Here is a 122,816-nt window from a genome sequence, read left to right on the forward strand (position 1 = left end):
CCTCAGTCATATGTCTTACTTTAATATCAACGAAGTCTAAGAAGTGTGACTTTTTATGGGCACATTACCACCCAATGTAGGGTGTGTGTGTGTGTGTGTGTGTGTGTAGTTAAAAGGTTGTATATTCCTTGATACTCTTCCCATTGAGAGGTGGGGTCTAGGACCTCCTACTCCCCAGATCTGGGCTGGGGCTCATCTGAGTGCTTTGGCCAGTAGAATAGGTGGAAGTGATGCTTTTAAAATGTGATTTAACATCTAGGTCATAAAAGGCCATGTATCTTCTGTTCATTTGGCTTAGGAACCAGGATGGACTTCATGGTGGTATGACCTATTTAGCGGCATAGAGCCCTGTGTTCAGAAGGGCCATTCACTTGTTTTCATGCTCTGCTGCAGTCTTGAAATTCCTAATGAGTATATCTTTGCACTTGTGTTTTGTAAGTGAAGTCTGATGGGACAGTGGAGCGAGTGTCTATGCAAGAGGGTATATGTACGCTAGTTCCCTGCACTCTTTTTGAATATGGGTCTGCAATGCCTGCTATGTGGCTTCCATAACACACTGACCTTGTATGTAGGGTCCCAGGGCTCAGCAGAGCATTAAAACAATTAAAAATTTTTAATTGTTTTAATGCTCTGCTGTCACATCTTAGAATTCTTAATTTTCTTTTTGAGCTCATGTATTGAAAGTGTAGTCCAGTGGGACAATGGATCATGTGTGTGAGCAGAACATGCACTAAGAGTGTCCACTGCTCAGATATAGTGTTCACAATGCCCCATGACCATAGAATTCCAGTAAGCTCACAGCACATGGTCATTTGGTAGTTCTCCAAGTGGGTCAAGGTAAGTGTGTGAAGTCTATGATTGAGTAACTATGGGCACAGCCCGAAGAGGCTGTGCTTTCTATTTCAACCAGAAGTGCCTTTGGCCACAGAAAAAAGGCACTGGCATTCCAGGAAAACACAGACAATCCAGGAACTTGATCGTATCCTTTCTTATCCATGTTACTTCCGTGTATTGGCTGGCCAACCACCTGCACTGAGAATGATGACCCAGAAAGGAAGGGGAGGACAGGTCATCCCGAGTCCCCTGTCCCTTCAGCCTTCCTTACTCATGATAAGCAGGGGGTAGAGAATATTGGTAGAAGGTGTGCATATCAAGAAGTGAAAGAAAAGTGATCCCTCGGTTTGGTGCAGCATTTCCACAGTCCTGGTAAGAATGAAATATACCATACATGCACATGAGCTCTGAAATACCAACATTGTAATTTCTTTTTTTATTTTTTAAGATTTTATTTATTTATTCATGAGAGACACAGGCAGAGACATAGGCAGAGGGAGAAGCAGGGTCCTCGAGGGGAGCCTGATGCAGAACTCGATCCCAGGACTCTGGGATCATGAGCTGAGCCGAAGGCAGACACTCAACCACTGAGCCGCCCAGGCACCCGTCCCCAATGTTGTAATTTCAGTGATTCCACATGTGAGTTAAATGCTCTCACATCTGCATTCAAACTGTCATTTTACAATATAAAGATGAATGGTAAAAATTTATGCAAATAATTTAAATAAAAAACAATCCTTTAGAGCAACACAAAATAGTAAATAAAAACAGCATGACAAGTTGAGAGAGAGACTGTAGAAGAAAAGGAAGAAGTACATTTTCCTAACGTTTGAACCAGGGGCTCCCCATTTTCATTTTGCACTGAGCCCTACAAACCAGATTTCTGGTCCTGTCGGGAATGTTTGCTAATAAAATGCTTCCTCTCAGATCCAGCCATCATGGTATGAGGAAGCCATGGGCAAAAGGGCCCGTGTGGATGCTCCTGTTAACAGTCCTCCCCAAGCTCCACCTGGGAGTCATCCCAGCCCAGGCGATGGGAACAAAGCCTCCAGATGACTCCATTCCCACATCTCCCAGCATTCCCTTAACCTCATCCCACCTCCATCCATCTGGGCCTTCCAGCTGAAGCCCAGCCGTCATGGCATTGAGACACGCCCTCCCTGCAATGCCTTGTCTGAATTCCTAATCTATAGAATTTGTGAGCAAAATAAAGTCCGTGGCTGTTGTTTTTCTGCCACCGAGATGGTATAGTTTGATATGCAGAAATACCTAAACTATGTACCATAGTTTATTCATTTGGGTTGATTCCCATCTTTTGTTAATACAAATGAAGCTGCAATGAATGAATAACTTTGTGCATATATTAGGTATATTTAGGACAGATTCCTAGAAGTGGAGATTACTGTGTCAAAGGGTAAATGCATAAGTAATTTTGTTAGCTATTGCCAAATTCTTCTCTAAACTCTTATTTTCTCCCCAAATAACTTTGTGTTTATACTATACTTGTGCATATATAATCTCCCCTCCTGACCTACCTATGTACATATAGAGAAACATACATAGACAAAAATGCACACATGAAGGTACAGCCTGGTGAATTCTCACAAACTGAACATGTGTGTGTGACCCTCACGTGGGTCAAGAAACAAATAGTCCTCATACCCTAAAAGCTGCCCTAGTGCCTATCCCAGTAAATATTCCCTTCCATGTATGAATTTACCCCTATTTACCCATTTTCCTGTTGTCACTTCCAGTTGGGGGCTAATATGTTCTATACTCCTTGATTTCTGTTATACTCATCAGAGCCTATCACACAGATGTCAGGTTTGTTAGATGCTCCTTTACCCTTCTGTTGGTTTATTGTTCTCAAATTAGGTTCCTGTGTAACCCTGGGGTCCTTTCTCAAATGATAAGAAAGAACAAAGGCATGGCTTGGCTTCTATCAGTTTAAAACCTTCCCCCAAACCTTTGGGGCCAACCCTACTTGTCTGCTAGCAAGCTTCAGGAATGACAAATGTTCAATGAATAATGGGAAAGCCTGTAAATCCCACAGGCTGCACTGCGAATAACAGTGGACATCATTTATAGAGTGGTCTTTTGTGCCGGGACAGGTCTTTCACGTACAGTAGATAGGCTTTCTCTAAACTTCAAATGTCTTGGCAAGATAGGTATCATGATCTCGATTTCACTGGGAGTGAAAACCCAAGTTCTGAGAGGGGAAACAACTTGTTCAAGGCTATGTGCTCACACTGGAGGACAGGGAAGCCTGTAGGCTCTGGGCTTCACTGTGGCGCTGGCTTCCTGCTGTTTAGATCATTACCTTCTGCGTCCTCTTCTCAATCTGGCCCACAAGGGCCTGCCTACTTCAGCCCCTACCAGACCTGTGGCTTCTTCCCCTTCCTGAATGCTCTGAAGCTTTCCCCTGGGCCAGCCCCAGGGCCTTTGGATGTGCTGTCACCTCTTCCTGGAACACTGTTTTTCCTCTTCACCTAATTCATCCTCATCCTATAAGGATGCTGTCCTTGCTCCAATAGCGCCATATATTACCCTCTCATATTCATTGTACTTTAGGTTGCTTGGTTAATTTGTATCGAATTTCTGTCTATTTCTACCCACCCTGGACTATAAGTACCCAAGGGCAAGTGTTGATCTGTCTTGTTCATGGCCATGTCCTTAGTGCCTGGCACAGTTGCTGGCACATAGTAGTTAGTAAATACTTGATGAAGGAAGGGGCCATCTTATTTGAGTCTTATGGCAACCTTGTGAAAGAAGGAGAGCTGGATTGCTCACTCCCTTTTTATGGATGAGGAGAGTGGGGTCCAGAAGGGAAATGATCAGTCCAGTCTTCTGATTTGTGGACACAGCCAGACCTGGGCGGCTGTGGTCCTGATGCCTCTCCCAGACACCCAACAGGCAGGTGAAGGCAGAAGGAAGAGGCCTCCAGCAGCTAGGAGGTTTCATCTCCCCAGATTAAAGTGGCCTGTCCCTGTCCCTCCCCTGCTCAGGCCACAGGAGGAAGGTCAAGGAGGTTGATAAGGAAAAAAGCTAAGTCCTACTCAGAAAAGATTTGGGGGTGATGATCCTGTGGCCAAGTGTTCTGAAGCCAGGGCAGGGAAGTCAGGAAGTTAGAAGCAGGAAGGAAGGTCCTGTCCCTGCCCCAGAGGCATCAAGCAGGGACAGTGGGCTTTTATTTTCCTGTGTGAGTTTCAAGCACTGGCTAGCTTCAGCTTGGCAATTGCTTATGTATTCATTTATTTTCCTTTAAACTTGGTCACAGGGAACATAAGATCGAGGTGAAGGATGCTCTGGAGCAGGTGATTTGGATCCAGAACCCCCTCTGTACATTCTTATGGTGTGACTTTGGCCAAGTGACGTCACTTCTACGGGGGTCAGTTCCCCGTTTGGAAAGGGGAGAGATGATAATAGTACCTATCCCATAAGGTTGTTGTGGGGCTTCCACGGAGATTCTAAGGGAAGTTCTTCACGAGGTGCCTGGTACAGAGAAATAATCGGAGACAATATCAAAGAGAGCTTACTAGGTATAGGCTCTGTCCTAGGTGCCTTATAATTTGCTAAGCCCTCATGGGATTTTGGAGGCTTTTACATTATCCTTGTGAGACGCAGAAGTGGACTTGGGTCCAGCTCTCTGCAGAACCAGAGGGCTGAGCCACTACACTGTGTTACTTCCAGACAGTAGCTACCGCATACTCGGAGTTCCATGCCACAGGGATGTGAAAGTCCAGTGGAAATGGACAGTTCCCCCAGGACAACTGGGGGATGGCCCACTGGGACCCTTTTTGCAGAAGGTTCATCAGGCCCAAAGCCTCTGAACTCCAGTGTAAGAGCAGAGCAGAGGTGGAGCTAGAAAGAGACTTGAGCTGGGTGGTGAGGAGCCCTGATTGCAGGCTGAGCACAGGGTACTGGAGAGCCCCTGGAGGTTTCAGGCAGGGGAAATGACATGACTGCAGGCTAGGAGGGAGCAAATCTGGATAGGGAGCCCTATAGGGAGACTGCTGGGATATTCTGAGCAAAAGGTGAGTTCGGAATAACGAGGGAACCTGCTGGGGAGGAAGCAGTGCTGGATATCCTGTTTCCCTTCCCGCTAGATGGGATATGGCACCTTTGGGTGTAGTGGCCCAGGCTGGAGAGGGAGGCAGTCCACCAGCCATGGACTGCTCAGCTCCAGACCTACGGGCAAGAAACATATTTAACCTACTGGATTTGGGGGTCTTTTTGCTCCAGAAGTGTAGCTTGTACCGTAAGTCACTGTGTGGCAAGGCACTTGACTTCTCTGGGCCTCTGTTTCCACCTCTGTAAAATGGGTAATACTAGAACCCATTAGAATTCAGAGATGGTACATGTAAACTAGCATGGAGGAAGCATATAGTCAGTGTCCGGTGTTCCCACCCTAGTCCCCCTAGTTGACTCTGTGTAGGACACACTTCAAACTTCCCATTTAGCCTGAGGGCAAGACCCTTACTTTCTCTTCCTCCATGTGACTTGCCCACTGGCACCCAGTGTAGGGCAGTGGGCACAATAAGGCCCTTGACTCAGAGTTATCCAGTAACAGGATATGGATGACTCTCGGACAGAGATGATCACTCTCCCAGTATTTTACAGGGAAACTGAGGTCTAGAGAGGGGCAAGAATTTGCCCCAGCTCCACAATGACTCAGGCAAGGTGTGGCTGGATTCGGTCCCTGGCAGGCATTGGGGTGGGGAGTGATCTCTGATGTAGGTGCTGGGTGGGGCACTATCCCAGCACCCTCTCTCTTGCTCACTGTGGCTCTCTAGTCACACTGGCCCCCTTGTAGTTCCTCATGATCACCTCAGGGCTTTTGCACTTGCTGTTCCTCCTAGGGAATCTACTCTTCCTTGGCTGCCTCTTTCTCACTGTACTAGTCCTCAATAGAGGGCTTTCCTTGATCACTTGATGTTGGACCCTCTGTGATCTGTCTCCGCCTCCTGTTTGTTTTCTTTATTTGCAATATATTAATTTGTCAATTTAACTTTATAAATTAAAAAAAATTTTGGTGTGGGCCAGCCTCTCCCTCTAGCCTGTTGAGTTCTGAGAACAGGACTATCTTGTTTGTTCCATCCCAATCACCAAGCTTGGCCTTGACCCAGGCAGATCCTCAACATCTACTTGCTGTGTGAATGAATGCATGTGTGCATTCACATGCATTCTGAATTCTAATGTTCCAGGCTGAATTCTAATGTTCCAGGCCTGGCTGTCCACCATCACATGGAATCCACATGATTTCCCTGTGCACTAGCTCCCAGTGTCCCCAGTGTGCAGACGGGGAGAGTCTGAGAGTCTTCACAGGGTAGGGAAGGAATGTGTTGAGTGCTAAAGGCCATTGGACTTCGGTGACCTCAGGACACAGGAGAACCTCCACTGCGTGACCCTGCATTAATCTAACACAAGAAAGTAACACGTTTATGCTGGACACGGCCTGGACAGACTCCATTCTCTGAAGCGCTGCCCCATCCAAAGATGCTGCTACAACGCTGTTAGCTTTCTGAAGCATCTTTAAATGGGAGAGGTGAAAGCTCTCGCAGACACCAAGGGGGAGGGAAATCTGAAAAATGGGGTCAAATCCCCCCAGCCAGCAAGACAAACCATCCTGATGCCGGCTGTTCCCCTACTCCCTGCAAAGGGCCACCTTTTACCTCGGCTATGGTTTTGGGATAGGCACAGTGAGCTCTTCCCCTAGTGTGGAAACTGCTTTTGCGGAGGACACGCAGAGATCTTAGGAACAATGTGATTAGGTGCCAGCGGTAAAGGCAGACAGGTCTTGGAGAGCTTTCCAGAAATTTCCTTCAATCCTTGAAATAAGTGGAGGGGACCCTACTCCAGTATTTTTGCAGTTGGTGCCAAAGTGCCCCAGAGAGGCCAGGATGAGGGAAGCAGCATGTGTGCTGGAGGTGATGATTAGCTGTGCCACCTTGGATGAAACCCTTTCCCTCTCTGAGCTCTAATTTCTTCATCACTAAAATGGGGAGAAGGCTGGTCTAGTGTAGGGAGAGGTAACAAGGATTCTGCATAGGAACCTGCAGAGTCAGGTATCCCAGAAGATAGTTCCTATGAGTAGTGACCCGGAGAGATCCAGCCAGGGCCAAAGCCACCAGCCGTGCCCCCACAAGGGCCTGTGCCGCCTGGAGTCCTGCTGTTGGTCTTGTTCATAGCTGCTGTGGGTTGGCATCATGGTCAGGGGACTTTTTGAAGCCAGCAGCTGCTCTGTCCTTAGTGCACAGATGGGAAACACAGGCTCAGAGAGAGCTAGGGACTCTGCTCCAGGGACAAAGCCAGGACAGCGAACCAGGGTCTGGCATCCCTGGACAGGCCACAGCTGTATCCTTGATAGTTGGGGGCAACCTGGGGGTGAACTGGAGCCTGGAGCCAGAACTTGGGGGTGGGGATGTGGGAAATAGGAGTCAGAGAGATGGAAGGAAGACAAGTGATCACCAGTCTGGAAATAGTGCCTGGGAACTGCTAGTCCACAGGACTTGGATGGGACTGACTCTACCCCTGTTCAAGGCATGATTGGGTGACCCAGGTCTGGTCATTCAGACTCACAGTAAAAAGGACAGAGATGGGCACAGGAGCACCAGTCTCAGCTGGAGAAATTCATGCCTTTGCTGGAATCACTGGGACAGGGGAACTCTGCTTAGCTGGGGGCACATGAGCCCAAGGCTGCTGGAGTCACCTGTCAGGAGAGAACCCGACTGAGAATAAAGCCGACGTGGATGTAGGGCTGAGAGGTGAAGAGGGACGTCACTTGAGCCCCTGGATCTAACTGTGCCTGAATCCACCCCTAGACTTCTGGGTATGTGAGTCAGTCCATTCCTTAGGGTAGAGTTTCTATCCCTTGTGCTGGAGAGTCCTGACATGGAGAAGGAAGGAAGGTAGGAATGAAGGATGAGTATCTAAGAACAGGCATCCGAGGGTAACCCAGATCAGCTTCTCAGCCTTTTCTAGAAAACAAGTACAGACAGGATTTACGCTTTCATCCCACCCAGAGGAGTCTGTCCCTGGGGCTCACAGCTTCGCCTTCATCTCCTTTCCCCTAGCTGATAAACTCTGCAGTACAAACATAAATGCCATGGATTAAAAAATAAGTGCTCACCTTACCTGGGTCCAAAAGAAATGGGGCACATACTAGGGGTGGATTTCCTCCCTCCATTTCCCTCTTTGGGAACTAACCTTTATTAGGCATCTGTTCATGCCAAGCCCCGTTACAAAGCTGACATACATGGTTTCATCGCCTCCTGCCATGGCACAGCCAGGAGGGAGCGTCATCTCCACTACACAGACAAGGCAACTGAGGTCTTGAGAGGCTGAGCCAGTGGCCTCAAGTCCAGGAGCTGGAGCAGGTCTGCCCAATTCCAGAGCCTGGCTCACGGCACGCCACGGCTGGTTTTTTTTCCAAAGAGCTCAGTCTTAATCCTCGCTGGCTTTGCTCAGGGGCCTGGCTGAGGTGGGACTCAAGGACAGCCACCCACCATCCATCCCAGCCCCATCCAGGAGAAAACCTCCTGAAGACAGAGGCATACCCTTGTGGAAGAGCAGGTTGGTCTCAGCTGGTCTGGGTGTTGGCTGAAGATGGCAGGACTGTGCTGGCCTCATCCAAACTGAGGAGGGTGACTGTGATGTGGTGGGCGGCAGAGTGGCCGTGGCCCCTGTCTGACCCTATCCTCCAAAAGAAGCTCGTGAGGAGCCCCCGGTCTCCCAGGCCCAGGCAAAGGCTGGCTCTGCCCCATGCTCCCACCTCCCTTGAACCCCCAGCTGACTGTTGGATCAGATGGGGAAAGAGGGCTAGGGTCCTGGCTTGGAGGCTGGAAGGATCTAGACTTGAAGATGGGCATCCTGCCCAAGGCAGAGTGGACAGATCCAGCAGTCCTTGAACTTGAGCCGACGTGAGCTAGGGTTACAGGGAGTGCTGAGAAGGTAGCCTCCAGGCAGAGATCTGGCTTTCCAGGGCCAGAAGGAACCTGGCAGGACCCCAGCCCATAGCACAGATCAGAAACTAGATCCTTCTTCAGGGATGGCATGTGTCTTCTTTAACCCAAAGCTTCTTCCAGTTGTTTTTAGAGGCTGTTTGAGACCATCACTGTGCCTCTTGAGTGCAGATGGGGGTGGGGAGATGGGGAGATGGGGCTCCTCCTTATCACACTTGTCAGACATTTTCCAAGGGCATCTGCAGCCCCAAGAGAGGCTCTGGGATAAAGAGGGCCTGTTTTCAAATAAGGACACTTGGAGAAAGCTGCCTACTCTAACCCCTTCACAGGTGGTCAAAAAGCATATCACTATATTAAAGGCTCTGACAAGTCCTGTAGCTAAGAATGCCTGTTTATATGGATTTAACCACGTGTTTCCCTCCCTCACTTTTCAAGGGGAGCCTGAGTTATTCTCTCTGGAATACATTCAAGGACATGCTAGGGGTAAAGAAATCCTTGTTAGATTTTCTGAAGCCCCCAAAGACTTGATCTGAGCTCCAGATGCTGAGGCCTCAGAGGGGTGGGCTGTTAATTCCCTATTTCTTTGAGGACCTAAATTGAGTATGTTCTCAGCTCATTCAGGTTATCGTGACCCTCAAGCTGGCAGGGTAGCCATGCTGGAGACAGAGGGAAGAGGACAGAGGGATACTGTAGAGGCAGGATCCCCCCATAACCCCTGTTTCACTTGAAGGGAACAGGGGGCAGCTGACCTCCTGTCTCCTGGGCAAGGAGTGCTAGCTCAGGGGACCCAGGGTATCCAGGACAACGCCCTGGCACTGTGTCCTGTGTTTGGGTCCGGCTTGCCCAGGGGATACCAAGTCCCACCTCTTCCTATGTCCAGCCTCCAGGCGTAGCCACTTGTCAGATGCTCACGGGACGCACCATCATGCGAGTGGCCCGCAGCGAGTAGCTGGGGCCCTGGAAGTAGTGCCAGCGGATGCCGTTGAGTTTGCGCACGTGGTGGCGAGCTGGGTAGTAGATGCCGTTGAGATTCGAGAGGCCGCAGGCATCAAACCACCATCCTGGTGCGGGGAGAGGAAGATACTTGGGGAGGTGGGGGCCAGCCAGTGGGCTGAGGGCAGCCTGCTACCCTGGGGACAATCAGGGCTGCTGCCTCCTCCGGGAGGCCAGCTCGCAGGAGATGGGACGGAGTGGATGGGCATGGCCCTGGGAGACTCCCAGGGCCTCTGCTCAGCCTGCAGCCTCTGCATCAGCCCCCTGAGGGCCCCCCGAGTCTATGGGTCTATGTCTCTGTGGGGTCTGTCTGGATCTCTCTGAAGTCTGATGTATCTACTTCTGTTTTCTTGCCTTTCCTGGCCTGTCTCTCACATACTGTGTCCGTCTGTCTCTCTGTGGTCTGCATTTACCTCTCCATCTCTCCCTCTGCACTTCTGTCCCTATGGAGTTCTTTGTGTCCACTGTTCTGTGTTCCTCTCATCTGCATCTGTCCCTGTCTCTGTCGCAGGAGGTATCTCCTCCTATCTCTGTCTCCCCTACTCATCCCCATCTCCCTCTGTCCTCCCCCCAAGGAACACTACCTGAGCCCCTAGCCCAGGTGTCCCCATCCTGGTCCCACTTGGCCTGGGGAACGGATTCTCAGGCCTGGGGTTGGGGCCCATCAGGCATTGCATCCCAGCCTCAGAGTTCCCCTAGCCCAGTCTCAGAGGAAGATCGGTGGTGCCTGTGTTAGGATGAGGGGAGATCCAGAGGGAACCTCAAGGACTCAGTGGGGGGAGGGATGGAGGGAGCACAGTCAGGCCAGCATGCAGGTGGTGAGACCCCAACCTGCACCCTCTTCCCAACAGCACCCAGCCATAGGGGACCTGAGTGGGGAGGTAATGGGGGTGTTCAGCCAGGTGCACCTGTGGGCAAGCTTGGTTTCAGACCCCCACACCCACCTCCAGACAGCATCTGGGCACACTTGCAGAGGCAGTTGTCATTGTCTGCATCACGGGTGCTGAAGTTGGTGCCTTGCAGGACCAGGCTGCTCTGGCGCCCTGCTGAACCGCTGTACCCGCTCAGAGAAAGCCTGGAGGCCACCCGGAGGTGGTGATGGGAGTTGGGTCCAGAGTTAGGTTGCGGCTGGTTAAAGAATGCCCCCCCCCCCAAGAGGGACCTAGGCTGGGGCTCTTTTTCAGTTGTTCTGAGAGGGGGTACTCCAGCCTAAGGTGCATGGGGTATCCTGCCCCTGGATTGCCCTCTCTGCCTGCTGCCTCCCAGGGACAGAGCACCCACTGTGTGCCAGGCCTCCCTCATCTCACTGAACCTGAGTCTTGGACAGGAGTGAGAAGGATAAAAATGAGAATACTAATAATGAGGACAATGGCTAACAGTTTTTTGAACACCTACTATGTGCTGGGCATTGTTCCAAGTGCTTTCTGTGGGTTAGCCCCTGCTCCTGGTATCCTCACAACACCTGATTATTTCCATCTTACAGGTGAAGATACAGAGATCCCTAGCGCCCAGGGAGGCTGCCCCAGGCCTCAGAATGAAAGAGTGAGATCCAGATCCCAGCCCAGTGTGGCCTGCCTTGGGAGTTGTGTGCATTTTGCTTCCTAGCTGACTACTCTGCAACCCCAGCCTACCACCTCTAGGAAGCCTTCCCTGACTACACCAACCTACATGGATCTGTGCCCCAGGGCAACCGCAGCCCTGTGACTTGCACATCTGCAGCCAGCTGCGGGGAAGGTTTCTATTTCTCTGCCAGGCTATGAGATCCTGGTGGGCACAGCCAAACCTATATGGTAATTACGACCATGAGCTCTGAGGATAGAAGGCCTGGATTCGAATCCCAGCTCTGCCACTTGCCAGCTGCGTGACCTTGGGCGGATTGCTTCACTTGTCAGTTTCAGTTTCTCCTTTTATTAAAACGGTAATGGTAGTAATGTTAACAGTGATGAATTTGTTGGGTTATCATGTTCCGATGACCTCAGTGTGTGATGAGCCATAGCAGTGCGGGCACATGGTAAATGTTCAGCACATATAATGCTTTTTATCATTCGTCCCTTTGTTCCCACTCTTGACACACAGCTACAGCTGGCACAGGCTTTTGCTCCTGATTGGAGAGGGTGTTGGGTGCTTGTAGCATTGGTAGCTGAGGTGGGGACCGGATTTGGAAAAAAGAAGGTCCTCTGGGTGGGGAAAAATGGACACCAGATGCGGCTGGGGCAGGGCCTGGGAGATGCCCCTGGGGGGCGTCAAGAGGGCATGTGGGGCCTGGGTTGTGGCCTGGCTCAGTCCCTGCACTTCACACCATGGGCTCTGTCTGTCTGTAGTGAGGCAGGGGCATGGCTTCAGGGTCCAGGTGCCCTAACTGTAAAGCCCTAACTGTGCCCTTAAACATGTAATCCAGGGCTCCCTGTAAAAAGGCCCATCTGGCCAGGGGTTCCCAGGGATAGGGACAGGTAGATTGGCCCACTGACTCACATAGTCCTGGCTTCTCTTTGTGGTCATTATAGGCTCCCCTTGAGGTATCAGTGATGGCAGTTCAAGGTCAGGCTTGGGGCTCAGACTGAGGTTCGGGATGACATTTAGGCTGAGGTGTGTGGAATCAGGGCTGGGCGAAGCTGAGCAGTCTCATGAGGTCATTCTAGCAGCACGGGCCTCCCTGCTGTCTTCAAGTCCTCAGCTCAGGCTCTTCCTCTCCCCTGTGGGAGCCACAATGAGGATCTTGTGACCTCTGGGGAATTCTCAAGTCGGAGACCAGGAAGCCCAATGTGGCCCATTGTTCAGATGCACTCTGTACATGTTCATGGCTCAAGCCTGGGGACCTCAGACACACAGTCTCTGGGTGTTCCTAAGTTAGAGACACAAGGAGTAGCTTTCATGTGTCTGTGGATCGGTGGCTGGGGTCTGTGTGTCTATAATTGTGAGCATTTGGAAACAGTTCTTCATGCCTGTGTGTGTGTGCATGTTTGTTTTGAGTTTGTGCAGCAATGTCTATGGAGGCTCCGAGTGTGTGCTCTGCAATCTGAGTTTGGGTCTGGAATTACGTATATTGGTACCTGTGAAGCACCTCTACATGTATGTCTGGGCATGTGCCTGTGCTGGTTTGTGCAGCTATGTACTTGTGTGAGTCTATGCACTCTGTAGGCCCAAGCGTGCACCCCAGAGGTGTGGTGAGCTCCTCCGCATGTGCACATACCTCTGTGTAAATCTTGCACTTGTAACCAGATCTGGGTGTGTGGCCACCTCTGGGGGGTGTGCGCCTGGTGGCTGCGTGCCTGTGCCAGTTTCTTCCTGTGGACCACTTCCTCTTGCAGGCTAATGTGTGTGCCTCGGCCAGGCTCTAGAAGACCCCATTATTGGGTCTGACACATAAGGGTGCCCCTCATGCCCATGGCACCCAGGCCCCAGTGCTGACTGGGCTTCCCTGTGCGCATCCTCCCCATCTCACCGGCCAGCTGACTATGGGGTGGGGGTGCGCACAGGGGTCAGCATCTGTTCTGTCACTCTCTCTTTGGCTCTTCTCTGGCAGTTTCCAGGCCTGTGTTTTCCAAGATCTTCACTCCCAGGCTCCCGAGCTTTTACGGAATGAGGGGGGAGTTCTTCCTTATGATCTTGAAAGAGACTTGCTCAGGTTTGTGGTATCTGTGGCCTGCTGGATGAAACTCTCTGTCTGCCTTTTTCCAAAACATCCCCTCTGCTTGGGATGCCCTTCTCAAGGCATTCTCTCTTTGTCTGGAGGATGCCCACCCTTTATAGGCCTTACCTCCTCTAGGGAGTCCTCCCTGTTTGCACAAGCATTTCTATGCCCCTGCGCTTTCCCCATAGGCAGCTGCTGTCTTCCCAGGAGTGTGGGATTGCCTGTGGACATGCTCACCCCAGACACAGAGGACACACTGGAGTGTGAACCAGGGACTGGAGAGAAGAATGGCCATGAACTCACACAGAGCAGGCCAGCCAGGTGTGTGAAGGGCTGCCCTGGGACAGCAAAGGTAATATTATTTGCTGAGCATTTACTAAGTGCCATGCGCTGTGTTAATGCTCTACATGCAGTATCTCATTTGAGCTTTATAACATGTTGAATAAGGTAGGTACATCTGGCGCACCCATTTTAGATGAGAAAGTGGAGGCACTTCTTCAGAGTCACTCAGGGAGATAGGGATGGAGTCAGGACTTAAGCCTTGGCTTTGGTAGCTTAAATAGGAGTCAGCAGGGTGTTATGGTTACTCACTGGTCAGCTTGAGTAGTGGGGGCATCCAGCTTAGCCCCACCTAGCCCAGACCCAGGGTATGGTCATTCAGCTCTGAACCCTGCAGTCTAAGGACTATTATCAGATTGAGATGGGTTCCCCTAAGGAGGATGCCAGGACAACTTAGCTGGAGGATCCTGGGGGCATTTAATAAGAAGAAAGAAGGGTGGGACACATCATTGAAAAGCTCTCCAAGATGGAATTATACATAAAGTGTAGGAGGACAGAGAGCCACCAGAGATTCCTTTGGAGGAAGTGACCTCTCTCAGTGGAGGCATTCCAGCCTGGCTGGATGATGACTATGGCTGTGGAGGAGATTCCAACATCATAGTAAGATCCAGATGACACATGAGGTCCTTTTCAGACCTGTGAGTATGAATCTCTGACTCCAATTCTGTTCTGTTCAAAGACAGGACTCAGTCTTATCTCCAAGAACCTTGAGTTTCTCAGAGGCAACATCATGTAGTGGAAACACCCTGAGTTTTGGTAGCACAGAGATCTGAATTCAAATCCAAACTCTACTTGTAACTTTGGGTAGGAGACTTAAGCTCTGTGCCTATTTCCACCTCACTAAAGCAGGTACAGCAATGCTTACTTCAGAGTGTTGTAGGAGGACTAAATGGAGTAATATGCCTGGAACATAGTAGGTCAATAAATGCTCTTTCCTTTTCCTAAACAGAGCTAAGAATCAAGCCGAGGGAGGTGTGGGAGACCTTTATGTTATACTCATATGTAAGCCCATCCTGCAGTTAAGAAGCAGAGGTACAGAAAACCAGAACCTTGACTTGCTCAAGTTTACAAAGCAAGCTTGAGCAGAGTCAGAATGAGCAGGTCCTCTGTTTCCCAGCCCGGGGAACTTTCCATATCACTCCACAGCGTGGGACAGGCTGGACTCCTCGCTCTGAGCCTCAGTAATATGGTTGATTCTGGGTGACTGACCTTAGAAGGCCCTTTCCTGCTCCTGGGATGGCAGCATCAGTGACAGGCTCTCCACCCCGCCCAGTGGCTAGGACGTGCTGAGTGTTAACCAGCCGCCTCCAGATCCCGTGACGTGTGCCCAAATGGGGGACAGATGGTAGGAACTGGAGACGCCCAGGAACTGACCCTTGGTGCAGACTCTACAGCCACTGGCCCGGGACCCTAGCCCGCCCACCAGCCTGGGCCCCGAGCCTACCTGTACAGCTGCCCCTCACTGCCCAGCTGGAAATGTTCATACTGGGCATAGGCCTCGTTGCCCTCCCAGTCTTGCAGCTCCACACGCAGAGAGTAGGCTGCCTTGCTGGTGAGCTGATGCACCACCTCATTGCCCAGCCAGTGCTCCCCCGCCAGGTCGCCAAAGCCCTGCAGAGAGTGAAGGGTGGTGGTGGTGGGGTTGTTCATGCTGCAATAGGAGGCTGCACCCCTGGCTGAGGAGCTGGGGTGGGCCAGGTTCCAGGGCCACTTAATCCAAAACCACTTTGCCTAATGGCCAAGTCCACAAAGTACAGTGTGGGTAGGCCTAGGGAGGGGAGTTCCCCACTCCATGGAGCAAAAAGACTAAGGTTTTTGTAAATGTAAAACTCTGTTAACAATAATTGAAATCACATTTCTGTGGAATTTAAGAACAAGCAAAATGAATTTGCGGTGATAGAAGTCAGAATAGCAACTACCTTTGGGAGAGTATTGACTAGGACACGCGGAGGCACAAGGGGGCACAAGGGGGACTTCTGTGCGGGCTCACAGCACTGTATATCTAGCTTTGAATGATGGTCACATGGGTAAATACATATGTAAAAATCCACTGAGTATCTTACGCATAAGATTTGTGCACTTAGCTGCATGTAGGTCGAACCTCAATAAAAAAAACTAAAGATTTTAATCAGCTGGATAAATTGCAGAGCAAATTTTGTTCAGTGACATGGCAGCTGCTGCAAGATTTCAGCAACACAGAAATGCAAGGCTAAGCACGTTAGGTGTCACCAGTGTCCCAGAGAGACGAGAAACCAATGCCCAGAGCAATGATTCAGCACCAAGGACAGGGGCACACCTAAGCCCCACTCCCCATTTTAGTCCCGCGGTGCTGCTGATTGGCCTAATGATTAATCTTCAGTGCTCTTTGTATACTTCTGAGTATCCTATTTCTTCTTGCTGTTCTTAATAATTATTTAAAACCTAACTGTCTCAAGAACACTCATATCTTAATTTGGTATTTATTTTTAAGTATTTATCAAATGAACAGTAAGCAGAAACAACTAATGAAACAACTAATCGTGCATTTCCACGATTCCTTTTCTATTTCTCTTGCTTGTAGAAACGTTAAGAGCTTTTAAGTCAGCTTGCCAAAAACCCTTTACTCAAAATTTAATTAAAAAATTGGAAGACAATCGGGCACTCTTCCTCATCTTGTAAAATGCATGGGGTCTTTGAGCCAACAATTCCACGTTAAAGAATCTCTCCTGCAGATGTGATGATATTAATGTGTGCAAAGATAAGGGCATCATTTATGCAATGCTCAGGGGTGGGCATGGGAGATTATTTTCTTCTGTTTCATTTTTGTATTTCTAAAAGAAATTCTTACGCAATATGTATATATAATATTTCCACAAATAAAAAAATAAAGTTAAATTTTTATTCTTAGGATATATGTCAGAACTTGCAAAAAGAAGGTTCAACTTCAGGTGATGGAATCCTTGACAGTGAATGTGTACTGGGAAAACCTGTTTGAAGCTAGTTGGTTTTAGATGGGTTGATTTTTTTTCTGGGAAAGGTTGAGGGCAAATTAGTGCCCTGCCTACAACCCACCTGCCCCAGGTTTCAGGGCTTAAAAGCCCCTTCCCAAGGGAGCAGTGTTACCTGTTTGTAATCTCTCCAGTTCCGCTGGAAATTCACGCTGCCATTCTCACGGCGCTGGATGAGAGTCCACCCACCTCCATTGGCCTCCATGTCACAGAATACCTGAAAGGAATTGCGTTGTGGTGGTGGAGGGGAGGGAGTTGGAAGACCCTGGAAAGGCCAGAAGTAGGTCTGGGCCAGCCCAATTTTGATTTGGCTGACAATCTCACAGAGCAACAAGTGAGCCTGGTGGTTGAGGGCCTAAGAAATATCCAGGTTCAAATTTCCCAGTTCTGTCATCAGTTTTCTAAAGTGTGAGCAAGTGATACCCGCACAGAGCCTTCCTTTCCTCATTTGTAAAATGCAAGTGTTAAAACCTTACCCCTTTGTGCCTCAGTTTCTCCTCTGCAAATTGGCTTGATGTGAGACCTATGTAAAATGAGTCATCTAAAGAACAGAGCCTGGGCATACTGAGAATTAAGTAAATGGAGGCTTTTTCTCTCACTATTATTTTGAGGTTGTGGTAAGGATTAAATGCCAAGAGGCAGGACACACTTGACACACAGTGTAGACTCAGGACATGTTATTACATTCAGTGGACAAGTGTTTTCTGAGCACCTGCTATCTACCAAGGCATGGGGGATGCTGCTACGGATAAGACAGAAAGAGTCTTTCTCTCAAAAAGCTCACCATCCATCATAATCTCTTCTTTCAGCCTAATCTTTGTCACATATTATTTTTCCAGCCAGTTCAGTACATGTTCCATGTTCAGTGAGGACACACTTGGTCCCTGGTCCCATACTAGATGACAGAGACAAATCAAAGATAAATCAACCCTCAGGGCTGGCTTGGTCTGGAGGAGGCTATGATAGGGCAAACAGACTATTGATTATGAACATTTGGGCAGCTACACGGAGAGCCCCAGAGAAGGAGTCACTGGGCAACCCTAGAGGGTTTCTCAGAGGAGGCAACATTAGGACCAGGGCCTTGGATGATGATGTGCCTGACAGGCAGACAAGTGGAATGGCACCTCCAGTGGAGGGTGTAGCTCTGACAAGGCAAAGGCCTACTCAGGGAGAGAAGAGGGTGGCATCTGTTGTGGAAGTAGCAGAGGGTGTGGGAAGGGAAACTGAGGTCTAGCGAGGAGAAGGAACTTGCTCAAGGCAAGTGAGACAAAGTAAAGCTGAGGTGTGAGCCCAGATCTTTGGCCTCCCAGAATTCCACCGTAGCTGAATTTACTAAATTTCATGTAGAATATTTACTTAAAAAGTCGTGTCCTTTTTAAAAAAAGAGAACTTAAATACTTAGACTAAATGTATTTTAAAAGGAAATCTTACCAGTACCATAAATTGAAAACTGGTAACACTTGCTTTTATGCAGATAATTATAAAAATAAATATAAGAAAAACGTGAAACTCTAGCTAGAAATCAAGGGCCTGATCTCTGTGTCAAAAGATGTGTTGACCAGCTGTGCATGAAGCGTTAAGGAGAGTCTGCAAACTGTGTATTCAACTGAGATTCAACTGAGATTCAACAACTGAGATGTGTATTCATAGGAATTCAAAGGAAATCGAACAGGGAATTAGGAAGTGTGAAGACTGACTGGTTGTTCCCCATATTCTTTCACTTCTGGGCCTGGCCCCCAAACCTTCCCTTCTAATAGAATGCTTTCCACTGACCCCTCATCCGTCCAATAACTGGACCTCAAAGCTGAGAGCAACCTAGGAAACACTCACTGGAGATGGTAGGGTCTATATCAGCCCTGGTCCCTAATTTCCCACATGGAGCAGAGCCCCCACACCTGCCTTCAACCAGACTATATGTAAAGTAGAAATACATTTCTTTGTGTTTAAGCCCCTGGATTCTCAGGGTTAATTTGCTGTATCAACTAGCATTACCTTAAGCAACACGTAACTATTTTCTGCTCGTCCAACTGCAAGCATCTCTGGAGAAGGTGCTGAAGAAGGATGCGCTTGCACCTCTGGGAACTTCTGCTTTACCCCCATATCTGACCTCTGACTGATGGGGGCTCTGGAAGGTAGGGTCATCCCACCTTCTCTGGTATCTCAGATGCTGAACAAGGCCAAAAGCCGATGCGGGGGCGGGGGGGGTGGTGGCCTGCCAGGGACACCCTTGGCTCAGCACCCTCTGATAGCCTCAGCCCCCAGGGAGTCCCCTAACCTTCCTGGGCTCCGTCATATTGGCCACATGGATGGTGTAGATGCCACTGGCATTGGCCCCAAAGCGTTGGATCTCTGCACAATCCTGGAATAGCTGCTCAGCTGCCCTCACAGAGGCTGCAAAGGGACAAAGCAAAAGCAATCAGAGGTAAGCTAAGGAGGGAAGGCGCCAGGTGGGCACTACTTCCTGCCAGGTTCCTGGATGGGAGGTGTTGGAGACAGGGAGAGGTATCAAACCTGGGAAAGTTACCTGGAAGAGGTGACCGTGAGCTGGGATCTGGATAAGGAGCAGGAGTCACCTAAGACAGGGGGAAAATGTTCCAAGCAGAGGGAATAGCATGTGCAAGGGCCGCAAGGTGGGGAACAGTCTTGGTGTTTACAGGGGACGGTGCAGTGAAGGGAAGTGGTGGAAGCCAGGGAGGAGAAACTATCCTCTACCCATGAGAACAGAGCTGAGGCTGGCCCATAAACTTGACATGAGTAGGGCAAGGATGGGACAGGCAGGGTCATGAAGGAGGAAGAGATGAGGCCGTTTGAAGAAGAGCCAGATCAGCCTTGAATGCCAGGATGAGGAGCCTGGACTGTGCGGAAGAAGAGCACTCTGGCCAGGGTGTGGAACAGGGACTGAAGGGGATGAGACTCAAAGCAGAGAGGCCACGGACAAGGCTGCTAGAATCTTCCAGGCGAGGTCATTAAGGTCTGAACCCCAAAGAAGTACTTCCCCCTTTCATAGACCAAGAAACCAAAGTCCAAGAGTAAGGTAACTGGCTCAGGGCACACAGCTGGGGGCATGGGCAGAGCCTTCCCTCACTCTAGGTCTTATGAAGGAGTCCTTGGATAGGAGGCACAACTTCAAATGCCTTGGTGACAGTGGGGCAGGGTAACAGGGTGTTTGGGCAAAGGGTCCCTGAGGCGAGGTGCCTAATTCAACCTCCTACCCAGACTGGTGAGCAGACACTGGGTCACAGCTGGAGACTGGGTTAGCAGGGAGTGTGTGGGGAGAGGCCTTGGGCCTGGGCCTGCATCTGGGGCTGAGCTACAGTACACCCACACATGGGACTAATTTTGGCAGTTTCACTGCCAAGGCCATGCACAAGCCAGTGATGGATTCGGGTCACTTCATATCTCATGGTTTGGAAGGTATCCACTTCTCCTGCCTGTAGCTTCCTTGGGGCCTCAAATACCTTAACCCAGCAGGGCTTGCCTGACTTAGACAGAGCCCTGGTGCCATCCACTGGCCCCAAATCACTGCCAGCCGTAGTGCCTGGAACCCATCACTGTTGCTTGACTTCATGTTACCTAAAGCCTTCCCAGCCTCCTGCTGTGGTTGATCCAGGAGTAGAAGCCCCTTCCTCACCCAGCTATTCTCCACTGCCTGGTTCCAACTGAGCTTCCTAAAACATAGTCCCACTAGGTGCAAAACCCTCCTGTGGCTCCTGACTATCCTCCAGTTAATGTTCTCTCTCCTCAGCACAGCCTTTTAGGCCTTCTGTGGCCTGGAAATTTCAAGAACCCTGCAAGCATGTAGTGGTATCGAGTAGGCACTCAAAAACATACATTTCCTCCTTCTTCCCTTAGAGATCCAGTGATGGGCAGGTGGGCATTTTTGCAAGACTATGCTGTTCACCGCTGTATCTCCAGTACCTGGCACTGGACCTGGCACACAGTGGGTTTTGCTGACCGAGTGACTGAAGCTGAAATCAGCCATGCCTTGGCCATCCCAAGTGGGCCCCATCAGAAGGAGTCAGTGAACGCTGGGGGGCAGACCCAGGAATTTTTCTGCCTTCTCAGAACCTAGAGCCAGAGATGCCTCCTAACTTCTGTTTGGCCCTCCTGGGCTTAGGGACAAGGGCGACAGGATGAGAGAAGTCCTTGGGGAGCAGCAAGTTCAACCTCTATATTCTAAAGATAGGGAAACTGAGGCCAAGAGAGGGACGGGGACATGCTCAAGGTCACTCATGGAGTCTTGGGGTAGAGTCTGGATTGGCTTGGCTTCTCTTGGGACTCTCGTCCTCACCATATTTGTTTCACAGGTAAGGTACTGGGAGAGGGGCCCGGCCTTTCCCGAGTGGTTTCTGGGTCAAGCGAGCCAGGAGGGTAAACAGGGTCTTCCTCCACTCCCCTCCCGTCCCCTCCCGTCCCCTCCCGTCCCGTCCCCTCCCCTCCTCCCGCACCGCTCTGGGCGTCCGGCTCGCTCACCCGGGCCCTGTGCCACGACGCGCACCAGGCGCTGCACGGACTCCAGCAGCTGGCGCTGCTGGCGCTGCAGGAGGCTGGAGTTGCTGCTGGCGGCGCGCAGGCTGCGCTCGAGGCCGGCGAGGGCGCCGCTCTGGCGGCCCAGCAGACGCCGCAGCCGCTCCTTCTCGCCGCGGAGAGAAGCCAGCTCCGCCTGCTGCTGCGTCTCCAGGGCCTGCACCCGCGTCTCCAGCGCGCTGCGGGACGGGGGCGCACGAGCGTCAGCCTGCTGTCCCCACCGCGCTGCCACACTCGCGCGCTTGCCCTGGGGCCCCGGGGAGGCGCTCTGCAGGACAGATCCGCACCGAGGCCCAGGGAGGTAGAGCGTCCTGTCCCGGTTACACAGTCGGGGGTGGGGGATCCGGGGTGGGGCGTGCCCACTGATGGCCGAGAGTGAGGAGGGGAGAAAAGAGAGATCCGGCCCGGGGAAGAAGATGGACCGCAGCCCATAGAAGAAAGAGATGCGCGTGGGAGGATATGCCAGCAAGCAGGACCTTGTTACCAAATCCCCACTATGCCTGCCCTCTGACCTAGCAGTCGGTTCTCAGGAGATAACCCCCAGGGAGCAGGGGCGAGAGTGCCCGGGATTGGTTATAATAGAGAAAAACGAACCAGCCCGAATGCCAAACAGTCAGAGCTGGCGGAGTCTGTTCTCTTTCCGTGTCCCTGGAAATGTTCTGGAGCTGCGAAGAGGAGGGAGGCCTAGCGCATCCGCACGGAATTGGAAAGACGCCCAGGACGTGGGGTGAACTGTGCTGGCACATCGGTGCCTCTAGGCCAGTCCCACATGTGGGAAGAGAGAGAGAGAGAGAAAGAGAGAGAGAGAGTGAGAGAGAGAAAGGGCATTAATGTAAATGGAGAGGGAAACCAGTGAACTGATACAAAGAGGCATGGAAAGACGTGTGGAAGGACACAGTGATGGCTGCGCTTGTAGAGAAAGTGAAAGGCAGTTCGCTGAGTGCTGTTCTCCTGGCGGAGTGGTCCGGGGGAGGGAGGAGGAATATGGGGAGGGAGGAAGATGCAGGTGGCTGGTCGGAACCCACTTTCCCCTTCGTTTTATACAGGTCTCTGTTGTCTGGTGATATAATAAACATGGAGCATATTTGTCATGAGTTTTAAAAATAGAGTTTTAGAAAAAAAAATCTTTTGACTTAACTCTTCCACTTTTGACATTTCATCCTGCAGATTTGCCCCATGTGTGTGCAACGAGATACAGAGCCACTATTAGGGGTTTCGACTGAACAGGAGTAAAAGACAGGAAACAATCTTAATAACCATCAATTGGGGACTGAGGATGTAAGTGTGGGCACAGCCATTGGGTGGAACATGATGCAGTTAGAGTGTGTCCTGTAATTATAGAACAGTTTCCAGGATATTTGGAAAAAAAGAGGTGCAGGAGCATGGTATACTCCATTTGGGTTCAAGAAGGGGGAAAAAAAAGGACCATATATACATACTTGTTTAGATATTCAGCAGAAACCCTCAAATGCCAGCTAATAGAATGTCTGCTATGGGATAGGAATTTTTTCTGCTTCTGTAACCCCCGTGTTTAGAACAGTGTCTGACATGTGGTTAGAGCTCAAAAACGATTGTTGGTTGAATGAATGGAAGAGCATAAGAAACTTGGAAAAGCAGTAGGTGGCTGACAGGATAGGAGGGAGACATTCTCCCATCTATGAGGTTATGCCAAACCATTCTCTAGGCTGGAACAACAAGTCTAGCCAGGTCAGAAGGAATTTCCCCTGAACCCCAAATTACACTGTAAGAAGAAAAAAATTGGGACACACTCAGATTCTAGAATTTTAGCTATCTCCATGGGCCAAGAGCTTATTGATGACATCCTTCGTCTTCACTGACTTCTAGGCACCCAGTGCCACTTCAGACCTCAGTCCTTGCCCTCCTCCACTTTGGGGTGAGGGCATAAGAATAAGAAGATGGACAAACTATCATTAGCTGCACGCAGATGAGAGGGAGCTGGGTGGGCCTGGAGGCCTTATCTTGACCCAGCACGTGAGGAACAATAACATCTCCCTTTGTACACAGGCCCGTGGCTGCTGCAGTGTGTGGGTTTGGCCTCCTCCAACACCCTGACCTCGACAGTTTTTCTCCACTCAGCTCGAAACCAAGATGAAATCAGCCTCAGATGGCCATTTCTCTGCCTTATCTGGACCCCATGACTCTTTTATTCTTTGTAATTTGAAGGGTGTTCCCCTCAAGTGTATTTGTTTATAAATGCCGAGACTCTGCCAGTACAGACGAGGAGCTGGCAGTGTGGTTGCTTCTGGGAAAGGGAATCAGTGGATAAGATTGGATTTACTTATTGGCAAATAAGTAAATCAAATAAAAATTTACAGGGTGAATTGAACAGTATGTAAACTGTAGCTCAATAAAGCTGTTAAAAATTTATAAAATGAAGAAAGAAAAGAAGGAAGAAGGAAAGAGGGAAATAGAAAGAGAGAACAGAGAAAGAATCAGTGTGTCCTGAGCCCCAGGAAAATGTCCATCTCCCATCATCGCCCAGGGGTGCCTGCCTGGCCCCCAGCTCACCCCAGCCCTGGCTCTCGTGCCCACTCTGGGTCCTGCCCCACTTGGGTCCCAGGCTGGCCCTCACCCCCAGTCCCGGCCGGGTGCCGGGGTCCTGGTGCCCACCTGTTGCGGCCCTGCAGCCTGTGGAGCTCATGGCCCTGCAGTAGTAGCTGTTTCTCTAGCTTGTTGGTGGACAGTGAGGTCTCCAGCAGCTGGATCTCCATTCGGGATGTCTGGTTCAGGACCTGTTCCCGCAAACAGGGAGAGGTAGGGGCCTACGCAGGCCATACAGGAGCCCCACTCGGCAGCCGCCCACCTGCCCAGGGGCTCTGGCATTCCAGCAGCGTGCTGACCTATTGCCATCCTCCCAGCAGTTAGTCCCTATAGTCGTTCATTCATTTACTCGTTCCTTTATTCACTCATTCACTCACAGGCCTGAACTGAGTTTATTATCTTCCTCTTGAATTTGCTCTTCCCCATCACTGCACACGACAGTGCAGTCCATTTTTCCTGCTACTCACATCCCAGGAGGAGTCCCCCTAACCACCCATGTCCCACCCCAATCCAATCTACCAGCAAGTCCTGTCAGATCCAGCCTCCAAATGGACACCTGACCACTCTCCCTCCCTCCAGGGCCCCCTTTCTGGTCATGGCCTCTGTCATCTCTTGCCCTGTGTCCTGTGCCACCCTCCTTACAGGGCGCTCTCTCTCCACCCTGATCCCCTACAGTCCTTCCTCTGCTGAGCAGCCCAAGGCAGCCTTCTAAAATGTGGTGCATCTGCTCAGAATCTTCTTGTGGCTCCAACTGCATGCAGTGGAAAGGTCCCAGTCCTCACCATGGCCTGCAGCACCCTGTGATGTCACCTGCCCTCACTGCCTCTGTGAACCCTTGCCCACCCCTCTTCCCTGGTCGCTCCAGCTACATTGACCTCCTGGGTGTTCCTGGTGCTTGATGCCACAGTCCTGCTGCTGGGCCTTTGCACATGCTGCTCTCCCTGTCCAGAAGGCCATCCTGGTGAGCCTGGCTCCAATTCTACCTTCCCCGCAGCGCCTTCCTGGTCTCCCTGTCTAAACTTGCAAGCCACCCCTTCTCCGCTCCTAGCACACATTCCCTCCCTCCGGCCCCTGAGACTCCCACCCTCTCACCGATGCAGGTTATTTATCCTATTCAGTCTCCTGGTGGTCATCAGAAAGGAAGATGCTCAAGGGTGGGCAGGCCTGTTTCATTTACTGCTCTGAACTAGAACCGGGCACCTCCCACAGTGCCTGGCACCTAGTAGGGCTCCAAGAGACACGTGCCTATTTGTCATTCAATCTTTTCGTCTGTTCATTTACTCACCCTGCTGCTTATACGTTTGTTTCCTCCCTCCCCTTCTGTGCTCCCAAGGCTCCCTGTCTCCGAGCTGCAGGCCCCCTGAGGCTGATTGACTTCTTCATTACCCATCTTTCCTCGGAGCACTGGATCTGTGCTCCTATCCCCCCTCTAATCCCAGTGCCCAGCACAGATCTGTAGTCCCTGGAGTCACAGATGTAGAAGAACCAAACCCAGTGTGCACCACTCAGGGCTCATAGCATGGAGTCATCAGGGAGGGGCCCCAGGGTGCTACAGTCCCAGATGTAGCCCAGACTTTACCCAGGGACAGAGGTTAAGGCAAGATGATCTGGGCTGCAAGCCAGCCGGCCGGCCACAAGTCCCCCCATCCCCCTGCCCCTGTGCCACCTGCCCGCTCTCCGTACCTGAGCCTCCACGTCAGTCAGCTTGCGGGTCTGGGCGGTGGTCTGGTTCAAGAGGCTCGTGCCTAGCTCCAACATGGTGGCCGTCTGGTTCTGGACCATGTGCTGTTGGACCTGTGCCAGCTCTGACCTCAAGTTCATCTGGATGTACCTTTCTAGCTGTGGGGAGACCATGGGCTGGGGTCATGGGTAGAGCCTGGAGGAAGACTTCCTCCATGACCTGGCCTTCTGCTCCCACTCCAATTTCTTCTCTCAGTCCTCTCCTGCACTCTGCTTCAGATGCATTGGCCTCCGTGACATCCTTCCAACATGGCAAGCATACAGCTACCTCAGGGCCTCTGCACATGCTATTCCCTCTGCCTGGAAACCCCCGCCATCCCTCCCTCATGTCATTTCAGGTCTCTTTCTACCACTTATCACTCTCTAACTTTGTATTACATATTTATTGTCTATTGTCCATTTTACCATTGGAATGTCCATTTTGTGAAGCCAGAGACTAGGTCTTACCTCTGTGTCTAGCGCAATGCCTAGTGCCCAGTGGGTACTCAGTAAATATGTGTTCAATGAATTGATGGAAAAGGGGGAACTGCAAGGGTCAGAGAATAGCCCCCAATGTCATGCCCGTTACAAAAGTTTGCGGGTCTATCCAGCAAGCTGGACTTTCTATTTTCTGGCCTCTTCCATCTGCCAAACGGGCTGAACCGGACAGTCTCCAAGGGTTCTCTCAGTTCAGATATCCTGGGATCCCACGAGCTAACATTCATGTCTTTGACAGGGCTGCTCTCTTTCCCAAGAGCAGTAGAAGCTGGTCTGGCATGAGACCAGGATCAAGTTGTAAAGGTGAACAGTGTGTTCTCAGAGCTCAGGGCCCGCAGGCAGAGAGCTGGTGTCCCCCCTCCACTCCCTCTCCATTCTGCACACATGCTGGCCTCTGGCCATCCCCCTCTGCACCCGCCCCCGCCCTGGCTCCTTTCCTTGCCCTCTTGCTCAGACTTCCAGGAGGTCTGACAGACAGGGTAGCTCCCAGGGTTCCTGGGAAGACGGGCACTCCCCAGGGAGAGGTGGTGAACTTGGCTGGGGGGCCAGGCTCTGGCTGTTTCCTCCTTGGGCTCTTCTTCCCTCTGCCATCTTTTCTTTCTTTTCTTTTTTTTTTTTTAAGTTTGATTTATTTATTTTAGAGAGAGAGAGAGAGAGAGCACAAGCGGGAGGGGCAGAGACAGAGGGAGAGAGAATCTCAAGTGGACTCCGTACTAAGTGCCGAGCCTGGCCCAGGGCTCATTTCAGGACCCTGAGATCCCAACCTGAGCCAAAACCAGGAGTCAGAGGCTTAACCGACTGCGCCACCCAGGTACCCTTCTCCTCTTCTTTCTTAACACTCTGCTCCCATGCCTTCCTCCCACCAGTGCTTTGGAAGGAACAATTGCAACACCAGATCCTGGAGGGGGCACATGTGGGGGTGCTGGTATTGACTACAGCAGCTGTGCTCAAAGTGTGGCCCTTGCAGCAGCATCCCTGGGGAGCTTGCTAAAAATACAAATGTCTAGGTCCTACCCCAGAGCTACTAACTCAGAAATTCTGGGGTGGCACCTAGCCATTCAAGTGAGTCCTGATGCTCCCTCAAGTGTGAGAACCCTCAGGTGGCAGTCACAGAATTGACTGAGGACCAGGGAGACAGGCCTATGGGAGCTTCTCAGGCGTTTGTCACATTGGCCCCTTCCTCCCTCCTCTGCACCATCAGCCCCCTGCACCGCCGTCCCCTGTAACACACAAACATCCTCCGACCACTCCCATCTAAAAACAAATTTTTGACCCCACAGTCCTTCCAGCTGCGTCTCCAATTTCCCTGGTCCCCTCAACAGCAAAACTTCAAGTTGCCTCCAGTTTCTTGCCTCCAGCCCCACCCTTGCCTCTAAAAACATTAACAATATGATTATGGTGTACTGTATGCATAGAAAAAAGCACAAGGAATAATATAATGAAGTCTGTGTATTTACCACACTCAAGAAAAAAATACAACCCATACTGGGGCGCCCAGGTGGCTCAGTCGGTTAAGTGTCTGCCTTTGGCTCAGGTTATGATCCCAGGAGCCCTGCGTTGGGCTCTGAGCTCAGACCGGGGGTCTGCTTCTCCCTCTCCCTTTCCCTCTGCCCTTCCTTCTGCTCAGTCTCTCAAATAGATAAATCTTTAAGCAGTATATATATATATATATAACCCAAACTGTTGAATCCTGCACTCCCCGGCCTGCCTCCCCAGCCCTGGGGAGCCCCTTCTCTCAACTGGCCTGGTCATCGGCTCCTGGACAAGAGAGGCCCATTGTCCTCTCACTCTCTCCCCTCTCAGTAGCATTTAGTCAGATGGTCACTCCTGAGTTCTGGAAGCACTTCCCAGATGCTCCTTCTCCTAGTTGTCCTCCTACCCACGATCACCTCCTCTCTGCCTCCTCCTTTACCAGCATCCTACATGTCGGGGGCTCTGAGCCCAGTTCCGGCCTCTCATCTTTATGTATGTTCTATCCCTAGGTCAGGGGTTCTTAGTGGGGACCATAGGGCCTGCAAAGATAATTCAGAGGGTCCACGAACTTGGGTGAGAAAAAACTCTTGCTTGCTAACCTGTAAGCAAAGTTTGTCATTTCCTTCGGTTATGAGTGTAGGCCACAAACGATAGCACTTTCAGCTGATCCTGCAACTTCATTACCAATAGAAATCACCAATATTTCCATACCATAGTGCAAGTGTTACAGCATCTTTTTTTTTTCTTAAGATCTTATTTATTCATTTGAGAGAGAGCATGAGTAGGAGTGGGGCAGTGGGGTGGGGAGAGAGGAGAGAGGGAGAGGGAGAAGCAGACTCCTGGCTAAGGAGGGCGCCTGACATGGGACTCCATCCCAGGACCCCGGGATCATGACCTGAGCAGAAGTCAGCTGCTTTACTGACTGAGCCATCCAGGTGCTCCTGTTACAGCATCTTAAATACCTATTTTACTCATCATGGCCTCAGAATGATGGACGTTCTCAAACCCACCACTAGGTAATGCTACAACCATAGCACTGATTTGATATCTAATATTTTGATTACAATGGCAACATCACTGGATGTTCTTATACTTTCATTTTATACATTTAAAAGCATTGCTCTGAAAAGGGATTTATTGGCTTCACCGAGGACCAGATACCAAAGTGCACAAGGCCCCGTTGCAGGTGCTCCTGTAGGTCCTGGGCTGCCATGTGCCGACAGCACTGGCTCTGTCTCCCACCCAGACTACTCTCCTCAATGTGCCACCAACTCCCCATCCCCACGTGGACTTCCAGCAAGCACCTCAGGCAAAAATATCCAACATGGACCCCTTCGTTCCTCAGGTCCCACTGCCCTGTCTCTGCAAACCCACCCCACTCCCCCTCACTGCCCCCGTCTTTCCCATCTTGGCAAATGGCCCCAAACCCAGATGTCATCATTGATGCTTCTCTTTTTCTCACCTGCTGCACTCAATCCTCTAGTGAGTTCTGGCCACTATGATCCCAATGCAAATTTTGAATCTGCCCACTTCCCTGCACCCTGGGTGAGGCTACTGTCATCCCCATGGGTCCCTTCAGGTGTGCTCCCACCACACCTCTGTGGCCTCCCTGGGGTTGCTAATGTGTGGCTGCCGGGGCACCTCATGGGGAATAGGGGAGGCAGAACTATACTGAGGCTGATCTTGCCCTCTCTCACCAGTCACAGACCTCCTGGAACCTGGTGTAAAATGCAGACTCCCAGGCCCCGAGCTTCAACTCTAGGCAGACAAATAGCAAGTTTAGTCCCAAGACGAGACTTTCTCAGGCATCCTCCCTAAGCCTCTCATTTGTAGGTGGACAAACTGAGGCCTAGAAGACTTGCCCAAGGTCACCATCACCTGGTGGGCTAGGTTCCACAACTCCCTCCCCAGGTCAGGTGCTCCTTCAGATCTGCAGAGCTGGGCTGGGGACACAGGGTAACTTGGGGGTCATCTCAAGTGACAGGAGTTCACGAGTACCTGTATTGGTCCCTTGGTTGTCCTGTGGCTGAGTGGCTGGGTGGGGCCCAGGCCACCCACAGCTGGGGCCCATCACCTAATTTGCCACACCCGCCCACCAGCATGGGTCCTAGGATGGGAAATTGGGGCCAGATGGTCCCATTTTGGCCATGCTGGGCTCTGGTGAGTAATGTTGGCCTGTGTAGTGGGGATTGGGTCTGGCCTAGGGTTCAGGCTCAGGCTGGAAGGATGGGGGGGAGGGTCCCAATGAAGGAGCCAGCCCAGAATGACATCTTCCATAGCCCCTGCCTCCTTCCCCCACAATAGGATTGGACCTGCACCTTCCCTGTCACCCTCATGCTTGCAGATTTTCAGGGTTGAGATGGGGGTTGGGATGAGGGCCTGAACTGCCATCACCTCTACAGCCTGCAAAGAGGCTTACCTTTGGCCTTTGGGCTGTCAACCCTCTCCCCTTGGCCCAAGGTTTGAGTTTTGGCTCTATGGCACTCCAACTGTGAACTTCTAGCAGTTAAGAGCTGCATTTCTCTGAGCCTCACTTTATTGATCTGTGACATGGGGACAGGGAATCTTGCTCCTCTTTGGGGAGAGGGCAGCTGTAAAGGGCCTGGAAGGAAAAGAAAGGAGTTTAGACACGCAGGGGCTGGGCGATGAAGGTAGAGCACAGGTGAGCACAGACCACAGGTGAGCATTGCATGGATGAGCAGTCTCCGTGGCCAAGGAGATCCCCTCAACTCTGCTTTTTCCCCTCATTATTTATATTTTAAAAAGTCTACAACTAGAGAATGGATGAGCAACTGTGGTCCATCCATCCAGCAGACTCTACTCAGCCATGAAAAGGAAGGAGATAGTGATGCACCCAACAACATGGACGAAGTAAGCCAGACTCAAGAGGCCACATGCTGTAGGATTCCACTGATGTAACTTCTAGGAAAGTCAGAGTCCATGCTGTTGCCAGGAACTGGCATCTAGGGTTGGGAATTGACTGCAAAGGGTCATAGGAGAACTTTCTGGGGGTGTTGGCAATGTTCTATATCATGATTTTGGTAGTGGTTGCGTAACCATACACATTTGTCACTACCCCCCCAGAGCCATATATTAGAAAGGTGTATCTCACCATGTGGACTGTACCTCAGTAAAAAACAAACCCCACCAAAAAAAAGATTCTAAAAAATGTCCCATATAAAATTATGTATTATAATGATAAATACAGTTTCTCAAACCCCTCACCCTCTGAGTGTCAAATATGTATCGACTCAGGAATTTCTTGAGCACCTACTATGTGCTAGGCCTTGTACTAGAGACTAGGAAATCAGGAATGAACAAAAATGGCAAGTTTTCTGATTCCAGGTACTTCCACTAAATTCCAATAGTGATGAATGCTCTTAAGGAGGTGAGACAGGATAGTGGATGGGGTCAGCAGGGAGTTCAGCCAGAGTACAAGGGAACCCCTCACTGGAGGGACCTCCTGAGCTGAGAGGCTTGCCAGCTGAGGCAAAGTCAGGAGGAAGGGAATTCTAGACAAACAGAAAAGCACATGCACAAACCCTGAGATGTGAGTGTGTCTGGCATATTTGAGAATCAGAAAGTAACAGTGATCTGCCCTGCCTGTCTCTTCCTTGGAAAATGGTGCATGTGGTTCATATTTGGGAAAAATGGTTTGTCAACAACAGATAAAAGCCAATGTGGAAAGAGTCGTCAGTGCTTTGTATCTGATAAGCCTGGGTTCGAATCAAAGCTCTCAACTTAGCGGCTGTGTGACTTAGGGCAGGTACCTCTCTCTACCTGTTTGGGCCTTTTCTCTAGAATGGGGGTAATCATAGCTCCTATCTCTGGGATAGGGAGGAGGAGGAGGATTCCTGACATGACCTACGTAAAGGGCCGGAGCATGGTTACATAATCAACACATGACAAATTCCAGTATGTCTGTGTCATGGATTACTAGGTGGCTGTTAAAAAGGAGGTTGACCTTCATTGGCGGCTGATCTAAAAAGATGCCCCAGTTGTACTCTTGAGTGAGACAAGAAAGATACAGAACATTCCCTACAGTGGGTCTGCTAATCTCTAACAGAACCGAGCTCTTCCCACGGCGAGGACTATGGGCCACAGACTGCTACCGTGGTGGTGCCCATGCCCATGACTTTGTCACCAGTAGACATCACAGACATTCTTGTGTCTCACCACAGTGATTGTGAACATCCATGATATATTGTTTACACTTATCATGATCTCAAAATGATGGAAGGCACTAGATCATTAGATTTTGTTATTTAATGTATTAACACGAGAGCAAATAGGTAACTATATCACAGATCTGTTTTAAAAATATTTTGAGGGCAGCCCCAGTGGCCCAGCAGTTTAGCACTGCCTTCAGCCTAGGGCCTGGCCCTGGAGACCCAGGATGGAGTCCCACGTCGGGCTCCCTGCATGGAGCCTGCTTCTCCCTCTGCCTGTGTCTGCCTCTCTTTCTCTCTCTCTCTCTCTGTCATGAATAAATAAATAAAATCTTTAAAAAATATATTTTGATATCTGTATCTTAAGGCAATTTGTTTCCTTTAATTTTATGCATTTAATTTTATGTTTGAAAAAAATTCTTCCAAGAGAGGGTCCAGAGCTTTGCCAGATGCCAAAGAGGCCCAGAGCACAGAGAAGGTTAGGACCTCTGAAGATCCCCCTCACAATTCCCCCTCGGTGGAGCATCCACTCCAAGAGTATGAGGGTTGGTCTGCTTTTTCTTCTGGAGCCTCGAAGGATATCTGGAAATTCTTAGGTGGATCAAGGATGTTCGTTTGGTTGAATGAATGAATGAACGAATGAATGAATGAATGGCTTGGACACCTATTCTACTGGAAGAATTAGCTTTGAAATAAGTAACAGCATATGGCTCTGTGTTGTAGCCACTGGGAAACAGAAAAAAAGGTAAGGAGAGAAATGCACTTACAAAAAGCTAAATCTCAAAAAAAAAAAAAAAAAAAAAAAGCTAAATCTCTACCCCACAGCTTGTCACTTCCAGCCATTGTGCCTCCATTTCCCCATTTATAGGTGAGGGTGAGAACAGTACCACTCCATGGGGTATGCACATGGAGCTCATAGAAAAGGGCCCTGTTGGTAGACGTGCTTGGAGCTTCTCTGGTCAAGGATCCTGGGGGACGCAGGGAAACCAGGAGGGTAGAGCCCACTGTCATGACCCTGGCTGGCCAGAGCTGCACTGGAGTGGGTGGCTAGGGTCCTCCACAACATTTGTGGGGCCCTTTGGGAGTCAAGGGCATCTCTACACAATGTCTAGCTCTGAGTCACTGTGGGTGGGAACTCACCAAGGTGTGGGACTGGCCCCCCTAGGTGAGAAGAACACTGGAGGAGAATGAGGCCCAGTGGCAACCCCTCCAGAGGCTGGCAAGGCTTCTAGCATTAGAACTCTAGGCACTGGGTATAAATCCTGACTTCTCCATTCACTGGCCATAGGACCCAGGCTGAGTGTCTTCGCTCTGAGTCTTGATGCTCTTATCTGTCAGATGGGGAACCAGGAAACCCCCTTTGGGGATTAGTGTGAAGGAAAAATGAGACTCCTGAAGAAAGAACCAGAGGGTGTTTGGCACATAGCAGGTGCTCCCTGCATCACTCCTTAAGAGGCTCTGGAAACTTCATCTTGCCTTAATGGTACTTATTTCCTGGAGACCCAGAGATGGCTTCTGTTTATATCTATCTTTGAGGACTCCTGGCTGTGTGGTCTCTCAGAATTTCAGTTTCCCCAGCTGTAAAATGGGCACAGTAGTGGGGCCTGCCACATGAGGTTGTTGTGGGCCTAAATGAGCCTGGGGTGGGGGATGGTTCAGTGAGACCATGCCTGGTGTGTGCCAGGCACACAGTGACTTTAGCCATTGCTCTTACTGTCATCGTGGGGGCTGCTGCACACTTCCTGCAGCACAGGCTGGGGGTTGGCACACCTGGAATGCTGGAAGCTCTGTCCCAGCCTCTGGTCCTTCTGTCCTTTGCTGCTGGGACTTTGCCAGGAGTGAGAGTGGGGGCAAAAGTTGGAGGCCCTTGGGGGGTGGCAATTGTCCCAGGAACTCGTTCTGGCACCCCATGATTGCCAGTTGTGTTTGGGTGCCTTAGACATAGCTTCTCGTCCCCTGCCTGGAGGCTCTGCTACTGATCCCATTTTATGGATGAGCAAATGAAGGCTCAGACACAGAGTCACTTCCCCGAGGTTACTGGTCAAACTGGCAGACCCTCAAGTCATACACAGGTCTGCTGATCTGGAGGCCAGAAGGTCCAGTGGGCAGAGCATGGTCAGGACAGGAGCTAAGCAGGTGGAGGCTGTGTCCCCCTCACCCAGTGCAGGACAGGGTGTAGCCCGCCAGCCAGGGAGCACAAAGGCCAGGGTGCCAGGCAAGCTCTGATGTTGGCTTCTGCCAGTTGCCTGAGTTTCTGGGTCCCCTTCTCAGGCTTGTGCCTGAATCAGACCAAAAGAGAACCAGGGGTTCCCACGAGCTGGGGTGTGTGTTAAGGTACAGAAAGGCCAGGGATTCTCCCCGCTAAAATCTCCATGAAACTGCAGGGAGGCAGCAGGGAGCATGGTTTCTGGTCTCAGCTCTCCAGCTCCGAGCTACGTGACTTTGGTCAGAGGATTTCGTCTCTGAGCAAATGCCACCCTTCCAATGGCTCAGGCCCAACCCCTTTGGGCCCTCTTCACTTCCCCTCCCCCAAACCCACACCCAATCTGTGATCTCTACACTCTGCGATCATGCGCAGAACCTGACCACCTCCACCCGTGCCCAGCCTCCGTCATCTCTTGTGCGGCTTCCTAGCCTTGCCACCCCCTCCTGCTGTGCCCTCAGCCTCTGTTCATGCTCCCCCAGCCCCCAGAGAGAGCCCAGTACACCTAAGCCAGGTCACAGCCCCTTCTGCTCAAAACCCTGCTGTGGCTCCCACGGTATAGAGAAAACCAGGCTTCTTTGTAAATTCCTTTCTAGGAGAAAAAAAAAAAAAAAATCTGTGCTTTGGAAACAGGCAAAACTATCCCGAAGAATAGGGTTTAAACTGGGCTGCATTGGGGGTGGGAGTGGAGGGAACTAGGGCCAAGTCAGCCGGGCTGAACCCAGGCCCCAGGGTGCAGGCTGGGGGAGATTAGAGCCTGGCCTGATGATGGAGAGGAAAGCAGGGTCCCCCCACAAGGGACCCAAGCCCAGGCAGGAGGGATATGGGAGCTCTGAAGACCTGCAGAGATCACACAGCCAGCTCTATTTCCCACAGGGGGAAACTGAGGCCCCAGTCAGGAAAGCCATTTGTAGGAGGCTGCACGCAGGAGCTAGTGGCCCAGTGTAGCCAGACCTATAAAAATCTGGAAGAACAGAAGAACTTTGATAGCTTTGTGTGTGTGTTTCAACTTAAATGGGTATTTTTGTAATTTGAGTGTTTTTTGGAATCGGTGATATGAGCACATTGTTCAAAAGTCCAAGGACTTGGGTAGCTCAGCGGTTTAGCGCCGCCTTCAGCCCAGGGCCTGATCCTGGAATCCCGGGATCGAGTCCCACGTCGGGCTCCCTGCATGGACCCTGCTTCTCCCTCTGCCTGTGTCTCTGCCTCTCTCCCTCTCTCTCTCTCTGTGTGTGTCTCATGAATAAATAAATAAAATCTTTAAAAAATTTTTTAAAAAAATCAAAAGTCCAAGGACTCAAAGGATGTGGAGTGCTAACGAGTCTCCTAGCCCTGCCCCACAGGCCACTGAAGGACATGCGGGGTTCACTTCCAGGGGAACTCCATGCATGTGCCAGCAGTGCATATCCTCACATCCCTGCCCCCACTTTGGGCTAATGAAACGTCAGCTCACCGTTCTGCACCTTGCTTCTCTCAGAGTATGAAATTTGGATATTGCTCCACATTCATCCAGACAGACCTGCCTCACTGCTTTAACAGCTGCATGGTAGTCCATCTGTGGCCACCACTGTTTGCTCATCGAGTCCCCGGTAGCGACGTCATTTCCAGGCTTTTGCCATCATGCCAGTGCTGTTGGGAATATCCTTGCCCACAGGTCATTTAACTCTCCTGCAAGGGTGCGTCAGGGATAAGTCCCTTGACGTGGAACTGCCAAGTTCAAGGGAGTGTACACTTGTGATGTGAACAAATGGCCCCTGGCAGAGGTCATGTCTGCGGTTTCCACTCTGGTTTCAGAGGAGGGGCCCTAGGAGCTGCGGCAGTGGCCACAGGAGCCAGAGGGTTGCCTACCGGAATCCTCCCAACACACATCCACACCCTTGATCTCAGGAGCATCCCACTAACCTCTTTCTGACTTTCAGATCTCCCTGCAAACATGACCTTCCCTAAGACGTGTCCCCTGGCCACCCCATCAAAGATAAACACCGAGGCCCCTGCCCTCCTCTTCCCGCTGCAGCTGCCTGGTTTCTTCACAGCACTGGGCGCATCTGAAATCACTGCAGTGATTTCCTATCTATTTTCTCCCCAGGAATATCAGCCCCAGGAGTGCAGTGCTGCCATGGTCACGGCCACATCCTCCATGCCTCAACTAGTCCCAAGCACATAAGAGGCACTTAGGAAATATTTGTTGAAAGAATGAATAAATCGTTTTACGTAAAGGAGTGCTGGATTTCCACTGAATAATTGGCTGCTGGAAATAAGTTTGGACCTCCCCACAGAGCCCCAGCTACAGCTGGAGGCCTGAGTGAGGCAAGGAGAGGCCAGAGAGACCAGAAGGCCGGAAAGCGGAGAGACAATTGTACAAGGACAGATGGACAGGGGCAGAAACGCCAGCGTGGCCACTGGAGGGCTGTGTGCGGCGCTTACAGCAGGAGCTCAGAGAGGCCCGGCGCAAGGCAGGGAGCCAGCCTGGGCTGTCTTCAGGAGAAATGCTCTAGAAATGACCATGACACTCATTCATCTGTTCAACATTCATCTGTTCAGATGTGTAGGACCTGTGCCAGGAGATGGGGAGTGAGCATTGACCAGAGTAGACCTCACTTCTGCTTGAGGGGGGCCAAGCTCTGCCCAGCTGCTGAGGCCTCCGAAGGCAGGTCTCTGAAGCACTAGGTGTGTGGACACAGCCTCGAGGTCCCAACAAATATAGCCCCTTTAGCCCATAACTCTCTCGTCATCCCCATTTTACAGACGAGGAAAAGAAGCATAGAGAAGACCAGCCCATCGCCCGTGTTGCACAGTTTCTGAGCAGCAGAGGCTGGCTCGTATGCAGGCCTTGAGCTCCAAAGAGCACACCCTCCGCCACTCAGTGGGTGCCTTGAGGCAGCCAGACTCCGAGACTCCAGACTCCAGGCCCTACATCCTGATGTGCATCACCATGTGTCATCTGTCCCTCACTGGGCAGGAACCGGCCACTGTGCCTGTGGCATGCTGTAGAAATGTCGGAGTGTGACTTTCACAGCTACGTCATTACATTTTGGCTTTTGGTTTGCCCTCGCTTAGCTCTCTGGCTGGCGGGGAGCTGGCCACCATGTCCTGAGGACCCTCGAGCAGCCCTGCAGAGGAATGGAGGCCCCCTCCTTCACTTCTCGCCAGCACCCACCTACCAGCCATGGGAGTGGGCCTCTGGGAGCCTGGTCCTCCCACCCCAGGGGAGCCGTTAGATGATCACAGCCCCGGCTGGTTCGCAAGTACAACCACAGGAAGAAAACCTGCCTTAGAGCTCTCTTGTTAAGCTGCTCCTGAATTCTGGACTCTCAGATATGGAAAGATAATCGTTTATGGTTATTTTAAGCTGTTACACGTTTGGGAGTAATGTGCTGTCCCACAATAGATAAGGAATGCACTGCTTTTGTGGTGGTCACAGAGGTCAGACCCTCTTGCCTGCTCAGGGGTGCTGCCCCCCTTGCTGGGTGCTTGGCACCCCTGCCCCACCATCCACATGACTCAGTTTCCCCAATTTTGCAATGGGTCTCACTTTGTGGTTCTGAGCCCAAGGGCCAAGGGCCAGCCCTTCCTCTTCTGCCTTGCTCCAGCTCTCTCCCATCTCCTCTGGGCCCACACAGGCCCTGACCTTGGGGTTCCGAGCAGCCAGACCCAGCCCTCCTGGCTCTTTCTCCTCTGTTGCTCTTCTTCTGGGTCAGGGCTCAGGGAGAGCAGAGCGGGCAGGCAGGAGGCCAGGGGTGGAGCGTGTCAGGGCCCAGCGGGCTGTTGTGGAGGGAGGTGCCGTTCAGCTCTCGCCTCGGCCCACAATTCCCGGCACAGGCTGGGCTTCTCCAGACTTCCCATTGCAGGCCAGAGTCTAGTGGGGGCTGGGACGCTGAGTCAGGCACTGGTTCAATCACAGCTTTGCCATTTCCTTTCGGTGCCAGGGATGGAGCTTCTCGGGCCTCAGTGGCGTCACAGAGAATGGGGCTCCTTGTTTCCTCTTGGCAGAGGGGCCAGGGAAATAAAGGAAACCAGTGCTGGAAGCTGTGCTTCCCGGAGGCTGGGTCTCTCCCATCTTGTTCACTGGTGCAGCCCTGGGGCCTAGTGCGTGGTAGGTGCTCACCAATATTTGTTGAATGTTTGTGGCTGTTCTGCTCACTGAGCCTCACCTCGTATGAGGTGTGTGTGTGTGTGTGTGTGTGTGTGTGTGTGTCTGAGCAGCCCAGTGTCTGCCTAAGTCCAAGAAGCCACAGGGAGAAGATGAGGGGAAGATGGGGGAATGGGGAGGGAGGTGCAGGGGGAAAGGGATCTAGGCCTACATTTGCTGTGTGAGCTTGGGGTGCTTCTTAGAAGATGTGAACAGGGTGCTATGGCGTTTGGCCTCCTAAGGCTCCACTATCCTTTTGTCCTTGTCTGTGTCTCAACCTGGATCTTGGAATGTTTGTCTAGAAAGGGCTCCAACAGATGAGTCCACCTTGTTCCCCCTTTGTAGAGACTGAGAATTTAATTGAGAGAAAGTGAAGAAGCACATTTCTCATAATTGCTCACCTCCCTGCCACCCGTGTGCCAGCCCTTACATGGAATGGGGAAGTGTGTCCATTTTGCTTGGTAAATGTGTATTCAGCACATATTACGGGCCAGGCACTGTTCGAACCACTATGCTTAATTAAATCTTTGTCACTACTCCCTCTGGTAGGAGTTATTATTGGCCCATTTTATAGACCAGGCATAGTGTGGTTAAGCAACTTATCCAAGGTCAGGCAGCTTGTCATAAGCAAACCCGGGCTGTCTGGGAGCAGATCGACCAGGCCACACGTCTGCAGAGTCTCCTTGACTGAAGTGATCATTTGGCAGCACTCCTACCTGCCTCCTAACCCAGCTGTACCTTGGGTAGAGAGCCAAGCATGTTCTAGACAGAGGGAGGCCTTGCTGGGGTACCTCACCATGTGGTACCAGGCTTTCCCGCCAGCACAACTCTGGCGTATAACTGTCCTTATCTGATTCCCAGAAGCCTGGAGGAAATGTGTGATTGTTCCCCAGTCCACAAAGGAATAAACTAAGGATTTGAATTCAATGGCTGAGCTCTTGCCCATCTTGTATCTTTGGTGTCTGAGGCTGACCCTGAAATAGGGTGACAGAGATGGAATCAAGGTCAGGGAAGAATGGGAGGAGTAGGCCCAGATGTCCATAGCCACTGCCTATTGCAGACCAATTCTCATTGGGCACAGAGTAGAAAAGTGGTTCCATCAGTCTTCAGCACCCAAGATTCCTGAGAGCAGGGTCAGGCGCAGGGAGGTCTGGTCTGACCCCTGATGAGCATTCTAATCTCAGCTTGCCTACACTTTTCCTGGCTCTTTACACTTCAGCCACAAGAAATGCTCTTTATTTCCTCCAAATCACGTTGTTCAATCTACCCCAGGGCCTTTGCACTTGCTGTTCCCTGTGCCTGGAATGTTTTTCCTTTCCGTTCCTTGCCTGAGAACACCCAATTGACCTTTTTGAGCTCAGCTCTGTCCTTCCTCCTATTGCGCTTCCTCCATCAAGGTCAGGTCCCCCCATTATCTACCCTTAGAACAGGTGAGGCCTTCCTCACAGTGTGTATCATGGTTGACCATTACGCATGAGAAATTATCAGGTTGGTATCAGGTTGGTGTCTATCCCATTGCTCCTGGAGGGGAGGGATTGAGTCTCCCTTGCTTACTGCGGAATCCTCGTCCCTGACACAGTGCCTAGCACTGCAAGCTCTCAATAAACATCAGTGGAAGGGGCAATTGAGTGAATGGAGAAAGAATGTTCTCACCTGTATGCGTGTGTGCACGTGTGCCTGCATGCAACCCCAGAACTTAATAGCTGTAAGGCCGCATTCATTTTTCATGAGGTTCATGACATGCAGTGTGTCGTGTTGCTACAGCGGAGGAGGCACAAAATGCTCTCAGCTGGGTGTCAGGAGCCCTGAGTTCTGATCCAATCCCCATGACTGACCTCAGGGGGAATGCAGGTGAGTCATCACTCCTGCCCAGGGTCAGTATTGTCATCTGGCGGGTGGGCATAGAGAGGCAGTCCATGTGGTGCTTCAGTGTGAGGTCTGGACCCAGCCCCTGCCTGGGTTCACATCCCCCTCTCTCACTTCCTAGCCATATGAACTCTCTGGGCCTCAGTTTCCCCTTAATAAAAGGGGACTGTAACAGTCCTCACCTTTTAGGACGTTGCGAGGTTTAATGAATCTATGGTTGTGTAACATGTATAGTAAGCAGTGCCTGGCACAGAGGAAGTCTGTGTGTGTCTACCACAGCAGCACAGCCACCCCCACCCCCAGAAGAGAGGAGGAACTTCTCCACGAGCTGAAGCAGCACCAGGTGTGTGCCCAGACCTTGGCATGCACTGGTCATCTGGGCCTCGCCACAAACCCAGGCATGAGCTTACACTGTCCCCGGTTTACAGAGGCAAAAGCTTCAGCTCAGGCCTTTCCCACATTTGCAGAGCCACACACTTCACAGCTATGAGGTTGAGCGGACGAAAGCAAGTTGCAGAAAGATAGAGATAGTACGACACTGTTTACATAGGAAACAAATACTATACAAGGGTCAGGAGGGCGAGACATGGGGAAGGAGGCTAACAATACCCGATTCCCAGTGGCTCTCTGGGAAGGAAGCAGGTGAGGCGCGAGAGCGGAGCAGGAGCTGAGCGGCATCTGTGAGCTTTTGTCTCTTAAACTGGGTTATGGGAACAGGGAGTTTCATTTAATTTTTCTATCTTGGGATACCTGGGTGGCTCAACTGCTGAGCCCCTAAATAAAATCTTTTAAAAAAATAATTTTTCAATCTTTTTGTACTTCTCTTTTTTTTTTTTCTTTTTGTACTTCTCAAACATTTCCGTAGACACTTAAAATGCAGAGAAGAAACTGCAAGGAAATTAACTGGAGATGACCAGGGAGTTGGAATAACAGGTGATATTTTTTCCCCACTGTGTCCAGGACTGGAACCTGGGTCTACTGGGCTCTGGAGGAGGGCTCCCCGCTGCCCCATCTGCAGCCCCTCTCCTGCTCATCTCTGCTAGCAATGGGCCCATTTGCAGCCTACAGAGGTCCCCCTCAGCTGCTTGGAGATCATCCTCCTTCCTTCGGCCCCACGGTGGTTGCATTGTAGCCCCCAGAGTCAGGAGTGAAGGGCCACAGGGCTCTGCTGGTCTCAGCCTCTGAGGTTCTGTTTCTCTGTCCAAGGGGAGGTAGTTTTGCTTTCAGCTTCAGGGTCCACAGACATCCCCCATTCACCCATGAACCCCACCACATCTCTGCGTGCTTTGCCTTATTCTGTCCTCACCTGAGATACTTGTGTTCATGATACCTACTTTGAAGATGAGGAAACTGAGGCCCACGGAGGCGAAAGGAGGATTTTTCTAAGCTCACACTAAGCAAGATGTGAAGAAGCTCCAGTTGAATTCCTGTGTTCACTCCATAGTGGATTCCCTGACTGTGCCATGTGTTCCAAGCATGTCATCTGCTGCGGACACTGCCCTGTCTCTTCCTCTTGCCAGGCACCGTACTCAGTCCTGTGTGTGTGTTAACTCACTTAATCACAATAACCTGCCAAGTAGCTTCCAGCAGTTTCCCTATTTCACAGATAAGGAAACTGAGGCACAGAGTGGCAAAGTGATTGAGAACACACAGCCAACAAGCAGTGGAGCAGCCGGGATTCAAATTGAATTGGGGCGGGGTGGGGGTGGTATTCCAAGGTCCACACTGCCTCTGTGGATTTACTCTGGGCTCTGGCCAAGGATGGGGGATATAATGGCGAGGATGCCCAAGTGGAGGTCCTGAGCCCCTCAGCTTTCAAGAGCTGCCGATGCTGGCTGAGGCGTCCTTTCTCTTCTGTCCCAGCTGGGCCTCCAGGGATCAAGCCACCACGGACATGTCTTGTTTATTAGCAAGGAAACCGGCCTAAGTGCTGAGAGTGTGGGTTCTGGCAGCAGACAGCCTGAGGGTAAGCGTGGCCTCACCCTTTCTGGCCATGTGACCATGGGCAAGTCACCTAACCTCTTGGTGACTCAGTTTCCTCATCTGTTAAGGGGCAAACAATCTTGTTTCAGAGGCTCTCTATGAGAATCAAATGCAGTAATTCTCACAAGGCATGTAGGACAGCATCTGGCACACAGTCAGTGCTTAGTAAACACTGGCCTTCAATCCTGTTATCTTTCTTTTGTCCTACGCTCTCCCTAGGAGGCAGTGAGTGTTTGGAGTTCCAACAGAGGAACTAATTGATGCAGGTGGCTTCCCCAGGGTCCCAACAGCTGGTCAGTGGCCCCACTGGGACATGCCCCACTGATTCTTGGTCCATTCCAGACATTTTAGAGCTGACTCTGAGGTTAAGCAAATGCTCCGAGGCCAGAGGTGCAGACTTAGGGGGCAGACCTGGGGCCTGTTTTCTCACATTTCCTGCCCTAGAAGACAAGGGGGAGAGGGTCTGTGTGCATCCCAGCCCAGATGAGCTGTGGGGCCTAGGGGGAGAGAGCCAGAAATGCATGGCCCTGACCCCCTGGGATGGCCTGGCCAAGGAGCTTGAACAAATAAACCTGGCTCTCTGCGGGAAGCTGCTTGAGGGGCTGCTGCCCCCATGGCTCCCTAGTCATCCCTAAACCCAGGGCATCTGGGCCAGCCATGTCTAGGCTCCCTTCTTGGAAAAATAACCCCATTTCTCCAAGAAGCAGATGCTATTCTTTCCCCACTCCACCCCCCAACCCCAAACTGCTTAGAAAGCAGCCAGCGGTGAGGTTAGGAAACCAAACCCCAAGACATTCTGTTCGGCAACTGAGATTCATTTTTTGTTTGGATAACCGAAGGCCGAAAATGCCAAGAATTTACGGGCAGCCTGGGGAGGCTGGGGCAGCTGGGAGTCCGGGGCCAGTTTGGGAGGGTCTTGGGCTGGGCCAGAAACCCACGCTGCACTCCGCTGGATGCGCTTTTGACCCACATCCAGCCAGGCAGGGCCTTGAAACCGCTGGGCTGAGGTCTTGAGTTATTCTGAGGTTTGGCGTCAGGGACCAGGAGTGAGCAGCAGAGGCTGGGGGCAGTGCCAGGTTGGGAGGCTTCTGTCCAGCCCCTCACCCCTCCCCAGTTGGTTTTTGGGGTGCAGAGGGGGAAGAGAAAGAGGCCCCAGCTGAGCACCCTGGCTGAGGGGGGAACTCTGGTCATCTGGCTTGTGTGTCCCGGGTCCTCCAGGGTGGACAGAGCATATGGACATCCAGGGAGGTAGAGACAAGAGGGCCAATGGGTTCAGGGGGGAATGAAAGGAGGATCTGAGAAAGAGACAGGGAGAGACCTCAGGGAGATGCCACCAGACAGGAGAGGGAGTCACAGAGTGGCAGAGACATCCACAGAGTTATAGAGCAGTGTCAGGGCCACCGTGAAGGCCCCGGGAGAGAGACCCACAAGAGACAAAGCAACCCAGAGACAAAGAGAAAGAGGCAGAGACACATGGGGAGATGGGGAGAGAGGGCCAACTGTCACTGGTATAGGAGAAAGGGCAGGAAGACCCATGGTTTGAAGGTTTGATGTCTGCCCTGCCCCTGGGACTCCAGCAGCTCAGAGGAAGTGGGGCTGCCCTCGGGGGCTTGGGCTGGGCCGAAGAGCTTCCATGCCTCTGTCTGGCTCTGGTTTTCCACTATCCTCATCTGCAGAATGGGTCTTGCACAGGGGAAAGCAGAACCGGGCACTTTCTGGCAGAGACTGGGGTCAACTCGGGGGATGATAGTACCAAGAGTGACCCCTTCATGAGCACCTGCTGCAGGCAGATCCTTTCCTGGTTCTGCTTCTCTTAAGCCCACATCAAACCCTCTCCCCACACAGATGAGGCACCGAGCGCAGGGCCAGCGCTAGGTCACACAGACAGGGGACCCAGGAGGCCCCGTGACCTGCCACTGTGCTGCACAGCCTGCTCGGGAAGCCTGCCCCCCCACCCCCGCTGGCTCTGTCCACCCACCCCCTCAACATTCCTGGCTGCAGCTTTCCTCCCAGATGAGAGGAGGAGCAGGGCCAGGAGATGATGTGCAGCCCACCGATAGCAACTCCAGACGTGAGTCATTAGGGCAGAGGCTTTCCAGGGGGATGGAGGAGGAGGAGAGAGAGAGAGGTGGAAGAAGGGGAGAAGAGTAGAAGGAAGAAGTGGGGTGGGGTACAGGGGGAGGGGAGTGAGGGGGGGAGAGGGAGCAGCCCCACCCCACTGCTGTGCACTCTGAGCATAGGCAGGAAGACACTGGCCAGTTGGTCATCTCCATGGGGGGAGAAGAGAGTGGGTTTCTGGGATTCGGGAATTCTCAGGCACTAAGGAACACCCCGTCTCTCAGATCTTGCCTCCCCCACCTCCCTGGCACCCCCAGAGTCAGGAGAAAGGACCTGGAGTTTGGAGTGAGAGTCCAGGCTGGCTGTCACTGCTGGGTGACTCTGGCAAGTCCCTCCCCCTCCCTGGCCTGTGTCCTCACCTGTGTACTGGGGATATAGAGGGACAGGGACTTGAGACAGGGGCATGGGCTGAGCAGATGCTGGCCACCGGCGGCTTGTGGCAGGGAGAGTCTCCCCTGCACCCATCCTGATGATTGGAATCTTGCCAAGACTCGATCTGGGGAGGCCAGTCCTCTCCACTCTTCCCCAGTAATCCCTAACGGCAGTGGTAGTGATGACGACGCTTCTAAATCAGAATAATTTGAAACTAATTTTTTTTTTCTCCTCTGGGATGTTACCGCAGAAGCCAAGAAGAGGCCTCCGAGTTTCAAAGACTCTGAGTTATGCCCAACCCAAGCAGCCTAAAGGGGTCGTTCAACCCAAGGGGCCCTTACCCAGGAGATGTCACAGCAAATACCTGCCCCTGGCAGAGACCAGGCAGGACGGGGGACCCCTGAAGAACACCACCACAGACAAGTGACTTCCCCAGCGCTGAGGATACTGGACTGGGGCTATTGGGCTGACTCGTCTGAGATAGAGGTGCCCTCCCCCAGCAGTGCAGAGCTCAAATTAGACATGCGGCTGAATGAAGTCAAAGCCCATCAATCTACTGCATCTGGCATGGTTTTTATAGAGCACACGCTCTGCCTGGGCAGCAGGCTGAGAGTGGCATGGGAGCGGTCTCAGTGGTCCTCCCAGCCATTCCCTGGCATGTTGCTATTTTCTCCATTTTGCAGAAGGGGAAACTGAAACTTGCTCATCCACAGCCATGTGGCAAGTGCCAGGTGGGGCTGTGAACTCAGGTCAGCCTGACTCCCACACCAGTCCTCTCTGCCCCAGGTGCCCCATGGACATCTGGAGAGGACACTGCCCTGTGGGCCAAAAAGGTGGCCCGGGGCACCTAACCCGAAAGCCACTGACTTAAATTCATCCTTTGGCTCAGTCAAATTTGCCTGAACACCAGGCACCCAGGAGAGTCAAAGATGGATGAGCGGGTAAGGCTCAGGATAGAGAAGCCAGTGGGGGAGGTGACAAGTCCTGAGCAGAGTCCCAGCTGGGGAGACAGGACAATGCACTGCAAGGAGAGAAGCCAAGGCCATAAGAAGGGCGGGACCTGCTGCCTTGGGGATAGATGGACATGAAGGACACCCTAGGGCCCCAGAAAGTCTTAAACAGAGACAGGGAGGGAGGGAAGAGCTGAGTGTCCAGCAGCTTTGGGGTTGAGGCACAATGGCCTCTGAGAGGAGAGACACCTGCAGGGTCAGGGTCATGGATTGGGGGCTCAGGAGACTACCAGATACTGATTTGGCACCACCATGGGGCAGGTGGGAGACAGTGCTGCAGGAGTGGTGGGGGCAGCCCCGGGGGTGGGGGAGGTGGGGCCTGTGCCATGAAGGGTGAGAGGAAAGGAAGAGCAGGGACAGAGCCCTGGGAAACACTGGCATTCCAGGGTGTGGGAGGACTGGAGTGACGGGAGGGACTCAGGGACCTTCGTGCATTCATTAGTTCATTCACTCCACAGACGTGTATGGAGGACCTGCCCTGTGCCAGGCACTGTTCTAGGCTCTGGGAACTCAGTAGTGAACAAAGCACTTGCTTTGTCCCTGCTTTCTCGGAGTGCACAGGCTAATAGAAGTGCTTTAAGAATGGGTAGTGATACATGCTAAGAGAGAAAACCAAAGCCAGGTTGAGGGGATACAGAGGGACAGAGGGAGAGTGGTTGTTTTAAATGGAATGGACAGGGGGAGCCTCTCTAAGGAGGGGACATTTAAGCAGAGACCCGAGGGGGGTTGGGTGAACCCTGTGGGCACCTGGGAGAGCGGGTGTTCTAGGGACTAAGGATTTTTGCTTTTATTCTAAAGAGATGGGAGCCCCAGGAGGGTTTTAAGCAGAGGAGGGACAGGATCTAACTTAGGATCCCTCTGTCTGCTGAAGTAATGGACGAGGTAGGGGGTGGGGTGGGCAGGGTGGAAACAGGGAGTCCAGGGCAGCAGCCATAATGACTGTCCAGATGGGAGAAGAGGTGCTGGTGCGCGTGGGGCTGTGGAGGTAGGGAAAGCAGTAGGGACGCAGGGCAGAGTGGGCATGTTTTGTGGATGAGGACTTGCGGATGGAGACAGTTTTTGGAAGGATGGTACTGGTCAGCAACATGAAATTTGTCAGGAGATCAAGTTGATGAAGACTGAGCCATGGCCATTGGATGTGGGAGGTGGGATGTGAGAGGTGACTTTTGGAGGAAGGGGTAAATGGGATGTGAGGAAGCAGAGGCAGAGAAGGGTGTGGCTTGGAGAAGAGGCTTGTTTCCTCTGCTCCTCCTTCCTCTTCCTTTTTATTCCCCCATGGGATATGCTTAGATGGGATTAAACACTGAGGGAAGAAATCAGCAGAGTGGGAGCACAGGAGGGGACAGTTGGCTTGGGGAGGTGAAGGGGCTGCAGGGGGATGGGATCTACATCCTAGGAAGGAAGAGTAGCCTTGGGCCATGGAGGAACCCCTTCTTTCTGAATGAGAGAAAAGTCTTGGGGACTGGTAGATGCACGGGTGAAATTGCAGGCGTGGGACAGGTGGATGAAGAGTAGCTCTCCCTTTGCCCTCATTTGTCATTGAAGCAGGAGGTCATTGGTCTGGTGAGAGGATGGAGAACAGTAAAGATGGAGGCTTGGGGAGGTGAGGTTTGGGATGACCCTCATGGAACTGGAAACACACAGACTTCAGGGCAGCACGGAGCCCCCATTGGGCTGGCTCCAGTGTGTGAGGCCATGGCCTTCCTGGAGGGGGACTCCAGGATGATGTTAGGTTGGCAGCATTGCAGGGCGAGTGGCGGGGAGGACAGGTGGGAAAGGGACTATGAGAGATGGTGAGTGGGGGCTGAGGTCAGGGCAGGAATAAGACCGGAGGTTAAGTGTACATGCGCAAGAGTGTATATACAAGTGTGCAAAGCAGGTTGGTTAGTTATGCATAGGGCAGTTTCTCCACCTTGGGGACAGATAAACCCAGGGTGTGCTCAAGGTAATCCTTTGGACAACAGAGGAAACTGTCAAAACTTCAATTTACATGATTTCATATGTCATCTTTTTGAAAATGGAAGGTTCCATTTCATTTTGTTTTATTCCCTGTACTTATATTGATGTGGGGACATGTGCACATATATTAAATAAATATGCATGTATCAGGGACGTAGACATTGTTTGCTGATTGGGCACATGATCTGAACAGTTTGGAAACCAAGGAGTAAGAAGGCAGTGCTCCTTGGAGAGACACCTTGTCCATTGCTGTGCGCCGATTAATACATCTGAGGGCCCTAGGAATCAGGCGCTTCCCTCCACGCCATGCCGCTCACTGCTCAGACTGTCTTTTGCACCAGGGGCCTGGGTCTCATTCTCTTCCTTGGTTGCTCCTACTTAGGGGCTCCTGCCAATCCCATCTTGGAACACACAGGACACCTTTCCTGCCCCCATGCCTGTGCCAGGCCACGCCAGCTTCATTCATCTCTGTACCCAGTGCCTTGTCAAGGGCCCTGCACACTGTGTACTCAGAGCGTTTGCCAAAAGGATGAAGACAGAAGACCCTAGAGTGGGCCTGGCCTTGGTCCAGAACAGGGTGGAGTGTCCTCAACTCCTCACTCTCTGCCACCCTGTACCCAATTCATCAGCAGGGTCAATTAGCCCCCTCTCAGAATAAAGCAGAATCTCCCTGAGCCCAGTCCTGCTCCAAGCCTCCATCACCTCTTGCCTGGCAGCTGAGCAGCCTCTTCCTGGGGCTCCCAGCATGCACCCTGCCCCCTACAGTGTATCCTGTTCAGACCAAGTCAGCTGTGTCTCCTCCGCTCCAAGAGCTGCACTGGCTCCTGTGATGCTCAGAGCAAGAGCCAGAGTTCTTCCTCCCAGCGGTCCCCAAGGCCTGACACGACCTGCCTCCCCTCCCCTCCCCTGCTCATGCACCCCTCTCCCCTCTTTCTCTGCTCCAGCAGCGCTGGTCCTCGAGGTTCCCCTGGCACCCTGACTGCCTTCCCACCTCACGGCCTTTGTACTTGCTGGGCCCTTTGTAGTGAATGCCCAGCCCTCAGGTACCAGCATGGGCTGCTCCATTATCTTACTTGTTCTCTGGGTTCAGACATCATCTCCTCCAAGAAGTCCTCTGGAATTATCTGACCTCAAGGAGCCACCCTGTCATCGTTTGCCCTCTTCCCTCCTTCATTTTACGTCACCTTCTGACGTAGCAGGTATTTATCACTCATCTCTTCATGGCCTCTTTCCCCTACCAGTCCAGTATTGTTTGTTCTGTTTACTGTTACATCCCTGGCCCCTAGGATGGGTCAGGCCTGTGCTCAGAGCTCACCGATTTGGATTTCGCTCAGATGAGTGAATGAATGGCTGTGAGGGAGCCAGGTTTCCAGCTCTGAGCCTGCCCAGTTTTGCTGTGCGGCGTCAGGGCCATCTCTGTCCTTCTCTGTTTCTCATTACCCCAATCTGTACAATTCGGAGACATGGCTTTGATTAGCCTGGCCTTTGTGCCCTGGGCAGGCCTCTGGGGAGGACGCCCCACCTCTCCATGGAGACAGCTGGAGACCAGCCCCCATGCCTCCCGCCACCACCTCCCTGCAGGCCCAGCCCTTACCTTCTGCAGCCACTGTGTGTTGTTCTCCAGCACCTTCTCCAGCTGCTGCACTCGCTGGGTGGGCCAGTCCCCCAGGTTCAGCGGGGCTGCGGGCGAGTCCCTCTGGAGGCTGTTGGAGCCACCGAAGGCCTCGGGCTCCGGTGGGCAGGGCTCGGGCTCGGGCAGCACGAAGGTGTAGCTGCACTGGCCGTGCTGGACGCGGTGTGCCCGGCGGCGCCCGCCCGCCTCCTGCCCCCTGCGCTGGGCCACGGTCAGGGCGGCCGCCGTCAGAAGGAGGCTACCCAGCAGCATGGCCGGCCAGGACAGCATCCGGAGATGCGGCGACAGCGACCGTGAGGGCCGTGGGCCCCGAGCCCCCGGGCACCCCGCCTGCCTGCCCACCGCCCGGCTCCGCGCCCGGGCCGCGCCCCCGAGGCCAGCCGCACAGGCCTGCCTGCCAGCCGCAGCCCGAACCCCGCTTGGCCGGGCTCTGTCCAGGCAGCTATTTATATTCGCTCCAAATACCACAGCTGCTCGGCTTCCTCCCACCGCCTCGCTCCCGCCTGCAGACACCCCCTCACCTCGAACCTTCCCCCTCTCCCTTCCTTCCTCCTTACTCCTGCCCACAGCTGCCCTGTCCCCACACTGGCCCTGCTCGCCCAGCTTGGCCTTGCCTCTGAGTTCTTTTATTATCCAGTGGAGGCCTGGCTTCCCCCTGAGAAAGAAAACAACACACACACACACACACACACACACACACACACACATGCACACACGCACACGCCAAACCCCCAAAGCTGCCTGCTTCAGAAAACCAAAGGCAACTGAACCCTCTCTTCCTGTCTCTGTCTCTCTCTGGCTCTCTCCAGCCTTCCCCCACCAAAGGCTGGGATCTCAAGTTTCAGCTCCCCTTCCCCTTCCCTCTCCCCCCTACCTTCCCCCTCTGATTCCATGTTAGTGCTTGGAACACAAGCGAAGTGACCCCCAGAGAGAGCAAAGGGGGGGCAGAGGGGTGAGGCTGGAGGGGAGGCAGCGAGTCCAATCTTTTGAGAATGTCCTTTTGAGGCCAGTGAAGTGGGCGCTCTAGCCGGGAGCTGGCTCCCAGCCTCCCTTCTCCCTTGGGACCGGGGGATGTTATGCCCTGGGGTGGCCCTGGCTCAGTTGTTGTGACAGTAATGAGAGGCTGTCCTGTCCTGGGGCAGATTGTTCTAGGACTGCCTTTGGCCCCGAGAAGGGAAGCAGATTGCAAAGAGCATAGCTTGGGGTAAAGAAGTGCCTCTGCCAGCCCTGGAGCCGGAGGTGGCTGCCTCTAAATCCTGCTCCCCAGCTGCTGACCCTTGGGTGGGCAGCTGAATTTCTCTGTCTCCATACCCTGACCGGTAAGCTGGGTAAACCCCATCTCTTACACGGTGAGTGTAATGTGGGTCCTCAGCCTGGAGACCGACGAATTTTTTATTTACTTTACCTGTTAACTGGTTTAAATCCTGGCTATCCCAGCTGTGTGACTTTAGGCAAATCACTTAACTTCTCTGTGCCACTGTTTCCTTTCAGTGAACTGAAGAAAATAATACCACCCACTTCAAAGACTGTGAAAATTAGGGGCAACTGGGTGACTCAGTGGTTGAACGACTGCTTTTGGTCCAGGTCATGATCTCGGGGTCCTGGAATCAAGTGCTGATCAGGCTCCTCACGGGGAGCCTGCTTCTCCCTCTGCCTATGTCTCTGCTTCTCTGTGTCTCTCATGAATAAATAAATAAAATCTTAAAAAAGTGTGAAAATTAAGTGAGTTAGAACAGGGACGGCAGGGGGTGAGCACCAAGTAAATACTTCTATTGCTGTGATCAGCGTTATAGTTACTACGTATGCTCCCCTCCCCACACCCACTGGAATATGAACCCTATGAGGGCAGGACATGTTTTGGGGGGACGTGGCCGCTGGGCAGGAGGTGCCCAGGAGTGGTGGCACCTCTTCTGGGTGTGCTGCCTTCTGCCTTCTTCTGAGGCTTTTCCCAGAATGAGGGCCCGACCAGCTGTTTGCCATTGTCTCTCTCTCTTTGTTCTCCCAAATCCTATGGAGTTGTGAATGGGCAGCCTGCTTGGGGGCAGCAGGAACCAGCAGCTCATCCGGACATCTGAGAACTTTAAACCAGGTGTGTGGGGCTTTGGCAGGAAAAGGAAAGGCAGCTGGTTATCAGCCACCAGCATTCACAGAATTTCCTGTGTGCTCAGGACCCTGCTTGCTCACCTGTGCCTCGATTGTCTCAACTGTAAATGGGATCACACCACTCCTGGCCTTGTGAGGAAGAAGCGTGCTAATGCAGGTCAGGAGCTGATCCTGGTGCCTGGCATGAGTGAGCTCAGAGTAAGGGGCAGTATATGAGGATTGTATTGGTTGAGCTATATGAGCCCGATCAGGCCAGTGTCACTATTGTCCCCATTTTACAAAGGAGAAACCTAAACCCAAAGCAAGAGAGTGATTTGCCCAAAGTCACACAGCCTGGAGATGCTTGACCTGGAACTGGGGCAGAAAGGCAGGCTGTGCTGCCAGGTGGGTTTGAAGCTCATCTCACTTCCTCCCGCTTACCCCTCTGGCACCGAAGGAGTCAGCCTCCACCCCACTCCTCCCTACCACCCCCCACCCCCAGCCTCCAGCCTCAGTCGCCTCCTTGATGCACTGCTGCAGGGAGCATCTACACTACCTGCTGGAGCAGTGGAGCTCCCCCGCTCCCCACCACACACACAATCAGGCTATGCATTAAATCTTACTGACTGAAAGAATAAATGTCATTTTCTTCCCAAGGTCCCATGATTACACAGATGGCTCTCTGTAAAGAAGAGGAAACAGGATTACCTGCTCACTGGAGAAATGTGGGTAGGATCAAGAGAAGAGTTCTGGAAAGCTTGGGAGATGACCCTGGCAGCCTCTGCATCTTCGTTTCAGCACCTATTTCTCACCTCGGGGCCTTTGCACATGCTGCTTGCTCTGTCCAGAGCTCTGCTGTCTATCTATCCCCACCCCCAGCTTTCAGCAGTGTTCTGGTTACCGTGGCTGTCAACCAGTTACCCCAATACAGTGGCTTAAAACAAAAATAACCATTTATTATCTCTCAGGGTTTCTGTGGGTCAGAAATTCAGGAGCAGCTCAGCCAGGCATTATGAGGTTGCAGTTGGATGGTGGCTGAGTTAGGGTCATCCTCAAGGTTCCTTCCATCACTGTCAGCACATCAGCCTTCCACCCTCGACCTCAGTTAGCTCCCTTGTGGTCTCTTCAGGTGGTGTCTGCAGCATGATGGCTTCAGGCAGCCAAGCTTTTACATGGCCACTCAGGGCTACAAAGGCACTTGTCCCCAGAGAGCCAGGTGGAAGTTACACTGCACTTCATGGCTTAGGCTTGGAAACTTCTGCCACCTTCTATTGGTCAGGTCTGCCCCATTCAAGGCAGGGAACATAGACTCTGCCTTTGATGCAGGTCATTGTTCCAAGAAGAGCACACAGGACAGGAGTTGCATTGATGTAGCTATCTCTGGGAAATGCTCCAGGCTGGAGAACATGCTCCCCTTGCCCTCTGAACCTTGTTCGTGTCATAAATCAGAACCCCCTCTTATAGTACCACCCTTTATCTTAGCCCTTCTCAGGGTGCATTATTCATCCTTCTGTTTGGCCCTGGCCAGATATGTAGTATGTGGCACATTCTCAGTAAATATCTGCTGCATGAATGAATGAATGAGTGAGTGAATGAATGACTGAATACAATGCCAGTTTCTCCCTGTGGGGCAGATGTGGAGCAGGAGATGGGGTCACTGTGGAACCTTCATGGGGCTACTCCAACGGAGCAAGCCCAGCTGACACAGACTTGATAGGTGGCTTCGGGCATGGCTGACTTTAGCTTTGGGCTGCAGAGTTCTCCTCCTCAATCAGAGAGTGTAAAGTAGACTCTACCCACGTAGAGATCTCTTGGGAAGGTGAGCTCTAGGGAAAGTTTACAAACTGTCAGGCTGCTGAGGATCTTTTTTTGTTTGTTTTAAAGATTTATTTATTCATGAGAGACACAGAGACATAGGCAGAGGGAGAAGCCGGATCCCTGATGCGGGACTTGATCCCAGGGCCCTGAGACCACAACCTGAGCCAAAGGCAGATGCTTAACCACTGAGCCACACAGGCATCCCTGCTGAGGATCTTTAAACACAGGTTCTCAAGGCTAGTGTCCAAGTTAGTTTGGGCAAAAATCTAGCCTGGAGGCAGAGGGTTTACAAAGTACCCTCCCAGCCCTCGGGGAAATGGGAACCAGCCACATTCCTAAGAGAAGCAGCGTGAGCTAAGCTGGCGGCAGTAGGTAGGAGGAGTGGGCACCAAGACGCAGAGAAGGAACATGAAAGACATCATCTGGGGTCAGGTGGCAAGCTCAAGGAACACATGTGCTGGTGTGGAAGGCAACACTGAACCTTGTACCTGGTGCTCTGTGCATGGACTTGTGGTTCTGACCTCACTTCTGAGCACCAGACCCAGAGCCATCCTCCTTCTGGACATGACCTATTGCTGTGATCAGCGTTATAGTTACTACGTATCCTCCCCTCCCCACACCAACTGGAATATGAACCCTCAAGGTCTCAAACAGAACTCCCCATTTTTTATTCTCCCACTCTGCCTTAAGCAAACTTCTAGATTCTTCCGTCACTGGTAACTGCCCAACCTTCACCAGGTACCTGGGACAGAAACCCGGGAGCAGTGCTGGCTTTCTGGGTGTGCGACCTCTGCATTCACACAGGGCCCATGCTTAGAAGGGCAGTACACATGTAACGCTCTGCTGTCTCTAGCTCAAGATTCTTAGTAAATTCTGAACGAAAGGTCCAGCACTTTGAGTCTGCACTGGGCCCCTCAAATTACATAGCTGCTCCTGCCAGGGAGTCAGGAGGCTCCTCTACTCCAGCGGCGTCCTGCTCCTCACAATCAGGCCTGTTCTTCCAGTGTGATCCTGAGACTCTTTCTCCCCCTGCCCCCTCTTCGCTATTCTGGACATACTAGAGCCAGCCTGTCTGGGTTGAAATTCTGGCTTTCTCACTTTCAAACGTATGCTTCATCTGCCTGGAGCTCTGTTTCCACTTCTGTCGAATAGTGTCGATGCTAGTGATGATCTGATAGGGTTGTTCAAAGGATGAAAAAGCTGATTGCTGTAAAAGGCTTAACACACAGCCTGGCACATACTAAGCACTCAATAAATGACGGCCCAATAATGTCATCATTTCCCCCCACCCAGACCCCTGCTGTCACTTTCCTAGGCCAGGCTGATTCATCTCTTGCAGAGAGGAGAAAAGGAGCCTCGGAACTGAACTCTTGTTAATTCATCTTTGCTGCTGCAGCCAGAGTGATTTTTCCAAGATGCAAATCCAGCCCCTGACCCCTTGGCTTAAACCCTTCTGTTTTAAACGCCAAACTTTTTAGTGGTTTACAGATCCCTGCAGGATCTGGCCTCCAGCCTTGTCGCTCTTTCCCTAGGACTTGGCACCTGGTGATGAGGCATTGGTTTTCCTTTCCAGCACCTCTCTGCTCTCTCCAGCCTCTGGGCCTTTGCTCTTGCAGTTACCTCTGCTTGGACAAATCCTTTCCATCTGTATTCTCTGGCTTCCTTCTACCTGTCTTTTGGGTCTTACCTCAGGTATCGCCTCCTCTGGGAAGCCTTCCTTCATTGCTTTCCTACTTTAGAAGGAATAAGCCCTCTACCTCTTGGATCCCAGTGTTCCTTATCTGTGTGTCTCCCATCAAAGCATCAACCCGCATTATACAGGCTTATTTGCAGATCTTTGTTCCCTCCTCTAATCTGAAGACCCTTCCAGGGCATTGACCACCTTTCCATTTCTGTGTCTATTGCTGGTCCTAGGGTCAGGCTCATAAGTAGGTTCTCACGAGTGTTTGTTGAATGAATAGTCACCCCTATAGGGTGGGGGCTGGAGCTGCAGTCCCCAAGCAGAGGCTAAGGAAGTCACCCTTTCTAGGGCTGGGGCAGCAGCAAGTTTCTGTCTAGGGTATTTCTATTTGGGTCTTGCCTCCAAATATGTAAAACAACATATTTTCCCTCCACTAGTCTGTTGTTGCCATGGTGCCAGAACATGGAGAAAATACTTCTCTCCACCTGGAGAATTTGGCTTTTGCTCAAATGGCTTAAGCAAAAAGAGAACTCATTGGCCAATGTAACTGAAAAGTGTAGGGGTTTCTAGCTTCAGGCATATCTGCATCCAGATCCTTAAATGATAGCAGGAATCTTCTTTTTCCTCAGCTCTGGGCCCCTGTTTCTCGTTGGTTTAAATCTCTGATAGTTCCCACCACCATTACCCCCATCATTGGTGGCAACAGTTCCAATCTATCAACTTAGCAACCTCTCCCGACACAGAGTGCCCCTTTCCTTATGGTTCTTGGGAAGGTTCTGGCATGGGTCACAAGGACATTCCTAAGCCAAATACTGTAGCCAGAGGGATGGGGTACTCTGGTCCATCAGGCTGGGCCATGTGCCCAGGCCTGGAGCCCTGGAGTAGGGTTAACCTCATGGGACCGAGAAGGATTGAGGGAAGTGTAGAGTGGTTTTCAAGGAAACCTGGAGTAGAGTGACCAGAAGGAGACGGGTGTTGAGGGTGCAAAGAACCTGCCCACTTGCCTCTTGATCCTGGCAACTCACCAAATGAACTGGTTCCCTCTACTGCCACTGTCACCCCAGAGCCAGTGGAGCCTCAGCTTCACCAGGGATGCCATGGGAACGTAGCTCCCATTTAGCTTGTGAGAGAACATACCTAGAGGGGGAGGAAACTTGCCCAAGGTCACACGCTGGAATCTATTTTCCTGGAAGCACTGATCTTCCTGCTCCTGGGAACTGAGGCATTCCTGGAGAATCACGTGCCCACTTGGGGTTTCTTGAGTATTTGGATCCAGAGGAGATGAAGCCACAAGCCTGAGTCTCTCACTCTGGGCCTTATCTCCAAAACCCAGCACTTCTCCCAGCCCCCTTCCTTTTTGGCTCCCTGCATTTGAACACCCAGGGTGATAACTGAGGGTGGCCAGTAGGGCCGCATGGAGGGCCCCAAAGCTGTGCAGTGCACAGCCCTGAGGACATCACCTGGGCATCTCCTGAGGCCACTCTGGTGGCGTGGCGAGTCCTGGCATGAAGCTCGGTGCTGCTGACCACCTTCGGGATGGCATGTTCGTGTCTTTAGGAGGTCGAGGGCCAGATCTCACGGAGCAAGACTCGCGGTAGCTCTGTGAGACTTTCCACTCGAGACAACGGTCTGTTTGTCAACTGCTTCCTTCTTCCACCCCAAACCCTGAACCACAACACAGTTCATGAGTCAGAGGGGATCCAAGGTTGGGGAGGGGCATTGAGGGGGTATCCACCCGGTACCAGTGTTGTGTAACAAAGCACTCTAACACTTTGTGATTTTCAACAATGGTAATGTGATTTCCCTCATATATGTACAGTTCTGGCCAGGTTCAGTGGGGATGGCATGACTCGACTCCATCGACAGCAGCTGGAGCAGCTTGGAAGCCTGGAGTCATCTGAAAGCCAGTCCAGTCCCATATCTGAAACTCAGTTGGGCCTGTCATCGAGAATAGCAACACGAGGCCTCTTCTGTGAGGCAGGGTCTTCCTCACAGCCTGGGTGCTGGGTTCCCAGGGCTGGCATCTCTGGGAACCAGGCAGAAGGCATTTGACCTTTGATGGCCTAGCCCCACAAATCACTCAGGTCAGTCTTCTACATGCCCTTCGTAGAGACTGTTACAAAGCCCCTCCCAAGTTCAAGGGGAGCCAGAAGAAACTGCCTCTAGGTGGGGAGTGGCAAGGTTCCAGAAGAGCACGTAGGGTGGGAGAGATTGCTGTGGCCATCGTTTGAAAACACAGTTGGCCACAAGCCGGTAGGATGAGACAATGCCATTTAAGAATTTAGCACCTAAGTGCTCCAGAGCCGGTAGTGTTATTATCCTTGCTATTATTGGAAAGATCCAGGATCTCTTGGCATGAAAATGTCCTTTAGACCCTCTGATAGTGAAAGGTGCAGTAGGAAGTGGATTATTTCCATCAGGGCTGCCAGAGAAATTCACCAGAAGTGCTTCGGGATTTGTCCAAAGTCACCCAGCTTATCCATACCTAGGGCGGTCCTAGACAGATGGGCTCCCATTTAGCTGCCTCTGTTGTAAGCAACCACCTTGGCTTCAGTTTCCCCTCTGAACAAGGGGAGTGTCCTGGCTCTGCCACCCCAGAGCTGAAGGGTCCAGTGTGGAGGATGTGCACCCTCTCGGCTATGCTGCTCAGCCTGGGCCACCAGTCTACCCATCTTTTCTCAGGCCTGGGGAGCTCAGCTGCCTCTGAACCCATGTCTGGCACTCACTCTGGGATGTGAAGAATGAGCCTGCCAGGTCGGAGGGCAGATCTATTTTTGAACCTATGGTCCAGAAGAGCCTGTGACCCAGAGAACCAACATGCTCCTATATATTTTGTTTATTTTTATTAGACAAGCACAGCATGTCCTTCGTAGAAAAGTCAGAAAATTCATGTTAGCATGAGGAAAAAATAAATGGAGTTTGTATTGTCACCAGCTGGAGGCAAAGACCATAGCTCACATTCTGGAGTGTTCCCCCCCTAATCATTTCCCTCTACATATAGATGCATGTGTTTGGGGGTGGGTTTTCTAGCACACACATACATACACACACACACACAGACACACACACACTGGAATATTCTCTACATTGTTTATTATATTTTACTTATTTTTTGGATTTACCTTTTGAAAAAAGAAATCAGAAATGTGCACAAGATCATATGATACAACCCTATGTACCCATCACTCTGAATGGGCATATGCCAGCATTTTGCATATTTGTTCCAGAGTTCTGTTTTGTTTTAAAAGATGTATTAGTTTGAGAGAGAGAAGCAGCAAGAGGAGAGAGTAAGAGAGAGTATGAGCTCGGGGAGAGGCAGAGGGAGAAAGAGAGGCAGACTCCCCGCTGAGCAGGGAGCCTGATGTGGTGCTTGATCCCAGCACCCCGGGATCATGACCTGAGCCAAAGACAGACTCTTAACTGATTGAGACACCCAGGAGCCCATGTTCCAGAGTTTGTAAAGAAACAAAGTAGTATTACACGTTAAGGTAGCATCTCTCCCATCCTGCTTCCTGGTCTCATTTTTTTCTCCCTTCCCACCCATAGGTCCGTATATATGTATCCATAAATAATGTATATTGTTTTCGTGCTTTCAAAATTCAAGTATATGCTACTAAAACATAAACAATGTTGTGCGCACACGCTATGTTTTCCAGCTCTACCCAAATGACACATATAGATCTCATGTCTAGGTCACTTTCTTTTCACTGCAGTGTAGCATGACAGCATATAATTATATGACTCTTTATTTATCCAGCCCCTGGCAGATGGACATTTGGATGGATTCAGTTCTTCTCTCACTCCTATCAAGGCTTCTGTGACTATCTTATCCACGAGCCCTTGTGCCCACGAATACATTGCCAAACTGTGCTTCCAAGAGGCTGCTGCACTGGGTTATTTCCCCCCCGTGAGGCATGAGGGTTTCTTTGCTCCCCATTCTTGCTATCCCTTGGTGTCACAGGCTTTACTCTGTGGAATCCAATGGCTTTGAAGTGGTACACGTATGTTATAGCCTGCTATAGGCTACTTAACAATATATTCCTATTTAACAATATTATGAACTACTTCCCTCAGCAGATATCTCTTCTATAAGCACATGTTTAATAGTGGCAAAAGCCTCTGCTGGGGCCCTGCCAGGATTTTCCAAACTGATTCCCTGTTGTTGGACACTGGGCTTTGTTTTCACCATAGATTGCAAAATTGACCACAGATTCCTCCCATCTCTGTGAGCACGCTGCTTTGCAATGTGACTTTCCAGCTCCTCCCACCAAGAGGTGGAGTCTATTTCTGCATCCCATGAAGCTGGGTTGCCCCTCTGACTTGCTTTGGCCAATGCAACAGTTTGAAATGTGAGGCTCCTGAAGCTTGAAAGGAGCTGTGCCTTGGGACTTGCTCTCTTGCTCACCGGGGACATGGGGACCAGGGTGGGAATAAGCCTTGCTAGCCTGCTGGATGATGAAACACATGTGGTCGTGTCATCCTGTCACCCTAGCTGACGTTGAACCAACCCCAGATCAGCAGTGAGGCCATCCTAGACCACCCGACCCAGATGAGAAGAATTTTCTGTAGGTCCAATTGACCCACAGAAACATGGGGAATAATACCTGTTTGTTGTTCGAAGCCATTAAAGTTTGAGAATGGTTTGTTAGACAGGAAAAAGTGATATAGCTCTGCTAGCAATTTCCTTTGCTCAGCTAATTACTGTGAACATTGGGCTATCATCCCTCAAAGTCATCATGAGGATGGAATGAGATGGCATTTGTCAATCATGGGGCAGGACTCAATATCCAGGAGGTCCTCTTTCACATCCTGGTGGTCTTAGATATGACTTGTGACCCATCTTATTTCCCCTTGATTCTCCTTCCTGCTCTGCCTTATCTCAATGGGCTCATTCTTCCAGATTTTCTGGATGGTACCAATATTTAAATGTAAATGTAATCATGTGAATTTAGATATTTAATGGCAGTGTTAGGAAAATCCCTAGTGCTGGATTTCCAGGTGTCCTGTCCTTCCAGACAGTCTCTCTCTTGAAGTCAGGCATGGTCACATGACTTTAAAAAAAAGATTTTATTTATTGATTCATGAAAGATATAGAGAAAGAGGCAGAGACACAGGCAGAGAGAGAAGCAGGCCCTCCTAAGGAAGCCCGATGCAGGACTCCATCTCTGCTGCAGGGATCATGCCCTGAGCAGAAGGCAGATGCTCAACTGCTGAGCCACCCAGGTACCCCCACATGACTTGTTTTGACCACCAAAAAGTGAATAACTTTTAAGAACCATTGTGTGATGCTCTATGCTTCCTTCCCCTACTGCATATAACCGGGAGCCTCATATTAAGATAGCAGCAGCTGCAGCAAATGGTCTAAATTCTTGGCTCCTCTGAGGTTTTGATGAGCCTACCTGATGATCTCCATTAGACTAGAGCATGAGAAAGAAAAACATTCTTTCTTGTGTTGTGCTGTTTGTCATGGCAGCATAGCCTAACTATTTTGGGCTGAACTCTGTTCCCCCAAATATATGTTGAAATCCTAACCCCCAGAATGTGGCCTTATTTGGGAAAAAGGATAATTAGTTAAGATGAGATCATGCTGGAGTAGGTTTGCCCTTAATCCAACAGGCCTGGAGTCTGTGTAAGAAGATGGCATGCAGAAGACACAAAGGCAGGATGCCATGTGAGGACAGAGGCAGAAATTGGAGCAATGCAGCCAGAAGCCAAAGAATTGCCCAGATGTCTTAGAGAGGACACAAAAACAGAAATCATAAGAGAAAAGACTGGTAAATTGAACTTCATCGAAATGCATGGCTTTTATTCTCCCAAAGGCTTGATTAAGATAACAAGAAGGCAAGTCACAGACTAGGAGAAAATGTCTGCAAAATACATATCTAGGGGCACCTGGCTGGCTCAGTCAGTGGACTGTAAAGCTCTTGATCTCAGGGTTGTAAGCTTGAGCCCCATCTTGGGTGTAGAGGTTACTTAAAAATAATAAAAATATATCTAATAAAGGACTTTTATCCAGGATATATAAGAAGCCTCAAAATTCAATAACAAGAAAACAACTCAATAAAAACATGGGCAAAAATTTTGAATAAATTCTCACCGAAAGAACAGAAATGGCACATAAGCACATGAAAAGGTATTCAGGATCACCAGTCATTAGGGAAATGCAAAAGCCACAGAGAGACACCAATAAACATTCACCAAAATGACTATAATCAAAAAGATTGCTGATGAGTCCTGGTGAGGATTCGAAGCAACTAGAACTCTCCTTCATTGCGAGTGGGAATGCAGCATGCTACAGCCATTTTGGAAAACAGTTTGGCTGTTTCTTCTAAGATTAAACATATATTTTTCACAATTCATTAATTCTCTTCCCAGGTGTTTATCCAAAAGAAATGAAAATGTAGGGATCCCTGGGTGGCGCAGCGGTTTGGCGCCTGCCTTTGGCCCAGGGCGCGATCCTGGAGACCCGGGATCGAATCCCACGTCAGGCTCCTGGTGCATGGAGCCTGTTTCTCCCTCTGCCTGTGTCTCTGCCTCTCTCTCTCTCTGTATGACTATCATAAATAAATATAAAAAAAAAAGAAATGAAAATGTAGGTCCATCGGTATATATACAAATGTTCTTATGAACAATATTATTCATAATTGCCCCAAACAGTAAACAACCCAATTATCCATTAGCAGGAGAATGGATAAACAAATCATGGTATTTCCACACAATAGAATTCTACTCACCAAAGAAAAGGAATGAACTATAATACAAAGAACAACATAGATGGATCTCAAAAGCCTTGTATTAAGTAAAGGAAGCAAAACTATAAAAGGTTCCTACTGAGTGATTTCATTCATATGGAACTCTAGAAAAGGCAAATCTATAGTGACAGAGGGCAGATCAGTGGTTACCTAGGCCAGGGGGACTGAAGGGAAGAGATTGACTGAGAAGAGACAAAGGAAGGTTTTGGGGTAATGAAGTGTTCTCTACTGGATCAAAGTGGTAGCTACACAGGTGTATGTATAAATTTGTTAAAATGCAAAAAACCATAAATATAAAATGGGTGAATTTTACTGTATGCAAATTATACCTTAACAAAGCTGGTTAACACCATAATAGGTCTTAGGGAAATGGTCAAACCTTGGTCATCACTAAAGTGTTTGACCGCTGCCCCTCTGTAAGACTAGGTCCAAGTCACTGTGCCTCATCAGCAAATGAGAATCACCATCCACCTCATTGTGCAATCCTTGTGAGCATTAAAAAGGATTCAGGGAAAGACCCCAGAAGACCATAGCACCTGATGGCTAATGATTGTTACCTTTAATAATCATAAGGAGGGATAAGGTTCTTTAAAGGCTCTTAGCATCCTCTCTCTCCATTTACTGAGAATTCAACCATGCATCCATCCCCACACCCATCCACGTATCCACACATGCACCCATCCATGCACCCACACATCCATCTGTGTACCCATCCATGCATCCAGCACCTGTTTATCAAGCACTTGCTATGTAATCAGCACTGTGCTCCACTCTATGGATTCAGTAACAACATTAAGAAGAAATGCTGTCCTGTCGGTTTGTATTTTAAGGCAAGAAAATGATACCAACCAGGGGTGCCTGGGTGGCTCAGTCAGTTAAGCATCTGACTCTTGACTTTGGCTCAAGTCATGATCTCAGGGTCATGGGGCTCCTCTGTGCTCAGTGGGGGGTCTGCTGGAGATTCTCTCTCCCTTTCCCTCCCTCTCTGCCGTCCTCGCATGCACACACTCTGTCTCTCAAAATAAATAAAATCTTTTTAAAAGAGATTCATGAGAGACACACAGAGAGAGGCAGAGAACACAGGCAGAGGGAGAAATAGGCTTGATGCAGGGAGCCCATTGTGGGACTTGACCCCGGGACTCCAAGATCACGCCTGCACTGAAGGCAGATGCTCAACCACTGAGCCACCCAGGTGTCCCCAAATAAATAAAATCTTAAAAAAAAGAAAAAAAAGGAAAAGAAAACAATATCAAGCAAAGAGGCAGAAGATGAATGCCAATGTGAGAAATGTTGGGAAGGAGGCTCCAGGGACCCCTGAGCCAGTGTAATGGGGTCTTACTCTAGTCAAAGTCAGAAGACCCTTCTTTGATAACGTTTGAGATGGACCTCAGGGGAGGTTAGAGTTACTCAGGCAAAGAGTCAGAGGACACTTTCCAGCAAAGGGCACAGCACAGGCCTGGGTAAGGGAGGAGCTGTGAAGGAGCACTTCGTCTGCTGGTTGCTGGTTCCTTCGCTGACAGGTCTGTCCACCTTACAGGAATGAATTTCCCATTCCTCCGTGGCCCTAGCCCTGGAAGTGGGGATGAGTGCAGGAGTCCAGCCTGGACTGGAAGCTCCAGGTGTTTGGTCATCTTGGCCATAGGGGACCCCTTCCCTACTTATGTGTCCTAGACCCTGGCCTCTCCCATTGTAATCTAACACTTTCCTCTGCCCTCCCCCAAGAAACCTGCCCAGGCCTGGAAACAGCCCTATTTGAATCCCTTTTGTTTGGGGCCCTTCTCAAGCCAAGGGGATGTTCTACTTCCTGACACAGAGCTTCCTGCCTCCAGCTCAGGTGAACTTGGCAGCTGTCCTTGGCTGGAAACCTGCTCATTGTCTCTGTGATGCTGCTGGTCCTGTGATGAGGCCTGGTGGCAGCAGTGTGGAGGGGCCGAGGGACCAGGGCCCACAGCTGACCAGGAGGTGTGTGAGCAGGGGGTTTCCCATTCTTTCAGTCCCCATCCTCCAAGAGGCCATTCCTGATGCCCTCTCTGTTCTACAGCACCCCCTTCTCTTCCTCATCTGGCATCAGACACACCAATAATCGCTGAGGGTACTGATGTTGCTGCTGACAAGTAGAAGTAATATCAGCATTGACAAGAATAACAGCATTGGCAGGGAAACAGAGAGGCTAAGAAAACAGACTCTGGAGTTGGATCTGACCACTCTGAGTCTCAGTGTCCTCACCTGGAAAATGGGTTTAACATGGTATCTACTTACTTCATGTAGGTGCTGGAGATGGCACCAGATGAACATACATCATCCCTAGCATCAAAGCAAGGGCTTAATCTGGGATGTGAATTGCTGCTGTTCCTTTTATCTATCTATCTATCTATCTATCTATCTATCTATCTATCTATCTATGAAAGAGGTGAATGAGGGGGTGGGGAGAAAGAAAGAGAAAGCATGATCAAGAAGAGGAGCAGAGGGAGAGAGAGAAGCAGACTCCCCGCTGAGTAGGGAGCCCGATGCAGGGCTCGATCCCAGGACTCCAGGATCATGACCTGAGTGGAGGCAGATGCCCAACTGGCTGAGTCACCCAAATACCCTGAATTGCTGCTGTTCTTACTGTCATTGCTACAAAGACTGTTCCACCAAGGACTTCCACAGACTAGGACCTAACCACTGCCTCCAATATCACAAGAGCAACAGGGTGTTGTGGCACCACATTAGGACAACGGAGTTCCATCAAAAGTAAGGCATGGGTTCAAGGTACCGCAGTTAGAGGCAGACAAAGCCAGCAGTACATTGAAGATGTGGGTGACTCCAAGGTCTGGGCCCTCACCCAGCAGACTCTGAACCCCCCAGGGTGTACCGCTGTGCACACTGGCCGCTGTAGGGTGCCAGGCTCACTGGGATCTGTCCTCAGACACCCTAGGCTCATTCCGCCTTCGCCTTGAGTGATCCTGGGCCAGCTACTTCACCTTCTTGAGATCAGCATGTGCCTTTGGAAGATGAGATCACTGCCCTACTCCACAGGGGCTATGGGGGGATTAATGAGTAAGTGGATGGGAAGCCAGAGCCCAAGGCCTGGCACACAGTAGGGCTGATGGGGCAGGTAGAAGCAAAGAAGGCCAGGGCTGGAAATTCTGGAGGGCAGGCACATTACCGCCCTTGCAGATATCATCTCCTTGGCAGAGACTGTTCTCAGAGGGTTGGCAACAAAAGGAAGTTCTATGGGTGACAGAAAATCTCAAACTGGCCTATTTTCCTAAGTGGGGTATTTTTTTCATTTCACATTGGTGTGAGAGGAATGTTCTTGGCCTAGGAGTTGCTGTATTAGGTTCATTCATTTATTTAGGCACTTCTCATGCAAAGGTCATGTAAGGCCAACCTGGGGTCTTTGTAGTTTCTGTTCCCTCCATCTGGATCACAGTTCCCCCAGTGGACATCTTAGCATTCTAGCTAGGCTCGAATATCTGCCCTCAGAGAGGTCTTCCCTGGGCACCATGTAAAACAAGCTCTATCCCTTCCCCACTATGCTTTCTTCAGGGCACTTTTACTATCTGAAGTTGTGTTTTAAATTTATTTGTCAGGGGGTGCCTGGGTGGCTCAGTTGGTTGGGTGTCGTGATCTCAGGTCGTGATCTCAGGGTCCTGGGATTGAACCTCATGTCGGGCTCCCTCCCCCTGCTCATGCTTTCTCTCTCTCTGAAAATAAGTAAATAAATAAAAATGTATTTGTCTCTCTCACAAGATTGTGAGCCTCTGAAGAGCACAGATCATCCCTAAGCCATTCAATTCTGTATCTCCATTGCCTACAACATACCTGGCATACAGGAGGTACTCAATAAACACTTGTTAAGTGGATGAAAGAAACACTATATGCTCTAACTCGAACATTTCCCGGGCACCTATCATCAACAGGCTGTGGATATGGAAATAAATCAGACATAGTCCTCGGCCCCAGAGAGTGCTCGGTCTAAAGGAAAGCAGAATTTTGACAAACACCATAGCAAAACATAGCTGGGAAATCCATCTCCAGGTCTTGCAAACTCCATGTAAGTGAGTGGAAGGAAGGAGCTAGGTAGTTACTGTGAGCTGGGAGCCTATGCTGTGACAGGACCTTTCACGTGTGACATCCGGCTCAGTCTTCACAACAGCCCATTTTACAGATTAATCATAGGGTGAAATGACTTGGCCAAAGATCAAATTCATGGCAGTGCCAGGATTGGAGCCTATGGGTGGGCCGCTACTAAACTCTGAGTTTTTGTTCCTTTACCAGCAAGACCCCTCTTGCTCAAGAAAAAGAAGTTAAATCCATCCTAAGGGGGCTCAAATGAAAAATTATATCTATAGTTTTATATATAAAATATATATATACATTAAAAATTATATATATATAGTTTTATATATAAAATGTATAAAACATCTTATAAATGTCTACTTCATAAAGTATTTTATAAAATATATATTTACATTTAACATTTTATGTTTATATAAAAATTTAAAATACAAATGTAATAATTTATTATTATTATTATTATTTATTCATGTAATAGCTATGTCCAAGAATATCAGCCTTCAGGCATGGCTGGATCTAGTATGGCAAACATCATCACTAGAATTGGCTGCATTGCCAGATGACCTCACAAGTCACGGTGGCAAGATGTCTGCCTTGAATGCCTGCCCTCCCATCCCCTCTCTGTAGCCCCAAAGAACAAAATCTTGAGGGAAAAAGAATGTCTCCCTGCAGGCCTTGGGGTTGGCTAATCCAGGGCCATTTCGCATCAGCCTCCTCCCACAATGAAGGCTGTATAGCCAAATACTAACCTTTCTGGCCCCTTCTATAGCTGGGGGCAGGGGGCACAAGACACAGTGCCAGCTAATGAGACAAAATAGAGTCAGCTGGCAGGAGGAGGGTTTTCACTGCTCCCATAACAGGGGTAGCTCCAGCCACAGCTGTCTTGAAAACAAGCATGGTGATGGAGCATCCTGCAACCATGAGGAGGAGGGGGTTAGAAATCACATGACCCCTGACATCGCTAAGCTGCTGAACTTCCACCTTCGGATTTCTTCCTAAGAGAGAAAAATAAACCTCTATTGTTTAGGCCAAGGCATTAAATCCCCTGTCACTTGTAGCTAAAAGCATTCCCGATGCTACACATCTCTGTCAAGTCCCCATAAAATTCCTAGGGAGGTACTGCATTGGCTTCAATGGGGTCCTGTTCCCACTGCTAAGCCAGTTATGGTGGCCAGTGGGGAGGGGGTATACCAACCACCACGTAGGCTGGGTGTGGGCAGGGATGGTTCCCCAGTGAAAAGGGGGGTCTGTCAGCAGAGGAGGAAATTATGGCTACACTCCCTCCAGTCCAGGATCCGTGGAGAAAACAGACACCTCGCTCTTGGCCTAAGGTTCCTTCTATCATTTCCTGCAACACAGGGCTTGTTCATCTTCCAGGCTTTTCTCTGGGGAGGTGGAAGGGAGGATAGTGGGACTGTCCAGCTAGAGGACCTTCCGGGAGATAAAAGACAAGCCACAAAGACTTCATTAAATGCAATACCAGAGTGCCCTTTCCATATCCCAGGACCAGGCCATCCAAGCACACCTCAATCCTTGTTACTCTGAAGGAAGAGGGGGTTAAACCTCTCCCTTCTCAGTCTCTCCCGTCCTGTAAGACTTTGGCTCCAGACAGGTTCGAGTTCAAACCCATCTCCATCATGTTCACAGGTGGGCAGCTTCAGACTATTATCTTATTTCTCACCACCTGGATCTCTAAAACTAGGTGGGGGTGGTGGGCAGAAGGACACTCCATGGGGGAGGGCAGCATGAAAAAGAGTGGACCAGGTGTCTGGCCCACAGTGGCCCTGTGGCCACCAGCAATAAAAGGACATTTTCTCTGCAAATCCTTCCCTGACGATCCCAGGATTTCAGGGAGAAAACCTGCTCCCATCTGAAGCACCAAGCACCCAGTGGTGACCAAACCCAGGCGCATGGCTAGGCCATAGTCCTCAGCCTCCCTTGCATGCAGGAGTGGTCACATGACTGAGTTCCATTCCACTCCACACCTTCCCCTTCCTTGGGCTTGATGCACACAGGCCTGGAGAACTCAGAGCCACAGTGCAAGATGGCGGGGCTGTGGGAAGGAGTTTGGATCTTGGGATCATTGCTAGGGAGAGCTGCTCGCTCAGTGGGCACCCCCTTATAAGACTTTCAGTGAGTGAGAAATAAACCTCTATGGTGTTTGGTGCATTCACCTTTTGGGCTTACTGACGTTGCCCTAACTTACCTGCTGCACAAGGGTGGCTTATAAAGGCTCACAGGATGGGTGATGGATGGCCAGTCAGGAAGGGCACTCTGTGTGGGGGGTGGGGTGTGTGTGTGTGTGGGTGTGAGGAGGCTCTCCTTGAACCCTCCTTGCTGGCCGGCCAGATAGCAGCCATGACATCAAGTCTAGAGTCAGGGTAAGAGACAAATAACAACAATAATAATAATGGGAGTTGTTGCCAATTTTCAAGAGCACTTAACACTTGCCAGGCACGGGGCTGATTGCTGCAGAGCCTCATCTCTCTCACTGAATCCTCATGATGTTCCATCAAGGAAGGCACTGCTGGCGTCAGCCCCATTTTACAGAAAAGCCCCAAGAGGGGTCTGAGGATGCTTTCCAAGAGGTGGGATCTTTGTAGGAACAACATTTCCCTGACATAAGCCTCCTCCACCTTTTCTTGGGCTGTGCCTTCATCCCACTATGTGCCGGGCATTATTCGTGGGGCTGAGGACACAGCAGCAAACAAAATAGATGGAAATCCCCAGCCTCATGATGCTGAAAATCTAGTGGGGAAAACAGGCAATAAACACATAAGCAAATAAACACATTGCACCATGAAGATGGCCCAATCCCCAGGGTTACAGTGAGGAGTAGGTAGGTGTACAGTGGCTGGTGCTCATAACTGTTGGAATTCCTATTATTACTATTATTTTACCATTTTGTTGCTTTTGTTATCGTTGCTATTAGCATTCACGCAAATCTGTTCTGAGGCCCCTTCTAGCTCTCAGCCTGGCCTGGTTGTTGCCTAAACCTCTCCCCCTGGGCCAGCGTGGGGGACAGTGTTCACCGGCCTCCCCGATGCTCTGCCTGGAGCAGGGGTGGGGAAGGGGCTTGATGTCCCCTCCTGTGGATGGACCCAACCCCTCTCTTGCCTGTAGCTGTCCTGGCCTGGCCCCCTTCAGCAGGGACCCAAGCCTTACTCCCTTGAAAAGGATGCTTTCCCACAGAAGGAGAAGTCAAGACCAGAATCATCCCTGAGGCCTGAATGACTACTCAGGAAGAATTGTTTGAGAGCCTAGAGAGAGCAGGGAGGGGACAGGATGGAGCTAGGGAGGACAAGAGATGAGCCCCAAAGCCAGCTGTCATCCCTGGTCTTCATCAGGGTCCAAGGAACCAGCCTCCCTCACATTCTTCCTGCTTCCCTGCTGCACTCTGGCTCCTGTCCCATCCTCCGGCCGCCTCCCTCGCCCTCCGAGAGGATGCTCCCTCCCTCCCTCTTGCCCCGGCCACTGGCAGCAGCAACCTGCTCTCTTCATGCCCCACTGGATTAAAATGCAGAAGGCGCCTTTATCCAAAAAAATGTGGCTAGGCCCTAATCGCTCCCATCCTTCTTGGCTGCATAGCCACTGGCTGCTGGCTGCCCTCCTCCAAGACTGAACAGGACTTGCAGACAAGGGAGCAGAGGCCAGAGTGGATGACAAGTTGAGCTTCAGGCTCCTGGTCCAGTGCTCAGGCCTGGTGGGAAGGGGTGTGAGAGGAGGTGGGGTGGATAGCCCATTGATCCCCGACTTGGGCTTCCATTCTTTCATCTGCAAAATGGGCATGATAATGGAGATCTCGTGCTTAGAACAGTGCCTGGGCCACTGGAAGCACTTGAGAAATCCCCAGTAAGACTTTGGCATTCAGAATCCCACTATCTGCTCACATGCCCCGCCCCCCTCCACTGTCCTGCCATGTCCTTAGAAGCCACTGTCAATCAGGCACTTGAGGCCACAGCCCAAGGGAGGAACCCCAGTGGTCCTCTTCCCAGCTCCACCCCAGCCCTCAGATGACCCAGGGCTCAAACTGCCTTTGTCAACATTGGCTGAGCCCCTTTCCGTGCTGGGCACCGAGATGCATGCTGTTCTTTGTTTGTTGTTGTTGTTGTTATTGTTATTCCAATAAAGCAATTATTGATTAAGTGAAAGAGGTTTTAAAAGGATGTAAAGCAAAGAGTTAAAATTATATCCAGCCAGTGGCTCGTGGGCCCTTCCCACTCCTCCGTGACTGTGACTGTGCACAGAGAGTCTGGGCCCTGGGTGCGCTGTGCACATGCTGCCCTCCAATGCCCTTTGTCCGCTGCACAATGGGATCCCTGCAGAGCCTGGGGATCAGGCTTTTTCATCACTGCATAGTTGGCCACGGTGCAGCTGCACCACCGGCAGTGGGGCCAGTGCTCCTGATGGACTTCTGGGCTGTGGCCTGGGTCCTTCTGTTTCTAACAGGGCTGCGGGGAAAGCCCTAGTTCATGCCTCTTTGTCCACAAGGGCACTGTTTCTCTATGACAGACACTAGGACATGAGCTGATAGATAGCACATGCTCTTTATGCTGGGGGTGCCATCAAATCCCACGCCCTGGGGGCTGTTCTAGGCCTGTGCATTTGCTGTCCCCACTCCCCAGTCCTGGCCGTCTCCAGCCTGCTTGCCCCCTTCATTTTCTTGTTCCATTCCTGGCCGTACTGTTGCTGCTCCAGTCTTGGTCAGCCGATACTGGTTGAGATCAGCTTTCATCTCTCCCTGAGGGGACAGTGTCACAGGCACCCACAGGAATCAGGGAACTTTGAGGAAGAGGTTTGGGTCCACAGAGGAAATAGAGGAAGAGCTTTGGTGTGGGGGTTCTGGAAACAGATAGCCCGGGTTCGAATCCTGGTATGCCCCTTGCTGGCTGTGTGACTCTGGGCAAGTCATTCAACATCTCTGAGCCTCAGCTCTGTTATCAGAAAAGCCAAACCAATAGGAACATCTAGCTCAGATGGTCGTTGTGAAGTCTGGATAAGTTAGGAAATACTTGGTGCTTCGAGCAGCGCTGGGCACATTAGCTATTGATACTGTTTGGGCCCTTACAGTATTGTAATGAAACCCGGAGGGGCATGAGAAGATAATCACGATGATTGTTTATGGAGCATGGACTGTGCCAAGCGATTTGCGTGAACTGGCTTATTTAATCCTTCCAACTGGGAAACCTGAAGGTTAGAGGGGTAAAGGCATATGACAGCCTGAAACTGGAAACCCACCGCCTGCTGTTCTTGGGACCCTGTTCAGGTCCCAGTGGGGAGGGTGGCTGGTGTGAGGGTGGCCCGGCCCTGCTGGGAAATGGGATTTCCAGGGCTGGAGCCGCGTCTATAGCACCAGTCTTGATGAGGAACAGATGCACACAGAGTCAGGGGCCCCGCCCACCCCTCCTCTGCAGCCCAGGATGAGGGGTGGCGATCGCTTCCAGATGGGCCTGGCTCCGAGCAGCACCTTGGGTGATCCCATCTAGCTCTCTGCGGGGACAGCACTGTGAGTCTCCTCCATGGCCCTCTGCCCCTCTGGTCCTGGCAGATACCTGACAAGGTACCTTGGTTGGGGCCAGTTGACCTGGGGAACATCTGCCTTGCTCAGTTTCCCCATCTGGGAAACCAGCATTCTCATCAAGCTGGTCCAGCAGAGCAGTTGCATGCTCGGAAAGCTGCAGAGGAGCAGGAGACGATTTCCCAAACTGTGCAGGCTGTGCCATGGGACAGAATTTCCCAGACTAGGCGCCCCTGGAAAAGCGGGGCTTCCTAAGTCGGTTTTACTCTTCCATTTGGATTTATTTTCAGACTCTTTAATGCATAACCATAGTGCAAAATCTCAGAGGTGCAAAAGGAGACATATGAAAAGTGAGTCTCTCTCTCTCACTCCTGTCCTCCAGACTCTCAGAGCCCCCTTCCCTGAGGCAACTCTTGTCACTAATTCCTTGTGAATCTGTCCAGAGATATTTTATGTGCATGCTGGAAATACACATAAGGTTTTTTTAACTCAGTGATGGCAAATGTCACACACTATTCTGTTCTCTTTTTGTTATTTAATAATACACTTTAGAGATCTTTCTACTTCACTTCAGGAAGAGCACCTCATACTTTCTGATGCCCAACCCAGATGAGAGCCAAACATCAGACAACTACTCAGCATGGACACTGACCAATCAGAATGGATCCCAGCAGCAGTATAGGGCGGGCAGTGGGCTGGTGCTGGTGACTGGTGGCAGCTCTGTGTCTGCACAGTTTTTGCGTGACATGGGTGTGCCAGCATGTATTTAACCAGTCTTCAAGTGATGGCATGTGGGCTGTTTCCAATGTTTTACTTTTTCACTCAGGGTTGCGAGGAATACCCATTTTGCACATATGTAGGAGGATAGAAGTAAGATGATTTTCTAGAAGTGAAATGGCATTCTGCATCCATATGTTACAAAAATTATTTTAACTCCTCTCTCACACCATACGTAAGAATGAACTCAAAATGGACCATAGAGCTAAATGTCAAACCGGAAATCATAAAACATCCAGGCAAAAACCTTAGATCAGGCAAAGATATTTTTGACAAGACACAAAAAAACCTGAACCATGAAAGACACAAAAAGTCTGAGTGATGAAAGAAAAAAAAATGATCAATTTGACTTAATCAAAATGTAAACCTTCTCTTGTCATAGCACTATTAAGAAAATGGAAAGGCAAGCCACAAATCAGGAGAAATATTTGCAAAAGTCATATCTGATAAAAAATTTTGTCCAGAATATATATAAAAAGCTTTCACAACTCAATAGGAAGACAAATAATCCAATAAAAAGTGAGTGAAAGATTTAAGGAGACACTTCACCAAAAAATACATAGTGACGGTTAATGAGCACAGGAAAATATATCTAACAGTATCAGATACGCAAATGAAAGCCAGAGCGAGGCACCGTGGCACATCTCTGAGAATGGCTAAGATGGAAAAACAGCTGATAATACTAAGCAGCAGTCAGGGTACACAGCCACTGAAACTTGGGAAATAATTTGGCGATGTTGTAGAAAGTTAAACATATACTTACCACATGACCCAGCAATCCCACACCGATGCATTTACCCAGTAGAAACAAAAACTGTGTCCACACAAAAAAATTGTATGCAGATGTTTAGGGTGGCTTTTTGCATAATCACCAAAAACTGTAAATAATTGTCCAACAGGTGAATGGATAAATGATGGAGTACTAACTGGACAATAGAAAGGGATGAAGTATTGATACACACATGTGGGATGAAAAAAGCCAGATTCAAAAGGCTACATACTGGATGATTTCACTTATAGGACTTTCTGGAAAAGACAAAACCACATGGAGAGAGAGAAAACCGATTAATGTTCGTCAGGGGCATGTGGGGGTATAGGGGAGACCAAGCACAAAGGAGTACGGTGTAGTTTTTTGGGTGATGGGATTGCTCTAGAGCATGATTGTGGGGTGAGTACACAACTGTATGGGGTGAGTACACGACTCTATGATTGGCCCTTGGACAAAACAGGCTCAAACTGCATGGGACCGCTTATATATGTGGGGTTTAGGTGTAAATACAGTATAATATTTTAAATGTATTTTTTCTCCTTTATGATTTTGTTAGTAACATTTTATTTTCTCTAGCTTACTTTATTGTAAGAATAGAGTGTATTACATCTACTGTACACAATATACGAAGTAGGTGTTAATCAACTGTTTATGTTATGGGTAAGGCTGGTCAATTGTAGGCTATTAGTAATGAAGGAGATTTTCTACCAACTGGCGTCAGTGCCTCTAAACCCCAGTTTGTTCAAGGATCAACTGTAGACGTTCGTCAAAACACAATGAGCTTTACATCTCAAAGGGATGGGTTTTATTTACTGTAGTGAACTATATTTCAATAACCCTTATACTTAAGAAAACCATATGTATGTCTGTAAATGTGATAACTATTTCTAAATGGCCCACAGAGGGAGAGGCTGTACAGGTTCATTTGTCCTCCCTCACTATGAGAGTGAGGGCCAGACTCTGAAGGATCAATAGGGAGTGGGGGAATGGGGATCGGTGACAAGACGGAGACTGGAGGCTGTCTGCTGGGGCCTTGGGCCAGTGGCTGCTGCTTGCCGGGTAACACCAGATTTCACTCCTGCCCAGTGCCACCTTGGGGTCATTCATTCATCTCTTCAATAGTGGCTAGGTCCTACCCTTGTGCCAGACTCTGACTGGGCACGGGGATCCAGAGAAGAGTCAGACCCAGGCCTTAACCTCATAGTGCCCCGATTTGGGGAAGACACACACACACACACACACACACACACACACACGGAGTCAAGGACAACACAGTCATGTCAGCGCAGAGCTAATGGAAGAGGCACCAGGCCAGCCTGGGAGGCTGTCAAGGAGGGCTTCCAGGAGGAGGTGGAGTCAGAACTGAAACCTTGAAGATGGTTGGGTTCACCAGATGAGGAAAAGAAGAAGGGGGCTCCAGGTGGGGAGCACAGCTGTGTGAAGGAGGTGAGGGGTATAGTCAGGGTGGGGGAGTTACTCGGCATGGTTTACACACTCTGTATCCATGGGCCTCCCGCAGCCACAGCCATAACCACAATCTCCCAAAGTGGTTGAGATGATTCAAGATAATGGGTATCAAGTGGTCAATGCACCATTGTGTCTGCAACAATGATGGGAGAAGGGGAGGGGCCCAAATATTTGGGGGCCTAGAGGAGGGGCAATCAGGAAAGTCTGGTGGCAGCCCCTTTGAAACAGGGTCAAATCCAAAAAGGAGGTCCTCATGCTCTGAGCTTCAGGGATGTTTCCTCCAAGGAAACAGAGGTTTACTATCAGTCCTTTACTTATTCCTTAGAGTGAATTTTCACACCCCTCACCCTGCCCCTATTTCTTCTGAGATCTGCATTTTTTAAAGTAGGCTCCACATCCAGTGTAGAGCCCAATGCAGAGCCTGAACTCCTGACCCTGAGATCAAGAGTCAGACACTTAACTGCTTGAGCCACCCAGGCACCCCTGGGATCTGCAGTTTAAGCTGGGTTTCTGACCAGGGGATAAAGTGTCCCTTGAGATCAGCCCAACTCTCATTCCCATGTGCTACCTCCCAACTGGAGTGGTAATTAGTTCTCTATGATGAAATGCAAGCAGAAGTCTGCTAGGTGGGTAGGGTGGGGCTGGGGGGTGAGAGAGAGCCTGGAGGGAACTGGAGGTTTCCTGGGAGAGCTTTCTTGGCACAGATATAGCCTCTTTCTCTTGTTGCCTCTTTCTTTCTGCCTTGAATGTGTGTGTAGAGGTAGCCATCTTGCAACCATGAGGGGAAGTTCAAGAGAATCACATTCCTGACATAACTGGATCACTGAACCAATGCCAGCTGCCACCTACCTCCAGACTTTATGTGTGAAAAACAAACCATTATTTGCAGGGGGTGATTCGAAAACATTGAACAACTGGCATGACCATAGACCTGTGTGCTTCCTCCCGCTTATTTGCTGACACTTCTATGAGTTTGCGGTTTTCAGTGTTTATAGTCAAATCAGTCTTAAAAGCCCACTTAACAGAGTCTTAAACAATTAGGGGCTTATTTTCTCCATGTAGTGGAGGTTTGGAGGTCAGTGGCAACTGGTAAAGTTTCAGTGGTTCAACAAAGTCAGGGATGGCTCAAACCTGTCACCTCATGGACACAAGATGGCTGCTGCAGCTCCAGATATTACATCTACATTTAAGGCAGGAGTAATAAGAGGTTTGAAAGAGTAGTTCCATCTACTTCCTTTTAAGCAGACCTCTACTAAGGCCTCATTGGCCAGAATGGTATCAGATAATCACCTCTGGCTTCCTAGAGGCTAGGAAAGTGAGTATCTGGGAAAGCCAAGAAGAAAAATTGTGTTCAGTTAGGAAGGCAGAAGTGGGGGATGGTATTTGGGAAGCTGTGCCCACTATATGCCACTCTAGTGTCAGGAGCAGGTGGAGAGAGACTGTAGAAGGGATCCTAGACTAGGGACGCCTGGGTGGCTCAGTGGTTAAGCTCTGCCTTCAGCTCAGGGTGTGATCCTGTGGTCCTGGGATCGAGTCCCACATCGGGTTCCCTGAGGGGAGCCTGCTTCTCCCTCTGCCTATGTCTCTGCCTCTCTCTCTCTCTGTGTGTCTCTCATGAATAAATAAATAAAATATTTTTTCAAAAAAAGGTATCCTAGAATTCAATAATTTTTTAACAGAAGTATAATTTACATATAGTAAAATACAAGGAATTTAAGTGTACAGTTGGATGAGTCTAGACAAATGCATCCTCCAATGGCACCACCAACTGAAAAAAGTCACAGGACATTTTCACCATTCCTCCTAAATTTCCTTGTGTCCTTTGAGAAGGAGAGATGGGAAGGTATTCAAGATAAAGAGCCTTTGCAAGTGACCACAGGACTCATGATGAGGTGGTTTTTCTGTTTGAAGAAAGGAAACCCTTGTCATCCATGAGGTGACAGATGTTGTAGCCAGATGGCCCTTATATCCAGACAAGGTCATTTAAAATCACAATAAGGGCTATGAAGAAACATTTAAACAGGTACTAAGCAGAGAATGCCTTGGGGTAGGTACTGGCTATTAGGTAAACTTGTCAGGGAAGGCCTCTGTGAAAAGGGGACATTTGAACAAAGACTTAGAGGAAGAGAAAGAGGCAGGCCACATGGAGATCTAAATCTAGAGGGAGTGCACTCTGGGTAGAGGGATAGCAGGTGCAAAGGCCCTGAGGCCAGAATGAGATTGGTGAATTTTGGGAACAGATGAGGCTACTGTGGCTGGAGGGGCAAGGGAGACAGGAAGAAGATAAGATCAGAGAAGGAGTAGTGGCTGATTTAGTAGGACCTTGTGGCCATGAGGAGTATGGATTTTATTCTAGGAGTGAAGAAGCTTTTAGCCTGCACCAGTCCTGACACAGTGCAAGGTGCCCTCCAGATCCTTGCTCCTGGTGTCTTTGGGCCTCCTGCTTCCTCCTCTATGTTCATCAATGTCACTGGGCAGGTTGGCCATCCTGATTTCTTCCGATGCCCCTCTACCTGTCCTGGCTCATCTAGCAATGATGCTTACCCTTCCCAAACCCCCTTTACACAGGCTTCCAGGTCCTCACACTGCTCCTCTTGCATTTCATTGGGTCAGCAAAGCCAATGACCTAGACCACAGCCTCCTGAGATCTTGAAGGAACCAGAAAAGTCATTAACTGAGTGAAAAATGAGTGCATTATCATTGATGTGAGAAGGGTAGGCCAAGGTGAGAGGGCTCCCCCTTCCACCACCTGGGCCTGAACTTTGGTGGTAGCACACAGTTAAATGGGGGAGAACGTGGCAAACAAAAGTGTGAATCGATGCTCCTACATCCTCAGTGGTCATCAGAGAGATGGGAGTTAAGAGTGAAGAGGCACACCTCCTTTCTCTGCACCACTGGGCTGGCAAAAATGAGAAAGCCAGGAGCTTCCCGGTGTTAGCAAGGTGTGGGAGATGGGAATTCTGTGTTCTGCTGGGTGTTCAGACTGATGCAAGACCCAGGGATGGTAAGCAGAGATATACCAATGGCCCTGCCACACTTTACCTGCGTGTGTAGCCCAGAGAAATTCTCCCCCAGGAGGGGCTCTAAGGGGTATTAGACATGCCAGGTAAGTGAGCCAGGGCGGATGCAGGAATAATACCACGAGATCTAAGAAACACCAGGTGGGTGAAAGGGGGAAGAAGACAGGAGGAAATCTGTAGTGCAAAACCATTTCTGTAAATAAAAACACGCAAACCCAAGGATTCACGCACATTAAACAACACTGAACGAACTTGTGAGAGCGGATACCTGGGTGGGAGGGGAAGTGGGGCAGAGCAGGGGGTGTCAAGAGGGAAATTAAATAAAGCAAGAGAGGGGTTTGCCTGAGTTGAGAATGATGAACTCAATTCTCTAGACAGTGAGCTGGAGGAAGCAGAGTGCCCAGGGTGGTATCTGGCACACAGTAGGGCTTCCTACGTATGCGCCACCTGGTGTTGCCTTGTCCAGCCTGGCTCCTCTGGCTTCCTGGGCAGCGCTGCCCTCTCCTGACCAAGAGAGTTACAGCACCCGGGCCACTCCCCAGGGCGTCAAAGAGTGTGCAAGGAGGGTGGAGAACTGAGTCACACAAGGAAGAGAGAGTGGATCAGGTAAAGCTTCCTGGAGGAGGAGCATCTATGCTGCAGGACAGATATGATTTGGAGTCAAGGAGACTGATGAACAAATGAAGGGATGAGTGGAATTACAGTATCACAAGCTACCATAGTAGTGCTAAGCCCTACTATGTGCCAGGACTTTACATACCCCCTACCATTTCATCTTCTACCCCTTGCCCCGGGAAAGGGTGCTCTTGCCTTTGGCAGCATTTACAGTTGCAGAAAGGAGACTTGGGGTGGGAGTTGAGGGGGGTAAAGTGACATGCCCACCAGTGTATTCTATCATCCCCTATTTTCTTGCAAACGAAGGAACCCTGTGAGCTCAGGCAGGATTTACACGTGTCTTGGTGTCTGGGCAATGTCTCAGCGGAGCTTCATGCTAGGTTTGCATAGGGAGTGAGCTTTCTGCTGCTCCTGTGTGAATAGGAGAAAGTTCCCTGTGGGACCTTGCACAGGGGCTCATGTTGGAAGCTGGACCCCTGCTCTCTGGCAGGCAGCTAGGACACCCAACTTGGGGATTAAAAGTGGGCCTCCCTCCTTGAGCTCAGGGCCATTATTTTTTGGAGTTGGTAGCATATTCTTACGTCTTAATAGTTAAAAGGAGCAAAAGAGAAAAGTGGTCTCCTTCCACCTGCTGCAGTCCTAGCCCCCTCGCAGACGACACACAGTTCTGCAACTTGCTTTTCTCAGTTGATAACGTGTCTTGGCGATTGCTCTGTGTCTGTGCATTGAACACTTCCTCGTGATTCCTTCTCAGCGGCATGGCATTTTATTGAGTGCTATGCGATTATATCTTTAACAGGTCTCCTACAGAGGCTTAGGATGTTTCTAGTCTTTTGTGATCACACACAGGCTGCAGGGAAGAGCTCTGTGTCATGCACACTTGTTCTGCACTTAGGTGAGGCTAATCAGAGCATAAGTCCCTGGAAGTGGCTGGCTGAGCCAGAGGAGGAGTACATTGTCATTTTGATAGATGTTGTCAACTCATCCTCTATAGAGGTTGGGCCAGGTCCTTCCCCCTAGGAAGGCAGGAGAGAGCACGGGCTCACCTGCAGCCCTGGCCAAAGCTCTGTGGTTTCAAAATCTGACTCTTTTCCACTCAGGTCAAAAAGGTAGCTCTGTGTGATTTTATTGTCATTTAATTTGAGTGAGGTCGACTCTTTTCTGTTGTGTGTGTCCTTTGGAGTCCTTTTCCAGATGAAGCTTTTTTGCTGTACAGGAGCGACCCTAAGTGGAGGACAGCAGCGGAGCTCCAGTAAGGATGCGCATCTCCCGGGGTGGAGTGGGATGTGCCCCACGGGGGCCACACAGGAAGCAGCCACCTGGTGGAGGGTGAGATTTTAAGTTCCCACTCCACTGCTTCCTTTCTGAGCCTAGGATTCCTAGGCTATAAAAAGAAGGAAAAATAAAGTAGGAAAAATAACAAAACCTACTTCTGAGGGCAGGATGGAGGATGAATTTAAGTTTTTAACGTGAAAGGCCTGATACAGTTCTAGGCTCAGACTTAGTGCTTAAGAAATGGTTGTTGAATGAATAAATGAAATAGATCTTAAGATAAAACCCTTTGTTGAGTGCCCTTACTATGTATATAAACTCTCGCGTGTTATTAAAACTTAATTAAACCTCTAGGAGACACCATGAGGGGTGCTCTTATCCCCTTTTACAGATGAGGAAGCTGTGGCACACAGAGATGTACAGGATGGTGCCTAAGAGCTCAGAGCTGGTCAGTGGTGGGATGACACATGTGACCTTGCTGTGTGACTCTCCCCTGTCCCTCCCTGCCCACCACCCCAGGAGAGCGGTGCCACTATTAACTCCCATTCCAGTCGTCTATCCCTGCGAAACTAACTTCCCTGACCTTAGGGACATAAAACAACAATCATTTTATTGGGTGTGTGGGCCTGAGGGCCAGGAGTACAAGACAGGGCAGAGCAGGGCCCACTTCTCTGGGCTGGGGCCTTAGCGAGGAAGACTTCCCAGTTGGCGTCTCCAGCCCCAGGCCTGGCTGGCTGATCTAGTCCACCTTGTGGGTGGTGGGTGGCTGCTTGAATGGAAGACTGTGGGTGAGGCTGGCAGGGCTGTAGCTGTCCTCAGGGAAGTGAAGGGAACGTGGGGATGAGGCTGAGCCTTGGAAGGGTGGTAGCAGCATCAAGAGATTGAGCCAGATAGAGGGAAGACTAAGGGCAGGTACTTTCTTGGAGTCGGGGAATGCTACTTCATCACCTGGAGCCTCTCTTCCAGCCTGTGGATACCCCATTCCCCAGGCCACCCTGATGAGGAGACTCCCCAAGCTGGGGGAGCAGCAGACCCCAGGGCTGAGTCCTCTGGTCCCACAGGTGGGCTGCCTAGGAGGCTTGCAAATTCTGGGGTTGGCACCCGATGAGCACTTTCTGCTCCAGGCATTTGTGCATCCCGTTTCCTGTAGCTGGGATCCCTCCTGGCCCATGTCAGTCTTCAGTTCCCAGCCTGCCTACCTGGTCCTGGAGGAGGTGCTCCCTGAGGCTCCCCTCCCCAACATGGGCTGTACATGGATCTCCTGTCCCTCCTCCCTGATCCCCTCCTCTGGGGATCTGGAATCACAGTAATTGACTTAAGTACAGATCTTGTCCAGGGACAAGGCCTGGGGCTTTATCACTAGCACCCAATCTCAGGCACACAGCAGCCCCAGTGTGCAAATTTACCGAATGGATGACAAGATGAGACTGGTGAATTTTGAATGGCTTTAACTCGAGCCTCATTTTCCTTTTCTGTAAGTGAGCTTGCAGGGCTGTCATGAAGCTGCAGGAGATGAAGGATGGGGAAAAGCTCGCACACAGGAGGAAGTCGGAAAGATGATCTGTATGGAAGGGAGGAAAGCAAAGGAAATGAGCTACTGCCCCTGAAGTGCCCAGCCAGCTCAGTACATTTAAGACATTCTTATTATTAATCATCATGATCATTACTGTTGTTCTGTTATTACAAGAATGCACATTTCCTGAGTCTGATGGACCACACAGGATGGTTTGAAATCTTCCTAGAAGTGCAGATGGGAGAAATATAACTTGGCGAGTCACCCGTGCCGGGGGCCAGGATGTCTTGGCAGGAGGTCAGGAACTGCTGCAGTCATGCTTACGGGCTCCGAGATGTTGGGCTCGGGTCCTCCTCTGAATCTGAGTCCCCTCTGTGCCCGGGAGGAAGGCCTGAGTGCTATGAAAGCCACTCTGCGGAAGCCACCATCGCAATGCTTGTCGTTCAGCCTGAGGCAGGAGGCAGCTTCCCCTTGTCATCCACGCCCACCAGCCCCGCTGGGAGAGAAAAGCCACACGGCCTGACCCCTATTTCTGAAAAGTGCCCAGTTACTAGCCAGGATGCTGCACTATTCCTGGTTGGGTGGCACCCTCTAGGGACAGGATGTGGGAAGGATATGCGGGAATGGGGACCGATGAGCTCTGGGGTGGGGTGTCTGCCTGCGAAGGGGGCCTTGGAGTGGCCCCTGGAGCCGGGGTGGGAGTAAGGGGGAGGCCAAGCCATGTTTTCTCCCTCTGGAGTAGCATCTGGCCAGCAACGAACCTCCCTCTGGGCTGTGTCCCTCTTTGGCTGGATGACACTAGCCAATTTTCGGAGCTTCTCTCTGAGCTTCACCTGTAAGAGGCAGTTCAATGGGAGGGTCTCCTTCCCAGTAAAGCAGCCTAATCCTCTGGAGAATGTGGGAGAGGCCGGGATGAGAATGGATTAGGAGCAGGGGGGGCAGGGAACATCTGAGATCCAAAGGTTATAGGAGGGGCTTAGGTCCTCAAGAAACTTTATCTCCTAATTTAAAAACATTAAAAAAAAAAAAAAAAAAAAAGACAGCCTTGTCCACAGCCTTCAATTGCAGACAGAGGACCAGGCCCCTGCAGGAAAGAACAATACAGCCAGGGGATTGTAGGATGGGAAGCTTCCACTCCCATCTCAATTTCTTAGAATGGTGGACTTTAGAACCTCCAGCATCCTAGAATTCAAATCTCATCAGAAAACAGAATGGAGAAGACACATATACATGAAACTCTATAGAATCATATCGCAGAGGCTTGCAGTCAGAATCAGGTTGGCAGCCGCTTCAAGCTTAGGCCCCTGCACCGTGCAGCTGCAAGTCACCAGAGAGCCACCGTCTCCACTGAGCTTGTTCTGGAATGAGTAGCTAGCTCTCACTGTCTGTCCCCAAATTTGTTCACAATTAGCAGGCCTGGGGTAGGGCCCTGAAATCTGAATTTTTAAAAAGCATCCCAGAGGATGCTCTTGGGCCACCCAGATTTGGGCAAAGAGTATAATCTAGTTGTGCCTCCTCTTCATTCATCAAATTGGGGGAGGGGAGAATTGAGGCCCAGAAAGAAAAACTGACTTGGCCTGGAGCCCACAGACAGCTGGTGCCAGACTGGGACTCGAACCTGGGCCCCCAACACTGAGGCCACTGTCACCTGCAGCCCAGGGTATTCAGATAGCTCCTTGGGATGGTCACATCTCCTGGGGTGTCCCTGGCCCCTCAGACATGTCCTCTAGAGCACAGATGGGTTCCTGCGACCACTTCTGTGATTCATGGGACTGAGAGGTGCTGGGGGTGGGGAGCACAGTGTCACTGTTTCTGCCCCATGGTTAAACCCCCTTCTAGAGAGGACTGGGTATGGGGGCTGAGGGACCCTTCTCTTCTTTCAGCTACCCCTTTGTCCCCAACACACCCTAGTCTTTTCAGCCCTGAACATTCCAGGGAAAACCGCCCCACATGGTTTAGATTCAGTTATTCCAAACTCATCAGCATCATGGTTTTGTAACACCCGCCTGATGCCCAAGAAGCACTTGCAAATTTCTTGTTTCTTTTTTCTCTTTATTAAAAAAAAAAGTTGGGGTCTTGAAACAACAATAGAGCATTTCAGAGGCACAAACTTTTGCAGAAGAGAAGCTGGTGGTCTGGCCAGGCGAGGAAGGGCTGTAGCTGTCCTCAGGGAAGTGAAGGGAACGTGGGGATGAGGCTGAGCCTTGGAAGGGTGGTAGCAGCATCAAGAGATTGAGCCAGATAGAGGGAAGCCTAAGGGCAGGTACTTTCTTGGAGTCGGGGAATGCTACTTCATCACCTGGAGCCTCTCTTCCAGCCTGTGAATACCCCATTCCCCAGGCCACCCTGGGCCCCTTGGACCTCAGACTCTCAGTGCTCCTAGCTCCTGGACCTTGAGTTCAGGCCAGCCAGTAATGCCAAGGAAAATTGGAAACTCCCCTTCCTGGGGACTCAGGGAGGCTGATGAGGAGGTACATCATGATGTACCATGATGGTGAAATGACAGGCAATGAGGACAAACCTGCTACTGAGCTAAGTCTAACCTGAGACTCCCCAATGTTCTGGCGTGTGGGGGTGTCAGAGTGAAATGCAAGTGCTCAGGGTTCAGTGGTGGTGTGGGGGAGTGGGGGGACCTTCCCTTGCTCCTTCCTTCATCACCTCCCCAAAGGCAGTGACAGAGCAGTGACAGGACTTGACAGGCAGCGTCCAGGAGTGCAGACTCTGCGGCCAAAGGAAGGCACAGGGCTGGCTGTCCAGCCAGAGGTCCCATCGTGCTCCTGCACAGCCAGCTGGGGAAAAGTGTCAAGACAGGGTATCGGGAGCCCCCAGAGCCTCTTGATGGGGGGTGTTCCTACGTGATCCGGTGACCGAGAGCTGTGGAGGTGGCCTCCAGGGATTGGCCTGCCCACGGGGCACTCGCAGACCCGGGTTCTGGGGTCTCCTCTGGAGCAGAAGCAGGGCTGGCAGGACTCACAGAGCCTGCTTGAACCCGGGGTCTGGGCCCGCTTTTGGAAACGCCTTCCCTTCTCTGCCAACAGGGCGGGGTGGGGGAAGGTGGGTCAAGACAGTGTGAGGAAAAGGCCTAGAGAAAGATGTTTGCTTTCTTTAAGAAGTAGAGAGAGCAGCCGGGTCGCCAGGCACAGAAGGGTCATCTCTCAAAGTGTGCATGTGTGTGCATGCGTGTGTGTGTGCGTGTGTGTGTGTGACAGAGAGAGAGCAGGACACAGGGAAGAACAGGAAGGAAAGCACGAGGAAAGGAAAAGAAAAGCAGGTGAAAGGGAAAAGTGAGAGAAGGGAAAGGACGGGAGGGAAGGGGGGAGGAGAGACAGAAGCAAGAGCAGGAATAAGGGAGAGAGCAGGAAAGGCAGAGGGCACGGGGAGGCCGGGAAGGGTGGGGAGAGAGGGTACAGGCCCAGGGACCGGGTGGGAGAGGGCGGGGCGGGGGCGTGTCTGCGGGGGTGGGGGGTGGCTACTGGCAGCGGGGCGGGGGTGCAGGTGCTCCTCAGGCCGCAGGCGGGCGGGGCCTCACGTCCAGCGTGCGGTCCAGCTTCCTGTCCTTGCGCGGGCGCCGGTCCCTCCGGCCCTTCTTCTGACTGGGGTTCTTCTCTGCACCTAGAGCACAGGGCGTTGTTTCTGAGGCCAGGTGGGCCCTGGAGAGGCCCCTCCATCCTGAGAGATGAGGGGGTGTCCCCCACACCCCCTCAGGGGGCTCACAACAGCATTTGGGGGCTGACCTTACAGTCACTCCTTTTTGGAGTTTGGACTGCAGGGTAACTTACCCCAAATGGAACATCGCCCCCAGTTCCTTAGCAGTTGAGGAGGAGCGCTGACTGGCTGAGACCCACACCCCCCCCCATGCTGGGCATCTGGCATGGCCAGGCCTGGAGGTTCACACCACCCACGGGGTTGGGGGGAGTAGTCAGGACTTAGGGTGGCCTCCATGGGGGTGCCCGAGACCCTCCCACTGGCACTTACTTCCTAGTCTACAAGGCTCTACACTGGAGACTCAACACCTTTTCCCCGGGTCCCTGCACAAACGTCCCTGATCAGCTTCTGGCCCCAGCTCTGGCCCTCAGACAAGGACAGTAGCATTTTGCTGGTGCTCCTGCATGCCAGGTGCATCCCAAGGGCTCTATGGATGTTAACCCCAGGACCGCTGTGGGGGCAGGCACAGCCCCACTGCCCCCATATGACAGTTCTTATGTGGGGTTGGTGTGCAAACCCCAGACTTAACTGAAAACCGTGACCCCTTGACCTTGTGCCTCCACCCCAACTCCACCCTTGGGCCTGGGATGAGTTTCTAACACAAACATCTGATTTGTCCCATTTCTCAGATAAAGTGACTAAGGCCCAGCAGGGCCTTGACTTATCTGGTGGCAGAGTCTGGGCTGGGTTTCTTGATGTCACTTTCGAGTGGCTCCTGGCTCACATGGAGGAAAAGACCAGGCCTTCTCCCTGGCCTTCCCCCCTCCTCTTACCCCTCAGGGGGGGATTCTGAGTCATCCCCTTAGACCCAGTTCTGCCCAGTTTTGGGCCTCACTTCTGGGCCTCCCTTCACCCACTCCTGAACTCAGGGGTTGATTAGGCCAGGTTCCCACTCTAAACTGCAGGGGAGCTGTGTCATCTGAGGAGACATGAGCATCTGGGTGATGAAGTGTGGGTGCCCCCATCCCTTCCTTATGCCTGCTGATATTGGCCCACCTCCCCTCCCATCTACCCACCAATCCACTCCTCAACAATGTGAACTGAGCACCTACTGTGTGCCAGGCTCTTTTCTAGGCCCTGGAGAAACAGGCAAAGAGTTGGTCCTCACTGGAGGAAGACAGACACCAAACAAGCTAACACAAGAATGTGCGCCATCATTTTGGGAAGATGTAAGTGCTATGACACCAGATGTTGGAAAGTGACTCTTGGTAGGGGCCGTCGTGGAAGGCCTCTCCGAGAACTTTGAGCTGAGACCTGGAGGATGCAAATAGCTCTCAGTAGGCTTGTCTGGAGATCAAAAGGGATCATATTTACAGAGCACTGACCACAGGGCCCAGCACACAGTAGGTGCTGTATATGAATGTTTGCTGCTGCTGCTGTTGTATATTATTATTATTATTATCTGTGGGAAGGGCTTTCCTCTCTCCAGGCCTCCACTGCCAATCACCACCAGCTCTCAGGTGCCATGAGAGGTGTGGCCAAAGTGACAAGTGTTATAGAGAACTTCCTATGTCTGTGTGTGTGGGTGCTTCCCTGGGTCTGGGGTCCTGTCTCAACCTCACCCTCTGTCCTCAGCTGCCCAGCATGACTCCTAGAAGACTCATCTCTGCTTTGCACTCATACCCCAGACACTGCACGTGCTTCTGAAACCAGGCATGGGTTCAAGTCCTGGTTCCACCACATCCCAGCTGTGTGGCCCAGGTTACCTGGCTCCAGGCACCTTACACTTAAGCATGACTTTCGTTCCCTCTTTGCGTTTCAATTCCAGGTCCGGGCTTTCCTAGCTGCGTGAGCCTGGGGCAAGTGACTCAACCTGTGGCCTCTACCTACTCATCTGTAAAATGGGAATGGTAACAATACCACAGTATTGTGCCATTGTGCAGATTAAGTGACTTGAATGTGGAGGATGAGCTCCGTGCCCAGCACATAGTAGATACATAGTTAATGATGGCTAATTCCACATGATTGCTACTTACCATTCACGTTTTACCTACCACACTCTGCAGCCTCTCTCGATTTTAAGTCAATGGCTTTTTAACAGGCCTCATGGGTATTTTGTAACTCTGTCTGCTGATCTGGGTTGTTACAAGGAAGGGGGTCCCAGCAGTGCTCAGTGGACAGGGTCCAGGGACAGCCCATGGGTCAGTCCTCCACAAAGAACTCTGGTTCCACTCAGTTCTTGCACCTCTGCCCCCTGCCGCCCCAGGCACACAACTGAAGACTGCACCCTCAGAGCCAAGCTCCATCTCGCCTGTGAAGGTTATGTGTGCTTTTGAACACTCACCTTAGTCCCTGAACGTCCCCAGGCTGCCGGCGTGGTGCCAGTCAAGAGATCTGGCAGCTTGCTTGGGCTTTACTACGAGTGGGTCCCCTCTTGGGAGGTCGCGTCTCTGCAGCCCTGACCATAGCTCTCACTTTTGCCCTGACTCCGCTAAGTGCTCACCGAGGGTGTGGAGCCCAAGTGCTGCCATGTGGGGCAATTTCTCTTCTTTCTCTTTTATGTGACAGGGCACTCTACTGATTTTTTTTAATGACCTGTGCAAGGGGATCACATTATCCATGAACTTTGGATCTGTAATAAGGGCGCTCCAAAATCCTTTTATTAAAAGGGAGGCAGTCAGTCTGAAAGGGCAGAGAAGTCCTGATGAATGTAGGCACACATCCCTCAAGTAGGTGGGACTGACCTGGGCAAGGAAGACTGCTTTTGAAGGACACCAGGGAGGGCGGTACTTTACCCACGGGAAGGCATGGCTGATCTTGGGCTTGCAGGCGGCCTTATGGGTGCTATATGGGCAGGCGGTGTCCCCAACCACTCCACGTCCCCCATGGGCCCTGCCTGCCCCAGCCTCAAATGCCCGGCCCAGTGCTCACCTGCTGGGCATGGCCTCTGGATGGGACACTTCCTCGACTCGGACAGCACCTGGCAGGTTGGTGCCTCCTCCCGCCCAGCCCTGCCGGCCTCCCGCACTCTGGTCTCCAGGCCCCAGGCCGAACCACAGGTCTTTCCATTATGCATGCAGGGGCTCCAGCTGCCCCAGGGGCCCAGCTCACATTCTTCTGTTGGGTGGAGAGAGACAGACAGATCAAGTCAGCAGGCAGGGAGTGTCCTTCAGGTCCAAGGGCAGGGTCTGAGGGGTCCTGGTCCTTGAAGACACCATCTCTGCACGCAGGGCGGGTGTGTGTGTGTGTGTGTGTGTGTGTGTGTGTGTGTACGGGTTTGTAAGCTCTCACAAGGAGCAGAGAGAGAGGAGACACTTAAATATCTATTTATGAGGACCTGGGATGGGTGCCATACTAAAGCATGCCTGGGTCAGAAGCAGGAGTGACCGTTGGCTTTAGAGGGGGAGGCTTCCCTGAGGAGGTGTCAGAGGAGCTAAAAGGAGAGGAGGTGAAGGAAGCACATTGCAGGCAGTGGTGCACCAGCAGCCCCAAGGATCTGCAAACCCTGTCTGAGGAAGGACAGCTAGAGTGGGGGGCTGGGGAAGGCTGGGAGGAGGGGCAGGCCTAGAGGCCAGAAGGTCTGAGGGGAGGCCCTCAGGGCCATGACATCACTTTGACCTTGATCATGGGCCTCTGATGCTCTGTGCAAGGCAGAAGCTATACAGTGCTATTGTGAGGAACAATGAGGTCACAGGATAAGAAAGTTCTCAGTAGGAAACAACTTTAAAATACAGATCAATATATATGTTCCTTCACATTGGATTATTTTAAGAGTCCCTGAGAGGTAGGCAAAGAACAGGGCAGCTATTAATACCCCATTTTGCAGACTAGGCCACTGAGGCCTAGAGCAGGCAAGGGGCCTGCTAAGGGAACAGAAAAAGGGCTCACCATCAGAGCACTGCAAGTGTTTAAGGCCAACTGGATCCAGAAACCGGGTCTCCAGACCTGAGAACAATGGTCCTTCTGCTAGATGTGTTCATTTGACAAGCAGGGACTGAGGACCTACTGCGCGCCTCGTGCTGTGCTGGGTGCTGAGTGGCAATGGGGACAAGACAGACCTGGCTTTGACTCCCAGAGTTTGCCCATAGAAACGTCAGGACAGAGGGGCAAGGTACTTGTGCAGTAATGGGGGAAGCACAGGCATCGGCCGGAGCCTACAAGAGGCATGGGTCCCAGGGTCCTGAGGAACCTGGAAGGCTTCCTGACCTGAAGCTTGAAGTAGGGGTGGGGAGATTAGCCAAGCTCAGGGAGGGGCAAAAAGGAGGCATGAAGAGGATTTGAACCCAGGTCTGTCTTACTCCAAAATCAGTGCGCTTCTTGTGGACTCTGCTGTCTCCTTTGCTAATAACAATGAAGCTGACGTTGGTAGTGATAGTGATCATAATAACGGTGCTTATGATGGCTCTAGGGAATTGAAGGATCCCTGTGTATACCTGATGTCACCGGTTGGGCCTCCCAGCACCACATGACACTCTCCTGTGGTTCTTCTGGGTCTCCTGACACTCCCTCTCCAGCCCCTGAAGGGAAGGAGGCAGGTGAGAAAGCCCCCACTCACCCTGGCACTCCCGTGTGCTGGGCTGGGCCGCAGTGCCCAGCGGGCAGGTGGGCAGACACTTCCCCTTGTACAGGTAAAACCGCCTCTTGCACTGGATGCAGAAGTCCTGGCTGAAGCAGCTCTCACACGTGGCCCCACATTCTGCAATAGAGCCAGGGCCACCCCTGGTGAGGGCAGCTGCCCAGAAGGGGGCCCTCTGGGCCTGCCTGAGGTGAGAGGGCCTTTGAGCAGCCCAGGGTCTGAAAGCTGGGGTCAGGATTGAGTCTCCTCTGAAGCCCAAACTCCTGTAGGAACTGCATTCAAGAACTCCCTTCCTCATCTGAACGGAGGCTCACTGGGGGCAGGTAACATGTCCAAGGTAATGTGGTTATTTGGATTTAAAGTCCAAGACTCTTTCTCATTTGAGCCAAGGCTCAGAGAGGGCAAGTGACTTGTCTAAAGTCAAATAGCAAATCTGTGCTGTGAGTGAGGACTTTCTGCTGCATTTCCATAAAAGCTCAAAGATGGTCATGCTTTGTCCCAGGTCACAATGAAAATTAGAGTTAGGAGTTGGGACTCCTATTCCCATGTGAGCTAGGCCCAGAGAGGGTGAGTAACATGCCCAAGGCCACACAGCAAACTAGGGTAGAGAGACGTGAAGGTTTCCTGCCCTATTAGTGCTGAGACCAGACAGGGCACTGATTGGCTTAGGACTTCTGAGCCAGCCTAAAAGCAAGCAAGGATCTGAGTCGGGGCTCAGGTACACAGCACTTCCCCTGTGGCCGTGTTGGGGTGAGAGGTGGGATATGGGCCAGAGGTCTCAGGAGCCTGGCACAAGCACAGGACAAGGGAGGAGCCACGTACTTTTGCACCTGTTGACCTCCTGGCCGCGGACGCCGAAGTAGCCAGGGGGACAGTCATGCACACACTTGCCGTACTGGCGGATACCTTCCCGGCGGATGAATAGGAAGAGCCTCTGCTGGCAGGTGGAACAGCCATTTTCTTCTGAGCAGATGACACAGCCTGTGCAGTTGCCACCCAGACCAGTGCCCACTGCCAGCCAGACCAGGGCGGAAGGTGGGGGGGATAGGGGAGAGAGAGAGAGAGCCAAACCATATATGTGAGCGGCTTAGACTGTCTCCTGTGGCACATTAACTGAACATATGGCCACCCAGACAAACGACTACATTTCCCATACAACTAGATACGGTCGTGTGACCCCAACTTGGCCAAAGGGGTGTAAGCTAGAGCAATGTGTGTGACTTCCAAAAAGCTGCCTTAAAGGCCAGGGGCATGCCCTTTGTCATCCCCTCATCCTTCCTGTTGTGTGGAATGTGAACACGATGGCTGGAACACAAGCAGCTACTTTGGATCCTGAAGTGGGAAGTATGTGTTGAGGATGGTAGAGAAATAAGAAAAAAGCCCGGGTCCCCAAGGAAGGGAAAACCTGCTATTCCAGCCCTGGGCTGTCTATGTAAACTTACAGGACAGAGAAGTCACTGTCTGTTTTGTTTAAACCGTTATTTGGAGTTCTCTATAACTTACAAACTTAACTTTCAGTGGAAATAGTGTGTATTTTTCATTGTGGGGGGTGCACATGCACGTGGGGTGGGGGAGGCCCTTGTCCTCCTGCTGTGTTTCTGAACAAGACTCCTCCGTTCCTTCCTGTCACTGTCATCAAGTGCTCCCAGTATCAAGTATAGTGAGTTGAGAGAAGGAAATTTTATTGCCCCAGAGTCAGCATCTGGGACCCAAAGCTTGGAAGAGGGAGGCAGAGAATACTCTAGAAAGAGAGCCTCTCCAAGGCTCATAGAGGGTCACTGCTCTCTTGACCATTACCTGATTAAGCTGACCACCCAGAGAGAGGGGCTCATGGGTGTTCAGAGTTGTCAGCCTGGGGAGGGGGTGGGTGGCTGTGGCTTTCCCTCTGATCCCAACCCCCAAAACCAAGTAAAAAGAGAGGCAGGGATGCCCCACATAGAGACAAGGTACCTGCTAAAGGAGGTGACCAGCGTCTCATGTCCCAGTTGGACAGATATTCACTTGTGTTCGGCACTGCCGACCTGCCTCTCTGAGCAGAGACAAGAGGCCAGGAGAGAGAAGGGCAGAGTTGAGAGGAGAGGCAGCCATGGGCTGCTCGGTGTCGAGGGCCCCTCCGGAAGCAGCCAGGCTTCAGTGCTAACGCTGCTGCCTCCCCCAAGCGGGCTGCTTGTTGGCAAGGGTCCCAGCAAGAGGCAGCGGGGGAAACCATGACAGGTAGGAGCTGGGGAGAGTCAGAAAGTGACTGGGTGTCATGAAGGACCAAGCAGTGTCTTAGAGGCAACTAGAGGACACGTTAAACCATTCCACGTTTACACTCCAGAAAGATCAGACTGTTTAATAAACACAGTTGCACACCCTGGCTCTCCTGAGCCCATGGCCACCCAGCATAGGACATTCTTGACTCTCCAGATCTGTGCCACCACCACCCCTTCTGTTGGTGCCTCATCTGTCTTTTATTTATTTATTTTTTAAAGATTTTATTTATTCATTCATGAATAATGAGAGAGAGAGAGAGAGAGAGAGAGAGAGAGAGAGAGAGGCAGAGACACAGAGGGAGAAGCAGACTCCATACAGGGAGCCAGATGTGGGACTTGATCCTGGGTCTCCAGGGTCACGTCCTGGGCCGAAGGTGGCGCTAAACCACTGAGCCACCGGGCTTCCCCTCATCTGCCTCTTAAAGGAAATTCCCTGTTGTGTGAGGACCTGGGAAGGGCAAATCCTGGTACACCCCCCACACACCCAGAGCAGAAACCAAGGAGGTCCAGCCCTTCTGCAAGCTGGTGATGACTGGGCATTGACCAACCCAGATACTCATTCCTGAGTCCTAGGAGTTAGAAAAAAAAGCAAGGGGCTATGTGAGGATGAGGGTCACTGTGAGGTCTTTCCAGACCAGCCTGGAGCCTTTTCTCCCTCCTCTCCCTCCTGCTCTGGGATGGGTACCACCCTGTCTCCAAGCTTAATCTCCAGCTTCCTGGATCCTGTGAGGCCCCCCACATCCTGCTGATAACTCCCACTGCTGTTGCTTACAACTGAGAACCCTGACTGATCCAGCGGGCTTACTAATTGCCCCTGCGAAGAGGAACAGCCACCGAAGAGCAGAGTAAAGGTTTGTGTGTTTCCAAAGCTGTAGCCCCGCAGGGATCTGAGAGCAGAGAGAAAGTATGATGTCACAAGAGGGATCCCCAGAGCCAGAGAGAGAAGATTGCTGAGAAGCAAACAGAGCCCAGACCTCCCACCCAATGGGAAACAGATTGAATTGTGATAGCACAGAGGGCTGGCAAGGATGAGAGGAAATTATTCCTTCTGATAGGAGTGTAAATAATCCCTGGAGAAAAATCCAGCAGCTTCTAGTAAGTCTGAGGATGTGCCTTTTCTGAATACAGCAATTTGGCTTGTGGTCTAAACCCTAGAGCAGTGCTTCTCAAACTCTTGCATCAGCCTCTTCCACAGGTCTTGTTACAACACACAACACTGGGTTCCACCCTGAGTGCCTGCATGTCTCACTAAGTAGATCTGAGGCTGAGCCTGAGAATTTGCATTTCCAACAGGTTCCATGAAGCTGATGCTGCTGACCCACAACCAGGCTCTCAGAACCGCCAGTGCAGAGAAACTCTTGTGTCTGTGCCCAAAGATGTTCACTGCAGCATCATTTGCTAGCAAACAAGTGCAAAAACCTGTCCTTGAAAAGAAGAGATAAGCACACTGAGTGTAGCCCCATACCTCGGCCATATACCACATATGTGACCCATGATATGTGACTGATGTGGAGTTGGGGCTGTCACCATGGACACATCTCAAACACAACACTGAAAGTGAGAAAGCAAATTGCACAATGAATCATAGAGGAAGAAGCCATTTATAAAGTTCAAAACCCTGCAAAACTATACTTTGGGACATGCATGATACTTGTTTGTGTTAAGAGTAAAAGACGTAAGGGACTGATAAACACTGAATTCAGGATGTGGCTCCTCCAGGGCAAGAAGTACAAAAAGGGATTCAGGAAGAAGGTTGGAAGGCTCCTCTTGAATCTGTAATAGGGCATTTCTTAAAATCTGAAGCAAGTATTAAAATGGCAAGATTTGCTACAAGCGGTTGGCAAGTATGCAGATGTTCATTGTATTTTTTATTCTTGACTATAGGCTTGAAATACTTTACAATAAAAATATATTTTAAAAAATGTTTAGCCTCAATTGTGTGTGTGGGTTGGGGGAGGCAGAGGGAAGAGGGAGGCAACTATCTTCTACTCCTACCCCTCCCAGCTTCCTTCCCCAGGTCCTGACCCATCCTCAAGCTGAGGGCTTGCGCAGGAGAAGGTGACAGAAGTTCTGAGCGCCGTGGAGACCGACAGCCATGAGCCATGAGTATCCCCCCAGGTCCATTCTCTTCTCAGTAATGGAACCTCTATGTGTAGCCCAAGGCTTGCCTCCCAAGAATAAAGACTACATTTCCCAGCCTCCTTTGCCTAAGTTTTGACCAGTAGGCTTCAAGTGGGAGTGTCCTGTGCCACACTCAGGGAATGATCTTTGTGGAAGGGCAGCTCTATTCTCCTCCCCTTCCTCCTCTGCCTGCAGGATTGTGGACTTGGAGGCCCAAACCTGGGAGGATGCAGGGGGCAGAGGGACCTGGCAGTGAGGCTGTGGCTTGGCCATGCTAACCCAGAGCTGTCTACTGCAGACTCCTGTATAGGCGAGGGAAGAGTAATAATGATAATAATAACAATGACTGATACTGTGGGGTCTTCAGCTCGCAGGTAGGCACCGAGTGACATCAGTAGAGGAGACCAGGGTACCTCTTCTCAGTGCCTTGGTCCTATGTAATCCTGCTGCACGTGAGATGCTGCCCCACAACAGAGGGCAAAGGGACCCTCAGCTGGCTTGAGGTGATCTCGGCCCCCTGGAGGAATAGGAGGTCAAAGTAGAAATTATGTTCAGTTACAGAAAAACAAAATAGTATTTCCTGCAAACTGAGTGTGTGGACAGAGAGACTCACACCCGATATGGGTGTCCTTGCCCACTTTGCAGCCGAGGAGACAGGCTCAAGGAGGTGAGATGCACTCCCAGGGTCCATCAGCCAACCCCCACAGCCCTTGTGGAGCATTTGTTCAGGGCTCCTCCGTGTCAGGCAGAGCCTGGGGCTGAGGGGGGATGCGCCACACATGGCCCCTGCCATCATGGGACCTCACAGCTGGTGGGAGGGCTGAAGCCCACAGGAGTGGCTCTCTGCCATGCAGACGGGACAAAGCAAACTCCTCTTTCTAATGGGTCTCTGGGAAGAGCTTAGGAATCATCCAGCCTGACCCCTGCCGTTGCACTGGGGGTCCTGGGGCCAGAAGGGGTGGAGCCTTCCCCAAGGTGAGTCTGTCAAACAGCAATTAGAGCTACAGCACTATTTGTAGAGTGATATTCCAACATGCTGAAGACAGAAGATCCTGATAAGGACCCTCCCCTGACCTTGGATGGTGTCAGTGTGTGTGTGTGTGTGTGTGTGTGTGTGTGTATACACATGGGTGTGCATGCAGGGATAGATCTCAACTGGCTTCTTTCAAACCCAGGTCTTTGCCAAGGTAGCTTTGCCTCCTGCTGCGTTCTTGGTCCTGGTGGCGGGCTAGGGTGCCCTCTAGTGCCACTATGTTGTAATGGCACTTCTGGCTTTTAATTCTGATGGCCTCCGGCTTTTCATCACATCGCTGTAACTTGTTGGAAAGAGCTATGCTATTTCTCTCCTCCTCAAGGTCACGGGTGCAGAGACTTGAATGATAATTTTGTGAATAATAAGTGATGACAACTAGAGTTTGTACAATGCTGCTTTAGAAAGATCCAAACATGATAGTTCCTAAACTTGACTGTGTGTTAAGATTCCCCAGAGAGGCTTGTAAAGTATCTGATTCAGGCCCAGGAATGTGCATTATAATAAGTCCAAAATAAATGTAATGTGTTTTGGATGTATCTTCCCTGCTCACAATATCTCCTTTCCTTGAGAACCAGACCTGGCAACCGTGCTTGAATTGCACGACCCTGTCCCTTGGCCAATAGTGGACAGATTGAACGAGAATACTGATGGCCCTTCCTGGCTGGGCCAATTAGACCATCTCTCTTGAGAATTTTTTAAAAGATTTTATTTATTTATTCATGAGAGACATAGAGAGAGAGAGAGAGAGAGAGGCAGAGACATAGGCAGAGGGAGAGAGGCAGGCTATCTGCAGGGAGCCTGATGTGGGACTCAATCCCAGGACCCCGGGATCATGACCTGAGCTGAAGGCAGATGCTCAACCACTGAGCCACCAGGTGCCCTTCTCTTGAGAATTTTGACTTTGGGGCAACAGACAACGGTCTGGGTTGGCCTCTTGATCTAAGGACATTTGCAGGAGGGCAGGGTAGTGCCCATGTATGAGCAACTTTGGTAGGCACTAGCATCTGTGTCCCCTCTCTTTGCTAAAGAGCCACTTACACTGAGACTGTCCCCCTGGAAAGGGAGGAACAGTCCCACCAGGGAGCGCAAGGGCAGAGGGTGGAGTCTCTCCACCCAGATGCACTTAACCTGGGCTCGGGCAATCACCACACCAGGTCCTCTTGACTATAGCGGCTGTTCAGACATAGGCACATGTCTCAACAAGAGCCAGTCTTAAGATTTTAAGTGAGGGGTGGGAGTGGTTAATGTGTGTGCACATGCATGCATTTTCTTTTCCATTCTATTTGGATTTGGGAAGACATAGACCAGAGCTGGTGGATACCACATGACAGGAGGGTGTTCCTGAGAATGGAGGCCACAAAGTAGCAGCAGGGCTAAGAGATTGTCCATGCACCTGGATTCAACCCTGGGAGGGTCCATAAATTCTCTTCTTTTTTCAAGCCACTTTGAGTTAGTGACCACTTTGGTCACTTGCAACCAAAGCCTCCTGACTAATACAGGAGAGAGAAAAGGAGAGAGGGAGAGAGGGAGGGATAAACATATGCAGAGAGAGTAAAGCAACCAGAAACCTCATGGGCCCCCAAAGATAGAGTTGCTGACCATCATCTAAGCCTGGGTTCCCTCAAGGCTAGACCCTGTAGCTCTGAAGAAAGTCACTTTTTCACTTGAGCCAGCTCTCCTCCTATCAACTTATAATCAAAACGATGTACCTCACCAGATATGTGGAGCTCACCAGACCATGGTGGAGCTACTCTGCCTCAACAAGGCCAAGGGGCCTGGAGCACCAGCCACCCAGCTTGACTACCATGGCTCCCCAATGGGCTCTGGGCTTTAGGGAGAACACTGTGAAAGCCCCTGGATCCTTTTACACCTCAACTGGATCCTGGCCTTCATCACTGGCCTCTTCCCGCTCAGATGCACATTTCTAAATGAAAGCATTTGAATTCTACTTGCAACACTTTGGGTTTTTCGGGGGCATCAGAGAGAATGGCTCCCCATGTGATTTCCTTTATCAATTATCTCCTGTGATCACAATCATCCTCCCCCACTCTAAATACCAGGCCCCAAATGCACGGTCCTGATTTACTCCAGCAGTTGGGTGGGTTTGGAATGACATCTGAGTCACTTCGTCTTTCCCCAAGAAAATGACAGTGGAATAGGTCACATCGGGTTTGGCAGTTTCCAAAGGGATACAGGCTTATAACAATTCTGAATATGTCCCCTAGCCTGGGATTGAATGATCCATTCATTCATCCATCCATGCATCCAACCAATATTACTCTGTGTCAGGTTCAGTGTGAGGGCCTCTAAGGTTATGAGCTTTGGGGATCAGCTGTGTGATCACGGACAAAGTGCTTTAGCTCTCTGTGCTCAGTTATTCTGGTGTAAAAGGGGGTGATAAGGCTTATCTTGTTGTAATTAAAGGAGACATTTCCTGAAAATCTTCTGGCTTTGAGCCCAGCACAAGCAGGCCGTTGGTAAACTGTGGCTACTGTCATCATATATAAGCAATGACTTGTTCTGTGCTCTCAAAAATCTAAGGATGTGTGTTATGGTGCAGGTGTTCCATCACTCATGGAGTGACCTTGGATAAGTACCCTCATCTTTGTGGGTCTCAGTTTCCGCATCTGAAAATCTGTGGTAGCAATTCCTACCCTCATGAGGCCTTGATATGATGGGAGCAAACAAACCAGCAAGTGCCCAGCACATAGTAGGTGCTTCTTTATAAATGCAAGTTCAGATTCCCTTCCTGTTCCCACTGTCATGGCCCACAGTGAGATGTAAGTCCACACTTGGACCTCCTCCCTTTCATAGGTGAGCAGAGACCAGAGATGTTGGTGGACAGCAGGGTCCAGGGAGATGGTCTTCAGGGCAGACATGAGGAGGCAGCTTTGATCTTGGATGAAGGGCAGGTTTATCCTTTCTGTTGGGATCAGGGGATGACCTGTGTCTTTCAACAAGGGTTCCCAGCCTCAGGGTGACCCACATCCCAAAGCCAACCACAGGCACCTCATTGCAGTAGGAGTCAATGGCTCAATGTTTGCAAGTGATCTCCATATTTTTTCCATTTGGGAATTTCGAGTGGGTTCAGGATCATCTCTGCAATGTCATGCCTCCCCCCACTCTTTCAGCCTGCAGAACTTTCCTGGAGGGGGTCAAAAGGCACAGGGTGACATCTAAGATCCTGCACATGACATGTTCTCCCAGATAAGCTCATGTCCTCAGCAGCCCACAGCGAGTCAGTCACTGAAAAATCCTCAATACTCAAGAACTCCAGCCCCATACTTAAACAGACAAACAAAAAAACAACCCAAAACCAAACAAAAGACCTTAATTTGGATAGATTGTTAACATTTTAAAAATCAGATTTCACATAAAAAGCTGGAATTTGGACAGCTCTGGAAAAAAATCAGAATATCTATCAACACGGGGCCTGCATTCCCATAAAGCAATCATTGACTGAGGTTACATAGATGGGGCACAGGCTCACCAGTCTGCCCCACCACTCCTTTGAATTATCCCTGACACTGAGGGCAAAGGTCAGCTGCCCTGCATTATCATCCTTGAGCCTCTGTGTATCTTGCACCCACTTCACTCACTGGTGTTAGAAGGCAATGCAGAGCACGGGTTCTCAAATGCGGGCATGCATCAGATTCACCTTGGATTTGTTAAAACACAGATGGTTGGGTACCCCCTTGCCCCCCCGAACTGCTGATTTGGTGGGTCTGGGCAGGGCTTGAGAATGTGCACTGCTAACAGGTTCCCAGGTGCTGCTGGTCCAGTTCTTGGTCCTGGGACCACACTTGAAGACTCGGGTAGGATTAAGAGCCAGACAGTATGGGTTCAAATCCCAGTTCTACCCCTTATCCTTGCTCATGTGACCTTAACCTCTCTGTGTTTCAGTTTTCCCACTGGTAAAACAAGTGTCATACTGGCTGAGCTTCCAGTGGATGTCGTGAGGACTGGGCAGGCCTGATCCCATGAGGGGCTTGGGATCCTTACCATCGCCACCTGCCATGCATCTTGGGTGTCTGTGATTCAGAACTTGCTTGGGCAATCAGTGCAGAATTTTAATTTCGAAGTCAACATGCTGGGGGTGGAGTTTCTTCCTAATTGGGGTGTGCCCAGGGAAGTGTGTCTTGCATGAGAACATGGTGTGTCATGGTCGACTGAGGATTTAACACAGCTGTCCCGAAGGACCCCCTGGGGGTGAGAAGGATGGGGATGGAGAGAGACTGCTGCCCCTTGTCCTGAGTCCTGCCTGCTCTGTCCCTGGGAAGTTTCCAGAACCACTGTTGTGGGGCAGGGGTGGGGCATGCAGAGAGTGCTGGGCAATGCATCCACTGATCCTGGTCTGGCAGTGGAGACACATGTCACCGATGACCAAAGGAAATAACAACATCTGGCCACTCAGGCCACCACATATGGGAGGCAGTCGCTGCCCTAAAAGCTGGCTCAGAGGAGCCCCAAGGGACATTGCTGCCTGGGGGGCAGATTGCACCATCCCCAGCTAGGGATGGGCCCTGGAGATGACTCCCAGCTTGTAGTGTCCCATGGGGTGTGGGGCTAAAGGTCTCCAGGCCTGCCTCCCTGGCCTCTTCTCAGCACCCAGGGGGGAACCTAGAGAGCCTCACATTCAGCAAAATGTTGAGGTGGTCTTTCTTTTGGAGCCTGACAAACCACCATTTCCTGGCTGGGTGATCTTAGGCAAGCGGCCTCATTACTCGGAACCTCAGTCTCCTCTTCTGCAAAGTGGGAACAATAGTAGCAACCAGCTCCCTCCCAGGCACGTGTCTGAATGACATGAGCTCATCCATGCAAAGTGCTTAGCACCCCTCATGATGATCAATGGGCACTATTTCATTACTTGGTTTCTGTGAGATGCATGGGAGGCGCCCTGAGGTGTTCCCTGGAGGGCCAGGGCCCAGTTTGGAGTGTTTTCCTTCAAGTTTCGATAGCTTTGCATCTTGTTTTCAGAGAGCTGCAGCTGTGGTGGAAGGGCCAGGCTCTCAGATTGCAAAGGAAGTTGATGATGTCCCGCTTCTGCCACTGAAGGATGAACCCCAGGAGGGCAGGGAAAAACCACAGCGCCCCACGGAGATGAGTCTGCACTTTGCTTGTCCTCATCCAAATTATCCTGGCAAATGTTACACCTCACTGCCTCATTCTTTTCCAGAGCTGCTCACCATCCCACATGGGGATGCTGCAAAATTTATTTAATTACTATTGTCATACCCACTTCAGAGACAAGGAAACGGGTTCAGGGCAGTGCGGCTGCTTGCTCAAGGGCATGTAGTAGGAGGTGTAGTGGACCGTCAGACCTGGGCAGGGTAACTGCAGGACCTGAAAACTTCATCTCCAGGCCACAGCACCTCCAGGGTGCCAGTGTACCTCATGCCTCCTTCAGTCCTCCACACTGAGTAAAATGTCCCCCACTAGGGCTTGCTAAGTTCCCAGTGTCCTGCAAAGGCCACTGCCTCCTTCCATGTCCGTTTGACCTTGACTGAGACAGGAAGTTGGTCCGGCTGCCCAGTTCAGGCCATCCCAGGGCCGAACCCGCCTCTTCTGCACGGCTCATTCATTCTCCCCTGGGCCGTACTCAGCCCCGGGGGCGTGGAGCAGGTTAGCACATGTGCCTTCAATCAGGGCAGCAAACACCTGTTCCTGTGGTTCTTCCTTCAGGTCCCTTCCAAACTCTCTTTAAGGGATTCTCTTGTTGCCCTCACCAGGGCTTGGAGAGGGAGGCAGAGAAGTGCCCTGCCCCACCTCCAGCCACTGCTTGGAATCCAGAAGGAATCCTTTACAGACACCAGCTTACATCCTCAGGGGGAGGCAGGGCCCGCTGGAAGATGGTGGGGAGCCAGGGTTCACACCCACATCGGTTCTTTCCCAGCCCTCGATGATCCTCAGATTTCACTCCACGTAGAATCACCCAGGGCTGCTTATTAAAAGCAGAGGTGCCACCACCTTTCGATATATGGGGTGGGTTTAAAGTATATGGTGCTGTGCCCAGTATTGTATATGTATGAACTCAGGCAATCCTCAAAAACCACTCTGTGGAGGTCAGCCAGGGCTTCCCAAACAGTAATGCTGCACAGAGTGCCCAGGGATCTTGGGTTCAAATGTAGATTTTGATGCTAAAGGTCTGAGGTGGGGTCTGAGAGTCTGCTTTTCTACAAAGCTCCCCAGGAGTGCTGATGATGCTGGTCCCTGACCTCGTTTTAAGAAGCAAGGCAGTTGGTGTTGTTATTACTGCTCGTTATAAAGGTGAGCATATTGGGGTGCAAAGCCCAACCACTGGAAGTCGGGGAGCTGAACAGAGTCCCCAGGCAGTACCTTGCCCTGTGATGGATGAGAGGCTGCATAATATCTAGAAGGGGCAACCCAACTCCTCTTATCACTCATCAGAGGGCTTTCCCAAGTGGCCCAAGTTGGGGACAGTCCCAAGTTCAGCAAGTCAGGAAGGGGAAGGGCTGGGTTTGTATGCGTCTGAGCATGAGCATACTGCTGGGTCACTGGTGGGTGTGTGCTGGCAGGTGAAACCCACATCAAAAGGAGTCTAGTGCTCAGGGTTGAAGCGTGAAGTCCTTGCCCTTTGTTGTCCCTGCCTAGCCCTCCTGCTAGATAGGGAGCTGGACACAGTTCAGAGCAGGCTGCTTGTGCCTGGCACCACCACCCTCTCTCCGCCCCCACCAAAACAAATCTTTGCTTCCCTAACCCTTAAGGACCCACCCTGGCCCCAGCATGCATTCTGCTTTCCATTAACCACCCATCAAGGGCATTCACACTTGTGTCCCTGGGGGGAGCCCACGGGTGCTGAGCACCCAGAATCCACAGTACTGACACTCAGAAAATCATCATTTTCTGTTAAAAAAAAAAAAAAAGATTGTTATTGGATCTCTCATTATTCAGCAAGTTACCCTGGGGGTAGGAGTAGCCAGTGGAGACTGGGAGCAGGGGGAGGGAGTCCAGGTGGCTTCTCTGGGACCCATTTCCCCAGAGCTCAGCTGCCTGTTTTCCATGAACACAGAATCATCATGAAGCTGTCCTGAGAGTCAAATTGTCAGAAAATCAAGCTGCCCAGGTAGCACTGTGACAATGCTGTCTTGTGTGTGGAAGTGTCACAATGTTGTCAAGTATGTGAAATCGTGTAAGAAATTGTCTCCCAATTGTCCTACATGTAAAACGGTCACAAAATTGTCAAGTAGATGCAGTGGCCACTCTTGAAAAAATATTGAGAAAAGAGTTCCCCCACCCCCACCCCGATTACAGGCACAGTTTTGCTATGTGAGCGGCTCCTGAACAAGTTGCGGAAGTCACTGTGCCTCAGTTTCTTCTGTATTTACCTCATCAGGATGTTTTGAGGATCAAATACATTCTGCTTAAAACAGTGCAGAGGAGGTGCTCAAGAAATCTTACTACCCCGCCCATGAATGGCATCTCCCTGCATCAGGTATGTTTCTGGCTTGCTTGTGGCTGTAACCCTAATACCTGGCAGAGTAGGTACCTGGTACACAGTCGGTGCTCAGTGAGGACTTGTTCGCTCAGTGGACCCAGACAGGTTCTGGCTCCTTCCAGTTCTGGCTCTCTGTGGTTTGCTGTGTGACCCTGGGCAGGCCTTTTTCTTCTCTGATCCTCTCTACACCTATTTGGCTGCTGTAAGGTACCCTGAGACCTGTGTATGAAGTACATGGCACTAATTCTAGCTGCTAATCCCCCTTCCCTCCCCTGAGGAGCTTGTGCTACTCCGTTTGCTCTTTATTTGTGGAGGCCTCTCATGGCTCTGTGGGAGGCTAGAAAACTTCAGCTCTGGCTGAGAAGGAGGATGTTCGCAGCAGTTAGGACCCTGGTGAGACATGTCCAGCCAAACTGGAGACCCCCTGCCACATGCCACAGTGGAGGGGGACGGCGATGGCCCACTGCCTAAGCCAGGAGACTCCCACAAGCCCTGGGGAGGATGTGAGTGCCAGGATTCCAGGGAAGGGAGGAGAGACTTTCTAAGAGGAATGGGAAAGTGTGGATTCTGAACGTTAATCTGAGAAAGGTACTGGGTTTGACAGCTCTACAAGCAACCTCCTCTACTTTGTCCTTTGAAGTCCTGTGATTGATGGGTGCAGGGCTATGAATCAGGACAGGGGTACCTGTCGCAGCTTGGACTCAGACTCCTTGTATGATCTTCGCAGAGTTCTTCATCGCCTCGTGCCTCAGTTTCCCCAGCAGAAAAACAAATGATTGGTCTTGATAAAGGGCTTTCAAAATATTTGCAGCCAAGGAAGCTTTCTGTTTCCCATAATGAGACGGAATGTGGGCACTGAGGTAATAAGGCAGGTAAGGAAGGAGCTGCTTTGGTTGAAGCCTGGATGGGTGTGAGGGTGAGGATCTTGAGCCCAATCCTTCTGGTTCCCTTCGCTCAGTTCTGGAGGCAGCCCCTGAGGGCTGGAATCATCACTAAGGACCCTTCAAGCCCTGATGTCTCACAGTGCCAATGGCAGTAGGAGGGGTGGAAGAGCAGTTAGCAGCCCTGGCTGGAGATGGACAGCCTGGGTTCAAACCTCAACCTAACCTCTCTGAGCCTCAGTATCCCCATCTGTAAAATGGGGATACCAACTGTCTCCTATGTTGTTGTGAAGGCTCAGAGAGTTGGCATGGGACACGCTCAGAACAGGGTCTGGCAGATGGTAGGTCCATGGCAGCAGGATATCTGTGAGTAGCATGGAGCTTCTTCTACAAGGCCAGACTCTGTTGCAACAATCCTATGGAGTGTTATTATCTCCTCTCGCAGACATAGAAGTTAAGGCATGGAGAAGGTAAGTAAGTTGCCCAGGATCACACAACTGAGAAGTGGCAAGCTGAAATTTAAAGCCAGGTCGTCCTAATAAGCAGTGGTTTTTATTAAGTATTAGGGAGAAGCTAGCCCTCAGAACTGGCTCAATATAGACACTCTCCTCAGCTTATAAGATGAAGCCCAAGGAAGCTCTGGGTATATGATCAGCAGTCAGCACAGAGACATCCCGGGGCCCCACTGCCAATAAGCACCAGGGAAGGGAACCAGGTCTAAAAGTCGGGGCTGGTCCTCATGCCAGACCCTGTTCTGTTCATTCATTCATTCATCATATGTCTCTGTTCCAGAGACAGCCCCAGACCTCTCAGCCAGCACCCTGGGGACCAGGAGGTTTTGAGGGGTAGCAGAGTCGAGAATCTGGTTGGGCCTACAGGCATGAGAGGAGAAGCATCTCCATGAGCCTGATTCTGGGTTTGGCCTCTTCTCATAGGCTCCTTTCTCCTCTCAAATCCTGGCAGAATGGAGAGAGCTGCAGATGTGGACTCTTGTCCCAGACCTTCGGGCCCTAGGGCAAGATCCTCCCTGTCTCTGAGCCTTAGAATCTCCATCTGTCAAAACCCATTGTGCATAAGGAAGGGTCCAATATTCACCTATCCACCCATTCACTGGGCAAATATTTCTTGAATACCTGCAATGTACCAGGCCCTATTCTAGACTCCGGGAACAAAAGGGTGAACACAAGAAACAAAACACCCCCTCTCATTTGCTTTTATTTATTAGGCAAAGTTAGAAGACAAATCACAGACCTGTTGAAACATTTTAGAAGATGTACAATATTATTCTAGATTGGAAGGTAAATTTCCCAGGTTCTCTGTCTTTTACATCCCTCCTCCCAGTGCCATGCACAGTGCTGGGGATGCTGGGTGCTCTGTAAATGCTGAATGAATGAATGAACAGGACTTAGCTTGCTGCTCCCAAACTGGTAGAAGCAGTCTCTGAGTCCTCTCCTCCCCTGCCACAATGTTCTTAAGAGAGATGCCTCATGAGTATGAAATTGGGGCCTGACACAGGCTCCAGGGCTTAGTGAGAGGGGGGCCAACTATCTTTGCACCCCCCTATCACCTCCCCTTCCATCACCTCCCCATCCTGGGTAAATGCATTTCTGAAGTGCATCCAAAAAAATTGTCCCACAGGGGCTGGGGCCAGGGCTGAGCACTCCCCATCTCCCTAAACCCCTCTGGGGTGGCAAGAGAATCACTCATTGTTTAGAGGGGACCTGACGACCGTGGAAATGGCATTTCACCTACTGCTGGATACACATTCACTGACTCTCCCCATGCATATTGGGGAGGAGGGGAGAATGAGTGAGAGATGCAGAATGGGCCTGCGCAGACCTGGGGAAAGCCTGCACTGCCACCATTTCAGCCAATTCTCTGCCAAAGGTACTGAAGAAGGCAGTTGATCTTGATCCAAGCTGCAGATTCCCCAACCAAAGAGGCAAGAAGCTGTAGGGACACCAAGGGGTGGTGGCGATAGTAGGAAGATAGGAAGAAGTAGAGTCCACGCTCCTCCCCTGATAAGTCACAGCCCTGCCACAGTTATGACACCTGCGGGGTCCAGGAGCACGAAGGGAGGCATAGGCAAGTTTAGACCTGACACCCTGCCCTGCTGCTCACTGGGGTTGGGACCCCGAGTTTATTCAGTGCTGTGAGGCCACAACAGCACCAGAGAAGTAAGAGACCACTGTACCTGTCCCCATCCCCTTTTCTGCTCCCCAACACACAGGGAAGGGAAGGAGGGAGAGAGCATGACACATCTCTCCACAGGGCAGATAATGGAGTCAGGAGACAAGTCTGTAATGTGGAAGAAGAGACCCTGGAATTAGACCTATGTTTTTAAAATTTACCACTGGCGGCTAAGCTTTTTAATACCAAAAAGCTTTGAGATCGTCCAAATATTTGAGGACTGAGTTTTAGAGATATAAGAGAATAAAAGAGGGATCCCTGGGTGGCTCAGCGGTTAAGAGTCTCCCTTTGGCTCAGGACGTGATCCTGGAGTCCCGGAATTGAGTCCCACATCGGGCTCCTTACATGGAGCCTGCTTCTCTCTCTGCCTATGTCTCTGCCTCCCTCCCTCTCTCTCTCTCTCTCTCTCTCTCTCTGTGTGTGTCTCTCATGAATAAATAAAATCTTTTTAAAAAGAGAGAGAGAGAGAATAAAAGAGAGGGAGGAAAAAAAGCACATGTCATGTTTGCAACCCTCTGTTACAAGTTCAGTCTGATCATTAGGCCACTTACACACAAAGTAGGCTGCAGATTGTCATTCTTAATATACAAAGAGCTCTTGGAAATCAATAAGAAAAACAGGAACAACCCAAGGGGGGGTGGAAATGGGCAAAGATATCACAAGTCATTCAAAGAAGACAAACAAATGGGCCGGAAACCACACGAAGAGCTGTCTGGCCTCACTAAGAATTTTCAAAATGAAGATTAAAACAAGAAAGAAATACTACTTGCGACCTACGGGATATGGAAACTGTGTAAGACTGAAGTCATCCAGACCTCCCTTTTGAGAAGAGAATTTGGGGAGTGTCTATTGAAGTTTAACATCTGTAGTGTGAGGATAGTAATGTCCTTTTAGAGATGGTGCCCTGATGCCCAGAGAGAGGCAAGCACCTGTTTGGAGGCACCCTGGTTACTGGAGAGGTGCCCTTGCCCCTCTATCTCTAGCCAGCTGGTCCTCCTCTGGCCTCATGTACAGTCTGGCCCCTGGCACCTGACTTGGGAGGGTAGGCAGACTCTACCTGCTGCTGCCCTGGGGCTGAGGACGGCTGGTGGCTGGCTCTTGCAGGTGACACCCTTTGCCCACTGTATATGAGGCTCCCTATCAGTCCTGCTCCTAGTGAGGTGCACGGGGTGGAGGTGGGAAGCCAAGGTTTGGGAACAGACAAACCTGCTCTCAAATTCCAGCTCCACCCTTACTCCCCGGGACAATTATTTAACCTGTTTGCTCATTTGTGAAATGGAGATGATCACCAACTCACTGGAAAGCTAGTTCCTCCCTATAGAGGGCCTCTCTGTGCCAGGCACTGTCCTAGACACTGAGGACACATCAGCGAACAAGAGGGTCCTTCTGCTCATAAGATCTGCATCCTGAAGAGAGAGTATTTGAGGTAGTGACAGGGAGTGAGCGGAAGTTAAGAGAGCGATGGGGAGGAGGATCCGGGCCAAGGATGGCCTCACTAAGACATACAAGGGAAGCATTCTTTTTTTTTTTTTTTTTTAATGATAGTCACAGAGAGAGAGAGAGGCAGAGACATAGGCAGAGGGAGAAGCAGGCTCCATGTACCGGGAGCCCGACGTGGGATTCGATCCCGGGTCTCCAGGATCGCGCCCTGGGCCAAAGGCAGGCGTCAAACCGCTGCGCCACCCAGGGATCCCAAGGGAAGCATTCTTGCCACAGGGAAAGGTGAGTACGGAGGTCCAGAGGCTGGAAAGAGCCTGTTACGGAAGGGGGGCGGTGGTGGGGGGAGAGTGGTGGCAGGTGGGGTGGAAGGGTGAGCAGGCCAGCCCGGGGTGTGTGGGCTCGGAAGCAGCTGGCACGGTGCCGATCTCCCTAGAAGCAGGTGAGTGTTTGCCTCAGCTCCAGCTGGTGCTGAGGGGCATGAGGCGGGGGCGCGGGAGGGGGGGGGGCAGGAGCGGGAGCTGGCCCACGGACTGGGTGGAGGTCATTAGGTGGTCATTAGGTCATTTGGGTGGTCTGGATGAAGCTGGCAGCTGTGGAAGGAGGCGGGGAGGATAGGCGAGCTCTGCCTGGGGGGCTGCTAGGAGAATCACAAGGGAGGTGGCCCAGTCCTGGTGTGGTTGGTGTTTACAGATCCGTTACCCCACTCAGATCTAAGGAGACCTAATCTGAGAACCCCACAACCATGTTTACCCCACAGCCTCCTCCATAAATGCCCAAACCACTTCTGCTTCTCCTTGCCATCACTTCTGGTGGTGCTCACTGCCCTGCTGTCGCTCTTTACTTCCACAGGCCACCAGGACCAGGTACCTGTCCTGGGTTCCGTCAGCTTGTGAAGCAGCCTCGCTGTTCAGTCACACCCCCTGCATCTGCTGCACACCCGCTACTCTCAAGATGGGGTGAACCCCGAGGCCCTGACAGTGTGGCTTCTCTTTAAGTCTGAGTTGAGAATAGGTGGTGAGTCACAGTGACATATGCCTAGGCCAGTCCCCCAGACCAACTGCCCAACAGTGGGAAATGGGGAGGAGGAGGCAGCACCGGGCAGGTGGGACCCCCAGTCACACATCTGGAGTTTGGATCCCAGCTTTGCCACCTTGCCCTGGGAAGGCCCTTGGACCCCCTCTGAGCCTCAGTGTCTCATCTGCAAAATCAAATGATGCTATCCAAGGGTTGCCTGGAGGATAATGGGAGGTAAGAACCCACAGAGCACCTGGGGGTGTGCCTGGTGTATATGCCAAGCACTCACCAAATGAGAGCCAAACAGTCTTATGCTCTGCCCTGCATTTAGCTAACCAATTCCTGGCACAGTGAAAAGGAGCTCTTTGGAGTCCCAGCCTGGGTTTAACCCAGATTCCCACAGAACCTGGGTTACTGACTTCCCCCACCTGGGTCCTACTTTCCTCTTTTGTCAAATGGGTACCAATTTCCTAAGGTTGCAATGCACACAGAGTACCTGGCACATAGTAGGTGCTCAATAAATGGTATGACACCAGTGGGGAGGAAGTGAGTGGAAGAAAGGGAAACAGGTACAGCATGTGGTGGGGGTAGCAAGAGCACAGGGAAACAGGGACGTTGATGACCTTTGCTCTAACCCTCTCATGACCCCGAGGCACTGTCTCCACCAAACTGAAACCCAGGCATAGAACTCAAGAATCTGGGCTTGCACTAGCATGAAAATTTGACATCCACTGTCATTGGGCCTCAGTTTCCTTATCTGCAAAATGGGAATCATCCTTCTTGCCCAGTGAAAACCAGGACAAAGGCCTGCAACAGAGATGGGCATCATGGAGCCAGAGATGCTGGTCACTGGCAGGTCCTCGAAGGGACCAGGACTGCAAGTGAACAGAGCCCGGCTAATGCTGTCTGAGCCTCTGCAGCACGCAGGAACCCATGCCACCCTGGTCCTTGTGTTAGATCACTTAAAATGCACTACAGCTCAACAAAGCTGGGGTTACACATTCCCCATCTTCATAGAGGAGAAAACTGAGGCTCAGAGAGATGAAGTGGTTGACCCATGAACTCACAGTGAGGAGTCAGGTAGATACAAAGCAGAGTCCAAGTTCTAAACTGCTGGGGGTCACACCTTCCAGAAGGCCTGTTCGCCACTCCTTGCTGACTCTCCGAAAGCAGAGGAAAACCCTTGAAAGCCATGTATGTGTCTCTCAGGGCCCAAGGTCAGCCAAGGGGGTCTTGAACTGTTTGTGAGGACAGACAGGATGACTTACTCCAAGCAGAAGAGAGGACCTTCAGTGAAGTCAGCTTTGCACACAAACGTCCTGAGTGTTTGTATTCTTTTTTCCTTTGGTGGTAGTGATGGTGGTATAAGGTGTTGATGCAAGGGAATAAGATGATCTACAAACTGCGGCCCTTTAGACAAAGCAGCCCTGGGAAGTGGCAGCCTTTTGCTGGGGCTGCTCAGCAAAAGGCTTAATAATTTTAAGATTATTAAAAAATAATCTTTTTTTAAAAAGTAAAAAAAATAAAGATCTTATTTTTAACTAACCTCTATGCCCAATGTAGGGCTCAAACTCACAACGGAAGATCAAGAGTCACACACTCTACCAACTGAGCCAACCAGGCGCCCCTCATGAGGACATTTAAATATATATATATATATATTTTTAAAGATTTTATTTATTTATTCATAGACACAGAGAGAGAGGCAGAGACACAGGCAGAGAGGTTCGAGAAGCAGGCTCCATGCAGGGAGCCCGATGTGGGACTCGATCCCGGGTCTCCAGGATCACACCCCAGGCTGCAGGTGGCGCTAAACCACTGTGCCACCAGGGCTGCCCCCTAAAAAAATATATTTTATTTAAATTCAATTTGCCAACATTTTCTAAGATCAAAAAGCCCAGACCATTAGGCAGATGAAAACCTCCTCCCACAAAAAGCCCATATGGGATTTGACCACATGAACCATATCATAAGTAATGATTTCTATTCCCCAAAGGACATACAATGTTAGCAGATGGGTATAAGACTGAAGAAAGATATTTCCAATGTCCAAACCAACAAGGGGTCAGTCAATATGTAGGCAACGCAAGGAGGTCCTATAAATTGACAAGAAAAATTCAGGAAACACAATAATAGAGTGGAAAAAATAAAAATAAAACATAATAAAAAAATTGACAAAGTTAAAATAAGGGGAATGAAAATCAAATAAAAATAATGAAAATTGACAAAAATATATAATAAATAGCATTTTAAAACTAAGATAAAATAAAAATAACGTAGAAAAACAAAATGTAAGAGTAAAATTAAAAATGCATTTGTAACATAAATTTAAATGCATTAAAATTATTATCATTTTTTAAGTATTGGAAGCTGATTTCCTTTATTTTTTAAAAAAATATTTTATTTATTTATTTGAGAGAGAGAGAGAGCAGGAGCCAGTGGGAGGCGGGGGGGGGGGGGTGGCGGTGGTGTAGTGGAGGAAACAGAGGGAGAGGGTGAGGGAGAGCCACATGTGGGGTTCTATCTCAGAACCCTGAGATCATGACCTAAGCTGAAGGCAGATGCTTAGCCAACTAAGCCACCCAGGCGCCCTGCATTAAAGTTATTTTTAATTACAATTAAACATTAAAACTATTAATAAGGAAAACTCCAAAAATAAAATTTAAATGTTTAAATAAAAGAAAAAGTTTAAATAAGTGAAATAAATTTAAGAATAATTCGTAACAACTTTAAAAAGAAAACTAAAATACAAAATAAGAGCAGGATTTTGCATGACTGGTGCTGATAATGTGCTATGAATTAAAGAGTCTGATTGACTCAAATGCCTGCCAGAGGGGAGCAGGGGGGAGGAGGAAGAAAAAGCATGTCCAAAAGACAGCATCTGACGGGGTTTTTCCAGCCTGCTGTGGGCAGAGGGTAGGACGTCAGGCCCCACGACGGCCTCATCCACAAATAGCCATCACATCATTTATACATTTATAATGTGCCAGCACCACGCACACATACCACACACAACTTCCATCCTCACTGCTGTTCTCTGAGGTCTGATTTCACAGAAGAGTGAACAGAGGCTCAGAGAGAATGGTCTCTGTGCCGCAGTCACACAGCATTTAGGACCACTCTAATCTCTGAATCTGGGCTCCTCAAAGTGACCTTCTTTTAGCAAGTTAGGTCTCCTGAGGACTTCCAAACAGGCAGGGACATGTCTGACATCAGGCTAGAATGTTCTGGACACTAGAAAGAGCCAACCTCCCATGGTGCATCATGGTTATTGCCATTAAGTGAACACTTACTATCTCTCAGGTGGGTTACAAACATAATCTCAATGCTCAAGACAACCACCTGACATAGATGCTCCTATCGTCTCCATTGTATTGACGGATGACGCGGAGGTTCGGGAGTGGAATATTTTCACCCAAGCACGGCGGTTGCAGAGACAGGAGCTGGACCCATAGATGTCACAGCCCCAATCCTACTCTCCCCACCTGGAACTCTTGAGAGCTCCCCCTATTTGCTAGAAATGTCCTATTTTGCAAGTTGGCCAACAGAGGCACAGAAGGGAGCGGTGACCCGCCCAAGGTCACTCAGCTAGTGAGTGGCAGGGCCCATGGCCTTCGTGACAGCCCATTGGCCTCTCACTGTTCATCTGGGACTTGCTAGAGACAGCTGTGCCCACTTGCCAACCCCAGAGCAGGCTCCGGAAGGGCAGTGGTGACATTCTTTCTCTGCACGTCCCCACCCCTGAGGATGTGGGTACTGCTGTTGGGCTTCAGGGAAAGTGGAGGCTTCTGGCGAAAGGGAGTGGTTTTCCTCATGTGCTCTGGGTCCCCCCGGGCTTGGGAATGCCTTTCTTTTGAGCTGGTGAAACAGAACCCCCACCACAAGGGCACACTGGAGCCCCCACCATGGACCGCAGAGCAGGGGCCCTATGAATCATGTGGCATTACTCCAAGAAATCATCCCTGGGCAGGCGGCGGTGGCCCAGCCCGAGGCAGCCATGCCCGAGAGGAGTGCCTCCCCCCTTTGAGATGGGAACCAGACCATTCCCTGTGGGACCTGGAGGGATCCCCGAGGTTGGGGCTGAGGGCATGTGTCTGACAGTGCTGCCTGTTGCACAGGCCAAGAAAGGAGGCTCTGGCCCAAGGAGACCTGGAGGCATATCCCAACTTCTCCCCGTCCTGGCTGTGTGCCCTTGGCAAGTCAATTGCCCTCTCTGAGCTTGCAGGGACTCCTCTGTAGAATAATAGGATCAAACTACCTCATAGGCTATTCTGTAGCTGATTGGAAGAAGGCCTGGCAAGGTGGTTATGCACCCAAGCTTTGGAATTAATTGTCTAGGTTTAAATCCTGGTTTTGTCAAACTTACTCTGCCAAGCTATTAGACTGAGACATATGAAATTGCTAATATTGGGCTGTTTTTGACTTATAAAAATGGCAATTTAATATATTTCAACTAATGCCCTTTTCTCTTAAATCAGTTTCTTCCTCTATAAAATATGGATAATAGTTCTCACGGCAACCTATGAGGATTAAATAAGGCTGAGAGGCAACTGAGCTCAGGAGAGCTGAGGCTCTGGGACCAGGCAGGATTTGAACCTTGGCTGTGTGACCTTGGGTAAATTACTTAACCTCTCTGTGCCTCAGTCTTCTCATCTGTAGAGCAGGGGTAATAATAGGATCCACCTCCTAGGTTTTTAAAGAAAATTTAGGGATGCCTAGGTGGCTTATTGGTTGAGTGTCTGCCTTCGGCTCAGGGCATGATTCTGGGGTCTTAGGATGGAGTCCCACATTGGGATCCCCATGGAGAGCCTGCTTCTCCCTCTGCCTGTCTCTCTCTCTCTCTGTGTGTGTCTCTCATGAATAAATAAATAAAATATTTTTAAAAAAGAATTTAACTAGTTCACATGTACTAGCACTTAGAGCAGTGCTTGATATTGTTAAATAAAATAAAATAATACAGATAACAGCATCTGGCATAGAGTAAACGTTCAACCGTAAAACCAAATCAAAAGCAGACTTTAAGAAACCTTTGATGCCAGTGAAAGTTAAGTACTTTTAAAGAAAAAAAAAAGTTTTTTAGGAACATACATGTGTGTGGAAATACGGGTGAGGAGCATGCTCCTGGGTACCCACCACGCCTGGCGTTGTTCTGTGTCGGGACAGTGTCCACAGCCCACAGTTCTAAGGGAAGGACTGGCCTCAAGGCTCTGATGGCTCTGAGTCTGGCCCTGGCCTCAGTCAGCTGCCTCTTGTGGAAGCACAGAGCCAGGCCACAGACCCTGGGTGGCACACAGGCAACTCCAGGCCCATCTGAGGCTCCCAACCCGTGCTGGCTTCTCGTTATTAAGAAACCTCTGCCAAAAGCCTTCGAGCTACGGAAGCCCTCTTGATTCCATCTATCATCTGACATTATCCCAGCACAGCCAAGTCATACAGGGAAACTGAGGCTCTCAGGAGCCCTACACCAGGACTTCCAGGCTCTGGAGTCGGCCACCTTCCTCCACTTCTCCAAAGTTGCCCTCCCCTCCTCCCCAATCTCTGCTGCACCCTTGCTTCCACCCCCAGCCAAGTGATGGTGGGTGAAGTGCTGCCCTGCTTGAGCCTCCATCTGCACAAATATTGATCTCAGAGGTCTCAATTGGCTTTTTCAGGACTAGCATTCCATTATTCTATAAAAAAGGCAAGTGGAACCCTTCCACAAACTGTTAAGTCCTGTGTGAACCAGAGGGCGGTTAATGACATTAACCATTAATGGGTTTTCCAGAGAAGTCTAGTAGGCAGGATTTGCTCCTGTAGGTCTGGAATCTGGAAGACCCAGGCCACACATCCATCTCCTGCGTGACCTTGGACAAACCAGGTCCCCTCTCTGAACCTGCTGTCCTCTTCTGTAAGGGCAGACGGAGCAACCACATCTGCCCAGCAGGATCACTGCAAAAGGCCCACACGATGCCTGGCACACACCGGCTGCTCAGGGGTGTCCGATGCAGGAGGATGTTTAGGGCCCTGCCCCATCATTCTACCTTCTGGGGCTAAAAGTCATGTGTCTTGGGAAGGACGTGGCCACCAGATGCCATCAGAAATAGCCATACGACTTGCAAAATGTGTCAGGGGCAGTTGCTGCTCAGAGACAGTTTGGTGTAGCATTTGAAGCTCTGCAGCCAGACTCCCAGAGTTCACATGCCCCGGGGCCCTCTGGGCCTTAGTCTCCCCATCTGTGATATAGGGACCCTCCTAGAACCCGTCTCTGAGAGATTTATAAGGACTGTATGGAGGCTGATCCAGCAGCCTCCATACTTCCTTGACAGTGGTAAAAATTACAGTTTTATATCAGTTCACACACAGTATGCAGAACACACACACTAGAACAAACACACACATTCACACATACCCCACATCCACGTGCACACAGACGAGCCTACACACTCACTCATATATTCACATATATGTGTAAACGGACACGCATTTCTCACAATGACATTTAATCTTAATACTTGCAATACATTCTGATATTTTCTAAAAAAGGAGGCTAGCTAACTAACTCTAGCCTATGGGCCATATCTGGCCCTCAGCCTATTTTTGTATGGCCTGGGAACTAAGAGTATGGGACAGGTCATATGTGGCCTGCAAAGCCTGAATTATTTACTACCTGGCCCTCTACAAAAAAAGTTTGCTGACCCCACCTTGTTTTATTCTATTCTATACTGTTGTGTCTTGTCCATTGCCCTGTACTCCACTTCATTCAAAATTGCTGGCTGTACTTAACTAAATTTATCTCCCTGATATGCAAACCTCAGTTTGAAAACTTTGCATTAATGCAAGAATCAGATTTTTTTTTTTTTACTAGATGGAAAAATGGATGAATAAACAGTGAACTCAGATGGACATAAAGACACAGGAGAACAAAATGGATAAGGTCACCTTGACCAAGCAATGTGCCCTCACGGAGTATCAGACTGCTCAGCTGAGACCAGGAACACTGCTGAGCTGCCTGCCACCCAAGGCTGTGTTGAGGAGCAGTGGGGTCCTGTGTCAATCTTTCTGATGGATCTGTAATAACTGACATCTCAAGGAGACACTGAGCTCTCTGACTGTAGGGACAGTGGAGTGCACGCATCTCTACTGTCCTTGTCAGCTCCCAGTGCAGAGGCTGGCCTAGAGGAGGGGCTGAATAAATATTTCTTTGTGATGATGGTGCATGCAAGTGGCATCCAAAGCCCTCCATGATTGGACTCAGGCCCTGTCTGCAATCGGGCCTCCACTTCCTCTGGCCATACAGCCTCTTTGCCTTTTCCACTTGACCAGACTCTCTCTTCATCCTGCTGGAGTCCCCAACCCCCACGCTGCCTGAAAAAATCCCTGTGGTAAGGCTCCTCTCAGATGCCTTCACCTTGCAGCCCCTGGCAAGTCATCAGCAGGACCAATTTTTATTTCTGTGCATGGGCTTTGGAGCCTCCGAAACTCTAGGTCCATGACCCTGATGTTGGGAGTTCCTGGGCAGCTCACTGCCCTTCTCCAAGCCTCAGTTCCCCTGTCTGGGAAATGGGTGTAACACTAGGCAGCACCATAGTGAGGATTCCCTGTGTGCAGAGCTCCTGGCACATGGCCAGCCCTCACGACGTGGCCTCAAGGCTCTGCTTTGGTGACTGGAAGGGGGCTGGGTGTGTTCCATCCCTGGACAGGGAGGTGGATCCCCTCTCAAGGGAAGGGGCATGTGAGGTGAAAGCAGCATCCCCTGTGAGCCCAAGTTTGGCTCCAGAACCGGCTGCAGGAGAGGGCACGTGAGCAAACTAGTTTATTGAGTACCTACTACGTGCCAAGCATACTGCCTTCCTTTTCTCAACCAGCCATATTTTATGAAGAAAAGCCATCTTTTACAAAGAGGCAAGGATGACTTGCCTAACGGAGCCTTCTACTGACTCACACCTGAGCCCTCCAGGTGTGGTTAACACCCCTGGCCCCATCTGAGCTGCCCCGGGGGGCATCTTTACCTGGTGTCACCTGGATGCTGCCACTGAGAGGGATGCACCTTGTCCTGTGCCCGCCCAGCCCTGGCTCAGCCCTGGAACAAGAACCCTGGGTCATTCCCCATCTCTGTCACTGCCTCAGGCACCTGCTTGCTGGGTCTCAGCTTCTCTGCCAGGTACAGGGGACAGAGCTGCTGGCCTCCAGGGTCCACATGGAGCTTTGCAATTCACAGAGAATGATCACACTCACCGCCACCAAGGGAGGTGCTGCCACAGTTGTTTCACAGATGAAGAAAGACAGACTCACAGAAGGGACAAGGGAAGAGGTGAGCTTCAACCCACATGAAACCTTCTTTCCCACCCACAGTCCAGACAGCACACCACCCTGCTGTAAAATGGGAGGGAGAGGTGGTACAGTCTTTATAAAACACCTACTGTATGCTTCTAGACACCTTCCCTCTGGGGCTATAGTGAATCCTCCCAACTGCCAAAGGGCTAGGTACTGTTCCCATTTCCCAGATGTGGAACCACAGACTGGAGAATGCATGAGGGATGCCCAAGGCTACACACCTAAGGCAGGAGAGGGCTCAGGAATTGCACCCAGGGCTATCTGAATTCCAGAGCCAGATGCCCTGAATTCCCTCTGCCCCTGGATGCCTCAGGTCTAAAAGGATTTGAAATCACCATGTGAAGGTAGGGGACTCATGCCTCCACTCAAGCCCCCTCCCCAGCAGGCCTTGAACATCAGGAAAGTCTATCACAAGCGGTCTTCTCCTCATTGCCCAAATGAAGCTCCATATCAGGGTTGAGGGGTGCAGACCAGAGCTCCCTCACACTTCCTGACAGTCCCATTGCTAGGACACCCCAGCATGTTTCAAGAGAAATGTTTCCATCTGTTTTTGATTCATTTACACTTAATTAATCAACATGCTGTTTTGTAAGAGACACTTGAGATCCAAGAACCTTTCTCAAGTTGTTCTTTCATTCTTTCTTGTCTCAGAAACAGAAGAATTGGGGGGGAAAAAAGAAACAGAAAAATTGGGTTTCATCAAAAAACAGTGACGCCAGAGCTTGAGGAAGCATGGGTCTGCGGGTGCCAGGCCCTGAGGGCAGCAGCTGAGGCTGGGCAGCTGCTGGGCCTTGCAGAACAGGCCGAAGACTGAGGCTCAGGACTCAGGCGCGCAGGGGAGGCGGGGGAAGTCAGGGACGGGGCATCCATCCCCCCTGGCAGCTGCTCAAGGGCAGGCCCCAGGTCTGGACACCTCGGCATCTCCAAGATCCCCAGCACAGGGCCTGGCGCAGAGGCTGCCCTGAAGCAACTGCTGAATGAACAAGTGAAGGGATGGATGCATGGAACACAGCCAGGGCCTAGGTGCCTTCAGGACACATTCTCCTCCTAGAGTTAGAGCAAAATGTCAAAGCTGGTAAGACCCTCAGGGATATCCTGTAGAGTTTTCTAAGCAGTTGTCTTAAGAAAAATGGCCTCTGCTGCATAATTAGTTTGGGAAAGGTCCTGCTATCTAGCCCTACCGCTTCACCATTAATGCTCTGATAAGCCCTGCAGTCAAGAATTATGCTAAATCCAGCATTTCCCAAACCAGGACTCCTGTGACCAATTGGCAGAATATGCTACAGGAAGGGTTTTCCTACCCCTCCACCACCTCAGTGCCAACAGGGAAACTGAGGCTGTTGGCAGGAGCAAGGGAGTCCACACACTCGAAGTCACACAGTACAAAGGAGTCTGGGGTGGGACTGAAATGCAAGGCTTTCTCCAATGCACCTGACTGATAAGTGGAGCTACAAGCCTCTCTCTGGAGATGCTGGATGGGGCATGTTTGTGTCCCATACACAAGACACCAACTATAGCAGGGAGGGGTCTTGAGAGCCTCCTTGCTAAACTTGGGCAGAATCAGGAGCAGCCATGCCCAAGCTCCTCACGGAGCAACTGGGGATGTGGAAGTTTTCTTTATCTTTAATCTGTGTGTGTGTGTGTGTGTGTGTGTGTGTGTGTGTGTGTATCTTTTTAAAACTGTGAAACATCTTAAAGATCTCCCCAACTGGATCCTCTTCAGATGGGGAAGCGGAGGCTCTGAGAAGGGAAGACCAACACAGCTCAGGAGCCATCATGACCGGAGTGGGATTCCAGCCTGCGTTGCTACTTACCCGCTGTGCAACCTTGTTCAAATCAGTTTCCCTCTCTGTATCCTCATCCAGATCATAAGCATCTCCCCAGTCCCCAACCCCACTAGGCTGCTGTGAGTAGCCAGGGACATCATGGCCAGGAAATGATGACTGGTACCTACAAATGCCCACTAGGAACCTGTATACGCGGCTACTTACTTAGTATACACACCAGTGTACCTTGTGAGTTGGATACTTCAGATTATTATTCCTTTCTTAATAAAGGAGTCAATGAGAAAGTTTTTATTTTTATTTCTTTGGTACATTTTAAAACTGAGAAAAATATTAGAGATTTTCTAAAAGACCTTCAGATGTAAACCCAGGCTCAGAGAGGCAAAGTGACCTCCTCGAAGCCACTCAGCTAGTAACTGGGGGAAGCTGAGATCTGAACTCAGGCAGGCCAATTCCAGAGCCCGTGGACTCAACCACTACACAAGGGCCATTCGCGGAGGAGCATCCCTGTGAAGTTGTAAACTTCCCCTAGCTCACCTGAAGCCCACTGCTTCTTGGGCCCCTGGGTCCCTCCATCTAGACACACCAGGGATTGGAGCCCTTTGGGCCAGTATCCCAGCCCCAGCCCATTCCACCACCCCATTCTCCCATAGTCTCTCTCTGCTTCCTGCTTTACTCCAGGAGTGACGGTGTCCCCGCAGGGCTTTTCACTCAAATGGACTAGAAGCCCCTAGAGGTCAGACTCATTCCCTTGTAGCCTTGTTCAGACCTAACACCACAATTGGAAAGAAAGAAGACACTGGGTCTTCCACTCATCTGCTGGACAACTTAGCAAAGTTACTTAACCCGTGTGAGCCTTGGCACCCGGCTTTATAAAATGGAATGAGCGGTGGGGATTTCCTTAATAAGGGAAAACTTTGGCACGGTGGCTGGTATTCCAAGGCTGGTTCTCAGACTGGTACCAGCTCGGGAGACTTGCTCGCCTGCTTGCCCTCCGTAGCCCCATGGACTCTGCCAACCCCGACTCTGCAGCAACAGCCTCAACCCCACCTCCTGGGGACCTTCCCTCACAGTGAGCGGCTGTGACATAGGACCCTGAGGGTACAAGGGGCCCCTCTGTGCCCCACGTATATTCATTGTCTGAACCTTGGTTCACCTTCCCAGTGTTCCCAGGTGGTCAAGATGGAAAAACTGGGGAGCTCTGGGGTTTCTTCCAGGTCATCTCAGAATAAATGGACTTGAATTCAGGTCTCAGGGCTCCCTGAGTTCCCAAAGCTCATGTCCTTGCCCGAGGGGGTAGGGGGCCACTAAGGAATACTGCCTTCCCGGAAGGTGACAGGGTGAGTCAGGGTCAATGATGAGGCTGGGATGGGGCATCTGCACTCCCAGCCCAGGGCTGTACTTGGCATGGCTTCTAAGTCACTAGTTCTGTCCCCTAGTCCTAGTGTCCTCCAGCCTGGCACCTGGGGCTTCCTGTCTCTGCACAGAGCCACCCTCCTTCTTCTCGGCAATGTTGCTACGATAGGGAGCGAATCGGTGAGAGAGCCCAGCAGCCCCTTCCTTCCTTGGGGAGCCTCCTTGGCCAGCTTGCTCCACAGGTGCCCCGGGGCCTCGGTCTCCCCGTCTGTAAAGTGGGTCTGACGGGTACCCGGAGGAGTCGGCGGCGGCGGCCGGGGGCGCGGGGCGCCAGGCAGCTGTCCCAAGGGCAGCCCTGCCCCCGCTGTGCGCGCCCTGCCCCCCGGCCCGCTGCCCGTGTACCTTGCTTCTTCCTTCGGTTCAGGGGAAGCGTGTCCACCGCGTGCGCGACGAGCAGCAGCAGGCAGAGTGGCGCCCGCATCTGGGCAGCCTGGTCGGGGCGGGCGCTCGGGGCTCCCCCGGAGGCCCGACGGCTGCTCCGGGCGCCGCGGGCGCATCCGCGGGCGCCTGCTGGTCCCGCCGCCAGGGACGCGCCGTCCGCCCGGACCGGCCGCCAGGTCGAGTGAGGGCGTCGGCGGACGCGGACACTGCCCCGGCGGGGAGGAGCCGGCGCGGGGGGCGGCGCGTTCTGCGGCTCCCGCGGCGCGCGGTGGGGGCGGGGGTCGCCCGGCGGGGGTCGCGAGGTCGCTGGGCGCGGCGGGCCGCGGTCTGGCGTCGGGCCGCCCCCTGCACCGCCCGCCGCGCCGCCCCGCCCCGCCGCCCCCGCCGGGCGCAGGTACGGACGCGCGGCCCCCGGGGCCCCCATCCCAGGGCTGGGGCACGTCCCGCCCCCCTCGGGGCCACTCCTGCGCCCCCCGGGGCTCCTGCCTGCTCTGCGGCCTGACCGCCCGGTGCGCCCTCTCTGCTCTGCCTCCTCTATCAAGACGCTCGCGCGTCCCTTCTGGCCACTGACCCTGCAGGTCTCCTGCGCGGCCCGCGGGGAGCCCCTAATCTGACTCCGAGTGACCGGCACCTCATAAATTCACTTGTGAAGGGGCTGGGGACCTGGACTGTGTTTCCTCCAACCTCATCTACTGGACCGGGAGCAGCTGGGGCCGTTTTAACCCTTTCGGAACCAGATCCCTCTGACGACCCGGCAGAGAGCACACTCCTTCCTCCCTGTCGCGAACCCACCGCAAACAGGACCAGTCATAATCCCTGTAGCTACCACTTTTGAGGCCTGTGCTTGGGGTTGTGCTAAGCACTTTACACAGAATGTCATCTTCAAGGGAGGAAAGAAGCTCAGAGAGGCCGTGACGTGCCCACCGCCACACACAGCAGGCCAGCGCCCTGTCTGCCTCCAGCGCCGCCCTCAGCCGCTGCTCCAGACACAGAGGAGCTCACCTTGGACAGCCTCTGGCTGAGCACTTGGCCTTTCTTTATCCTGTGTGTGTGGCTTGTCTCCTTCAGTGCCTTCTTTCCATCCTCTGAGTCCCCCATACAATGAGGGCGTTTGAAGGCACGTGGAGGGGAAGGAGACACACAGGGAGGCAGCTCTGACTGGGCCGTTCTTCTGTGGGGCTCCATGAACACCAGCAGACAACATCCCGCAGTCTTGATCAAATGTTGGAGCGGGTCCACCCAAATGGCTCCATTTTACAGATGGGGTCACTGAGGCTTCGGGATTATGAGTGCTTAGCTTAGCCAGTCCAGCAAGTCCAGGGCAGAGGTGGGACGGGAGTCCAGGAGCTCCAGCATGGATCTCTCTCTCTCTGGGCCTATACAGGCCTTTTGTTCTGATTCCTTTGATCTTAATCTTCCCCATCACTCCACCACTCACGCCTTTGATCCCAGAGATCTCAACTCCTTGCAGTATTTGACAGACTCCTCCAGGCCTCCCACACCTCTGAGCCTTTCACGTGTGGCCTCTCTGTGAATGTCAGCCTACATCCCATCCCCTTTCTTTGCTGACTCATTCAGGACCCCACCCTGGATATGCCCCTCATCCAGGAAGCCTTTCTGGATTCTCAGGCCAGGTTCAGTGCCTCCTCTGGGCTCCCACAATCTCTTTATCACAGCTTGGATCACACTAAGTGGTAACTATTGATGTTTCTGTCCCTCTCTCTAAATTGTCAATTCTTTGAGGCTAGAGGTGAGGTCTTACCTGAGTCCCTAGAGCACTGGCGCCCACTGGACAGAGATCAGGAGCTCACCCCAGAATATTAAACCTTAAGAAGGTGGGAAGTGAAGTCAGTCCCTATCCAACCACCCCCAGGGCTGAAGTGTTCAGAATCTGGAGCCGGACAGCCCCCGGGGTGAGCAGGGGCTGGGAAACAATGTGCAGTGGGGACCGCGCAGAGCCCTTGGCTACTGGACCGCCACACAGCTCTGCGGGCTGTAGCCTCTCGCCCCTTCTCTTCTCACTCCCTCTGCTCTGGCTACTCAGCCTTCTCCTGTTTCTCAGACTCTGCCTCATGCCCTCTGTAGGGCTTTTTGCTGTTCCCACCATCTGGAAAATCCTTCCTGAGATATCTTCAGGGTCTGTCTCTGCTCAAGGTTACCTCCTCCGAGAGACCTCCTGACCACTCCAGATAAAACAGAACACCAATTTCCTTTATCCCCTTATCTTGCTTCGTTCTCCATCCTACCAAGTACACAGTTCTGCTCATATTTGTAATTTGCTTGTTTATAAGTTCTATGAGGGCAGGATCTTCTATTTTTACTCATGTGCCTAACACATAAAATGCTTAATAAACACCTGTAGCATGAATGAGTGCTCACTCATCTGCTAGTTCACTGTAGGACCTCGAGCACCTCCTGCTAGCAGGGCCTCAGTTTCCCCATCTGTTCCCTGGAACAGATGGGAGTCTGTGTTTTCTTAGAGTCTTACAATCCTTTCAGAATCTGCTATTTCTAGGATTCTAGGAGCCAGAACTCGGGCCTCTCCCCGGCTCTGAGATGCACAGAGGGTCTTGGGGTTTCTGCAGCTATAGGGAGCTGTCTGGGAATCCTAGACTGCCATCTGGTCACCCTCCCCCAACACAAGCACCCAGGATGGATATTGAGGCCAGTGGTGCTGATGGCATCCCAGGAGGTGTGCACATCAGGGGCATCCGTTAAGGAACCACAGGACACTGTCACAATAGATAAGACTGGTATCATGGTTACAACGCATTATAGTCATATTGGATGTTCCAAGTCAGCAAATCCTTCTCCTCCATGAACTCTCAGGTTGTGCTCTGCTTTCTCAGTACACTGAGAAGGATCAAAGCTCACTGTAGAAGGGCCAAGGCCTGGAAGATCACCTATGGCAGGTACCAATGTCCTGGCCAGAATTCAGTCACATAGCCACACCTACCTGCAAGGGTGGCTGGGGAATATAGTGTAGCCATGTGCTCAGGAGGAAAACCAAAAGAGTTTGGTGAACATCGGGCCATTCTATTGCACAGGACCACTCACTCTCATTCTTGCCATAATGATGTAGTAGTTCTTGCCTGTGTTGGCTCTGACCTCTACAAGCTCTTTTTCCTAAGCAGCCAGAGGACCTGGATTTTCTTCCAGGTGAAGTCCACAATTTTCCTTGGGCCTGCAGGAGCTGCAGGATAGCCCCTGCTAGAGTGACCAGTTGTCCCAGTTTGTCAGGGATTGAAGAGTTTCCTGGGATGCAATTTTATCTCATGGACAGCTTTGTTTAACTACAACCACATCAAGATACTTAACTAGATCTGCACAAAACTCCCTTGTGATCCCTTTATGACTCCACCCTCTCCCTTCCCTACCCTTAACCCCTAACAACCACTAATATGTTTCCCATTTCCACACTTATGTTGTTACACAGATAATATATAATAGAATCATGTAGGTGTGTCCTTTTGAGATTGGCTTTTTTATTTGGCATAATTTCTTGAGATTTGTCCAAGTTGTTGCATGATTAACAGTTGTATTTTATGGGCACCTGGGTAGTTCAGTCAATTAAGCGTCTGCCTTCGGCTCAGGTCATGATCTCAGGGTCTTGGCATCGAGCCCTGCATCATGCTTCCTGTTCAATGCAGAGCTTGCTTCTCCCTCTGCCTGCCACTCCCCCTGCTTGTGTTTCTCTCTCTCCCTCTCTCTCTCTATTAAATAAATAAATAAATAAATAAATAAATAAATAAATAAATAAAATCTTTTAAAAATGAACAGTTGCGTTTTCCTGCTGAGTAGTATTCCATGGTACGAATGTACTAGAGTTTCTTTAGCCATTCATTCATTGAAAGACAGTTAGATAATTTCCAGTTTGGGGTTATTAAGTACAAAGCTACTATGGATATTTGCGTACCAGTTTTTGTATATCCTTCTTAGCAAAATGTCTGTGCATGTCTTTTGCACATTTTTGATTGGAATTTTTTAGTTTTACTGTTG

General features: G+C 51.0%; 2 protein-coding genes across 3 annotated transcripts; both read right to left on the reverse strand.

Annotated features, from left to right (window-relative positions):
• Positions 1–1,261: 1,261 nt before the first annotated feature.
• ANGPT4 (angiopoietin 4) lies at positions 1,262–49,734 on the reverse strand. Of its 2 annotated transcripts, XM_025986065.2 has the most exons (9): positions 48,928–49,732; positions 25,518–25,673; positions 23,904–24,025; positions 21,219–21,451; positions 19,021–19,136; positions 16,861–16,962; positions 15,203–15,369; positions 10,733–10,863; positions 1,262–9,856 (listed from the first exon to the last, which is right to left on the reverse strand). In XM_025986065.2, exons 1-9 carry the CDS (start codon positions 49,672–49,674, stop codon positions 9,696–9,698), a joined length of 1,935 nt encoding a protein of 644 aa, XP_025841850.2. In that variant the 5' UTR covers positions 49,675–49,732; the 3' UTR covers positions 1,262–9,695. The 2 variants fall into 2 exon arrangements, with proteins under 2 accessions (XP_025841850.2, XP_072592281.1); XM_072736180.1 differs by lacking the exons at positions 1,262–9,856; positions 10,733–10,863 and adding an exon at positions 12,261–12,481 and having other exon boundaries at positions 48,928–49,734.
• Positions 49,735–83,814: 34,080 nt separating this feature from the next.
• Positions 83,815–118,857, reverse strand: RSPO4 (R-spondin 4). Its single transcript, XM_025986135.2, has 5 exons — positions 118,779–118,857; positions 89,356–89,544; positions 88,513–88,653; positions 86,889–87,074; positions 83,815–83,918 (listed from the first exon to the last, which is right to left on the reverse strand). The coding sequence occupies exons 1-5, from the start codon at positions 118,855–118,857 to the stop codon at positions 83,815–83,817; spliced, it is 699 nt and encodes a 232-aa protein (XP_025841920.2).
• Positions 118,858–122,816: the final 3,959 nt, after the last annotated feature.

Source organism: Vulpes vulpes, chromosome 14 (genome assembly GCF_048418805.1).
Source record: "Vulpes vulpes isolate BD-2025 chromosome 14, VulVul3, whole genome shotgun sequence".
NCBI lineage: Eukaryota > Metazoa > Chordata > Mammalia > Carnivora > Canidae > Vulpes > Vulpes vulpes.

Bases quoted from the DNA above. Each gene is read 5' to 3' on its own strand.
- RSPO4 (XM_025986135.2), bottom strand. From the start codon at position 118,857: ATGCGGGCGCCACTCTGCCTGCTGCTGCTCGTCGCGCACGCGGTGGAC. The intron at 89,545-118,778 runs GTACACGGGCAG...TCTGGCTGGCAG, and splicing joins GAACCGAAGGAAGAAGCAAG to TGGGCACTGGTCTGGGTGGC. The intron at 83,919-86,888 runs GTGAGCACTGGG...CTCTAGGTGCAG, and splicing joins CCAGAGGCCATGCCCAGCAG to AGAAGAACCCCAGTCAGAAG.
- ANGPT4 (XM_025986065.2), bottom strand. From the start codon at position 49,674: ATGTGTGTGTGTGTGTGTGTGTGTGTGTGTGTGTGTGTTGTTTTCTTT. The intron at 25,674-48,927 runs GTAAGGGCTGGG...GTCTCCCCACAG, and splicing joins ACACACAGTGGCTGCAGAAG to CTAGAAAGGTACATCCAGAT. The intron at 10,864-15,202 runs GTAGGCTCGGGG...GGTGGCCTCCAG, and splicing joins AGTGAGGGGCAGCTGTACAG to GCTTTCTCTGAGCGGGTACA.